Here is a 144,179-nt window from a genome sequence, read left to right as displayed (position 1 = left end):
GTCGTAAGTGACCAAGATTCCTTCCATTTTCTTGCTTTCCAATCCTTTTCTTCTTGTTGTCCAAAAATGCTAGCAGGAAGGAAAAGGAATAAAGAGGAATGTATTTCTGCTCTTTAATCATAGTTACTAAAAGTTCATAATGAGTCTTCTACTTATGTACATATAGCTATTCCTAATTAAAAGGGAAATTAGAAGATTTTATTCTAGAAATATTTCTACTTAGTTAAAATTAGGGGCTTCTGTTACTTAAGAAAACAAAATAAGTAGGAGAAAATCGGTAGCTTCTGCTACAAGATACAAATTTACATCTATTCTGAGAAAAGAATAACATTTTACAAGATTTTGGGGTATTGATTGAAATTTGTTTGCAGTCAGATTTAATTTAGATAATTAAAGTAGAAATGGATTTATTCAAAATATTAGTTGGCTAATATAATTCTTTTTAGTGCATAGCAAGCCATGCAATCAATCAGAAGATGTGTAGCTAGGAGAAATGTCTAGTCACCTCACAAGACGATTCTAGTAGATATCCCTCTTGACAGCCCTACTGTCAGACACTAGAGTCTTTGCCAAGCTATTGCAGAGAAAATCAAGTGACTACATGACTATCTTTGCCAGAAGACTCAGCCTTCACGTCCTCTTTCTTAATTCTGAAAAGGTGTAATGAGTTAAAATTCTCTATACAATCTATTGCAAAAGCTGATGGGAAATGAAGTTTTTCGCTTCAGCTTGGGAAAAAGAGGATTCCAAATGAAGAGAGATACTAAAATGGGAAGGCTATGTTCAAAATACCTTGTGCATACAAGTGACGTCTCTCATTTTATAAGGTATCCATGACCCACTAAAATTGAAAAAAAATAAATAAATAAAACTCTTTGCATTATTTCTTTGAAGACATGAAAGCTTGAGTAATCATACCAATAAACTAAAATAAATTAAAAGCATCCCAAATAAACTAAAATAAATTAAGAGAGGATATATTTGCAATAAGTTAGACATTGAGAGTTTGTATTTTAAATTGTATATCTCTTTTACAAATGAATAAAAATACAATACTTTAACAAAATAAATAAAAGTGTATTAATTGCACACATACATGCATGAACAACAAATGTGAAAAAATCCCATAAAAGCAAATTAAAATTGATTAAAACTGTCTTTGTACTCTCCAGTTACTAAAAAAATGGAAATTACAGAAAAAAAAAGGCATGATTTTATTTTTAATGTTAAAATCTCTACTTCCTACAAAAATCAGAAATACTATGCTTGGTTTGGTGATTTATTTCATTATAATATAAAAATAGATGAATTACATTGAGAAAAAACTATTGAGTTTAGAACCAAAATATCTGAGTTCAAGTATCTTTAGTCAAAGTAAGTCAAATAAGTAAAAACTAATTAGTAAAAACTAATTTCTTACTTTGATTTTTGTGTTTCTCAGTTACATGTCTAAGAAAATGCAGATAACAAAAACTTTCTTACAAATTTATTGAACTCAAAGAACTGACAGAACAGTTTATGAACAATTACTGATATATATTAAATGCTTCATTTATTTATATTATATAAGTGCTTCATTTTCTTTCTTTTATTCTTTGTAACAAATGCACACTGCTTTTAGCTCACCTTCATTCCCACAACCAACCTCTTACAAAATCCTATTGACCTCAGATTTATTCATTCTTTCATTTCTGTTTCTTCTGCCATTATACTAGCTTAGTTCCTTTCACTTCATTGGTGATCTCCATTCCCAGAAGCTCTCTCCCCTTTAATATACATTGCATTTCATCTCAAGATCAATTTTATAAAACATAGCCGTGGCAACAAACTTTATTACTTAGAAGGTGAAGCTTGAAATATGTTGGCTGGCATGTCAAATCCACCATTATTTGGTCCCGATTGAATAAATTATCTTCTCTCCCACTAAGGATCAAGATAAAACTCCCTTCCATTTCAATGAAACTAGATCTTTCAATACTTCCCAAGTACAACATGCTCATTCCTTTGCTTTATTTTATTCCCTCTTGAAATAAATTAACACTTGCACTGTGTAGACCTTCAATGAGTGTCATTTGCATTGAATCTGGCAAGCAATGAATAGCTTCCCATTCAAAAATTCAATGAAATTTTCCTTGGAAGAAAAACTATGACTGAGCTAGACAGCATATTAAAAAGCAGAGACATTACTTTGGCGAAAAGGTCCATCTAGTCAAAGCTGTGGTTTTTCTGGTAGTCATGTATGGATGTGAGAGTTAGACTATAAAGCTGAATGCCAAAGTATTGATGCTTTTGAACTGTGGTGTTGGAGAAAACTCTTGAGAGTCCCTTGGCCTGCAAGGAGATTAACCAATCAATCCTAAAGGAAATAAGTCCTGAATATTCAGTGGAAGGCCTGATGCTGAAGCAGAAGCTTCAATACTTTGGCCACCTGATGTGAAGAACTGACTCCTTGGAAATGACCCTGATTTTGGGAAAGATTGAAGGCAGGAGGAGAAGGGGATGACAGAGGAGGATATGGTTGGACAGCATCACCAATTTGATAAGCATGAGTTTGAGCAAGCTCCAGGAGTTGGTGATGGACAGGGAAGCATGGCATACTGCAGTCCATGGGATAGTAGAGTCATACATGACTGAGCGACTGAACTGAACTGAATGGAATAGTTTCCCAAGTTGCATATTTGCATACTGAATAGAAGGGAGATTACAGTAATTATTTTGGAGGGGGTAATTGTTTTATGGGTGTAAATGTCTTATAATCTCCATATTAGAAACTTTCAAGACACATGATTAAAAATTAAAATAATATGCTACTAAAAATTAAGTGAAACGTATTCAAAGATCAAGGGATAGCTGACAGTTCTGTTTTGAGTCATAATTGATATCTTTGTGTTTTCATTGATTGTTTTCTATGGATAAATTTATTTGGTATCTAAAGCCTAGACAGATTTTGTTTAGACCTATTTAGACAAATAGCCAGTACCTCCATTATCTATTAGCTCTAATATTTTTTTAAAGAATTGGAGGAATTTGAAAGATGTTGGACTTCCCAGGTGTCACTAGTTGTAAAGAACCACCTCCAATGCAGTGGACTTAAGAGATGCTCATTCATCCCCTGAGTTAAGAAGATCTCCTGGAAGAGGGCATGGCAACTCACTCCAGTATTCTTGCCTGGAGAATCCCCATGGACAGAGGAGCCTGGAAAGCTACAGTCCATGGAATCACAAACAGTCTGACGCTACTGAAACAACTGAGCACACTCATGCAATAAAGATATTGGAAGGCAGAAGCCCCACCTCAGATTTTGCCAGTTAAGGAATTTCCTTAATGTTGAATATGAGGCCAGGAAGACTAAGTATTAAAATAGGACTAGTACCTTAGCAACTGCTATCAGATGAGATGATGGAAATGGGCATATTTAGCCAAGTGTGGAGAATGGCAAATTATAGCAAAGCAGAAAGAAAACAAAGATTTACATCACTGACATATGATCCCCAGTTTTCTAGTAAACAATGAGAAGATCTCTTAGACATGAGAAATAATGTTTCTTGAATCAAAACAGATTCTAAATATTGATTTTAAATTGATTATCTTCAATAAGCTGTCTTTCAAAAATTGAAGAACTGGGTTTAAATGGCATTACATATAATGACAAAGCCAAACAAATGAAAAAAAAATATATATATATTGTTTTCCATCTTTGAGGAGCTGACATGTTATTCTTGTTTGTTTCTTTATTTCTATTATTTTATTTTGCCTGGGTTCATGAGGGTATTTAGGCAATTTCCTCTGGTTCTCCATAGTATAGTTAGCAAATAAAACCTTTCTCTTCATTGGTCTGCCAGCAACAACTGCAATCATCTTACTTTGGACTGACACTATCTAGGAGAAAATATCTAGGGTAAAAAAGTAAATGAGATAACATAGCATCATGCATTTGACCAGAATAATAAGTGGAGAAAAAGACTTACTCTAAGGTATGCAGACTTGGGAAGATACACAGTTTTACTGATATTCTTATTTGTCCAACACTGGTGTTAGTTTCCTGGGGATGAGCTAATAAAGTAGCACAAGCTGAGTGGTTAAAAAATAAAAAAGAAAAAGAAAAGAAATTTATTATATGACAGTTCTGGTGGCTACAAATCCCAGGCTACAAAGTCATGCTACAAGCAAGGCCATGCTCCTTTGGAGACTCCAGGTATAATCCTTCCTTTCCTCACTAGATACTGTTGGTGGGCTAGTGATGCTTAGCATTCCTTGGTTTGTGACTGCAACTCTCTAATCTCTGACTCTGTCATCATATGGTATGATCCCTATGTGTCTTTGGTCTTTCTTTTTAAGCTCGTTAATCATATTGGATTAGGGTCACCCTAAAAATCTTATCTTAATTTGATTGCATCTATAAAGACCATGCTTCCATATTAGGTCATATTCTGGGGTACTGGGCTTAGGATTTCAATATATCTTTCGTGATGACACAGTTCAATCCATCCACAATAAGTACAACTTTGCCCCCCCCCAAAAAAAATGATAAACTGATATAATGTTGATTTTTAAATGTCCCTTACTCTTTTAAGTATTTTTTTTCCCAGTTAATTTAGGGTGATAGAATGAATCATTTATAAAATCTCCATATTACTGATGGTAAATGGGAAAATGAACATTACGAGAGTCAGAAGAATCATGTTCTAGTTTCAGTTTCATTACACAAAAACTGTCTAAGGGGCTACTGTGAGAATATATGACATGAAGAAAAATAAGATAATGCACTGTACTACAGTTAAGAATTCATGGTTCCTTTTTGGAAAGTACCCCTCCCCTATATGGTAATAGGGCGATAGATGGCACAGGTTACTTGTTCGTTTCATGCACCATAAAATAAAACTGAGCTGATGGGAAACATAGAAAAGAGATAAAGTTACTTTAACAAGATAATGGCTCCTCCAAAGACCAGAAGAAACAGGAAAGTTGAATTTATAAGTCACAAATTTGGAAAGGGAAAAAAGAGAGTACTAAGATGTACAAGTTTTTTTAACCAGCAAAGTAATGAAATCAATGGATAAGATCTATAACTAGAAATTAGATACAGAAATTTGATAAATGCTGTGACTAAGAGTTTTATGATAACTAAGATAATGGTATTATTTTATTTTATTTTATTTTATTTATTTTTTTAATTTTAAAATCTTTAATTCTTACATGTGTTCCCAAACATGAACCCCCCTCCCCTCCCTCCCCATAACATCTCAGTGGATTAAAGATATTTTCAGTATAACAAAGAGGCAAAATATAACCCAGGCCATTGCACACCATTGGAAGGGCTAAAATCCAAAATACTGATAATATCAAATGCAGAAGAGAATTCAGAGTTACAGAAATTCTCATTTGTTGCTCATGGGAAAATATAATGGTATAGCCACTTTGGAAGACAGTTTGGCAGTTTCTTAATTTTTTCCATATGCATACAATAAGCTTACTATATGATCCAGCAATTTGACTCCTAAATATTTACCAAAATGAGGTGAAAACTATGTCACACTAAATCTGTTATATGAGTTTTGTAGCACCTTTATTCATAGTCACCAAAACTTGGATAGAACCAAGATGACCTTAAATAGGTGAAGGAATAAAACAACTGTGGTATATCCGTTAATGAAATATTCCACAATAAAAAAGTGATCTATGAAAGCACATACAAAATAAGACCCAAAGCAAAGAAACAATACAGAGGAACTGTAAAAGTATGGTCAGTGAAAGAATCTACCAAGGCTACAGATTGTGTGATTCAATCTATATGATATTCTGGAAACGGCAAAACTATTAGAAACAGTAGAAAGATCAATGGTTGCCAAAGGTACAGGGAGATATTAAAAAGAGGGATGACTAGGTAAATCATAGAACATTTTTAAAGCAGCAAAATTATTTCCTACATTCCTATAGTGATGAGCACATGACATTGCAGATTTGTCAAAGCTCATAGAACTGTACAACATGAAGAGTGAACTATAATGTAAACTATGGACTTTAGTTAATAATAATGCTTTATTATTGATTCATGAGTTATAACAAATGTTCCACAATTAGGCAAGATGTTAATAATAGGGGAAACTGTGTGCTTGGAGAGGAGTGGTATATAGTAATTCTCTATGTTTCTTGTAAACCTAAAATCTCTGTAAATATAGGCTATTAAAACACATATCTAACCAGGAAACCAACACATGCTCCTAAAGTTTGAAAATTAGCATAAGGAGATTAAAAAGCAGTAAACTTGTCTGAAGTCATTTTAACACATTTTTATTTCATCAGAGTATGTGTGGATCAAGAAAGGAAGATGAGATGTCATAAGTCTATCCTTAGAAAACATCTTCTAAAAGCCTTGCTATGGTTTATAAATAAAATGTGTTCTTTGGTAATGTGGACTTATTAGCATGCAATATTTCCTTTGAAGGAACAGATATCAACAGTATTTGTGGCATTACATCAACACAAGTACACTGAGAAAAACAAAACTGAATTATAGGCAAAGCACTTTATTTTAATTGAACTTAAGTAATAATAATTCCATCACACTGTGACTTCCCTCCTAAACTTCAGAGATGGTCCTGAGTAAGGAGGTCTCACCAGAGGATTGAGCTTAATGACTAGCAAAATAGGGCACTCTGATATACCAATGTTATTAAATTATAGTTTAAAAAATAGTTATAAAGTCTCAATTATATCTACCAGGAAGTATCTGGGCAACATTTATAGAGTAAGTTTTTAAGGGTTATTGAGTACAGTTTCTCTGTATTTTTGAGGAGTATTTCATCCTCACAGGAGATCTCCAGTAATACAATGAGGATAGTCTTCTGTTACTGTGGGCTAGGATCTTGTCAGATAGCAGAAAATATGATAGAGCTTGCCATATCCATTTAATTTCATCCACATCACTCTGAAACTCTAGTATAATTGCTTTATTAGATTAAAAGAACTGCCTAACAAGCCCTGCACCTGATCCTAACATCTGGGTTCTTGTTTTTCTTGCCATCATTTTTATAAACACTGTAACATACCACCTCTATTAAGTCCCACAACTTCCTCAGCCTTGGATCTCTACTGATCTCTCTCCTGAATAACTGGGCTAGCTGGAACATACATCACACAGACAAATTTATTGGTGCCATTTCACATGACCTGTAAGCTGCATTAAATTCTCAGCAGACCTTATCCTTGGTCTTCTCTCTGTGCTCAAAAATATGTTCTCCAAACCTTCACCATAATAAGCCCAGTTGAAGGTATGAAATCACTAACTCTTACAAATTGTGTCTAAAAAAAGATATTTTTCCTCTGAGTTATTCACACATTGTATAAGAATGTAACTAAGACAGACTTAGTCAAGACAGTATACCTCAGTCTATCTCCTCTGTTTTGTGAGTAGGCATCCAATGGCACCCCTCTCCAGTACTCTTGCCTGGAAAATCCCATGGACGGAGGAGACTGGTAGGCTGCAGTCCGTGGGGTCGCGAAGAGTCGGACTCGAATGAGCGACTTCACTTCACTTTATCCAAGCACTAGTGCATCCCTATGACCTCGAGAATGGTTCTTACTGACATCATTTTGGCCCTATCAAATCATCCTCAATACTCAGGTACAGCACATGTTTCCCTTGAACCGACTCTCTAACTTCTGCTTTCCCATGGATTCTATCCTGTCTTTCTGCAAGTGTCATTCCTCTTGTTGTTGTTTCAGTAGTGATGGTTTGGCCAGAAAGTTCATTTGAGTTCCTACCAGAATGATCAATTTGGCCAACCTAACAATTTTATGTTAATTAGAAAAGATTCTCTAAGTATAGAAAACTTGGAAATACACAGCAGTATAGCTAGCATTAAATCATCAAAATTTAACAAGCTAAGAGAAATTTAGTCAATATTATGGAGGAAATTTTTGTTAATTTTTCTACTTAAATTATTTTCTTTTTACTCACAGAATTTATAGAAAATTTTCAGTCACTTTTTTTCCAAAATCATGTTTTAATGCCTAAAATTTCTTTAATTATATAATTATAGCATAATTCACTAACACTATCTCCTAATATTGGATGTTTTCCCATTGGCTTTTCTCAGTACCATTTCCTTAGAATAAGGAAGCTCCAAATTCAAAGTGATGTCTTGTTAGGTTAGACTAAATGATTGTATTCAATTCTAACTCAGAATATTCTGAGCATGTTTTGCTTTTTGGCTTTGAGCCATTGGAGGATATAGCAGAAAATATATATATTTTAAATTTATTCTTGGAAAATCAGGTAGAAGAATCCAGGAATCTTAGTCTTTGCAATAGACCCAAATTTGACATCTTTAATCATGGTCCCAGTGATTAAAAAAAAAAAAAAAACACACACACACAAAAAACGAGTTTTTCAGTTATGTGTGTATGCATACTAAGTCACTTTCATTGTGCCCAACTCTGTGCAACCCCATGGACTGTAGCCCACCAGGCTCCTCTGTCTGTGAGATTTTCCAGGAAAGAATACTGGAGCAGATTGCCATGCTTTCCTCCAGGGGAATCTTCCGACCCATAGACTGAACCCATGTCTCTTACAACTCCTGAATTGGCAGGCGGGTTCTTTAACACTAGCACAGAGCACCTGGAATAGCAATTTAAAAGTAAATAAATCAAGTAGCATCCCAGCTGTCTGAAAACATAAATACATATCTCTGTCTCTATCTCTAACACTATCTCTATATTTACCAGTTTTAATCAAAGAAAATACTCTGATTATAAAAATTTTGGAAGACAAGGAAGGTCTTAAAATGTACTTAATTTTAAGAAATCAGTCGTAGCATTTTTTACTCCAACTTTCAGCAACAGTTTCAGAGAGGGCCATTACTGTTGTCATTAGCAAAAAGCTCTCCTCCCTTTCTGTCAGGCAGTGGATTTTATCTAGTACCTAAGACACTGTTGTGGCTCATCTATCATGATAATCTTTTATAATGTTGTAATGACTTAATGGTCTACACACATGAGGGCAATGAAAACATTTTTGGAAGCAAATGAAAATGTATTCTATATTATATGTCCCTAAATATTGATAACATATAATTTAATAATTATCTCCTCAGAACACAAAATAAGTTTTTGAGCCTGGCAAATATTATAGGGTCCTTAGAAATAAATAATCAAACATCTCATGTAGATTATTACAGTATTTAAGTAATGCATTCCCAAATCCACTGATTAGATTTACAAAAGTTAAAATAGAGCAATAAATATAGGCTTGAGATTTGTTTTGCTAAATGGCTACTCCATTTCTTCTAAGAGATTCTTGCCCACAGTGGTATATATAATGTTCATCTGAATTAAATTCACCCATTCCCGCCCATTTTACTTCACTGATTCCAAAAAGGTCACTGTTCATTCTTGCTATCTCTTGTTTGGCCACTTCCAATTTACTTTGATTCATGGACTAACATTCCAGGTTCCTATGCAATATTGTTCTTTACTTCTACCACTAGTCACATCCAAAACTGGGCATTGTTTTTGTTTTAGCTCCATATCTTCATTCTTTGTGGAGTTATTTCTCCAATCTTCTCCAGTAGCATATATTGCATTTATCCACCTGGGGGGTTCATCTTTCAGTGTCCTTTTTGCCTTTTCATACTGTTCATGGGGTCCTCAAGGCAAGAATACTGAATGGGTTTGTCATTCCCTTCTCCAGTGGACCACATTTTGTCAGACCTCTTCACCATGACCCATCCATCTTCAGTTGCCCTACATGACATGGCTCATAGTGTCACTGAATTCAACAAGGCTATGATCCTTGTGATCAGTCTGACTAGTTTTCTGTGATTGAAGTTTTCATTCTTCCTGCCCTCTGATGGATAAGGATAAGAGGCTTGTGGAATCTTCCTGATGGGAGAAACTGGCTATGCGGGAATATGGGTTTTGTTTTGATGGGCAGGGCCATGCTCAGTAAATCTTTAATCCAATTTTCTGTTGATGAGCAGGGCTGTGTTCCCTCTCTGTTGTTCCCTATGACCAAACTATGTATTGTAGGGGTAGTGATGGTAATGGCAACCTCCTTCCAAAGGGCTTACGCCAAGACTGTTGTATTCAGTGCCCCTGACCCTGCAGCAGGCCATTGTCAACCCACTCCTCTGCCAGGGACTCTTGGACACTCACAGGAAAGTCTGGCTGAGTCACTTGTGGGGTCACAGCTCCTTTCTACTGGGTCTGGATGTGAACAAAGTTTTGTTTGTGCCCTCCAAGAGTCTGTTTCCCCAGGTCCATGGAAGTTCTGTAATCAAATCCCACTGTCTTCCAAAGTCAAATTTTCTAGGGGCTTTCATCCCTTTGCCAGATCTCCAGGTTGAGAAATCTGTTGTGGGTCCTTGAAGTTTTGTAACAGTGAGGGAACTTCTTTGGTATAATCTCAAGTTTGTGGGGCATCTGTTTGGTGGCTTTATGGAACATTTTATACAAAGATGGGCATAATAAAGAACAGAAATCATATGGACCTAACAGAAGAAGAAGATATTATGAAGGGGTGGCAAAACTACACAAAATAACTATACAAAAAAGATCTTTATGACCCAGATTAAAACAATGGTGTGATCACTCATCTAGAGCTAGACATCTTGGAATGTGAAGTCAAGTGGGCCTTAGGAACCATCACTACAAACAAAGCTAGTGGAGGTGATGGAATTCCAGTTGAGCTATTTCAAATCCTAAAAGATGAATCTGTGAAAGTGCTGCACTCATTATGCCAGCGAATTTGGAACACTCAGCAGTGGCCTCAGGACTGGAAAAGGTCAGTTTTCATTCCAATCCCCAAAAAAGGCAATGCCAAAGAATGTTAAAACTACTGCACAGTTGCACTCATCTCACATGCTAGCAAAGTAAAGCTCAAAATCCTCAAAGCCAGGCTTTAACAGTATGGAAAGGTAAACTTCCAGGTGTTCAAGCTGGATTTAGAAAAGGCAGAAGAACCAGAGATCAAATTGCCAACATCTGTTGGATCATAGAAAAAGCAACAGAATTCCAGAAAAACATCTACTTCTGCTATATTGACTACACCAAATCCTTTGACTGGGTGGATCACAACAAACTGTAGAAAATTCTGAAAGAGATGGGAATACCAGACCACCTTACCTGCCTCCTGAGAAATCTGTATGCACATCAACAAGCAACAGTTAGAACAGGACATGGAACAACTGACTGGTTCTAAATAGGGAAAGGAGTACATCAAGGCTGTCTATTGTCACCCTGTTAATTTAACTTATATGCAGAGTACATCATGTGAAATGCCATGCTGGATGAAGCACAGGCTGCAATCAAGATTGCCAGGAGATACATGAATGACCTTAGATATGCAGATGACACGACCCTATGGCAGAAAGTGAAGAAGAACTAAGGAGCCTGTTGATGAAGGTGAAAGAGGAGAGTGAAAAAGTTGGCTTAAAACTCAACATTCAGAAAACTAAGATCATGGCATCCAGTCCTATCACTTCATGACAACTAGATGGGGAACCAATGAAAACAGTGACAGACTTTATTTTCTTGGGCTCCAGAATCACTGCAGATGGTGACTGCAGCCATGAAATTCAAAGACGCTTGCTCCTTGGAAGAAAAGCTATGACCAACCTAGACAGCATATTGAAAAGCAGAGACATTATTTTATCAACAAAGGTCCATCTAGCCAAAGCTGTGGTTTTTTCAGTAGTCATGTATGAATTTGAGAATTGGACCATAAAGAGAGCTGAGTGCTGGAGTATTGATGCTTTTGAACCGTGGTGTTGAAGTCTTAAGAGTCCCTTGGACTGCAAGGAGATCCAACAAGTCAATCCTAGAGGAAATCAGTCCTGAATTTTCAGTAGAAGGACTGATGCCGAAACTGAAACTCCAATACTTTGGCCATTTGATGAGAAGAACTGACTCATTGGAAAAGACCCTGATGCTGGAAAAAATTGAAGGCAGGAGGTGAAGGGGACAGCAGAGAATGAGGTGGTTGGATGGCATCACCGACTCGATGGACATGAGTTTGAGTAAGCTCTGGAGGTTGGTGATGGACAGAGAAGCCTGGCATGCCACAGTCCATGGCATCGTAAAGAGTCAGACACGACTGAGTGACTGAACTGAACTGAACTGATTTATATTTTAATTGCATATACATAAATGTATACAGTGTTTATTGTATGCATTATATTATATATAAATTGTATACATACTAGTATGTATGCAAAGTAATTATACTTTTATTTTCACCTCTCGTTCTTCAAAAGTAAAGAGCAAACTTTTATTTCCAGATAGTATCTGTGGAAAATCATATATGTGGCTAAAAGTTTTAGTCCTCTCACATTTCCTTTTAATTTTCAGCCTGTCAAATTAACATCAGTTAAAAATCACCAATTGACAGTGTGTGACAACAAAATCTTTTATAGAGTTTCTATCACTAAAATCTTCTTTAACCTCTATGTGGCCTTTTTAACAGAATTCCTAGCACTGAAATCTTCAATGAGAAAATATAATCTAGAGTGAATAGAATGGAGAAAATGGTACAGATGTCATTGGAAACAGATTTGAAATGACATAATGTCTGTTGTGAAATTATGATTTTCCTTGTCAAGTCTTTACTTTCTGAAGAAATATGGAGTTTACATGATGAGTCCAGAACTCATTCATAATTCTTGGTTTGACATAGAAACACTAACAATGAATTTAATTGAAACTTCATATTTTGATTCAAATTTTACTGGTGCACTTCACAAAATGACATAAATATTTAGAGTGTTGTGACCTTCACTTTTCTTAGATTCAGTGCATGCTATGGCCAGATCAACTGAAAAATGAGTTATTATTCATTACATAGTTCTTATATTTGGATATATTATGCACTAATAAATTCAGAGATATTTCAAGAAATAAAGTAATAAAGAGACTTCATAAATTCCTGCAGCCTGTCAACACACCATTGAACTAAATAGATAAACAGGTACAAATTATGTCACCAGAGTCAGCAGGTAAGAGTTTTAGAGTGTTATAGTTGGTCCTGTTACTTCTCCAGTGGAAAATGCATGAGAGTGGTATAATAGATGTTTATTAACATCTAAGCACATACCCACCATATCTGACCTCGTATTCCTTCAGCATCCTCTCTTGAAAGATAGTCTCAGGAGCTCAGGACAGGAAAAGATGGAAACATCTTCTGCTGTCTTAGTTGGGTTTTCCTGGATTGGAGAAATTGTTTCAGACAAATATTTAACTTGATCTTCCCTTTACCACAACCATTGTTTGTGCCAATTGTTTGGTGGTCCAACAGTCAGTTGTTCCAAGATAAAATTAAATCATTAAAATATAATTCATAGACATTCATTATAAGGTACTGATTCAATTTTCCAAACCTATCTCTAGCTACTACCCTACAGAAGCCTCAAACAAGAGCCACTTTAATGTGTCTCTTCTTCAAAGATCTTGTTTTCTCTTATTTCTATGGATTTCTTCATCTTCCTAGAAAACATTTTCTATCTTCTACATCTGGCTGATTCCTAGTCATTGTTTAAAACTTATCTTAGACATCACTGTTTCTGAAATACCTTTCTTTTCATTGTAACACTGTGGGTAAGTGTGTAGTTCTCTTTTGATACATCTGTACCATGGCACTATATCATCTCCTCCATATTCGCAGTTGCATTCAGTGGTAGTTGAAAATGCAGAACTGATAGAGGCATAGAGAATATATATTGAAAAAACATGATGTATGGGTCCAGGTTGAAGTAACTGTGTTCTATTGAGTAAACTTTATATATGTTCTGTGTGCTTAGTCACTCAGTCATGTCCAACTCTTTGTGACTTCATGAATTGCAGCCTGCCTGGCTCCTCTGTCCATGGGGGATTCTCCAGGCAAGAATACTGGAGTGGGTTGCCATGCCCGCCTCCTCCAGGGAAATTTTATATACATGTATGTAAAGAACCCTGGAGAAGGAAATAGCAGTCCATTCCAATATTCTTGCCTGGAAAATCCATCCCATGAACAGAGGAGCCTGGTGAACTATAGTCCAAGGGGTCACAAATAGTTGGACACAACTGAGCCAGCACACACATATGTAATGAAAAATATGTATGTAGTGAAATATATATAGGAAATGAAATATTTATATGTAATGAAAATATATGTATGCATGTGTATATGTGTGTATATATATATCCATAGAGAAAGAGGGGGGGCATAAAAAGATAAAGGGACTATTTTAAAATCTGGAAACAGAACATGGTTTGATTTAAACAGTATGGGATTTTATCACCTAACCATAAAAGGAGAGTGAGACAAGAAAGTTTTATCCTAAATTTGGAATGTTAAGATTTAAGAAATAAAGAGAGTGGATGAAGATGTTATGTTTAAATTGTTGGAGTAAATCATCAAGGGACATGATGAGTAAACTGCTATTTTCAAAGAAATTTCTGAATTCCATACATTTTAGATGATGCTAAAATCAAGACAGATCCATTAGAAATGGACGTCATTCTAATTATGTAAATGTACATAGTTCAGGAAATATAATATACACATATAATTCTGTAACAAGCATATTTTTAAAAACAACATATTTTATAGTTAAATTATGAGGCATATAAAGATATCCTTTAAATATATCAAATATCAATTTATTCAATCACTATGCTAACTCTTAGCCCATTTCTGAGTTTCACTATTTTAAATCACACCATAGTTTTATATTTAAATATAACAGTAAACAATCTGCCTGCAATGCAGGAGACCTGGGTGCAATACCTGGGTTGGGAAAACCCGCTGGAGGAGTGCATGGCAACCCACTCCAGTATTCTGTCTGGAGAATCCCCATGGACAGAGGATCTTGGTGGACTACAGTGGTTGGGGTCACAAAGAGTCGGACATGACTGAGCAGCTAAGCACACATACATACACATATATAAGTGTATATGCAGATTTGTTCATTTATATATACCTCATTGTTTATAAAATCTTTTTTTACAATGCTTTGTGTTGTGCTTTACTGTCTTCTAGGTAGAATTTCTAGAGTTTTTTTTTTAATTAGACTATGTTGATTCATAAACAAATTGTCATATGTCTTCACAAATAAGCTTAAAATGTATATAAATGCAATCCCACTGGTATAGGATGAGAAAAACTCCATATATTATATTGTTCCCATCGAAGTTTCATGTTAGTTTTAGTTAACTTGTAGTAACTAAACTGATGTATTCATTACTTTCTTATAGACTTATATGATTTTTTCATATAAAATTTATAACATTTAAATATGTTTGCTTTGAATGTTATGATACTTTTTCTTTATCATTTCTATCTATCTATTTAAATAAGGTGGCTCAAACCAGTCCTGTACACCACTGATAAAATATTCTTTAGCATCAACTCGTCTTTCTCCCTCTAAAACAGTTATTAACTTATTGGCTTAAATTTTATTTCATCCATTCACTCATCCATTTATTCATTTACTCACTCACTCATTTATCTATTTCAAAATCAAAGTATTTGAGAAGGTATATGTAATTAAATGAATAGTGTTCCCTGAAAATTCACATGGTGACACTGTCACTCCCAGTGTGAACTATATTTGAAGACAGAGTTTGTAAGGGGCTAATTAAGGCTAAGTCTTCACAGGTGGCTCAGCGGTAAAGACTCTACCTGCCAAACAGTTTCGATCCTTACGTTGGGAAGATTCCAGAGAGAAGGAAATGATAAGCCAATCCAGTATTCTTTCCTGGGAAATCCCATGGACAGATGAGCCTGATGGAATACAGTTCATGGAGCCGCAAGAGTCTGAAATGACTTAGGAACTAAGGAACAGCAATCTTTGTTTTAGTTGAGTATAAATTAAATCTAATCTGTGGGCATGCCTTTCTGATGCTTTTGGTTTTTTTAACTGTTTTTACAGATATTATCCAGCTTCTTATTCTCTTTATCGCTTAAAATAGCTCTGAATGGAACTCTTGGTCATGATCATTTTCTATTGCTCATCGTTAGGTTAGATTTGTCTTCCTGAATGTTTTCACTTCTCTGGAAACCTCTCTCCTATTGTCTCTGTGAAGTGATCAAAAACCTGTCTCCTTTCTTTCTGGTATCTCCTGGCTCTCTCCTGTCACTTTCTTTCTTTGCTATTATTGTACTTGTCCTGTTTAATTAGGGTAATATTCCTGGCAGTGTTTCCTTAACGTGAGGCTCTTTCCTGAATCATCTGTTTAGTTTTCAGTGTTTATGAAGCCCCATTGGTCCCAAATCTTCAGGCAATATTTAGGATACCTTCTCAATAGTCTTTCTGTTCTTAAATTTTCTCATTGTGCTCTCAGTGAAATGCCTGTGCGGTATTTGAGCCATTCGCCCTCTCTTGCGTTCTTTACAATTTGCTTCAGTCTGTGTGTGCTTTTCTGTATTCTCCCATGTCAGATTGTGGGATCTTTTCTTGTCTTTGATACTCTTTCTTGACTTTGTGCAGCTCTACATCTTGGAACTGTTTCTCAGCCACAATCATGTCATTATTTTATTTTAGTTTCTGGAAAAGTATTTTGGCCCTTGTTTCCATTTTTCTCCTTGACAAAACCTTTTCAGTGAATTTTCTTTGTTTATGATTTGGTTTCCCTTTTCTCTGATGTGTGTAGATCCAGTCATATTTCTTCTGGAAAGTAGGTTTTCAAGTAGTTAAGACTCTGACTCCTTTTAAAGCAATGTCATCTTAGTAGAGCATAGGCTAACTGGTAATTGGCTGCCTCTATTTCTATGCCTTAGGTCAACAGTGGAAAAGGACAGAACTCACATTTGCTGGCTATACTTTTGAAAACAGCTTATTAAATGTCTAAAATTTGCAAAAAGTTTATTTTCAAGGTCTTTAGGTATATTGCAAATATTTATGTTTTCTGTCCTCAGAAGGATAGAAGATAACTTCTCTGGTTCTATATTAAAGGAAATGGTTTTGGTAATTTTTTGAAAATTATATATTTGGGACAATTTTGTATCAACTGAAAAAAACATTTGTTGAGTGCTCACTGTGTGCCTAGAGAGGACAGAAGAGCAATATTGGATAAAATAAATAACAATACAAAAATATCTGCACTCAAAGAGTTTATATAATATAGAGAAGAGATATATAGATCTGTTAAACAGAGTGAAATAAGTCAGAAAGCGAAAAATAAATATCATATGTTAACACATATATATGAAATCTAGAAAAATAGAACCTATTTTCAGGGTAGGAATGGAGATACAGACATAGAGAATGGACTTGTGGACACAGAGGGGGATGGGTGAGTGGAACAAATTGAGTGGTATTGACATATATACACTAGCATGTGTGAAATAGATAGATAGTTAGAAGCTGCTGTATAGCACAGTGAATTTAACTGGGTGATCTGCGATGACCTAGAGGAGTGGGATGGTGGGGAAGGAGGCTCCATAGGGAGGGGATACACATATAGCTGATTCACTTTATGGTACAGTAGAAACTAACACAACATTGTAAATCAATTATACTGTGATTAAAAAAAAAGAAATAAGTGGATAATTAAGTTGTACTTCAGAGGGAAATGAAGCATAATAAGCATGACAGGAAAATTTTGAAAGTGGAGGAAAGATTCGTCTTATATAGGGTGAGGCAGGAAAAACCTCAGTAGTAACTGAAATTTGAGCAGAGACTAAGAAGAAATGAGGATGTGAACCATGAAATAACTGGTGAGAGCCTACAGCCTAGGAGTCTAACTGCATGTGCAGCTTAGTATCTTTACTTTCCTCTACTTGAAGGTATGTTTACTGGTATCCTGACCATAAATTTTATAAACTTGGTATTTTAGAGTTTGACTCTTTCCTTAATTGATCCTCCTGTAGATTATTTTAAATTAATATTATATTGATCTTTTTCAGTTACAAAATCATGTAATTGATCTGAAAAGTCTTGATAAGTTATAAGTAATTTCCTAAAATGCCATTAAGACAAACTTATGATAAATATTTATCACTTTACCTGTTTCACAGCTTTGAAAATATGACTTTTTCCGCAGAATCTTTTTTCTACAGATGCAAGAAGGAGATGTTGTAGGAGTTGGCCCATGGCCTTCACCTACAATTGAAGAATTTTCTGGCCAAATACATGAAAAATACTCTCTAATAATAAAACTATGAAGCATTATTCAATCTGTACTCTAAAAAGATGCTTCCCAGTTCGTTGTATTTAAATCTGTGGTTATCTTTTTAAAGTGCAGATTATAATTGAGTATTCAGATTGAAACTTCTACATTTCTAATAAGCTCCCTGTTAGTGTTGATCCTTTCATTCTGAGAAACATGCTTTGAGAAGCAAAGCTCTAGAACTTGACCCAGTGACTCAAGTCATGTACTCAACTTCTTCACTAATGACTGTTTCTACCTAAGCAGCATTTTTCTGCACTTTAGAAAAAAAGGACTATCTCTAGAAGTTGGAACTGGAAAAAGGAAGCCCATGGGTGGATGAATTAGAATAGATGACCCACTTAGACAGATATTTTAAGAGACAACACACCCGTTGTAGTAATATATAGTTCTAACAAGACAAAGACTGGCAAGAGCTACATTTATGCCCTCACTTTCTCTGTGGGCAGACCCCTTTAGATGCCACAAACTGCATAAAAAGCAGCTAGAATTTCTCCACCCTCCTGCTTACCATCAGCTATCATGTCATGTTGGTTCTAATTCAGATATTATTGATCCATTTTCTCGCTCCAGTTGCATGCATTCAGACATTATTCACCTGTAATCTAAACAGTCACCTGTAATCTACCTCAGCCACTTTCCCAGAAAATATTTTCTTTAATGCATTCATATTCACCTTTCTGAAATAACAACTCTGCTTACACTCCTTTTCCTTTTAAAATGTTCAAGAACCCACACTGTGTAGAAGATTAACTGCAAATCCCTTAGCATGGCATGGAAAAGGATTTAAAGTACTAATCCAAACTGCGACTTCAGGCTGACTGCACTCTCTGATTTCTATTTCTTCAACCGTAGATTGCAGATAGTGTCACTAGTGTCAGTTTTGGTACCTTATTTCTCAATGGTTTATTTACCTAGAATTTTGGCCCACTACCAAGGTGTACCTGGTGCACCTGGGGTGGAAAGCTATGAAGCTTAAAACTGGGTTGACAAACACAGTATAGTCCCTAAGACAAAATGATATTAGCATATTTTGTTACAGCTGAAAGCTTGAATGCAATTATAGAACTTCATGATAACCTTCAACACCATTTATCAACTTTCCAAATTCCACTGAAGACAACACAGTTCACAAGGTGGGGGGAAAAAAAAAAAAAAAAAAAACAACAAAAAACCCTACCTAGTGTGGCAGAGAATGTCTACTGTTTTTTGGGTCACTAAAATGAACAAGTTTTTGTCTTCCTGGCGCCAGAATTAGGCTTCATTTCCCAATTTCACTTCTATATAGGTGTAGCCATGCATCAAAGTTATAACTGACATGCTGTAGATTGTTATATTAATAGCAATGCCCTAGTTGAACATTCAGAAAACTGAGATCATGGCATCCAGTCCCATCACTTCATGGGAAATAGATGCGGAAACAGTGGATGACTTTATTTTTCTGGGCTCCAAAATCATGGCAGATGGTGATTACAGCCATGAAATTAAAGGATGCCTGCTCCTTGGAAGGAAAGTTATGACCAACCTAGACAACATATTAAAAAGCAGAGACATTACTTTGCCAAGAAAGATCCATCTACTCAAGGCTATGGTTTTTCCAGTAGTCATGTATGGATGTGAGAGTTGGACTGTAAAGAAAGCTGAGTACTGAAGAATTGATACTTTTGACCTGTGATGTTGGAGAAGACTCTTGAGAGTCCCTTGGACTGCTGGAGATCCATCCAGTCCATCCTAAAGGAGATTAGTCCTGGGTGTTCATTGGAAGTACTGATACTGAAGCTGAAACTCCAATACTTTGGCCACCTGATGCAAAGAGCTGACTCATTGGAAAAGACCCTGATGCTGGGAAGGATTGAGGGCAGGAGGAGAAGGGAATGACAGAGGATGCGATGGCTGGATGGCATCACCGACTCAATGGACATGGGTTTGGGTGGACTTCAGGAGTCAGTGATGGACAGAGAGGCCTGATGTGCTGTGGTTCATGGGGTCACAAAGAGTAGGACATGACTGAGTGACTGAACTGAACTGAGTGAACCATGCCTCCCTATATCCCCATCCTTTTGCAATATGACTGCTATTCCTCCAACCAAGCTCATTTCTGATCTCTTTGAATTCATGCTGACCTTGTGACTTGTTTTGACAACAGAATGTAGCAGAAGCAATGTCATGTGACTGATAAAGTAGATTTTAGGGATCTTACAACTTTTGTGTTCATCCTCTTGAAACACTGCCCTGAAGTGTCCATGCTTTGAAGAAAATGTAAGACTGAAATGTGAGACTACCTGGGGTTAGAAGCCCATTTGACCCACCTGAGCTCAGCCCTCAACTGACCCATCAGCCGAATGTAGTCAAAATAAGACCAGCTGAAAAAGCTGCACAAGCAATCCTTAGAATTGTGAGGAAAAAAATTAATTGTTGTTGTTTGAGGGTATGGAGTTGGGGTTATTTTTTACACTGAAATAAATAACAGACAAAGGAAGTAATGTTCATAAAAGTGATTGTACCCTCTTTGAGGCCTGACCCATAAAACCCTCTGATGTGCAGAGGGAAGATGATTCAAGCAAGATCTTAGAAGGCATTTACTGAAAATGGCAAAGCCCCTCTAAGCCTGGCTCCTAAATGATTGATTCTTGACATATCAATCAGGTAAGTGCAGATACTTGAGCAAGAAATAAACTTCACATGTATTTTAGCTTTATATATTTTGAGTTCTATTTTTTGCAAAGTTAGTGTATACTAATTAATAGGTCAACAATCCTATGTTTAATACAGTCTTTGACATTTCTTCAGATATTGGCTAGTTTCAGAAACATTTTATTTATAAGCAAAGAATTTTTGTGAAACAATAAATTGGACTTTAGTTATATGTAATTATGTTTGTAATATGTTTTTTTCACACTGAAACACTGGAAAAATAGAGAAAATTTATGAGATTAAAGCATTCATGCATAATTTCACCACTAAAATTTGGGCACACTTCATTATTTGCATATGTGTATTTTAACCTAAATTTGCACATTTATTTCACCTAATATTATATAATAAACAATTTCTGTTTGCATTCATAACCAGTTTCTAAAGTGATTGCATTATGCTCCATCTAGTGGACACAATACAAGTTATCTCTTATGCCCTTTTATTGACAATTGAATTTGACCCAAATAATCTATGTTATAATGCTATAATAAGCATTATTTTTAAGTATTATTATTAAAATATCTTTTTAAATTTTCATGTCATTTGCTGAACTGTCATTTATTTAAATTCAATATATTATTTGTGTTTTTATTAAAATTATTCAATTTTAGTTTGTTATTAATGCTGTTATTACAGAAATTATTTGCTATATTTTTGCTATGTTTATTTAAAGATAACAGTATTAATGTAATATTGCATTTTTTATCAAGTGTGGCAGTCTCCCCCAATCATCATGCTTAATTACTGAGTATTATATGAGGTCTAGATGGTTATTACTTACTCCCCAAAATCTTTATGCTTTTTCTCATGGTTCACCACTTTTCTCAGTATCTTCTTTTTCCTGGATCTTCAACCAGCTACCTTGCAAATGCCAAGAATGTTTTTAATTTACTGAACCATCTTCTCTAGATTCTAACCCCTCTAAAAACAATTATTTAATGTTATACGAGTGAAAGACAACCACACCTACCACTCTGACATTGACTTCCCACATTCTCTTTTGTTGTCTAAAATAGCTCCACTTCAATGTCTTGCTGACATCTGGGATATAAAACAAAAACCATGTAAGTTGCATTCCCTTCCAGCATATATTCTGCCCAAGCTTCTCATTACTTTAAAGATGTCATTCTCAGCAGTCCTCTTTTTCCCAAGCTTACATAGAACTTTCTCCTGTTATTCAGATTTCTATATTTTTCCTTTGCTGCCTTATAATTTTCTCTAAGTTATATACAGCTAAGTTAAAGAGGAGGCTTCCCTGGATGCTCAGTGGTAAAGAATCCGCCTGCCAGTGCAAGAAATGTGGGTTCAGTCCCTGAGTTGGGAAGGCTGGAGAAGGAAATGGCAACCTACTCCAGTATTCTTGCCTGGGAAATCCCATGGACTGAAACTATAGTCCATAGAGTTGCAAAAGAATCAGACATGACTTAGCAACTAAACAACCACAAAATTAAACAAGCCAGTTTTTCCTTTAGATTTGCTGCAATTTCTGATTTGTCTGTCATGGTGAATTTTGGTATCAGTCACCCAAACGGTTTAATCAGAAACCTGGGGGTCATTCATGTCTTCTTATCCATTATACCAGTATCTTTTAATCTGTCACCAAGTCTCTCCATCACTTTTTTGATTTAGTGTTCTATTTTTCTTATTTTATGTTAACATTTTTATTGAAGTATATGTTAGCATTTTTACTGAATTGTATACTGATGATTGCTCAAATCTTAAATAGTTTTACAAATGTTCGTGTACTTAATCATGTCTACATCTTTGTGACCCCGTGGACTGAAGCCCATCAGGCTCCTGTGTCCATGGAATTTCCCTGGCAAGACTACTGGAGTGAATTGTCATTTCCTTCTCCAAAGGATCTTCAAATCCCAGGGATTGAACCTGCATCTCCTGCATTGGCAGGTGGATACTTTACCACTGAGCCACCAGGGGAGCCTGAGGATAAGAATGGCAGGACAATTAAGAGAAGAGGCTACACCCTGCCCAGATCACATATTTCTCACTCTGGACGTCAGGAGACCTCCCCAACCACACATGAGCAAAACGGCTCCTTGGAAGTCAAAGTGGACTGATGCTAAAGGATGCTACACCCATAGACCTTTTCAGTAGAATCCATCTTGGCTAAGAGATGCACGTGCACACATGGGAGGATCCTGAGATATACCAAGTATGGACTCTGAACCAGCAAATCAAAATGATTGGCCAAAGGAAACCAAGAAGAAATGCCCCATATAAGTAATTTAAACTGCTACAAAGGTGTGACTCAGGGATTCTCCCACTGAGTCTGTTCCTGTCTATCCACATGTACTTACTCATTTTTTCCTCTTAATAAATATTTTACTTGCTTCACTACTTTACATCTTTGTGGAAACTCTTTTCTGCAAAGTCGAAGGGCCAGAGTCCTTTTCACTGACCACTGGTCTAGTGGCTAGGATTTGGTGCTTTCACTACCACAACACGACCTCAATCTCTGGCTGGGAACCCAAGCCCCACTTCAAGCCATTGGATCGCAAGACCCCCTGAGATTAGACCCATTTTAAGAAACATGATATTGCCAGCACCTGAGAAATCTCTGCTATGATCCCTTTCAGTTACTAAACTGTATCTAAATTTAACCATTATACTTATTTCCAACACTGTAGACTTGTTTCCCCCATTTTTGAAGTTTATATAAGTCAAATAATATATTATGTACCCTTTTGCATTTGGCTTCCTTCACTAAACAGCATGTTCTGGTCATCCATATTGATCGCAGTCATGTTCTTTCATTCTTGGCGCCATACAACATTGTATTCAGAGAATGCTACTGATTATATTTATCCATGTTATGGATGACTGATCTTTGGTTTGTGCCATTTGGGGAGTTTATTTTGAATAGTCTCGGTATAAATGTTTCTATACATGATTTATGGTGCACATACATAAGCACATGCTGGACATACACTTAAGAGTACAATTACAGTCATAGAATACGAACTTAACTTTTTTATGGATACTTTTCTATTTTGGTAATAGCCCTATCCTGAGGCCATCTAGGAGCTCCACATTAAGTGCCTTATAAGCATTAATTTTTGTGATTAAAAGGGGCTCTGTATTAGTAACATAAAACCCTCTCATCACTCAGAAAATTCCAAACATTTTAGCTCTATGTCAGGAATGGGGAAAAAGAGCAAATATTTCTTATTATACAACAGCATGTATCAAAATTTCACTTTCTTAGGATGAATGATATTCTTTTATGGCTGAATAATATTTTGCTCTGTATATGTAACAATATATTTATTTTTCTTTTGATGGACATTGGACTACAACTATGAATATCCACTTACATGTACTTCTTTGAGTACTTGTTTTCAATTTTTTTAGATAGGCATGAAGAGTAGAATTTCAGCATCATATGGCAGTTCTAAGTTTAACTTTGCGAGGAAACACCAAACTGTTTTCCATCTTATTGAAACATTTTACATTTTCATTAGCAATGTATGAGAGTTTGAGTTTCTCTCCATACTCACCAATGCTAATACTTGTTTTCTATTTTTTAAAAATAATAACCATCCTGTTAGGAATAAAATGGTATCTCATTGTGTTTTTGATTTACATTCTCTAATGAATAATAATGTTGAGAATCTTTTCATGTGGTTCTTAGCCCATTTGCATGTTTTCTTTGTAAAACTTTCTAACTTTATTTCTATGTTATCATATATTATCTATACTATACAGATCTCATATATAATTATATTTACATGTAATATATGCACATATAGATATATTATATTAATTTTTGAATAGAAAAACTCTAACAATCCTGTGTGCCTGCAATGCATTCAGAAAGATCAGACCTCTATAATTTATCTTACTGTCTAGCCACTTTTACTTCTTACAATTTCTCATAATGATTTTATTAATATGAATATAATAAATATATTTTTATGCAAATTTATAGTTATTATAGAATAAGCTCATCAAAGTTAATAGCACTTTGTTTTGTTTTTAATTAAAGAACTCCAACTTTGGTTTGTCTTTCTTGTATAAGAAAAGAATAACTGTATAGTTAAGAAAAAATGCTGCTTCTTATTCAAAATTTTTTCAAGGCACCTAAGAATTTTGCCAGATATTGAAGGCAAGAGGTTGTTACCTCAACTGCTTATTTGGAAATCATCTAAGTGAAATAGTCACCTTTTAGCACAAAAGAAAATGCTAATGCTTTATAGAAATTGTCTTTATATAACAAAGCAAACCCATCAGTTATTTTCTACTGAAATTTTGAACCATACTTGGGTATATAGGCATTCACTTAGACTTTATTTTAAAGACATTGAAGTTTTTGATATTTATAAAGTTACATAGCAAAAATTTTTCTATTGTATGGTGACTGTGATGTCAAGGCTACATTTAATACAAATTTGTCTTTCAGCATGAGTTTTGTATTTGGCAAATGTTCAACAAATTTTCTTTGTACTGTTTACCAGTGCATTTTGCAGTATGGGAATACATGTTCATTTATTCCATATTACCTTCAGAATTAACTCATGTATTCTAATATAATTCTTACTGTGGATAAAATACATGATTTAATTTAATTTTATAATGTACAATAAAGGCGTAATGTTTCAAACATATGACTTCTAGTTTCATTCATTTAAGAAAGGATGTGTCCTGGAAGTCCCTCCCCTGGCTTCCTTCTTAACATCCATCGTCTTGAAACATATTCAGCCCCAGAACTCTTAAGCACCAATCATTTTTAAACCTCAATATGTTCTTTCTTTTTTTATTATTTGCATTATAGAGACACATACACACACATACATGAAGATATATTTTTTTGTATTATCATTAGTCCAATAACTGAGACTACTGCACATTTATGCTGCTTTAAATATCATACTTGTATTTCTGTCTTCCTGTTGTCTATTTCATGAGTCCTTGATGCTTATGAGACTACCCCAATAGTATCTTAAACAACGTTTTGTTTTGCTTTTTTCCCAAGATTATGTGGGTTGCTGCAGAAGTTCCCTTTAAGAGTTCAACTGGGTTCACTCACCACTGTAACTAAAAGTAATGTGTTGGAGCTGGTTCCCAGCAGCTTATGAGAAATGATACTTGTAAGAATTCTGTGAATCAGGTGGCATTATATGAATGGCTTGAAATTGACCATGGTGGGTGTCATCCCACAGAAAGTGCCAAATGCTAAAAATCAAACTTTAATTCTCTTAGAGCTGGGAAGATTCAAGATGGCTTCACTTCATGCCTGTGAGTTGGTGATGGCTATTGGCTGAGGTATTGGGTTTGGTCCAAATGATCTCTCATGCTTTAGAGGCTAAACAGACTTCATTATCTGGCAGTTTCAGTGCAACATTCCAAAAACAGGGAAGCAGAAGTTGAAATCTGCCTTAAAAAATCACATAACATCACTTCCATCACATTCCATTTGTTACTTCTATAGGCTAACATACAGTTCCCCTTACTTATAAAATTAATATAGCTTTTACAATCAGAATTAAGTAGTAAAGTCCATGTGAAATAATTATGACAATAACTGGTACATTAAAGATATTCAATAAATGTCAGTTACTATTTCTACTATGTATTAATACTTTATATCCTTTAAAATCTCTCATATCAGTCGTTTCTTTATCCTCATTGCCACCACCTTAATGAAAGGAGCCTTGTTTAATTCCTCCCACTTTACTTGGTCTGAAAGAATTTTGTTTTAGCATCTGTAATTATAAACAAATATTTGTTCATTTGTCAGATTCCAACTTTCAGACAGTAAACTTTAAGGGCTTAAAATTCCTATTTTTCTTTTATAATTTTATTTTATTTTTTTAAATTTTTTATTTTTTAAATTTTAAAATCTTTAATTCTTACATGTGTTCCCAAACATGAACCCCCCTCCCACCTCCCTCCCCATAACATCTCAGTGGGTCATCCCCATGCACCAACCCCAAGCATGCTGTATCCTGCGTCAGACATGGACTGGCAATTCAATTCTTACATGATAGTATACATGATAGAATGCCATTCTCCAAAATCATCCCACCCTCTCCCTCTCCCTCTGAGTCCAAAAGTCCGTTATACACAGCTGTGTCTTTTTTCCTGTCTTGCATACAGGGTCGTCATTGCCATCTTTCTAGATTCCATATATATGTGTTAGTATACTGTATTGGTGTTTTTCTTTCTGGCTTACTTCACTCTGTATAATCGGCTCCAGTTTCATCCATCTCATCAGAAATGATTCAAATGAATTCTTTTTAACGGCTGAGTAATAATCCATTGTGTACATGTACCAAAGCTTTCTTATCCATTCATCTGCTGATGGACATCTAGGTTGTTTCCATGTCCTGGCTATTATAAACAGTGCTGCAATGAACATTGGGGTACATGTGTCTCTTTCAATTCTGGTTTCCTCGGTGTGTATGCCCAGCAGTAGGATTGCTGGGTCATAAGGAGTTCTATTTGCAATTTTTTAAGGAATCTCCACACTGTTCTCCATAGTGACTGTACTAGTTTGCATTCCCACCAACAGTGTAGGAGGGTTCCCTTTTCTCCACACCCTCTCCAGCATTTATTGCTTGCAGATTTTTGGATCGCAGCCATTCTGACTGGTGTGAAGTGGTACCTCATTGTGGTTTTGATTTGCATTTCTCTGATAGTGAGTGATGTTGAGCATCTTTTCATGTGTTTGTTAGCCATCTGTATGTCTTCTTTGGAGAAATGTCTATTTAGTTCTTTGGCCCATTTTTTGATTGGGTCGTTTATTTTTCTGGAATTGAGCTGCATAAGTTGCTTGTATATTTTTGAGATTAGTTGTTTGTCAGTTGCTTCATTTGCTATGATTTTCTCCCATTCAGAAGGCTGTCTTTTCACCTTGCTTATATTTTCCTTTGCTGTGCAGAAGCTTTTAATTTTAATTAGATCCCATTTGTTTATTTTTGCTTTTATTTCCAGAATTCTGGGAGGTGGATCATAGAGGATCCTGCTGTGATTTATGTCTGAGAGTGTTTTGCCTATGTTCTCCTCTAGGAGTTTTATAGTTTCTGGTCTTACATTTAGATCTTTAATCCATTTTGAGTTTATTTTTGTATGCAGTGTTAGAAAGTGATCTAGTTTCATTCTTTTACAAGTGGTTGACCAGTTTTCCCAGCACCACTTGTTAAAGAGATCGTCTTGACTCCATTGTATATTCTTGCCTCCTTTTTTATCACAAATATTCAGCATAGCATCTGGAATAATCATCCAATAAATGTTTGCTGAATCATTTTTTCTGCTAATAGCAATCAGGGTAATTAATCTGTTAAATGTTATATTTTATACTGAAATACAGAACCACATTATGAAATAACTCATGTATCTGGAGTGATAACTCTAGAGTATATGTAAATTAAGAAATTATGTTTAATGCACTAATGTCAAAAATGCGAGATGCAGTCCTGTACAGTAGCTGAGTACAGACTCTTGAATGAAGGTTACCAGTAACCAAATCCCAACGCAACAGTTCTTGCTGTTTCTTTAGTAAAGTAGCTTAGTCTTTCTCTGTGTTAGCTTTATGTAAACAGGAAGATAAGACTTCTAATATTAGAGCATTATTATAAGCATTCAACAACTTTAGCAAAAGTAAATAGCAAAGTAATAGTAGACAAATTGACACATAACAAGTTCCATTTAAATATTCTCTTATTGTTGTTAATATATTTTCTGGAACTTTATCTTCAAAGATATACTTGCCCTAAAAAATAAACACTACAGATTCAAATAAGTTTGTGTTGTTTCAGGCCATACTTTAGGAAAGGTTAACGTAACACATCCATTGTATTGTTTATGTTTTCTTTATTAAAATAGAAAATAATGCTGAAAATTTGTTATAATACATTTTAATAATATTTTAACTATAAACTGAATCCTATAATGTAATTTTTCATATTCATGCATACCTATAAAATGTTAACATATGTGGTTTGCTTTGTGTAAACATGAAAGGGAGACAGATGATAAGTCATTTTATCTCCTGACCCTTTTCATTGGTTATATTCTTTAAGAATTATTTCACATAATAATTCTTAAATAATTGCAAATTATTACTTTCATTTAATCCTGCTATCTTAACTATGTATCACTTACATTTTCTGCTTTAATCCAATTCTTTGTTCATTTCCTGTGTTTTTTAAATTTTTAAAACCTGTCCACCCAAAATTAATTTAGCATTCAACTGGATAGTTTCTGTTATTCACTCTTATTCAAACAAAAATTTGCCTTATCACCTATGTTGTATCTAAACATTTTCTAATAATCTCCTCAAGCTTCACTTTTATTTTGAATTGCCTTGTAATTTACTACCTTTTGATCAACTTCTCATGTCTTTCATCTTATCTCTAATCTGTTATTTTGCTTTTATACTGGAGCCATGTTTCCTTGACTTTTATAGACAATATTTAAAATTTACCCTTCTTTCTCTGACTTGTTAAAAATTAATTTTTGTTGAGGTATATTTGATTCACAATGTTATGTTAGTTTCTGCTGTACAGCAAAGTGAATCATTAATACATATACCTACATCTACTCTTTTTTAGATTATTTTCCCATATAAGCCATTGCAGAGTATTGGGTAGAGTTCCCTGTGCTACACATTAGGTCCTTATTTGTTATCTATTTTAAATATAGTAGTGTATATATATCGATTCCAATCTCCCAATTTTCTCCTTCCTTAACAAACCATAATTTCATTCTCCATATTTGTGACTCTATTCTTGTTTTGTAAATAAGTTTATTTGTGCCATTTTTTTTTATTCCACTTCTCTACTAAAAACAATATTGGGTCTATTCATTGGAAATGTTTATCCTTTTGTAAAATGCCTCCAAATAAAATTGGCCATGGCTACTTTGACAATATTTCTTGAGTAATATTCAAATTTAACTAGAATTCTCAAAATTGTGCTATTATTTTTCAGTAAGTAATTCAAATTCTGAGTTCAGTGCACATAACACTTATGTGGGAGTGGCAGTTGGGGCTCAAGAGACACTGAGCCACAGGAGATTGTTTCACACACGACTTAACTGTCAATGTCAGTGGATCACCAAAAGGAAATAAATATAGGATTCTTTTGTAAACTGTCAAACATTGGCTTGGCCAAAATTTCACTCAGGTTTTTCCATAAGATGTTACAGAAAACAAACTATTTGGCCAACTCATACTAACATTGCCATTCTTTTTCAGTCCTAACCAAACTAAAATCAATTAAAGACACAATATCTTAATTTTTATTTTATCTGTTGTCTATTACACTTCATTCTGTAGTGAGAAGAACACTCACTGACTTTGATTTTCTAGATCCAGATTGAAATTCAGCTTTAAATTTCTTTCCTAAATGACTTTAGACAAATTTCTTTCCTAAATGACTTTAGACAAATTTCTTAACCGCTCGGTTATTCAAACTCCAACCTAAGAAATAGAAGTTAATGTATCTATTTCTTGGAAATACTAGTGTCTAAAAAATAAAGAATATATAGAATGTTAGACATTGCCTGGCAATGTACATTTACTTATTTAAAAAAACCATCATTGGACATCTCATGATTTATATCTCTAATGTGAAAATTTACACAGATATTTCTTTGGAGGATTTTAATTCATTTTTATATTGATTGACAAACATTTCATTTCACATTTAGTAATTAATTACATTACCAATTTAAACTACAAAGCAAATGCTGTAACAGTTAGAGTACAGTTTGCATAAGGCTATACCATCACAGAATCACACCCATTTAGGATTAATCATTTCCTTTTTAGGTTAGCCTTTGTGAAAATTCCTGCCAATGAATTATTTTACAATTCTGTCACTAGAAAGAATAAACAGGGAAAGGAAACAAAACAGAGTGGCAAGAACTCTCATTTGGACTTATATGCTTACTTTAGGATGATTTTTCTGCTATTTATTAATTCGATGATATGGAGAATTCACTCTTTATGAACTCTTCGAGGGGTCCTTCAACAGTCTATTGAGGGAGGCCATGGGACCTTCCTGTCTATCATTTATTGATGTCTCTTTCATCTGTGAACATATGAACTTGGCTACTCTCATTAGGAAGTAAAATGGCAAGGCTTAAATTATTCCCTTCCCAAGAGATGATTTATTACAAAGAAATAAGCACAAAATATCTTATAGTCTTTATATCTTGAACTATATCACAAGAATTGTTTTGGTCCGCTGTTCTATAAAACGCATGTTAGAGAAGTTCTACTTTTCAATGCTCCAGGTGGAAAAGGAAAAATTATAATTTTTTTTTCACTGACAATCCTTTTGGATGTAAAAAGGGAAGGCAGCTTCAATTTAAGAGCAAGAAATACTAACAAGCTTTTATCCATGAAACTCTATGGGTGGACAGTATTGTCTGCCACTTTTTCCAGACAAAGAGTTGCAGGATTTGCCACGATCTTTGAAACAGTTCATGGATGGAACTTTCACCATCAAATAATTAAGAAACCAGGGTAGAGGATATTTATTGGAAACTATTGTGTTCAAATTAAATTTTAAAATTTTGGCCTCTATTCTCTTTGACTGATGCCCATCCATTAAAATTCCTCATGTGGTAGTGCCCAGTATTATCCAAGGCCTCTTCCCTAGAGTTTGTGTGCTCAGTCACTCAGTGAGGTCCAACTCTTTGAGACCCCAGGGACTGTAGCCCACAAAGCTCCTCTGTCTATGGGATTCTCCAGTCAAGAATAATGGAGTGAGTTGTCGTTCCTTGCTATAGGGAATCTTCCAGACCCAAGGATCAAAATCTCATCTCTTGTGTCTCCTGCATTGACACTGTATTTTGCCACAATATTGGGAGGCAGATTTTAAACCACTGTGTAAATTAAAATTCCATATGTTTTATTTATTGACCAAAAGTTCATCTATTAAATACTTTGTGGCCTGGAATGAAGATGGACATTTTCCCGTATTTTGGGAAGCATTTCCCTAAAATGTGAAACCTATAAAGATGAACCTACAAGACTTTCTAAAACAAACACCCCCAAAAGATATCCTTTTCATTATAGGGGACTGGAATGTAAAAGTAGGAAGTCAAGAAACACCTGGAGTAAAAGGAAAATTCAGCCTTGGAGTACAAAGTGAAGCAGGGCAAAGGCTAATAGAGTTTTGCCAAGAGCATGCAATAGGCATGGCAAATGCCTTCTTCCAACAACACAAGAGAAGACTCTACACATGGACATCACAAGATGGTCAATACCGAAATCAGACTGATTATATTTTTTGCAGCCAAAGATGGAGAAGCTCTAAACAGTCAGCAAAAACAAGACTGGGAGCTGACTGTGGCTCATATCATGAACTCCTTATTGCCAAATTCAGACTTAAATTGAAGAAAGCAGGGAAAACCACTAGACCATTCAGATATGATCTAAATCAAATCCCTTATGATTATACAGCAGAAGTAACAAATAGATTCAAGGGATTAGATCTGATAGACAGAGTGCCTGAAGAACTATGGATGGAGGTTTGTAACATTGTACAGGAGGCAGCGATCAAGACCATCCCCAAGAAAAAGAAATTCAAAAAGGCAAAATGGCTGTCTGAGGGCCTTACAAATAGCTAAGAAAAGAAAAGAGCTAAAGGCAAAGGATAAAAGGAAAGATATACCCATGTGAATGCAGAGTTCCAAATAATAGCAAGGAGAGATAAGAAAGCCTTCCTCAGTGATCAATGCAAAGAAAGAGGGAAACAATAGAATGGGAAAGACTAGAGATCTCTTCAGGACATTTAAAGATACCAAGGGAACATTTCATGCAAAGATGGGCTCCATAAAGGACAGAAATGGTATGGGCCTAACAGAAGCACAAGATATTAAGAATAGGTGGCAAGAATAAACAGAAGAACTATACAAAAAAAAGGACTTCATGACCCAGATATCCATGATGGTGTGATCACTCACCTAGAGTCAGACATCCTGGAATGTGAAGTCAAGTATGCCTTAGGAAGCATCACTGTGAACAAAGCTAGTGGAGGTGATGAAATCCCATTTGAGCTATTTCATTCTTAAAAGATGATGCTGTGAAAGTCTGCACTCAATATGCCAGCAAATTTGGAAAACTCAGCAGTGGCCACAGGACTGGAAAAAGTCAGCTTTCACTCCAATCCAAGAGAAAAGCAATGCCAAAGAATGTTCAAACTACCACACAATAGCACTCATCTCACATGCTAGCAAAGTAATGATCAAAATCCTCCAAGCTAGGATTCAATAGTACATGAATGGTGAACTTTGAGATGTTCAGGCTGGTTTTATAAAAGGCACAAGAACCAGAAATCAAATTGCCAGCATCTGTTGGATCATTGAAAAAGTAAGAGTTTCAGAAAAACCTCTACTTCTGCTTTATTGACTATTCCAAAGCTTTTGATTGCGTGGATCAAAACAAACTGTAGAAAATTCTTCAAGAAATGGGAATGCCAGACCACCTTACTGGCTTCCTGAGAAATCTGTATGCAGGTCAAGAAGCAATAGTTAGAAGTGGATATGGAACAACTGACTGGTTCCAAATCGGGAAAGGAGTGCATCAAGGCTGTCTATTGTCACCCTGCTTATTTAACTTATATACAGAGTGCATCATGAGAAATGCCAGGGTAGCTGAAGCACAGGCTGGTAGAGATACAGATGACACCACCTTTATGGCAGAAAGTGAAGAAGAACTAAAGAGCCTCTTGATGAAGGTGAAAGATGAAAGTGAAAAAGTTGGGTTAAAACTCAACATTCGGAAAACTAAGATCATGGCATCCAGTCCCATCACTTCATGGCAAATAGATGGGCAAGCAATGAAAACAGTGAGAGACTTTATTTTTTTGGAAATCACTGCAGAGGGTGACTGCAACCATGAAAATTAAGACACTTGCTCCTTGGAAGAAAACCTATGACCAAACAAGACAGCATATTAAAAACAGAGACATTACTTTGCCAACAAAAATCTGTCTAGTAAAAGCTATGGCTTTTCCAGTGGTCATGCATGGATATGAGAGTTGGACTATAAAGAAAGCTAAGTGCTGAAGAACTGATGCTTTTGAACTGTGGTGTTGGAGAAGACTTGAGAGTCCCTTGGACTGCAAGGAGATCCAACCAGTTCATCCTAAAGGAAATCAGTCCTGAATATTCATTGGAAGGACTGATGCTGAAGCTGAAAATCGAATAATTTGGCCACCTGAAGTGAAGAAGTGACTCATTGGAAAAGACCCTGATGCTGGGAAAGATTGAAGGTGGGAGGAGAAGGGGATGACATAGAATGAGATGATTGAATGGTATCACCAACTTAATGGACATGAGTCTGAGTAAACTCCAGAAGTTGGTGATGGACAGGGAAGCCTGGTGTGCTACAGTCCATGGGGTCACAAAGAGTCAGACACAGTTGTGACTGAACTGCACTGACTGATAAAGATGATTAAAAAAAAATTAATGGAAAAATGCTTAACTAGAACCAAATCTTCCACAGGTTTTAATGCTATGCAAGAAAAAAAATATCATTAATAATCCTGTAAATGGCCCCCAAATAGACATGATTTTTTTTACATACAATTCTGAGTTAATTTTTAAATGTGTTATGTGTATGAGTTAATTTTATATGTTGTTTTCTATCTGTAACAGTCCATTGATATTATGTCCATTTTTATCAACATGCCTCAGGTAGTTTAAGTAATTAGACAAATTTCACCAAGTAGTAAGTTGCCTTTATTTTTCGCTCTGAGAAATTCTAAAATCTACAATCCTTCATGTATCAATATTGGTACATCAGTTTTAACAAACGTACCACACAAGCAATTGACTTTGTGGATCATAATAAACTGCAGAAAGCTCTTAAAGAGATTAAAATACCAGGCCTTCTTACCTATCTCCTGAGAAACCTTTATGCAGGTAAAGAAGCAACAGTTAGAATCCCATTTCCTTCTCCAGAGGATCTTCCCAACCCAGGTATCAAACCTTGGTCTCCTGCATTCCAGGCAGACACTTTAACCTCTGAGCCACCAGGGAAGTCTTTTATGAAACAACTGACTGGTTCAGGATTGAGAAAAGAGTACGACAGGGCAATCTGCTGTCACCTTGTTTGTTTAATCTATCAGTGAGAACATCATGAGAAATCCTGGGTTGGATGAGTTACTAACTGTAATCAAGATAGGCAGGAGAAACATCAACAACCTCAGATATGTGGATGATACCACTCTAACGGCAGAAAGCAAAGATGAACTAAAGAGCCTCTTGATGAGGGTGGAGGAAGACAGTGAAAGAGCCAGCTTAAAACTAAATATTAAAGAAACTAAGATCGTGGCATCCAGCCCCATTAATGCATGGCAAGTAGAGGAGGAAAATGTGGAAGTAGTGACAGATTTCCTCTCCATGGGCTCTAAATTCACTGCAAATGATGACTGCAGCCATGAAATCAGAAGATCTTTGCTTCTTGGCAGGAAATCTATTACAAACCTAAACAGTGTGCTGAAAAACAGAGACATTACTCTGCCGACAAAGGTCCGTATAGTCAAGGATATGTTCTTCCCGTGGTCAAGTACAGTTGTGAGAGCTGAATGGTAAAGAAGGCAGAGCACTGGCTAAAGAATTGATGTCTTCAAACTATGGTGCTGCAGGAGGCTCCTGAGAGTTCCTTGGACAGCAAGGAGACCAAAACAGTCAATATTAAGGGAGATCAATCCCAAATACTCGTTGGAAGGACTGAAGCTGAAGTTGAAACAAGTATTTTGGTCATCTGATGTGAAAACCTGGAAAAATATCTGTTGCTGGGAAAGACTGAGGGCAGGAAAAAGGGCATCAGAAGATGAGATGACTGTATCACATCACTGATGCAATGGACATGAACTTGGGCAAACCTCAGGAAATGGTGAGATAGAGAGGCCTTGCATTCTGCAGCCCATGGGGTCACAAAGAGTTGGACACAACTGAGTGACTAAACAACAACCACACAAGATATTAGTAATAAGAGGAACTGCAGGGGAAGGTAGAGAAAATATATGACAACTCTGCTTTCTGCTTAATTTTTCTGTAAACCTAAAACTTCTCTAAAATTTAGTCTATTAATTTTTTACCATTATAAAAAATCTACCTCTTCACACTCAATAAAGCAAATATATCTGATTGTATTCAAATACTCTGGGTCAGGATTCTAAGAGTAAATGAACCAGGTCATTCTCCTTCCCAAAAGACAAGAATACTGGGCTTGGGCTTGGGTTTTTGTGTGAAGGTTGTTAAGTGCCAAGTCATCTACTTCTGGTAATGCATTGAATTTTCCAAAGAACTATAGCAGATACATAAATTATGAGTTCTTTGAATCCTGGTTTCAAATTAGAAAGAAAAGGCTCTCTTTGCAACATAATTTTTAAATTAATATGGTTGATTTGTTTTATTATTTTTAACCAATATTTGTGTATTAGAGCTCACAAATAAACAGAAAAGCCATTACATTAACTATCGCATGAAAAAGCTGGCTCTAGAGATTTGGGTATGTGTTCCAAGGTACATGTAGAGGTAATTAGTTCTAACTTCAGGTGATGTTCTCATAAATAGGGAACAGATATTAGTAAATTTATTAATTAGGCATACTTACACTTCTGTCATTTGGAATAATGTGTTTGTTTGAACCAAGGTCTCATATTTGTTAGAGTCACTAATGACTGTCAGTAAGAGATGGAGCGGCAGCATTTCACCAATACTTGAGAAATACACAGGGATTACATTTCTTAGCAAGGGACTTATGTCATTCTTTGTTTTTATAGGATGGAAACCAAACCAAAAAGTATGAAGTTGTCTAAGCCTTTTCAATCACTCCCTGTGTTTTACTCATCTGACTATGCTCCCTATGCCTTTTCAAAAGTTCTGCTGCTGCTACTGCTGAGTCGCTTCAGTTGTGTCCGACTCTGTGCGGCCCCACAGACAGCAGCCCACCAAGCTCCCCCATCCCTGGGATTCTCCAGGCAAGAACACTAGAGTGGGTTGCCATTGCCTTCTCCAATGCATGAAAGTGAAAAGCTCTAATAACCCTTATTTCATAGTATTATAATGTTCACCTTTTTTCCTTCCTTTATGCTTCTCATAAGCACCATGATTTGTTGCTTAATGAATTTGAAGACTCACTTATACAAAAATATTTTAAGAATGTTTAAATTATTTTAACAAATTAAATTATTTTGGCTATTATATATATATACACACACAATCATTATTTTACATTTATTCATATGGTACATGTATTATTTTTCATATATATCTAAACATGTATAAACATAGAGATTATGACCATAAATGACAGTTTCCAAAAGCTAATACAAATTTTAAAAACCTTATAGTTTTAAGACTGAAAAATAAAAGCACACACTCTTTTTCATGCTAAGTTATCCATAAGGTAATGTCTTATATATATGATGTTATTTCAACTTATTGATTCCAAATACAGTATTTTTTAAGGATTTGCTACAAAAACATTAACAAATTAAAAGGAATTATATAATAATTTGCCACTGAATTTTTTTATTTTCTATATTCTGTGTAACAATTATTTGAAGGATTAAATGGTCTCCCACTTTAGTAACAAGGTATACCAAGAATATTTCTAAATTTTCATGATGAAGTAGGACAGCATTTTCCAAATAGAGTTCCAGAAAATATGTCTCTAAAAATGTTCATTCAAAAATAGGTTCATGATATATAGACTGAAAATAAGCACAGGAAAAGATGTTCAAAATCCTATGTCATTATGGACTTGTAAATTAAATTAACAAACAGATATTACTGTATACTTATTAGAATAGATACTACCCAGAAAACTGACAGTTCCAATTGGTGGTAAATTGTTTGCAGAACAACTGGAATTCTGTTAAAGTCAGAAATATAGCAAATTTACAACCACTTCTTGGAGAATCAAAAGGCACATTGGCACCTTAAAGTCCCTGAGAATTACTATAGATAGATAATGTTCTAATTATTAAACTCAACAAATTTATTCCTTTATAATAATTTTTAACTTTTCTGTGGATCTAATATTCTAAGGTAAACATTTTATAAAATGATAAATTAAGGCTCTGATTAAGCCCATAACTAACATTTGAACATAAAATATATCAGTTAATGTACACTGTTTTACTTACCCTAAATATCAAACATAATAAAGATCTGATTTTATTGGGTTAGAAATTATGTGAGTAGAGTATACATCATAATATATCAATGCCAAGATTTCAGAAATGCACAGAATGCTTAGAAACTTCAGCTGGGTGGTGATGATGAGGACAAAAACAGAAATAAAATTACAAAGTGAAATGGGTTGTTTGGACTCTATGCCCAAGAAGAAGCCATTATAAAATTGATGTCAGACATACGTGATGAGTCAGATGAAGCAATCAGACTGAAGGCTGGAGGGGAATAGATAAGTTTCCATTTATAGTGTGGTGGTTTTCTGTGAACTTCAGGGAGGAAAATAGCATCTACAAGTTAAAACAGTGGTCCCTGCCATAACTCAGAATCCAAATGGCATCACTAGGAGTTCTTGTAAGAGACCACAGACAAGGGCATTTTGTTTCTTTACCTCCCTTTGAGAAGAAAGATGAGCAGCAGTGTTCTGGGGAAGAGGGAAAGCAATGGAAAATAAGAACCCAGTGATGCATGGTGTGGCAATAAGAGTGCAGGAACCATGGCTGAAATAAAGCATTGAGTTGAGCTGTGGTCTATGGAAGAGGGGCCATGAGGTGAGAAACATGCTAGGATGAGCACTTTTTAAGTGGCCCATTGTCGAGCTACTGGAATCACAGAGGAGCACCAAATGTGGGCCTGGAGGAGACCTGAGCTGTCAGGTGGGTGATGGACTGAGAGATTTAAACCGGATTAGTCCCCTCACTTGAAATTTCCAGGAATGTCCTAAGTGAAAGAAATCATGAAAAGTCCATCAGAGGGGTATTATCTATGCATGTGTGTGTGTAAAGTGGAGTGGGTATCAAACCCGTAAAATCCAGTTAGATGTTTATGATTTACATTTATAAAGTCAGGATAGAGAGGTCTAGAGACATTTGTTTTATAATGCAATATTGATTTCCAATTAAAATTAAATTATTCTCTATATTAAAAATGTCAAATAGCCAAACATTTAATGTTTTCTCAACTTCTTTATATAGCTGTTCTGCCTCTTTCTTTTATGTCAGCATGTCCATGTTTAGGAGCATTTTCTTATGTTCCAAATTTTTAAATAAGCTTATTAATTAGTATATTCTTCTACACCTAATTCCCAATTATCAAACCCTACTTGAGTCTCTACAAATATTTCCAAACTTTCTACAGAGTACAATGTACCAGCTCTTAATACTACCAGGAGCTATTAATATTTACCTGTGCTTCTGACTTTGTGAATATGTTCTTGATGATTACAGTTCTAAAAGTAAGAGGTGTATCATTACCATTAGTTAGCTGTAAGCCATTTTAATCAAGATAGTTACATGTACAAATGTATAATCAAATAATTAAATTTCCCAAAAATTAAATTTTAATCATGTGCTTTCAGCTAGCCTGAGGGCAAGATATGTATCAAGTCCAGGGTTATATGCTGAAGAATTTGTGATGGAAAGGATACATTCCTATATTTTTGGGGATAATATTTTAACAAAAATGACAATTTATAATATAGTCACACCTAAAATTACATTCAACAGACCTGGAATAATTTAAAATATGTAAAAATACTCTTTTATTTGATCTAGAGTGTTTGTGTCATCTATTATATAAACAACTTAAATTATTTAATTAAATCACACTACTAACAACTTATATTTATACAAAATAATAATAGTAATTTCTTTTTATATGTGGGCATTCTTGTGGAAACTTGTTTACATTTTGCAATATTTGATTAGGCAATAATGTCTCCTTGTAAATTATGAGTCTGTTTTAAATGAGAACATTATTTTAATTCTAGAAACTCTTAAATGGAATATAAGAGCTAGCAATGTAATCTTATTTTAATGATCTCAATTTAAAGAAACACAGCTATCATCTTAATGCTGGTAAGATTGCAATCACTGTGCCTCCCAACACAAAAACATCCAAAGCTAGAATGCCTGCTTCTTTCCCTGTTGACAAAACAAATTACTGAAGCAATGGTAAGAGAAACCAAACCCAACAACCCTTATGGAGAATGAACAATCTGCAATCTCATTTGATCAGCCTGTCAGATTTAGACTTGTACATGATCACAAGATTAAGCATCTATGTGTGGCTTCAGTGAGAGACCCAACCTCTCTCCCCACCAGCATAAAGTCCTAAGGTCCTATCCCTTATGTTACAATACCTAAAGTTGCATAATTAGAAATGTATTTCTTTGAGAAAACAAAAATCATCTCATTTACAAATGACAGAGTCTCCTGAAAGGTATACTGTGCTGTCACCAGCATTTTGATATTAATTACTCTGGTCGCTTAAACAAGTGCCTTGAAACAATATCAAGTTGTCTAGAACCCAGACAGAGAAGTAGAAATGGGAGAAGATATGCATCAGATAAGGTTTTTAAATTGCACGTGACAAAAATAAAAATAGAAAGTAGCCTAAGGAAAAAAAATTTATAAAGGCCATGGAGTATCTCACAGACCACTAGGACAACAGTATAATTAAGCCTTGAATGGTTTGCCACCTTCCACCTCTGCTATTCTCTGACATTCCCTTTATTATTTTTTCTTGGAAGATTCATCATGTGGTTCACATGGCAGAAAGGTTGAGAGCAGAAAGCACCGAGTTTCATGTCTCATACAAACAGCTTATACAACATCAGCCTCCAGAATGACTACACCACCCTGCCTCTGTTTCAAGATCCAACATTGTTAGTGGAGAATCATGCTCTCCTCTTAAATGTGGTTGTTGTTCAGTCGCCAAGTCATGTCTGACTCTTGGTGATCCCATGAACTGCAGCACGCCTGGCCTCCCTGTCCCTCACCATCTCCCAAAGTCTGCCCAAGTTCAGGTCCCTTGCATGTGGAGTCCCTCCAACTTTAATCAGCTAGTTGTACATATACTTAATTCTAGTGCAAAGTCAGTCAGCTTTCCAGTAGTGATAATTACAGAATCCTAGAAAATTAAAGCTAGATTTATGTAAGATCCTTTAATCCAATCTCAGCACTAAAAAGAAATGTTATCAAGCCATGAAAAGATATGAAGTAACCTTAATTCATTCTGCTAAGTGAAAAAAAAGCTGATCTGAAAGGCTGTATATTGTATAATTCCAATTATATGAAAATTCTAGAAAAAGCAAAACTTTGGAGACAACAAAGAGATCAGTGGTCCCAGTGGTTTGAAGAGTGGAATGGTGAGTAGGTAGAGCACAGAGGTTTTTTTTTTTTTTTTTTTTTTTTTTTTTTTTTTTTTTTTAGGACAATAAAAACACTCTCTGTGTTTCTATAATGATGGATAACATGTCTAAATGATAAAATATCTTAAACTATAGAATGTCCAATGCTAAAAGTGAATTATAATATAAGCTATAAGCTATGGGTAATCAAGAAGTGTCAATGTAGGTTCATTAGTTGTACCAAATATATTCCCTAGTGGGGGATGTTGATAATGGAGGAAGCTATGCAATATGTAGGTGCAGGGAGTATATATGAACTCAATACCTTCCATTCAAATTTTCTGTGAACTTACAACTGATGTAAAAATTTCAGTAAAGCTAAAATTGATATAAAATATAAAAATCTTAAAATATGAAATAAATAAAATATATTTTGAAAAAGGAAAATGTAGCAACATTTCAACCAAAAATTATCAGACTATATTTGTCCACATTCAGGTATGACCTAAATCAAATCCCTTATGATTATACAGTGGAAGCGAGAAATAGATTTAAGGGCCTAGATCTGATAGATAGAGTGCCTGATGAACTATGGAATGAGGTTCGTGACATTGTACAGGAGACAGGGATCAAGACCATCCCCGTGGAAAAAAAATGCAAAAAAGCAAAATGGCTGTCTGGGGAAGCCTTACAAATAGCTGTGAAAAGAAGAGAAGCGAAAAACAAAGGAGAAAAGCAAAGATATAAACATCTGAATGCAGAGTTCCAAAGAATAGCAAGAAGAGATAAGAAAGCCTTCTTCAGTGATCAATGCAAAGAAATAGAGGAAAACAACAGAATGGGAAAGACTAGAGATCTCTTCAAGAAAATTAGAGATACCAAGGGAGCATTTCATGGAAAGATGGGCTCGATAAAGGACAGAAATGGTATGGACCTAACAGAAGCAGAAGATATTAAGAAGAGGTGGCAAGAATACACAGAAGAACTGTACAAAAAAAGATCTTGATGACCCAGATAATCATGATGATGTGATCACTAATCTAGAGCCAGATATCTTGGAATGTGAAGTCAAGTGGGCCTTAGAAACCATAACTACGAACAAAGCTAGTGGAGGTGATGGAATTCCAGTTGAGCTATTTCAAATCCTGAAAGATGATGCAGTGAAAGTGCTGCACTCAATATGCCAGCAAATTTGGAAAACTCAGCACTGGCCACAGGACTGGAAAAGGGCAGTTTTCATTCCAATTCCAAAGAAAGGCAATGCCAAAGAATGCTCAAACTACTGCACAATTGCACTCATCTCACATGCTAGTAAAGTAATGTTCAAAATTCTCCAAACCAGTCTTCAGCAAAACATGAACCATGAACTCCCTGATGTTCAAGCTAGTTTTAGAAAAGGCAGAGGAACCAGAGATCAAATTGTCAACATCCGCTGGATCATGGAAAAAGCAAGAGAGTTCCAGAACAACATCTGTTTCTGCTTTATTGACTATGCCAAAGCCTTTGACTGTGTGGATCACAATAAACTGTGGAAAATTCTGAAAAAGATGGGAATAGCAGACCACCTGACATGCCTCTTGAGAAATCTGTATGCAGGTCAGGAAGCAACAGTTAGAACTGGACATGAAATAACAGACTGGTTCCAAATAGGAAAAGGAGTACATCAAGGCTGTCTATTGTCACCCTGCTTATTTAACTTATATGCAGAGTACATCATGAGAAACGCTGGACTGGAAGAAACACAAGCTGGAATCAAGATTGCCGGGAGAAATATCAATCACCTCAGATATGCAGATGACACCACCCTTATGGCAGAAAGTGAAGAGGAACTAAAAAGACTCTTGATGAAAGTGAAAGAGGAGAGTGAAAAAGTCAGCTTAAAGCTCAACATTCAGAAAACGAAGACCACGGCATCTGGTCCCACCACTTCATGGGAAATAGATGGGGAAACAGTAGAAACAGTGGATCACTTTATTTTTGGGGGCTCCAAAATCACTGCAGATGGTGACTGCAGCCATGAAATTAAAAGACGCTTATTCCTTGGAAGAAAAGTTATGACCAACCTAGATAGTATATTCAAAATCAGAGACATTACTTTGCTGACTAAGGTCCATCTAGTCGAGGCTATGGTTTTTCCTGTGGTCATGTATGGATGTGAGAGTTGGACTGTGAAGAAAGCTGAGCGCTGAAGAATTGATGCATTTGAACTGTGGTGTTGGAGAAGAGTCTTGAGAGTCCCTTGGACTGCAAGGAGATCCAACAAGTCCATTCTGAAGGAGATCAACCCTGGGATTTCTTTGGAAGGAATGATGCTAAAGCTGAAGCTCCAGTACTTTGGACACCTCATGAGAAGAGTTGACTCATTGGAAAAGACTCTGATGCTGGGAGGGATTGGGGGCAGAGGAGAAGGGGATGACCCAGGATGAGATGGCTGGATGGCATCACGGACTCAATGGACGTGAGTTTTAGTGAACTCCTGGAGTTGGTGATGGACAGGGAGGCCTGGCGTGCTGCGATTCATGGGGTCGCAAAGAGTCGGACACAACTGAGTGACTGAACTGAACTGATATTTGTCTGCATACATACTCAGCAATACTGAATACAATCATTATTTCTACATGTGCCAACTAAACATGGAGTTTTATTTATTTGAGTTTGTGTTTATTCAAATACAAGGTTAATGTAAAATTCTTGTTCCTGCATCTGTAGTCACCAAGATTAACCTCAGGTACAGTGACTCCTGTTAAGGACTCCCAGACCTCAGGAAAGTTGTTATACTCATTGTTTTGGTTTACCACAGAAGAAGCACATAGATTAGAACCAGCTAGCATAAAAGATGTATAGGGAGAAAGAGTCCAGGAGAAAGTAGGCCCAAGCTCTGATTGTCCTCTCCCAGTAGAGTTGCATGGACAACTCTCAGCTCTTCCAGAAATTAAATGTAACAATAACTAAAAATTACTACCAGCCAGGGGAGCTCAACCTGGCATTGATCTTTAGCTTTTTTTTTTTTTTTCCCCCTGGGAGGAGCTTGGCCATGTAGGCATGGAGGACTCACTTTTCTGACTTTAGTTACTCTTTCTTCAGCCTCTCAAGAGGCCAAACTCACGAGGCCTCATGACACCAGGATCCCCTCACAAATCACATTTTTATCATAAATTATCTGAAAGAGCCCAAGGACCCCAGGATTACAAATACATTCTTAACAAGCAAGGTATTCCATAGGTTTAGAGATTATCTCTAAGGTACTAAGTGCCAGGGTTTGAACATCCCTCCCAATTTACTGAGTGAACTCTTTACTGCCCAAGCCACCCCTTGGGTCTTTGACCTCCACAGATGGCAAACTTTCATGTAATTCCATCTTAATATTGAAATATTTACATAGAATCCATTTAGATCTTTCATAATCTATTTTGTGCAAATTGTCAGCATTAACCAGCAAATTAACACTAAATATGTTAAATAAATGAAAATGTGTAAAATAAAATATTGAATGACTTAAAACTAGTAAAGTTATGTTTGGGAGAAAATTGAACCTAATATCTCTAGTCATAAAACGTATATTCTTTCCCTTGCCTAAAAGTTGCTTGTATTAATGAGCTTTGGACAATTTTGTCCTTGAAAAATGGCTGCCCAGCTGGCATGAATTCATAGCTTTGATTTCCCAACACAGGAGTATGCCAAATGAACAGTCAGGGCAGTCATGGGCACCAACATGTGTGTGGTTGGACGCTTGTGCAAAGTCAGGTCTGACAGTGACCTTGATTTTCCCAGAATGAGCCTAGGTTATTGTAAACCATGAGGAAATACCAATGCCCAAACCCATTCAGGTCACTTGGGAGCCAGAGAACCAGGTCAGAAACACTCTCTGCATGGAATTCCAGGCCCTGCAGGTCCAGACTGTTCTCTCTGAAGGGTACCTCACCAAAAAGAAGAGATGAGAATGAGTTCTAGCCTCTACCTTATTTGTTAATCTTGTGGTGGCATATGAAGTACTATTTGGAAAAAGGGCCATCTTTTTTTTCTAATCTTCATAAGGGCACCATTTGAACTAGTGGAGAAGGGCATCCTCTTAGTCTCTTCAAGTTGGCCAGATGAGAGGAAGCAATCACCGTGTTCTTCATAAAAATTCTTGTCAAAGACATGACAAAGTAAAGCTCAACTTTGCTTGGATGTTAAAAGTAAACTAATATTAAAATTGTGTTAAAGTTAATGGCACAATTAACTTGCTTGGAGAAGGAAATGGCAACCCACTCCAGGATTCTTGCCTGGAGTATCCCATGGATGGAGGAGCCTGGTAGACTACAGTCCACGGAGTTGCAAAGAGTCGGACATGACTAAGCGACTTCACTTCACTTCACTTCACTAAAGTTAATAGCAAAATCCTAAGACTTTGCACCAATCAAATTTTCCAATGTGTGCAAAAAGAATTCTTAGTGTATGCTAACATTCTAATGCCCATAGGTACATTAATAAAGAGTGAAGAAAGTCAGGATTTTTCATAAAGTGTCACACAATGTCAAATTAGCAAAACTTAATGTTACCTGGGGCTTCTCTGGTGGCTGAGATGGTAAAGAATCCATCTGCAATGCAAGAAACCCAGGTTTGATCCCTGGGTTGAGAAGATCATTGGGAGAAGGGAATGGCTACCCACTAAGTATCCTTGCCTGGGAAATCCCATGGACAGAGGAGCCAGGTGGACTATGATCCATGGGATTACAAATGTTACCTTAAAAAAAACAGCTTGTGTAGCAAAATGTTTGAAATCTAATCTAATATACATGAATTTCTTGGTGGGCTCCTGTCAATGTGGGTTGAAGTATTAATATATTCAAATAAAGCAGCATCTTTATGTGTTCTTTTTACTGTTTTTCAAAGTGGTAATTATACTGGCATTAGAGAGTGATTTTCACAAATATGCTACAAATTCATAGTCATGCACCTGCACCATAGTCTGTCCATGCACCATAATTTTATTTTTCCCTTTAATGGCTTATCTCCACCAGAACCATGTTTTGCATTTCATTTCGTTTTCTTCCATGAAAATCCAACTGTTTTAAAACCTTTATGCTTCCAGGAATATTTTCAAAGTCAAATTATTTTAATATTAAGGGATTTTGTAATATATGATTTTATAGTTTTATAATAGATAATATAAAGCTTTTTTGCACTGCTTTATGTTTTGAATATATACTGCATCACAGATTTTGTTAATCTTTAAAATCAAATCTGCCCATATTTTCACTGAATAATAATCAAAAGAAAAAAGTTGCATAATTCTCTAGCATAATTCTAGTAATTTGTAGCCTACTTAAAATATTTAAAGTGACTTACAAGTTAGAGACAATGCCAAATACAGTAATATAAATATAATGATACAGAACAAAATAATAGTAACAATATGCCAAGGACTTTACTTTGTATTTTCCATTTCTTTTCTCCTTTAATTCTCACAACTCTATTGTATATCAAACACTAGTCTCCCCATTTTATGAAATGAAAACTAGGGCTCAAGAAGTGTAAGTGATGCACTCAGAATTATATGACCAGATTATTTCACAAACAAGCCCCACATATAGATTCCTTTAGTTCTAACCCTTACTTCCTAAAACACAGCATTATGCTGCCTCAGAAAACAACTATTAATAAAAGGGTGTTTCTAGTCTCTTTACATCAATGAAGTATTTGTGCATTCTTTGAGTATCATTGAAATTTTAAAATGCATCTATGTTTCTGACTAACTTCAAATGAAATTTATCATTTCTCAAACAATAGTCTGTGAGCGATCCAAACCTGCCAGGGTCCAGCTCCAGTGGATCCAGGGTAATTTGAAGGGGAGACGGAGTAGGTGAGGAAAACTTATTTATTTAGAAATATAAAGAGAGATTAGGAAAGAATAGTGTAGTGGGAAGATTTAGTGGAGAAAAGATGCTGAATAATTTGGTTTACATGGAAAACTAATAAAGTTCCAAGACAAGGAACTTGCACCGTCTACGTTAGACCAGCAGCGCCCACTTGAATAGCGGAGGGTGCCCCGCCTTGAGCTCCCTCTCGTGTGGGTCTTAGAAGCCACGGCAAGTAAGTAGACTCGGAGAGCCTCCATGCCCCAGATGGGAATTCAACCTGAAAAGGAGAAGGAGGGAGAGGGAGAGAGAGAGAGATATTTGACACGGGGGAAACCAGTCTTTCCAGTGACTGGCCCATACTTTATTGTCCGGAAAAGCTTTTATACTTTTGGTTGTACGTAGAGATCAATGGATAATAAAAATTTATGCAGCGTCAGCAGCCCTGACTCTTATCGAGACCAGGCTTTCTCTCTGCATACCTAGCTGCATACACAAGTCTTAGGTGATTTTACATCATCTTGTGGCCAGAAGGCCAATTAGCATTTTATGGTGCTTTTCTGATAAGGGTCTGTCAACCAGAAAACTTAAAAGTGTTGTTCTTTCCAAAGTCTGGTACCACTCTTAGAAAGCACTAAATAAAGTTACATTCTCACATAGCAAGGACACAACAATTTATAACAATGAAAGAGAAGTACAGTGATTTATAACAAAGAGAAAATTCATTAACTCAAAAGTCTAGTGTTGCTAACATCAAAACTACTATATTCCTATTTCTGCATCCTGATTACATTGATTAATATCCTCTCAGGTGCCTAAAAGATAAAGGATATGGAGGCCTGGCGACAAACATTAACTCAACAAACTCTTCACCAAACTAATTCTTAACTCTAAAAGGCTCTGTATCTTTAAGATGTTTTAAGCTTTGTGCCTCTCGTGGTTGGGGGGCTGTAAACAATTGCAAGTTGTAAAAGTCTCCAACTGTCAGGCAAGTTAGAGGGCCATCAGAGGGTTTTAAGCCGAGACATTCCTTTCATATGCAGGAGACCAGTTGGAGCTCTAAGTTAACTTTTTCCAGAGAAAGGTGGTAGGGATAGCCCCCTGTAATGTCAGAAGAGTATAGTATAGCAAACAGTAAACAGACAGATTTTGGTTTCAGGGTGGATGCTCAGACAGAGGACCCCTTGAGACATGACTCACCTTGCCCACCAGGTCTCTCTGCATGACCTTGTCATGGGTGGGATCTCCTATGCTGGCTCCCGGCACAAACCAGAGTGATCTGAGTGTGGTATTTAAAGTGCAGGTACAGGGCTCTCCTCCAGAGGTACTACATCTCTTTCTCTTATTTCTTGTGTGGAGTGAGGAAGAGGAGTGTAGGAGACATGTCCTTCTAAAAACATCTCTCCAGATGACTCTTCCAAGTGTCAAAGTTTGAGACACACTGTTTGAGAGCCTCAAAGGGATACCATTACCATGTGTCTTTTACACAAAATTCAGCAAGTCCTCTGTACTGTAATTACATTTCTAGTTTTGTCAGGCTGTATTCCAATTCCATATCATTAGAAGATATCATGTTAACATTTTGGCTTTGACTTTTACCATGATTTGTCTACTTATTTCTTGCTGTTATAAAAACTGTCTATTCTTTATTTTTTTCCTTCTTTCCTTCTTCTTCTTTTTCTCTTTTTCAAGGTTTGTGGACAAATAGTTCAGCTGAGATTCCTCACCCCAATATATTTATGCCAAACTCCAAAAATATTCACATTTATTATTATTTTCTTTTACCCAGAATCAAATGCCAGTCACACAGTTTTTTTCTTTACAACTGACTTCACCTAAAATTGATTTTATATACAAAGCCATAAGAATCATTATTGTCGTGATTATATCTTACTTAATTAAGTAAACACTAAGTCATTCTAGCACTAACATAATGATATTTCATTACTATTGCCATTAACATAATTATTAATACCTAAATATCACAGGGTAAAGTTAGAGAATATTTTAACTACTAAAAGTTTTAAACACACACGCATTTTCATACATACACACACACACACACACGCACACACACACGTGTGGTTCTTAGTTGCTCAGTTATGTCTGACTTTTTGCGACCCCATGGACTTTAGCCCGCCAGACTCCTCTGCATATGGGGATTCTCCAGGCAAGAATACTGGAGTGAGTTGCCAAGGCCCCTCTACCCTTCCCTACCCAGGGATGGAAACCAGGTCTTCAGCATCACAGGCAGATTCTTTACAATCTGAGCCACCAGGGAAGCCCCAAAGCACTGGAGTGGATAGCCTATCCCTTCTACAGGAGAACTTCCCAACCCAGGAATCAAACCTGGGTCTCCTGAATTGCAGGAGGATTCTTTACCAGCTGAGCTACCAGGGGAGTCCCCCTCCACACACACATGCACATACACAAAACTGAAATTCCCAATATTTATAGAACCCAGATGAGATTTCTGTTGCATGCCTGGGTATGCAAAAAAAAAAAAGAAAAGAAAGAAAAAAAAGAAAGAAAATCACCAAGCACCTAGCCTCAGCACTTTTCCTCCAAGAGAACAAACATCACCTCCCACCTGCTATTTTAATCCCTGTGGGGGAGCACAATCTAATCAGGCTGAGACAGCTTTAGTCAAGTTATCTGAGCTAAGGGCATAACATTAAATCATAACTCAGCAAAGGCCTATATGTGGGGGGCTGAGATAACACAGTTCATTTACTTTGCTTTGTAATGGTCTAACTTGATATGATGATACAGTTTGAATCTAGGAAAGTATAATGTGGTGTGTCTTTTCTCTAGTCTCTCAAATATCAGCCTCTTCAAGTAATCCATTGATAAACGTAGGTCACCTCAAACTCTGATTTAAATTGCTCAAGTCTCTAAAGTGCAGCATTTATATCTTTTGAAACAGCATGCATAGATATTAAATAATAGTGTAGATTCATGGATATATGAAGATAATTCAGTAGTCATTCTGTCTGTGAGTAAATATGCTCAGAAAAATGATATATTAAGGTCAATTAAACTTGATAAGGTTAATGACATTTTAACTATAGAATTACAAACTCACAAATTCCAAAAGGTAAATTTATTAGTAACTGTATCTGAATCTTCACACTTGGTTTCTTTCCTTGCTGCATTCCCTTATATTTACTCCATCCTGTGACCGAGAATATTCTTAGCACTCAAGAAAATACTCCCATTTGTCACTGAACTTTTGATTTTGTAATTATATGTCACTAATACGTGGTTGACTTTCTGCCTGGAGGAATCTTCCCCCCTCCCTAGAAAGACAAACCTGAATAGCAAAGGATTTCGGAATAAGAAATCAGTACACTGGAGAGTGCAAAGCCTCTATTTTCTGGACAACACAGATTCCACATCAGCTATATCTGGAATTCAGGAACATGATTGCTTGAACTTGTTCCTCCTTCCTGAAATTTTCCTTCCTTTAGCATGGCTACATCCTCATTAATGTGACAGTTGCCCATGTCTTAAACCTGGGATGCCATCTCAGCTGTTACCTAACAGCAGTTACCTCTCCTGTACTGTCATCTGGTGGTTTCCTCTTCAGTATCTTTGTCTTGTCCCGCTAACTGCAGTCTTTCTGAAACAGGTCTCGTAACTATATTTTTGTTTACTGTGGCTGGTCAATTTTACAAAGCTAAAGCTCATATCAACCAGCAAAAAAAACTGTAGACTAATTGAAGTTAATGTAGAATACCGCAAAATATGAAAGCCTGTGATTCCTGTAGATTACTCTAAAACCAGCAGATTTGAACCAAACACCACACACACACACACACACACACACACACACACACACACACACACACAGAACTAATAAAGAAATAAAAGCAAATTAGAGATACCTGTTTTTGTAGTAATGAATAATAGAGAGAACTGACAGACAAGCTATTAACATCCCTCCATAATTTAAATAACAGGAAGTGAAATATTGGTAAAAAAATGAAAGCCTAAAGATCTAGGTCATGTGTGTCAGTTGTTTGGTTGTTATAAGTTCCAGCATATTCATGAAAATCAGTTTAATTTTAAGTGAAAGTTTTGTTAGAAAATTCTTTTTGACTAGGCACTAGTATATTAAGAAAGTTTTCACACAAAAAATAGAAAAAATCATTAGTCTATTGTATTTTGCTTCTATTTTTTGTATGATTCACACATAACCCTTAGTTTTATGAGTGCCAAAGTAGATTTCAGCTTTTCAATTGAGAAGTGGAATAATCCTCCAGACAATATCTTCTGCCCTAAAATTTATCTTGAAATAAGCTAGACACCAACTCAACACATGGTATAAAAACATATTCCCAAGACTGCTTGGTCTTGGTTTCTAAATAGCTAGGATCAAGTTTTTTCCCTCCGACTGGTAAACTATGTATTCTCAGGTTGAATATTAATAAATCAGCTACAGCAGTTTATATATCTTTGCCTGTGAAAAAGGAATGATGGTCATTTGTTCTAATTTTATAATAAGGCATAATATTGGTTCAAAATCAGAGACTCAGTAAATGGCTTTAGAACTGAATGGATATAAAATCCATCAAGGCATCCCTACAAATCTTCAGCTTGATTTTAAATGAAATATTATGAGTGACTTTTTAAAATTTAAATAACGAAGCCTTATTACTCTTCATCTTGAGTAAGCTCCAAGAGGGATATGAGAACTACTGTTGATGCTCTTTGACAAAAAATTACAGTATGAGTTATGCTGTGGTTATAGTGCAGTGGTTTTTAATTTACAGAGATGGTGTAAATTAAATAGTAATGTCTTTTGTTTCTTTAAAGAATTCCAGTGAGATTGCACAGATCTGAATATAAGGATATTATCTCAGTTGTCATGATTATTGTGAAGAATTTAATGATTATTTGTTTTTTTACCTCCTCAAATTAGAGAAACTACAAATATAGTGTTCAGGAGTGCAGATGCTTAAGACAGATGGCCATGTTCAAACCCTGGCCCTGCTGCATATTTGCTGAGGGACGATATGCCATTTTTTAACATCTCTATTTCTCCATGTATTTGTAACATGGATAATGGGGCATTCCTGGTGGCTCAGCAGTAAAGACTCTGTGCTTGCCAGTGCAGGGGATGCAGGTTTGATCCCTGGGTCAGGAAGATCCCCTGGAGAAGGAAATGGCAATACACTTCAGTATTGCCTGGGAAATCCCATGGACAGAGGAGCCTGGCGGGCTAGGCTCCATAGAGGGTTAGTCCATAGGGTCGTAATAAAGTCAGACAGGCCTTAACAACTCAACAACAACAGCAATGTCGATAATAATAGTACATTCCTTGAAAGACTGATGGTATGATTTCATTTTACTAATAATTATAAAGTGCTCAAAAAAATATCTGTCATATCGCCAAGTAGTCTGTAAATTTAGTGGCATTGTTATTGCATTTTATAATCAGTGTTTGTTTCAGTTAACCATTTAAAAAAAAATATCTTTCACACTTTAACTCTTACACATCTTATCATCAACTTGGGATAATTTCCCTTAAAACTTTTACATCTTTAAGTGAATACTTTAGGGGTAAATGCTCTCCGTTTGCTAAAATTGTCATTTCACCATTCCTTCTTAAATGTCATGCTTCTTCATATACAATTATAGTTTCTGTTATCTGGAGATAGTTTCTATTGTTTCTATTGCCTGGAGAATCCCAGGGACGGGGGAGCCTGGTGGGCTGCTGTCTATGGGGTTGCACGGATTCGGACACGACTGAAGTGACTTAGCAGTAGCAGAAAGTTTATAGATCTCTCCTAACTTATTATCTGAAAACATGAATGATAACATTGTAAGGTGTTGGAGCTTCAATTTTTACTGTTAAAAATTTATTATTAGTACAATTGCTCTTCCTTGGAGATCTTCCCTCTCTCTGTCCTACATACACATATATTTTTTTCTTCCTTTAATGTTTTTTGTGTGGTTTATCTCACATGTTCAGAGTTCAGTACCATCTATCTAGGTGTTATGCACCTTTACGTTTCCTTGGGATCTGTTGAGTTCCCAAGGTCTAAGATTGATGACTTTCTCCAATTCTGAAAAATTGACAGCCATTATTTCTCAAAGTCCTAATCCTTTTCTTTTGATTGTCTCCTCCTAGAAAGTTTATCAGAGAAGGCAATGGCACCCCACTCCAGTACTCTTGCCTGGAAAATCCCACGGACTGAGGAGCCTGGAAGGCTGCAGTCCATGGGGTCGCTGAGGGTGGGACATGACTGAGCGACTTCAGTTTCACTTTTCACTTTCTTGCATTGGAGAAGGAAATGGCAACCCACTCCAGTGTTCTTGCCTGGAGAATCCCAGGGACGGGGGAGCCTGGTGGGCTGATGTCTATGGGGTCGCACAGAGTTGGACACGACTGAAGTGACTTAGCAGTAGCAGAAAGTTTATAGAGCTCTCCTAACTTATTTTTCATATTTTCCCCTTTTTTCCTAGTCCTGTACCTTTTTAAAATAATTTTAATTATTTAATAGTTCTTTAATATTCTTTAATCATTTGAATATTCTTATATATTTAGACATAGATATATAGATATTCCAGATAACTATGTTTCTGGTTCAATATATATGATCTTCTACTTAATCTATTTCAGTTTTAAATTTTAATTAGCTTATTTTATTCCTATTCAATTATTTCTTAAATCTATTTAATCATCACTTATGGTCTTTTGTTTCTTCATTACATTTCAAACTGTCCTTTCTATTTCTTAAAGCTTAATATCTTGTTGTATCCTTAAACTAGTTTATATCCTGTGCCTAATAATTACAAAATTTGAGTTCCAATTTCTGTTGTTTCTTCGGGCTTTCTTTCTGTTTCCTTTGATATAATTTGTTTTTGACTATTTCCTTGGAGTTTTAGCTACGGAAATTATAGGAGACCTCTATTCGGGCTCATTCCTCAAGAAAAGATTTTCATTTGCTTTTCTGGGTCACCTAGAGGTATTTCAACCCTCCTTATTCACAAATATAAAGAGAATTCACTTTAAAATAAGTTTTTCTCCGTAGTGTTTTTTAGGTCTGATAGTCAGTATGAGTTTAAAGCAGAAATTTCTAGGTGCGTCGGTTTGTGGTTTTAAATTACCGTGAGTGATATAAAGTACAGTGCCTTCTGCCATATATATATATCACTTATATATATAAGTGATGAGGACCAGAGCCTTTTGCAGGGATCTTATGTTATCCTTTCCAACCTTTGGATCCTAGGCTGTATCTTCTGTTCCCCGTGTAGCCATCAACATGGATCTCAGGAACAGAAGTGTATCTCCAAGTACAGAAATATGAACTTAACTTCAGGAAATGAAAGAAGACTTCAGGACAGAGACAGGTTTCATGGCCCATTTTATTTATTTTCTTTCACTTACCTACTCTCCCACTCATTGAGTCTCTGCAGATACCTTACTACCATACTAGTTCAGCAAAGCCTTTTCATTTTTTATTCAATGTTTATTTCTTTTAACTAGCAGGATCATTCACCATATTGAAAAAAGATATCAATGAATATTTCTTCATAAGAGAAATGTGACTTGAAACTTTTCTTCGTTCTCAGGATTCTGAGCTGAAAAATTTTTCTGTCACACTTCAGAATGTAGTCTTGAAAATTAAAAATATTTAATTCTCAAGTATCCATTTTAATTGGGGTAGCCAAATAAGGCTGTGAAGAATTAAGAAAGGGCAAAATACATTTAACTCTTTATTTTAGTGGAGGCATGTATAGGCTATTCTGCCAGTTATTTTTGTCCATATTTCTACCTCCTAGTGCCCATAAAGTAAAAATTATAAAACTAAACTATAAAATTTAAATGCTATTGAAAGAATTTGTTAAGATGCAGTGGATTCAGTTGAGATTACCATGGATTGAGGTAAAACGCTAGCAGGTATATGGATAAATTAAAACAAATAAAACTGATACTTTGGTATTAAAAAGGGGTTTGGGGCCAGATTGTGCCTTATTCATAGCTCAGAATTTAACCTGCTTCCACTTGATTCCATCTGATGAGAGGATATACCTGGGCTGCTGCAAACTGGTAAAAAGTATTTTTGATTCACATGATAAGGTAGATCTGGGGAGCGAGGTATGAGGTGGTTAGACTAAGCCTATGTGAGATTTATTATCTCACACTAAGCTCCACAGTGTAAAAGGGCATCATGAAAAAAAACTGAAGATTTCTTTTCTTCACCAGTCTGATGCCTACTATCCTTCAAACAGGGGCTTCCCAGATGGCTCAGCAGTAAAGAATCTACCTGCAAGGCAGGTGACATGGGTTCAATCCTTGGGTCAAGAAGACCCACTGGAGAAGAAAATGAGAACCCACTCAAGTATTCTTGCCTGGAACATTCCATGAAGAGAGGAGCCTGGTGGGCTACAGTCCATGGGGTCACCAAGAGTTGGACATAACTGAGCAACTAAAGAACAACAACAACATCTTTCATAAACAATAGAAACTCACCTCAATCAACTAACATTTTATTTGTTCTATTTTTAACCCCAGAACCTCTATACAAAAATAAAGCATTATTAATTTTTAATCATGCCTTCTCAGTCTCTACATATCTATGTCTCTCATCTAGTTTTATTTTTAACTGTTTTTTTCAGTTCAGTTTAGTCTCTCAGTCATGTCCGATTCTTTGTGACCCCATGGACTGCAACCCACCAGGCTTCCCTGTCCATCACCAACTCCCGGAACCTACTCAAACTCATGTCAATCAAGTCGGTGATGCCATCCAACCATCTTATCCTCTGTCGTCCCCTTCTCCTCCCACCTTCAATCTTTCCCAATATCAGGGTCTTTTCAAATGAGTCAGTTCTTCCCATCAGGTGGCCAAAATATTGGAGTTTCAGCTTCAACATTGGTCCTTCCAATGAATATTCAGGACTTATTTCCATTAGGATGGACTGGTTGGATCTCCTTGCAGTCCAAGGGACTCTCAAGAGTCTTCTCCAACACCACAGTTCAAAAGCATTTGTTCTTTGGTGCTCAGCTTTCTTTATACTCCAACTCTCACATCCATACATGACTACTGGAAAAACCACACCTTTGACTAGAAAGACCTTTGTTGGCAAAGTAATGTCTCTCCTTTTCAATATGCTGTCTAGGCTGGTCATAACTTTTCTCCCAAGAAGCAGACGTCTTTTAATTTCATGGCTGCAGTCACCATCTGCAGTGATTTTGCAGCCCAAGAAAACAAAGTCTGTCATTGTTTCCATTGTTTCCCCATCTATTTGCCAAAAAGTGTTGGGACCAGATGCCATGATCTTAGTTTTCTGAATGTTGAGCTTTAAGTCAATTTTTTCACTCTCCTCATTCACTTTCATCAAGAGGCTCTTTAGTACTTCTTTGCTTTCTGCCATAAGGGTGGTGTTATCTGCATTTTTGAGGTTATTGATATTTCTCCTGAAAATCTTGATTCCAGCTTGTGTTTCATCCAGCCCAGCATTTTGCATGATGTACTCTGCATAGAAGTTAAATAAGCAGGGTGACAATAGACAGCCTTGACATACTCCTTTGTCAATTTGGAACCAGTCTTTTGTTCGGTGTCCAGTTCTAACTGTTGCTTCTTGACCTGCATACAGATTTCTCAGGAGGTAGGTCAAGTGGTCTGGTATTCCCATCTCTTTAAGAATTTTCCACAGTTTGTTGTGATCCACATAGTGGATACCTTCTTTCTAGGTAGAGAAAAAAAAGATGGTGTGTCTATTAACTTATGATGCCTAATATTGTGCCTTTAATAGACAGTAAATCTGATTGACCAATAATATAAATGTGGATCAAATTCATATAGTGTCTTCTTTATCTCAATGTTGAAATATCTATGAGAAAACTTTGAACAATGACAAGAATGCAGCTAATTAAGGTTTGGAAATCCATTACCCAAATACATTTTATTCTGTATAGTCCATGGGGTTGTAAAGAGTCATACAGAGTGACTTTCACTCACTCACTCACTCTTAAACATTGGCATTCTTATTAAGGTTTGTCTGGTGGCTCAGATGGTAAAGAACCTACTTTCCAATGCAAAAGACCCAGGTTGGGTTAAAATTTCAAACCTTAGGAATTTTTAATTAATCTGTTTATTGAAAAGATATTAATAATCAACTAATGCAATTATTTCATTTTAACAAAGTGTTTAACTAGGTAACTGAAATGATTTCATGCACCAATTTAAATTGTATTTAATATAAGTGATCTAAGGTACACTTACAACAGTGACATTATTATTATTTATGGTGATTAAACTAATAAGAAATAGTCCTAAAATTGGTTGTATTATGTGTGGAAAATTATAGGTATTCCTGGATCAAAGGGCATAGGACAGAAGAGGGATTGTAAGGCTAGAAGTTTGGGGTGTTAATGAAGAGACATCCATACACGCATTGAGTGAGTGCTAAGGTGTTTCTGCTGCTTACATTTACCGACAGCTTATTATGGCTTAGGAAAGTGACTAGTGTAAATATGCAAGAAATTTAGGCCTTGAGGAGCTAAAGAGAGCAATGACCTAATTAATTAAATTTTAAAAAGTTTTATCTGGAAACCATTTGAAGATTATTTTAAAAGCAGTTGTACATTTTGGAAGATAAGTTTAACATCAGAGGAAAGTAATGTGACCAATGTAATCTTTTCATTTAAAAGGTAAGTTAAGTCAATAGCAGATGGAATTGAATAAGAGCTTCAAATTTGAGGAACATCCCAAAAGCAGAATGGACAGTGGTCCAAGAGGGTGAAGAACATTTATTTCTTGGTGCTCATAACAGGGGTTATCACACAGTACAATATTACTAGGTCTATGGAAAAGGGGATGTAAATGCCTCCAAAATATAAGTGGGATAAATTATTGATGGGTTGGTATAGATGTGCAGTTTTTTATCATGTTTTTTCTTTTAAAGAAAAGAATCTTATTTTTTCAAATAAACAATGAATAAAATGGATGATACAAGTATTTTATCAATGTGAGTTTTTATGTACATTAAAAGTTGTTTAAAATAAAATCAATTAATTTTTTATTAAAACAAATTATCAAACTGAGGGTTAGGCAAAATGTTTGATATGCAACATCATCTGTGTGATCAAATGTATTCTTATACCTTATTTTGGTTTCACAATATTTAAAAACATTAATTCATTTAGTTTTGTGTCATAATGATATTATTGAAATCTTACCTTGCCTAATTCAACTAAGCTCTGATGATTGAATAATCTTTACTCTGAATTCTCAAGAAAAACATATTTACGAGAAGGATTTAAGGTGGTTTTGGTCTCCATGTGTTAAATTTTGATAGATAATGTATTTGTGTTATAATTATTACCGTTTTAAAAAGAGGTAATACATTTCAAATGGCTTTGACTGAATAGATTTGGAACTCCTGAATTGCATATGAAAAATCAATGATTCTGTGGAACAAGACTTAAGACACATTAAGCCTCTTGCTTGTCAGGGATATGAAAGGGGGTTCATTCCCTGTGCCTCTCTATGCCACCAATGATTATTTGAGCAACAAGCCACAGAGCAATGGCTCAGCAGTGATCAGAACCATAGCACAGGAGGCAAACAAGAAGCATTTTGCTGGTCCTTGCATTTGGCAAAAATATCTTAGCTATAATTTCTTCTATAAGTGAAATTTTAAGAAGCAAGTAAATAATCATTTTTAAAATGTAGGCACTACTTTTTAAGGGCATGAAGAAGTAGAGGAATATTTAATTACCAAAAATGCCACTCTGGAAATTCCAACTTCTGATAATAAGAGAATAGCCTGTATTGAATTAAGTGTCTTACCATAACTAATTCTAACACTGGGAAAATATAGCTCTTAAACTATTTTAAAACACTGGAGTATCACCAAAAGCTAGCAGAAACTAAATAAATGGCTTTAACCTTTAAAACACAGAAAACATACTGGATGAGATTCACATGTATGTAGAATTTTTTCCCCCTGGGTAATATCCCGGCTGGTTGTGAAAGGAAAAGCTGAATCAGGCAGCCAAAAATTACTGGATTAAGAAGTCAGACCCTAGAGTTGAGTTGCCAGAACAGGGAGAAATAGGGAAAGGAGTTCTATAACAAGGGAGTCAGAGAGGAGACAACACTTAAACATCAAGAGGATAATAAAAATAATATAATCCAGTCTATTCCAATATATATCTTGATCTCTTAATGGTTAAAATAGTCATTAATATCTGTATTGTGTCAGGCAAACTTCTAAGATGACCCACACCAAATCCTCACTCTGATGTAGAAACTATCTATATGATGGATTTTATTCTTATGATCAGGTTATGGTTCATGCAGAGTTGAATTTAATCACAAGAGCTCTTTAAATCTGGGTTCAGAAGTCAGAGTCTTTTACTCAAAACATAAAAGGGATTTGATGCAAGAGAAATTCTGTGTTGTTTACTTTGAAGCAGAGCCATATAGCAAGGAATTCTACAATGCAGTAGCCCCAGGTTTGATCCCTGGGTGGGGAAGATTCCCCTGGAGAAGGAAATGGCAATGCACTCCAGTGTTCTTGCCTAGAAAATCCCATGGACAGAGGCTACAGTCCATAGGGTTGCCAAGAGTCGGACTCAGCTTAGCAACTAAACCACCAGCAAGGAATGCAAGCAATCTCAAGCAGAAGAATGTTACTCTGACCCACAGTCACAAGGAACTGAAATACCACAACACCGAAACTTGGCAAAGATTCCAAGATACAGTTTTGATACCAGCTTTGTGAGACTGTGAGTTGAAAACTAGCCGTACCATGTCAAAACTTCTGACCCATAGAACTGTAAAATAACAAATATATTTTTAAGCCACAAAGTATGTAGTAATTCGTTGCACAGCAACAGAAAACTAATAAACCCATATTCAATTAGAAAAATGTCAAGAATGAATTGTCAAAATTGAGGGTCTGCTGTGAAACGACTTTACCATTCTTGTAGGGCCACCGTAGCACTAATTGAAATTAGGTGTAACTCATTTGTTTTCTCAGCTGGGGCTATTGACAAATTGTAGACAGTAAAAACAGAGAAGGCAATGGCACCCCACTCCAGTACTCTTGCCTGGAAAATCCCATGGGCGGAGGAGCCTGGTGGGCTGCAGGTCACTAAGAGTCAGACATGACTGAGCGACTTCTCTTTCACTTTTCACTTTCATGCATTGGAGTTGGAAAGGGCAACTCACTCCCATGTTCTGGCCTGGAGAGTCCCAGGGACAGGGGAGCCTCATGGGCTGCCGTCTATGGGGTTGCACAGAGTCGGACACAACTGAAGTGACTTAGCAGCAGCAGCAGCAGACAGTAAAAATTGACTTTTGAGAATCAAATTTAGAAATTAAATATATTCTGGTCATAAACAGAAGTGCAGAATTTATAAAATCCGTGTAAAGTCTAGGTTGCCACTATAGCTACTTATTTTAAATTTTAGATTTTTCAGAAAGGAATAATAAAATCATGTTGCAAAGAATTTGGAAATAGAGGGAAGAGGGGAAGAAGCACGGAGCTTAAGTAATATTTGTCCCACAATAGTTAGTAATGATAGAATGTTGGACATTTCCACCAGAGATATTTTTGTTTACAAGGTTTATATATTTTATCAACAGTATTTGTAGGCACTTTATAGTTGAGCCATCATGCACTCATATATATGCATGTCCTCACACATACAACTTAGTAATCCTTTTTATTTTTAACATGTTTTAATGTTATTTCAAGGGCTTCAAAGCAATTATTTCAATGCCTACCTAGTATTTTATTGAGTGGATAAACAATAAGTTACTTTATGTTTATATTGTTGGGGATTTAGTTTGTTTAATCTCTAAATTGTTAATAATGATAATTTATATCATCAGGCAGAATACTGTTTTTCCACTGGTGGTGGTGGGGGTTGGGGAGTGGGGGATGGTTTACTTAAAACCGCTCAGTTGGTAAAGAAGTGCCTGCAATGCAGGAGACCCTTGGTTCGAATCCTGGGTCTGGAAGATCCGCTGAAGGGACAGACTACCACTCTGGTATTCTTGGGTTTCCCTTGTGGCTCAGCTGGTAAACAATCCTCCTGCAATGCGGGAGACCTAAGGTGTGATATCTGGGTTGGGAAGATCCCTGGGGAACGGACAGGCTACCCACTCCAGTATTCTGGCCTGGAGAATTCCATGGACTATACAGTCCATCGGAGAAGGCAAAGGCAACCCACTCCAGTACTCTTGCCTGGAAAAAAATCCCATGGACAGAGAAGACTGGTAGGCTGGAGTCCATGGGGTCGCTAGGAGTCGGACACGACTGAACGACTTCACTTTCACTTTTCACTTTCATGCGTTGGAGAAAGAAATGGCAATCCACTCCAGTGTTCTTGCCTGGAGAATCCCAGGGAAGGGGGAGCCTGGTGGGCTGCCGTCTCTGGGGTCGCACAGTGTCGGACACGACTGAAGCGACTTAGCAGCAGCAGCAGCCTCATACAGTCCATGGGGCTTCAAAGAGTCGGAGACGACTGAGCAACTTTCACTTTCACTTTTTTTCACTTAAAGTAGGTGGCCAGAAATGGAATACTACATTAAATTATCTGAAAACTAGCTTTTTCTTAAAAGAAATTCACCAGAAATAATTTGTATTATAATTTTTACTAGAATAACAGAGGGCATTAATCTTTTGAAAAAAAGAGTGGAAATTTCAAGAGAGATGTGGTAACTATAAAATAATAATAATCCTAGAATTGAAGTGATCTATTCTTAGAATTAAATTCATTCAGTTATAACTGAGAGAGGATTGGATAAAACAAAGTATCAGTAAACTTTAATGTTTGTTAGTAGATATCATCCAAACAGAAGTAAAAAGGAGGGAAAATACAGAAAAGCAGACTCTAAATGACATCTGGGACAGTGTCAAGCAGTCTGATTTCCTTATACTTGGAGTTCTAGAAGGATATAAGAACAAGAAAGGGTCAGATTGAAAAACAGAAGATAAGTTAGTCAAAGTTTTTCCAAACTGTAAACAAATTTTGCAAGCAAGATAAATATGGAAGAAATAGTGGAGGGGAGGGGAAGACATAGCACACATTAAAACAATGATAAGAAGTAAAACTGGAAAACATGGAGCATCTTTAAAGTCCAAAAATAAAAAAGAAATTGAGAAAATTAAGAATCTAGAATTCTATGCCTAGAGGAAATATCTTTTTCAAATAATCAAGGAATCCTGAAAAGATTTTTCTGAGAAGACATGTTATTCAAAGAAAAATGCTTGGGGATATTGTTTAGTGAAGTCGCTCAGTCATGTCCGACTCTTTGCGACCCCATGGACTGTAGCCCACCAAGCTCCTCCATCCATGGGATTCTCCAGGCAAGAACACTGGAGTGGGTTGCCATTTCCTTTAGTCTAAAGCAAAAAGATATCTCATAGAAACCCAAATATGAAGGAGAGACACCATGCAAATGCCAAGTCTAAGAAAGCTGATGTGACTATTAATATCAACAAAGTAGACCTCAAGATGAGTTGTAGAACGATAATTTAAAACGGGTCATTATAGTTAGGGAAAGTTCATCAAGAAGACTTCAGGGACCTAAATTTTTACAAACCTAATAATAGAACTTTATAATGTATAAAACAAATACATAATCATATTTGAAAATCTTAACACCCCACTCTCATTAATTGATAGAACAAGCACCTTTATTTCAGTCAATATTTAGAAGATTTGAAAACACTGTGAACCAACTTTAATAAATAATCCTACAACTGCAAAATACACAACTTTTTCTAGTTCACATGGAATGTTCACAAAGACAGACCATAATCTGGGGCATATAACAATAAATTTCACTGATTTAAATTATATAGAGCATATTGCTAACCATAAAAATATTATTCTAGAAATAAAAAGAAAAAATTAAGGCCCCAATATGTAAATATTTATAATAGCATACTTTGAAAAATAATACTGATAAATCAAAGAAGAAATCACAAGGGAAATTTAAAACTTCTTTAAAGGTGGTAATCCATTTACAGTTATTGTAAAATATTGTACACAATTGTACTATATATAAAATAAATAAGCTGCAAGAATATATTATACAACACAGGGAATATGGAAAATTCTTTTCTTAATCTTTATTTATCTATTTATTTTATAATATTTATTTCTTTACTTGGCTGTGCTAGGTCTTAGTTGTGGGTGCAGGTTCTTTGATCTTTGTTTCAGTATTCAGGATCTTTAGTTGCAGCATGTGGGATCCATTGATAGTTCCCTGACCAGTGATTGAACCCAGGGCCCCTGCAGAGTCCTAGGGGGACCTAGGAATGCAGAGTCCCAGGACCACTAGAGAAGTCCCCAAAATTCTTTAATAGACATGTTAAAATGATGACAATTGTTGATGAACACTGAAAATGTGTTCCACATTTTTAGCCATCAAAAACTGTAAACTGACTCACAATGAGATGCATTCAAAACCCCCAATATGGTCAAAAGGTGAAATTAGGAAGTGCTGTTGAAGACGTGAAACAAAAAATCTCTTAATATGTTATTTGGCAAGGTCACATAGAGTCAAGCAAATATCAGTGAGCAACCCAGAAATTCCACTCCTAGGTATTTACCCAGGAGGAATGAAAACACATCAATGTACAGAGCAAGTTTATTCATAACAGTAAATAAACACCAGAATGGCTATCAACAGGTGAATGGACCAAGAAAAAAAAAAAAAAAAGTGAGTTATGTCCGTAAAATGGGAACAATGTTCAGCAATTAAAAGGAATACACTACTGAAGCATTATTTCGAGTAAAAGAACTCAGGGGAAAAGAAGGTGTGCAAAAAGTATTATCCCGTTTATGTGGATTTCGACTAAGCTAAGGAAGGAAGAGGAAAATAGAGAGGAAAATAGTTGTCTTTGAGAAAGAAAAGGGATTGATCATAAAGGGACAGGAGAGTACTTTCTGGGGCTATGTTAATGGTTTATGTCCTGGCAGGCATGGAGATATGACAAGTATAATCATTATAATTACATAAAAATATGTATCCATTTGTCAATTTTTTAAAACCATAAAGGTCTGTGAATTTCATTGTATATAAACAATATCAAAATTAACATATTGAAGTTAATTTTAAACAGTACCCTTAAAGAAGTTTTACTTGCAGTTATGTAATTAAGTCTTGTCAAATATTTTAACTGTATCTGTGTCCTAGTTTATTTGTTAATATTATATTCTTATTCTTTGTGCCTATATTTATTTTATTATTTATTTCTATTTCTTAATATATACAATGCATTTATTATTTAACTTATTATTACATATAATGTCCGTCTGTTTATGTTATTTTAATTTATTAATGAAATTTTAAAGCTTTATATTCATTTCCTTATGATTTCTTCTTTTGCTTATATACATAAAAAGTCTTTTCCTACTAGAGATTTGGTAAATATTCTCCTCTAATACCTTCTTGTTATCAAGCATTTTTCATGTTAAACTTGTTAATTTCTCTGGAATTTATTTCTCTTGTATGTTGAATAAAGAATGTCAGGGTATTTTGTCAAATTTCTGGTCAATTGTGGCTTTTATCTATTGATGAATAGAGTGTCCAGTAAAATTAAGTTTATTTCTGGGATATTGCAATGAAATATTTCAGTGAAAATATCTATATTTCTGCAGTTGTAATTATATGAGGTATTTAAGAAAGAGTAATTCTCTCATTACTTATCTTTGATTAGAATTCATTTCTATAATCATACCTTTTGTTCTCTGAGAATAATGTTAAAATCTTTTTCATCAAGGTAAATACCTGCCACTGGACATTTCTTTAGAAAGAAATTTTTGAAATCTATACATTAATTTGTAAACTTCTGACATCTTAACAGTAATTTTTTGTGCCACTTAAGGAACATAAGATCTTTTCCCATTGATTGTTCCCCTTCATGTAACTTAAAAAGCATTTTCATTTTCCATTTATATCTCTGAATTACAGATTATAATTATATTTTCACATCTGAGATGGAAACAATTTCCATTTTAATTTCATTAACTTTCAATGTAACATAGAAATTAGCTTTGTCCAAATACTTTAACAAGATTGCCTTGAATTAAAAAAGGATAACACTGATTTCTTAATATACATTCAAAGTTATTAATCTGTGATCCTATTCCATTATGTACTGTTCTGTACAATACTTATACAATATTTGCTTTCAAAGGATATTTAATTGAAGTTTCTTTGAAAGTTAGTATACAACATTGTTACGATAGATTCCTGTATTCCATGGAACACTTAAAATTATACTTGTAGGACTTATAGTTCTAATATATTTTATGAAAGTGGAGAGAACCCAACAGTTTAGTTTTTATTTCTCAGCAAATTACATTCAAATGACTAGGAAAGCATAACTCTGCAGTTAGGTAAGAACAGGAAAAATACACCATAAGAGCGTCAACTATTTTAGAGTTTCTGAAAGATGGCATACAGATAGAAACTAATTGACTGAAATACTAGAAGGATAAACTATAGCTCAGAGCCCTGCAATGATAAGGTGATAATCAAGGCAGGAAGATTTTCACTGGTGGAGTCTCCCTAAGATTGTCTGCGAGTATAACCATCAGAAGCAGGAAAAAATGAGGGGAGAAAGCTTAATGACTTGTTTTAAACAAAGTGGTCCTAAAGTCTCCCAAAGTTCTTTCTGCCAACCTACACGCTGTGGTGATATTTTATCCTAGGATGAAGCCAGAGAAATGAGAAATAGCAATAGAAGTATTTACTAACAAATTTGAGCAATTTTCCTAGAAATCCTTGGATCTGCAGAGATGGGGGTCCTCCTAATTTTGGCAACTGGGAGAACAAGGAACTGAGTGACTGCATGCCTAAAGTAAAGTGTGACTTGTGATGGGATTCACCGAAAAACACATAGAGAAAAATGCCAGCAAAGGCGGATACCAACTATGTAGCCGCCTATGTTAATCACAGTGATTCTTCATTACATATAGGAAATTAAAGAGAACTAAAATATTCAAAATATGAACTGATATGAAACTGAAGAAAATAAAACATTCTGTTTGGGGGGGTAGTTACTGTACTTGAAAAGACACTAATTAGTAGCATCAAAGAAAATATTCTAAAAGACAATGCACCCATAAAAACAGAAACTGGCTGATTTTAAAAAGGAAAAACAATGGAAACAAGAGGAATTCTTAGCAATCAGAAATACAATGGGCAAAATTTAAAGAGTAAAATAGAAGAACTGTGATTAAAAATGAAAAACTCCCTCAGAACCTAAATAAAATAGAAAAAAGAGAAGAAAAAAAAGGAAAACTAACATACTGAGGATCAATTCAGAATGATTGATATCAATCAAAAATGACTTCTAGTGGTGAAATCTTTTTTATCCATCTCCTAGAATAATGAAAATAAAAACAAAAATAAACAAATGGGACCTAATTAAACTTAAGAACTTCTGCACAGTAAAGGAAACCATCAACAAAATGGAAAGACTACCTACAGAATGGGAAAAAATATTTTGGGTCACAAACTAAGTGACTGAAAAGGGATTAAAATAAAAAATATACAAACAGCTCATTAAAAAAAATGACTTGTAAAATGAAAAGACATTGAAAATAAATGAAAGAAATCAATAAAAATGTATTAGAACTTTTTCCAAAGTTGAGAAAAAAAAACAAATCACTTTAAAAAACTCATTGACTGCTAAGAGTTATATAGCTAGACATATTTCATTGTATTTAAAACTGTCAAGAATAAAGAAGAAATTCTAAAAATATTCACAAAAGAACTCACCACCTCCAACACCTAAGTTTGTCAGTAATATTGAATACTAAAAGTCCCCAAGGAAGGAGAATAATGTACCCCTTGAAATTCATATTATACCAGACATAAGCACAAGAAAGAAACATTTTCTAGTCTTAACAATATTCAGGAAAATTTTCCCCTGTGCCTCTTTTTTGGATATTAAAAAACCTTGTTTGTGGATATACTTTGGTTAAAGAAAAAAAAAAAAAAACAGTATAAACCCCATAGGAAGGTATTGAATCCCTGAGACAGACTAACTAGACTAACTAACTCTGCATAAAAATTAAAAAGCAATAATTCTGAGGAAAATAATGATATTCACAGCGGCCTGAAAATTAATTATTTATCAAAAATATAAGTAAGAAGTTGAATTACCTTATTGAAATATAAAAATGCATTTATTTTTTCCTTCACATATAAAGTTAATCAAAAGCTCAAGAAAATTTAAAAAAAAAAACTATAAAAGTCACAGTTCAAATATAAAGCAACTTAACAAAATAGGATTTTGAATATTTGAAGGAAAAGAAAGAGGGAATTATTGGTAATAGGAATTTGAATATGTTCATGTTACATCTGCAGTCACAGCTTTGATGACAAATTGAAATTATAAAAGAGTGACAGTCAGGTGGTCACTGAGAATTTGGTCTCAGAAACACCTCTGTATCACTGAGAACTTGGACTTTCTATAAATTATACATCAGCAAGGACACCAGCCATTTTAAAATAATATTTACCAGATGCAACCCTCTGTCTCATGGTCTCCCCTTGTAACTATGTGACCATTTCGGATTTTAACCAGTCCTTACTGAACAAGCACCCTTATTTCTTTTCAGCTCCAACTACAATTCTTGATCAAAAAAATGTAAATGTGGCCTTGCTGTTTTGCCTTTACCAACCCTTCCCATTTTGTAATCTGATGGAACACAACCCCAAATAAACACCTTATTTTAGTCAGGTCTTTGGTTAATGAAATTTTGGTTAACATAACTAGTGTAGCAGACAGAACCTAGAGGGACTCCCAGTGGCAATGAAGTACGTCTTCAGATTGGGCTTCTGGAACCTGTATGGATCCATTGTGTCCAGTCTTCTCTTCAGCTATGTCAAGACTACTGGATAAGACATTTCTGGATTCCAATCTCCAAATTGCTTGAGGTTCAGGCCTTTATTTGGATGTTTTGAGGTGTCAACACTAGTCTCCTCCATTTTGGGGAGTGAGTTGTTTGTTCTTTCTGTCCCAAGATTCAGGTTCAAGGCTCCTACTTGGTAAGGGATTCTGATTTCAGGTTTTAGTGAGTCTTCAGAAAATTTCTGCCTGTGCATCTTTATTGAAAAAAAAAATTATTTGTGGCTGTACTTTGGTTAAAATAAAAAGAATAAACCCCAGAGGAACCTATTGGATCCCTGACACAGATTAACTACTCCAGGATACAATATTAAAAGGCAATAATTCTGAGGGGTATCATAACAATGGGAAGTTCTTAAAGCAAAAATCAAAAACAAAAATGATGAATTCACCTCTCCCTGACCTCTAAGAACCCCTGAAAAATTTATGTTTAACACCTGCAGACCCCAATCCTGTAACTACCTATCTAAAGGGGTCCATTTAGCCCAGGGTGATTTAAAATATTAATAACATTTCATTCCAAACCCAAGAAGGGCAATGCCAAAGAATGTTTAAATTATCACACAACTGTACTCATCTCACACACTAGTAAAGTGATGCTCAAAGTTCTCCTAGCTAGGCTTCAACAGTACATGAACTGAGAACTTCCAGATATTCAAGCTGAATTTAGAATAGACAGAGGAACCAGAGATCAACATCTGCTGGGTCACAGGAAAAGAAAGAGAATTCCAGAAAAACATCTACTTCTGCTTTATTGACTATGCTAAAGTCTTTGACAGTGTGGATCACAACAAACTGTGGGAAAATTCTCAAAGAGATGGGTATACCAGACCACCTTACGTGCCTCCTAAAAAATCTGTATGCAGGTAAAGAAGCAACATGTTTCATACATGAAACAATGGACTGGTTACAAACTGGGAAAGGAATACATCAAGGCTGTATATTGTCACCTTGCTTATTTAACTCATATGCAGAGGACATCATGCAAAATGCCCGGCTGGATGAAGCACATGCTGGAATCAAGATTGCGTGGAGAAATATCAGCAACCTCAGATACACAGATGACATCACCCTTATAGCAGAAACCGAAGAGGAACTAAAGAGCCTCTTGATGAAAGTGAAAGAGGAGAGCAAAAAAGTTGGCTTAATACTCTACATCCAAAAACCTAAGATCATCAGTTCTGGTCCCATCACTTCATGGTAAATAGATGAAACACTGGAAACAGTGACAGACTTTATTTTCTTGGGCTCCAAAATCACTGCAGATGGTGACTGCAGCCATGGAATTAAAAGACGCTTATCTCTTGTAAAGAAAGCTCTAACAAACCTAGACAGCATATTAAAAAGCAGAGACATTACTTTGCCGACAAAGGCCCATCTAGTCAAAGCTATGGTTTTTCCAGTAGTCACGTATGGATGTGAGAGGTTGACCATAAAGAAAGCTGAGCTGGAAGTATTGATGCTTTTAAACTGTGGTGTTGGAGAAGACTCCTGAGAATCCCTTGAACGGCAAAAAGATCAACACAGTCAATGCTAAAGGAAATCAGTCCTGAATATTCATTAGAAGGACTGATTGCTGAAGCTGAAGCTCCCATACATTGGCCACCTGATGAGAAGAACGACTCATTGGAAAAGACCCTGATGCTGGGAATGATTAAAGGCAGCAGGAGAAGGGGACAACAGAGGATTAGATGGCTGGATGGCATCCCTGATTTGATGGACATGAGTTTGAGCAAGGGAGTTGGTGATGGACAGGGAAGCCTGGCATGCTGCAGTCCATGGGGTTACAAAGAGTCTGACGTGACTGACCGACTGAGCTGAACTGAATATTGGCCAAAATAGGGAACTTTCAAAATTCCCAAATTAGGCTGTCTTCATGCATGACGAGAAATGTTTTAGAAACAAACCAATAGTGGGATGCACATTTTAATTGGTAACAGAATCTTCTATAAGTAACATTGAGAAAATTATCTTCTCCTTCTAAGTTGTAAATACAAAGTTGATTCAGACTATCTTTATACCTAAAAAAATCAGCTAAACCTTCTCATCCTTCTCCAACCCCCATCTCAAATTCTTCTGCTTCTCCTCCATCACTTTACCTGCCTCTTTCCAAACTCCTTTTTTGAAAAATCTGACTTTCTCCCTCTCTCCTCCTGCTATCCTGAAGCACTTCTCAACCCCCCTGTGCTGGCTACCCCTTTTAAAACAAAGCCCACTGGACCAAACAAAACAACAACAACAACAAAAAAAAAAACGGCTGCTCCATCACCCCAGCTGTTCCCTAGATAGACCTAGCTACAAATAATCAGAAAGAATATCAGTTGGAAGTCAATATTCAAGGGTTTATGGAAGCAACGATCTTGGCCTTACAAATCTCTACAAAAACAAAAGTACAACTACTAAAAACAAGTCAAAGTGAAGTGAAGTGAAGTCGCTCAGTCATGTCCGACTCTTTGCGACCCCATGGACTGTAGCCTACCAGGCTCCTCCCTCCATGGGATTCTCCAGGCAAGAGTACTGGAGTGGGTTACCATTTCCTTCTCCAGGGGATCTTCCCGACCCAGGGATTGAATCCAGGTCTCCAGCATTCCAGGCAGATGTTTTAACCTCTGAGCCACCAGGGAAGCCAAGACCCACCTATTTTTACCAGTCCCATGGCCTCATCTATTCCTCTAATAAAAGATTATAGATATTATAAAAGGACAGGATGTTAGAGCAAAATTGTCCCATACTTGAAAAAATTAATAATAAATACCCTAAGACTTATGTAATAGATATATTTTCTTCCTCTTTCCCTTAAAGTTATAAATCTTGTCATGTCTTTGAAATGTAAACACAGCCCACATTGCCTGAGACTGCAGGCTTGGCTCAGTCTAAAACTTTTTTTTCTTTTTTTTAAAGGAAGGAGGCCTTTTTAAACACCAACTGATAAAAGGACTCTCTTACCCAAACAATCTCCTTAGAATTTTTTGTCAAGGGTAAACCCAAATCTTAAAATCTTCTCCACAAATAATAAAAGACTTTGGCTATCTGAACAAATGATCTAATTGATTGCAACTGCTATTTATAAAGCAGTGAGTTTTGTATTGCACCCGATTCATGACTAAAGTTTTAAAATGAAAACTATGAGATCTCTGATTGCCTCTATCTATATGTCCATATGTGTATGCTTCCTCCTGATAATACTGCCAAAATATATTGATAAAAGAACTCTATTTAATTGGCTTAAAAATGCATGCTTACATAAAAATTCTCAAAAATATAATGAAAGCTAATACAAATGTTTTTCAAGGTCACATAGTCTAGGATAATCTTTCATAAACAAAAGCTAATTTTAAGCTTATTGGTTTATTTAATACTGGCATGCTTTCTTAGTTAGCATTAAATATAATGGAGATAGACAACTTTTGTTTTACCTGTGTTTACCAATCAAACAGTTTAATGTCTCTCTGGTGAAGTTTGTCAGCAAAACAGAAAAAAATAATAATGACTAAGAATGATGCTAAAGCTGAAACTCCAGTACTTTGGCCACCTCATGCGAAGAGTTGACTCATTGGAAAAGACTCTGATGCTGGGAGGGATTGGAGGCAGGAGGAGAAGGGCACGACAGAGGATGAGATGGCTGGATAGCATCACTGACTCAACGGACGCGGGTGTGAGTGAACTCCAGGAGTTGGTGATGGACAGGGAGGCTTGGCGTGCTGTAATTCGTGGGGTCACAAAGAAGTTGGACACGACTGAGCAACTGAACTGAACTGAATTGCTTTAATAGCTCATGAAATTTTCATAAGTAATCTAAGTATGATTGCTAAGAACAAATGAATTAAATAGATGTAAATGAGACAAGAGTTCTTAGATGAAACTTAACAATAATTGTTTTATATGTCTACTTAAACAGTTTTTAAAGCTCCTGATAATTTACACTCAGATTTTTGCTAAGTTAAATTAAATGATAAAAATTCATTAAACCTCTAGATAATTTCTAAATAAGATAAAATACTGAAACATTGACTGCTAAGTAAGTCTAATAAGAAAAGGAATAATGTATGTTATATCCACAGGTTAAAAAAAAATTAAAAATCATGAAAACAAGTAACACAATAATAATAATTTAAGAGACTGAAAATATCAAACACAGAATAAGAAGTAAATTACTCCAAATGCTTAATAAAATAAAACTTTTTTTTTAGTTTTCTTTCATTTAATATTTATTTATTTTTAGTTGATTGTTGATTAGTTTACAATATGTTAGATTTATATCATACATCAACATGAATTAACCATAGGTGTGCATTTATCCCCACCCTTTTGAATCTGCCCCCCACCTTTCCCCATTCCTACCCCTCTAGGTAATTATAGAGCCGAAGTTTGAGTTCTCTGAGTCATACAGAAAATTCCAGATTGGCTATCTATTTACATATGTTAGTATATATGCATCTATGCTGCTCTCTCCATTTATCTCACCCTTTCCCTCTTCTCCCTCACCCTTGAATGTAAGTCTGTTCTTTATGTCTGTATCTCCATTGTTGTCCTGTGAACAGTTTCATCAGTACCTTCTACATTCCATATATACATTTGTCAATGGACATCTAAGTTGATTCCGTGTCTTGGCTATTGTAAATAGTGGTGAAATCAACACCAGAGTACATGTGTCTTTTTCAGTTTTGGCTTCCTCAGGATATATGCCTAAAGAAATAAAACTTTTAAAAATAAAATAAAAGCACAAGAGACCCAAGGATAGGTCATGGTGGAGAATTCTAACAAAACATAGTACACTGGAGAAGGGAATGGCAAACCACTTCAGCATTCTTGCCTTAAGAACCCCATGGACAGTAAAAAAAAAAAAAAAAAAAAAAGCAAAAAGATATGACACTGAGAGATGAAATTACCAGGTCGGTAGGTGCCCAATATGCTAATAGAGAAGACTAGAGAAATAGCTCCAGAAGGAATGAAGAAGCTAAGCCAAAGCAGAAATAACACCCAGTTGTGGATGTTTCTGGTGGTGAAAGTAAACTCTGATACTGTAAAGAATAATATTGCATAGGAACCTGGAATGTTAGGTCCATGAATCAAGGTAAATTGAAATTGGTCAAACAGGATATGGCAAGACTGAACATCAACATTATAAGAATCAGTGAACTAAAATGGACCAATTTGGGCAAATTTAATTCAGATGACCTGAATCTACTACTGTGGGCAAGAATCCCTTAGAAGAAATGGGGTAACACTTATAGTCAACAAAATGGTCTGAAACGCAGTGCTTGGGTGCCATCTCAAAAACAACAGAATGATCTCTGTTCATTTCCAGGGTAAATCATTCAATATCACAGTAATCCAAGTCTATGCTCCAACCACTAATGCTGAAGAAGCTGAAACTGAACAGTTCTATGAAGACCTGCAAGACCGTCTAGAACTAACACTCAATAAAAAAGATGTCCTTCTCATTATAGGGGACAGGAATGAAAAAGTAGGAAGTCAAGAGATACCTGGAGTAACAGGCAAATTCAGCCTTGGAGCACAAAATGAAGCAGGATGAAATCTAATAGAGTTTTGCCAAGAGAATGCACCGGTCATGGCAAGCACCCTGTTCCAACAACACAAGAGAAGACTCTACACATGGACATCACTAGATGGTCAATGCTAAAATCAGATTGATTGCATTCTTTGCTGCTGAAGATGGAGATGCTCTACACAGTCAGCAAAAACAAGACCGGGAGCTGACTGTGGCTCCAGTCAGGAAGATCTATTGCAAAATCAAGACTTAAATTAAAGAAAGTATGGGAAACTGTTAGATCATTCAGGTATGACCTAAATCAAATCCCTTACGAGTATACAGTGGAAATGACAAATAGATTCAAAGGATTAGATCTGATAGACAGAGTGCCTGAAGAAGTATGGGTGGAGGTTTGTAACTTTGTACTAAAGGTGGTGATCAAAACCATCCCAAAGAAAAAGAAATGCAAAAAGGCAAAATGGCTGTCTGAGGGAGCCCTTACAAATAGCGGAGAAAAGAAGAGAAGCAAAAGGCAAAGGAGAAAAGGAAAGATATACCCATTTGAATGTAGAGTTTCAAAGACTAGTAAGGAGAGATTAAAAGAAAAAAAAAGTTTTTTTTTTAAGTGAACAATGTGAAGAAATAAAGGAAAAAGATAGCATGGGAAAAACAGAGATCTCTTCAAGAAAATTGGAGATACCAAGGGAGAATTTCATGTGAAGATAGGTATAATAAAGGAGAGAAATGGTATGAACCTAACAGAAACAGGAGATATAAGAAATGGCAAGAATACATGGATGAGCTATACAAAAAGACCTTAATGATTCAGATAACCATGAAGGTGTAGTCACTCACCTAGAATCAGACATCCTGGAGAGTGAAGTTAAGTGGGCTTAGGAAGCATCACTATGAACAAAGTTAGTGGAGGTGATGGAATTCCAGGTGAGTTATTTCAAATCCTATAAGATGATGCTGTGAAAGTGCTGCAATCAATATGCGAGCAATTTGGAAAACTCAGCAGTGGCCACAGGAATGGAAAATGTCAGTTTTCATTCCAGTCTCAAAGAAGGGCAATGTCAAAGTATTCAAACTACTGCATAGTTGTACTCATTTCAAATGCTAGCAAGATAATGCTCAAAATCCTTCAAGCAAGGCTTCAATAGTATATGAACTGAGAATTTCCAGATTTCAAGCTGGACTTAGAAAAGGCAGAGGAACCAGAGATCAAATTGCAAACAACTGCTGGATCATAGAAAAAGCAAGAGAGTTCAAGAAAACCATCTACTTCTGCTTCATTGACTATGCTAAAACCTTTGATCTTGTGGATCACAACAAACAATGGAAAATATTTAAAGGGATGGGAATACCAAACCACTTTACCTGCTTCATGAGAAACCTGTATGCAGTTCAAGAAGCAACAGTTAGAACTGGACATGGAGCAACAGACTTGTTCCAAATTTGGAAAGGAGTACATCAATGCTGTATATTGCTACTCTGCTTATTTAACTTATATGCAGAGTACATTATGAGAAATGATGGATGGATGAATCACAACCTGTAACAAAGATTGCCAGAAGAAATCCCAATAACCTCAGATATGCAGATGTTGCATAAAGCAACAAGGAACTAAAGAGTCTCTTGATGAAATTGAAAGAGAAAAGTGAAAGAACTGGCTTAAAACTCGGCAGTCAAAACACTAATATCGTGGCATCTGGCCCCATCATTCCATGGCAAATATGACCCAGATACAATGGCAACAGTGACACACTTTATTTTCTTGGGCTCCGAAATTACTGTAGACCATGAATGCAGCCACGAGATTAAAAGATGCTTACTCCATAGAACAAAAGCCATGACCACCTAGACAGTACATTAAAAAACAGACACTGCCAACAAAGGTCCATGTAGTCAAAGTTCTGTTTTTTCCAGTAGTCATGTATGGATGTAAGAGTTAGACCATGAAGAAAGCTGAGCACTGAAGAACTGATGCTTTTGAACTATGCTGTTGGATAAGACTCTTGACAGTCCCTTGGATTGGAAGGAGATCCAACCAGTCCATGCTAAAGGAAATGAGTCCTGAATGTTCTTTGGAAGGCTTGATGCTGAAGCTGAAGCTCCCCTACTTTGGCCACCTCATGGGAAGAGCCAACTCATAGGAAAAGACCCTGATGCTGGGAATGATTGAAGGCAGGAGAAGGGGATGGCAGTGGACAAGATGGATGGATGCACTGACTCAGTGAACATGGGTTTGAGGAAATTCGGGAAATGGTGGAGGACAGAGATGCCTGCGGTGGTTGGGTTGCAAAGAGTTGGACACAACCAAGTGACTGAACAACAACAACACAAGACTACCAAAAATGCGTGGCAGTTTTGAAAAAAGACATCAGATTATTACTGAAGTTCATGGTGAAAGTTCATACAGTTCTGTTAAAAGGAAAGTCTGGTATAACAGTTTTGGGAAATAAGCCTTATCTGGTAATGTCAAAAATGTGATTGCACTATGACCCTACTTTAGATACAAATCTTAAAGAATCTTTGCATCCAATAGGGTGAGCAGAAAACCTCCCCTAAGAGATGATAACAGAGTGGAGACTTGGAAGATGAGAACATAATTCTGTAAAAGTGTAGAGAAAGTGTTTGCTGGGGAACAAGTGTAAAACCCTCAAAACTTGAGACTTGGAAGAGTGAGACTGTGGTCCAATAAGTAAAAGAAAGTGTGGGAGATGTTGAAATCTAGAGTTGTGCTGTCTGGGTATGTAGGCTGATAGCTATAAGTAGCTTTGGTGTAAAATTAAGCTCAATGGGAAGCCATCACAGTGTTTCAGGCAGGAGTGATGACATTTGTTAAGAATAAAAAAGATTAGGTGCGGTCCTAAGATGACAGAGTAATAGGACAGGGAGACCACTATCTCCCCCACAAATGCATCAAATGATCATTTGAACACTGAGCAAATACCACAAAACAACTTCTGAACACTGGCAGAGGACCCCCAAGCACCCAGAAGGCAGCGCATTTCCTTCAAAAGAAGGTAGGACAAAATATGAAAGATATAAAGAGAGACAAAAAAGTTAGGGATGCAGATCCATCTCAGGCAGGGAGTCTTAAAAGAGGAGAAATTTCCAAACAACACCAGGAAACACTTTCACCGGCAGGTCTGTGGGGAGTTTTGGAATCTCAGAGGGCAACATAACTAGGAGGAAAAAATAAAAAATACAGCCCACAGTTGCAGTGCCTAACTGCAACTCCCAGTAGAGAAGTAGCTCAGACGCTCTTGTCCGCCATCATCAAGCCAGGGCTGAACAGGGAGGTGCGGGCTGCATTGCTTAGGATAGGGACTGGGCCTGAATGCCCTGAGGGCTATCTGAGGGAGCTAACATGGGATAGCCAGAGAGGAAAAAATAATTATAATAAAAGGAGTAGAGAGAGAGAGAACTTTCCCGAAAAACTCTAACCTAAGGCACTGCCTTCAGCGTGGGAAGGTCAGAAAGGGCGGCGGGAGGAGATACCCCTCATCCAAGGTAAGGAACAGCAGCTGTGCTTTGTTGGAGCAGCCGTGAAGACATACCCCATGCCCAAGGTAAGAGAAACCCAAGTAAAATGGTAGGTGTTGCAAAAGGGCATCAGAGGGCAGACACACTGAAACCAGACTCACAGAAATCTAGTCAATCTAATCACTCTAAGACCACAGCCTTGTCTAACTCAATGAAACCAAGCCATGCCCGCAGGGCAACCCAAGATGGGCGGGTCATGGTGGAGAGGGCTGACAGAATGTGGTACACTGGAGAAGAGAATGGCAAATCACTTCAGTATTCTTGCCTTGAGAACCCCATGAACAGTATGAAAAGGCAAAAAGACAGGATACTGAAAGAGGTACTCTCCAGGTCAGTAGGTGCCCAATATGCTACTGGAGGTCAATGGAGAAATAAATCCAGAAAGAATGAAAGGATGGAGCCAAAGCAAAAACAATATCCTGCTGTGGATGTGACTGGTGATAGAAGCAAGGTCTTTACAATATTGTAAAGACCAATGTTGCATAGGAACCTGAAATGTGAGGTCCATGAATCAGGGCAAGTTGGAAGTAGTCAAACAGGAGATGGCAAGAGTGAATGTCGACATTCTAAGAATCAGCAAACTAAAATGGACAGGAATGGGTGAATTTAACTCAGATGACCATTATATCTACTACTGCAGGCAGGAATCCCTCAGAAGAAATGGAGTAGCCATCATGGTCAACAAAAGAGTCCGAAATGGAGTACTTATGTGCAATCTCAAAAAATGACAGAATGATCTCTGTTTGTTTCCAAGGCAAACCATTCAGTATCACAGTTATCCAAGTCTATGCCCCAACCAAAAACACTGAAGAAGCTGAAGTTGAAAGGTTCTACGAAAACCTACAAGACCTTTTAGAACTAACATTCAAAAAAGATGTCCTTTTCATTATAGGGGACTGGAATGAAAAAGTAGGAAGTCAAGAAACAACTGGAGTAACAGGCAAATTTGGCCTTGGAATACAAAATGAAGCAGGACAAAGACTAATAGAGTTTTGCCTAGAGAATGCACTGGTCATAGCAAACACCCTCTTCCAACAACACAAGAGATGACTCTACACATGGACATCACCAGATGGTCAACACCAAAATCAAATTGATTATATTCTCTGTAGCAAAAGATGGAGAGGCTCTATACAGTCAACAAAAACAAGACCAGGATCTGACTGTGGCTCAGATCATGAACGCCTTATTACCAAATTCAGATTTAAATTGAAGAAAGCAGGAAAAACTGCTAGACCGTTCAGGTATGACCTAAATCAAATCCCTTATGATTATACAGTGGAAGTGAAAAATAGATTTAAGGGCCTAGATCTGATAGATAGAGTGCCTGATGAACTATGGAATGAGGTTCATGACATTGTACAGGACACAGGGATCAAGACCATCCCCATGGAAAAGAAATGCAAAAAAGCAAAATGGCTGTCTGCGGAGGCCTTACAAATGGCTGTGAAAAGAAGAAAAGCGAAAAACCAAGGAGAAAAGGAAAGATATAAGCATCTGAATGCAGAGTTCCAAAGAATAGCAAGAAGAGATAAGAAAGCCTTCTTCAGCTATCATTGCAAAGAAATAGAGGAAAAGAACAGAATGGGAAAGACTAGAGATCTCTTCAAGAAAATTAGATATATCAAGGGAAAATTTCATGGAAAGATGGGCTCAATAAAGGGCAGAAATTGTATGGACCTAACAGAAGCAGAAGATATTAAGAAGAGGTGGCAAGAATACACAGAAGAACTGTACAAAAAGGATCTTCACTACTCGGATTATCACGATGGTGTGATCACTCATCTAGAGCCAGACATTCTGGAATGTGAAGTCAAGTGGGCCTTAGAAAGCATCACTACAAACAAAGCTAGTGGAGGTGATGGAATTCCAGTAGAACTATTTCAAATCCTGAAAGATGATGCTGTGAAAGTATTGCACTCAATATGCCAGCAAATTTGGAAAATTCAGCAGTGGCAACAGGACTGGAAAAGGTCAGTTTTCATTCCAATCCCAAAGAAAGGCAATGCCAAAGAATGCTCAAGTGAAGTCGCTCAGTCATGTCCGACTCTTTGCAACCCCATGGACTATAGCCTACCAGGCTCCTCCGTCTGTGGGATTCTTCAGGCAAGAGTACTGGAGTGGGTTGCCATTTCCTTCTCCAGGAGATCTTCCCAACCCAGGGATTGAACCCCGGTCTCCTGCATTGCAGGCAAATGCTTTACCATCTGAGCCATCAGGGAAGCCAAGAATGCTCAAACTACCACACAATTGCACTTATCTCACACACTACTAAAGTAATGCGCAAAATTCTCCAAGATAGGCTTCAGCAATACATGAACCATGAACTTCCAGAGGTTCAAGCTGGTTTTAGAAATGCCGAGGAAACAGAGATCAATTTGCCAACATCCACTGAGTTCCAGAAAAACATCTATTTCTGCCTTATTGACCGTGCCAAAGCCTTTGACTGTGTGGATCCCAATAAACTGTGGAAAATTCTGAAAGAGATGGGAATACCAGACCACCTAACCTGCCTCTTGAGAAATCTGTATTCAGGCCAGGAAGCAACAGTTAGAACTGGACATGGAACAACAGACTTGTTCCAGATAGAAAAAGGACTATGCCAAGGCTGTCTATTGTCACCCTGCTTATTTAACTTATATGCAGAGTACATCATGAGAAATGCTGGACTGGAAGAAACACAAGCTGGAATCAAGATTGCTGGGAGAAATGTCAATAACTTCAGATATGCAGATGACACCACCGTTATGGCAGAAAGTGAAGAGGAACTAAAAAGCCTCTTGATGAAAGTGAAAGAGGACAGTGAAACAGTTGGCTTAAAGCTCAACATTCAGAAAACGAAGATCATGGCATCTGGTCCCATCACTCCATGGGAAATAGATGGAGAAACAGTGGAAATAGTGTCAGACTTTATTTTTTTGGGCTCCATAATCACTGCAGATGGTGATTGCAGCCATGAAATTAAAAGACGCTTACTCCTTGGAAGAAAAGTTATGACCAACCTAGATAGCATATTCAAAAGCAGTGACATTACTTTGCCGACTAAGGTCTGTCTAGTCAAGGCTATGGTTTTTCCAGTGGTCATGTCTGGATGTGAGAGTTGGACTGTGAAGAAGGCTGAGGGCTGAAGAATTGATGCTTTTGAACTGTGGTGTTGGAGAAGACTCTTGAGAGTCCCTTGGACTGCAAGGAGATCCAACCAGTCCATTCTGAAGATCAGCCCTGGGATTTCTTTGGGAGGAATGATGCTAAAGCTGAAACTCCAGTACTTTGGCCACCTTATGCGAAGAGTTGACTCATTGGAAAAGACTTTGATGCTGGGAGGGATTGGGGGCAGGAGGAGAAGGGGACAATGGAGGGTGAGATGGCTGGATGGCATCACGGACTAGATGGATGTGAGTCTGAGTGAACTCCAGGAGTTGGTGATGGACAGGGCGGCCTGGCGTGCTGCAATTTGTTGGGTCGCAAAGAGTCGGACACAACTGAGTGACTGAACTGAACTGAACTGAAGGCACTGCTGGGCTGCTCACAGAGCAGAGGACTGTTCCAATACCAGAGAAGAGTTAGCTGGCTGTGGACTGGCCCATCCCCCGCCGGAGGCAGGGAGGCAGGCAGGAGACAGCCAGAGCAGGAAGGCAAGGGGCAAACTTGACCCCGAGATGGCATTCCTTACCAAACTGCAAGCAGGCTCCCAATTGCTAACCAAGTCTTCCTGGGATCCCTTACAGTGACATCCATCAGGAAGGTCTCAGCCACAGATCACACCCAAGAATAGTCACACAGCGTGCCTGAAATGGCGCTCCCGCTGTGTACCCAAGAAACTGAGCGGCTGGGACCAGGGAGGTGATAAGATGCATCGCCCAGCTGGGAAGAGTGCACTTGCCAAGCACCTGGTCGCCTGAGCTGCCCAGACCTGGCAAGGGCACAAAACACTGGCCCCACTGAGTCTGTGCCTTTGTGGAGTAGCCGAGAACCTGAACCTGAGCAGTGTAGATCTGGGAAGTGCACGCAACCCAGGACCCACCTTAGACAGTTCTGCTGCAGATCAACCTGGAACCTGAGCAGTGCAGACCAGGAAAGCACACATGCCATGTGCAGGGGCAAACCCAGTGTGACCCAGACACTGTGAGCACTCTCTACACATGCCGGTGATATTTGTTTGCAGTGTTCCTCCCTCCCTGCAGCACAATTGAACAAGTGAGCCTAAATAATGACCACCCTCACCCCCTGTGTCAGGGCAGAAGTTAGATACTGAAGAGACTTGCAAACAGAAGAAGCCAAAATAAACAAAGAAGAGGGAATGGCTTTGGAAGAGACAGGTGCAACAGATTAAAACCCTGTAGTTATCACTGTCCACATTGGAAGGGACCTATAGACCTCAAGAAGTATAAGATGGAACAAGGAACTATCTGAAACTGAACTGACCACTGCCCTCAAAAGCTCCAGAGAAATTCCTAGATATATTTTACTATTATCATTTTTTTATTTTTAAGTTCTTTATTACTCCTTTAATTTTCATTTTTAAAACTTACTATTACCTTAAAAAAAGACCCTATTTTAAAAGTAAATTTCATATTTCTAATATAATTTTTGTAATTTTATTTATTTTTTTAATATGGCATTTTTGAGAATTTAACTCTACTTTAGATTTTTAATCTTTCCTTTTTGGCATTTGTTATCAATTCTGTAACTTTAAGAATCCAATCTTCAATATCCATTTTACTTAGGAGTGTGATTACTGGCTTGATTGCTCTCTCACCTTTGACTCTCCTTTTTCTCCCCCAGGTAATCTCTATCTCCTTCCTCCCACTTCTCTTCTCTACTTAACTCTGTGAATCTCTTTGGGTGTTCTGGGCTGTGGAGAAAACAGGAAACTGATCACAGACTAGTTTGGTCTCTCTCCTTTTGACTCCCTCTCCTCTCCTGGTCACCTCTATCTCCTTCTTCCCTCTTCTCTTCTTAATGGAACTCTGTGAACTTCTCTGAGTGTTCCAGACTGTGGAGAGCAAATAGGGAATTGATTACTGGCTAGACTGCTCTATCCCCTTTTGATTCCCCCTCTTCTCCTCCTGGTCACCTCTATCTCCCTCCTCCCTCTTCTCTTCTTCATGTAACTCTGTGAACCTCTCTGTGTGTCCCTCACTGTGGAGAATCTTTTCACGATTAACCTAGATGTTCTATCATCAGAGCTGTATGAATGGAGAAGTCTTGAGGCTACTATAAAACTGAAAGCCAGAGGAAGGAGACCTAAATCCAAAACTTGAGAACACCAGAAAGCTCCTCACTCCAGGGACAATTAATCGACAAGTTTCAGAGCAAGACATACCAAGCCAATTCTCCAACAATGAAGGAAAATAACCCTGAGCACAAAAAAAAAAAAAAAAAAAAAAATATGGCAGTCAAAAGTAACATCAAACCCATAGACACCTCAAAACTCATTACTGGACACTTCATTGCACTCCAGAGAGAAGAGATACAGCTCCACCGACCAGAACACCGACACAAGCTTCCCTAACCAGGAAACCTTGATAAGCCATTTGTCCAACCCCACCCACAGGGAGGAACCTCCACAATAAACAAGAACCACAAACTTCCAGCATACAGAGAGGCCACCCCAAACCCAAACAAGATGAAAAGGTAGAGAAATATTCAACAGGTTAAGGAACATGATAAAAGCCCACCAAACCAAACAAAAGAGGCAGAGATAGGGAGTCTAACAGAAAAATAATTCAGAATAATGATAGTAAAAATGATCCCAAAGTTTGAAAACAAACTGGAGTTACAAATAAATAGTCTGAGGACGAGGATTGAGAGAATGCAAGAAAAGTTTAACAAGGACCTAGAAGAAATAGAAAACAGTCAATCAATAATGAATAATGCAATAACTGAGATCAAAAGCACTCTGGAGGGAACCAACGGTAGAATAACTGAGGCAGAAGATAGGATAAGTGAGGTGGAAGACAGAATGTTAAAAATAAATGAAGCAGAGAGGAAAAACAAAAAAGAATTAAAAGAAATGAGGGCAACCTCAGAGACCTCTAGGACAATGTTAAATGACCCAACATTCAAATCATAGGAGTCCAAGAAGAAGACAAAAAGAAAGGCCATGAGAAAATACTTGAGGAGAATAATAGTTGAAAACTTCCCTAAAATGGGGAAGGAAATAGCCACCCAAGTCCTAGAAACCCAAGGAGTCCCAAACAGGATAAACCCAAGGCAAAACACCCCAACACATACTAACCAAATTAATGAAGATCAAGCACAAAGAACAAATATTAAAAGCAGAAAGGGGAGAAAAAAAAAAAAACACACACACACACACAAATGACCCACAAGGGGATCCCCATAAGGATAACAGCTGATCTTTCAGATGAAACTGTTCAAGCCAGAAGGAAATGGCAAGACATACTTGAAGTGAGGAAAGAGAAAAACCCACAACCCACATTACGGTAACCAGCAAGGATCTCATTCAAATATGAAGGAGAAATCAAAAGCTTTAAAGACAAACAAAAGCTGAGAGAATTCATCACAACCAAACCAGCTCTTCAACAAATGCTAAAGGATATTCTCAGACAGGAAACACAGAAAACGTTTATAATCTCAAACCCAAGCAACAACGTAAATGGCAAAGGGATCATCAGTTAAGTTCAGTTCAGTCGCTCAGTCGTATCCGACTCTTGCGATCCCATGAATCATAGCACTCCAGGACTCCCTGTCCATCACCAACTCCAGGAGTTCACTTAAACTCACATCCATTGAGTGGATGTCATCAAGCCATCTCATCTTCTGTAGTCCCCTTTTCCTCCTGGGCCCAATCTCAGCATCAGAGTCTTTTCCAATGAGTCAACTCTTTGCATGAGGTGGCCAAAGTACTGGAGTTTCAGCTTTAGCATCATTTCTTCCAATGAACACCCAGGGCTGATCTCCTTCAGAATGGACTGGTTGGATCTCCTTGCAGTCCAAGGGACTCTCAAGAGTCTTCTCCAACACCACAGTTCAAAAGCATCAATTCTTTGGTGCTCAGCTTTCTTCCCAGTCCAACCCTCACATCCATACATGACCACTGGAAAATCATAGCCTTGACTACATGGAACTTTGAGGGCAAAGTAATGTCTCTGCTTTTGAATATGCTTTCTAAGTTGGTCATAACTTTCCTGCCAAGGAGTAACCGCCTTTTAACTTCATGGCAGCAATTACCGTCTGCAGTGATTTTAAAGTCTGACACTGTTTCCACTGTTTCCCCATTTATTTCCCATGAACTGATGGAAAAAGATGCCATGATCTTAGTTTTATGAATGTTGAGCTTTAAGCCAACTTTTTCAATCTCCTCTTTCACTTTCATCTAGAGGCTTTTTAGTTCCTCTTCACTTTCTGCCATAAGGCTGGTGTCATCTGCATATCGGAGGTTATTGATATTTCTCCTGGCAATCTTGATTTCAGCTTGTGCTTCCTCCAGCCCAAGGTTTCTCATATGTATATGTACACTGCATATAAGTTAAATAAGTAGGTTGACAATATACAGCCTTGATGTACTCCTTTTCCTATTTGGAACCAGTCTGTTTTTCCATGTCCAGTTCTAACTGTTGCTTCCTGATCTGCATATAGGTTTGAGCTATTTCAAATCCCAAAAATGATGCTGTGAAAGTGCTGCACTCAATATGCCAGGTAGGTCTAGAGGTAAGTCAGGTGGTCTGGTATTCCCATCACTTTCAGAATTTTCCACAGTTTATTGTGATCTACACAGTCGAAGGCTTCGGCATAGTCAATAAAGCAGAAATAGATGTTTTTCTGGAACTCTCTTGCTTTTTCCATGATCCAGTGGATGTTGGCAATTTGATCTCTGGTTCCTCTGCCTTTTCTAAAACCATCTTGAACATCTGGAAGTTCATAGTTCACGTATTGCTAAAGCCTGGCTTGGAGAATTTTCAGCGTTACTTTACTAGTGCATGAGATGAGTACCATTGTGTGGTAGTTTGAGCATTCTTTGAAATTGCCTTTCTTTGGGATTGGAATGAAAACTGACCTTTTCCAGTCCTGTAGCCACTGTTGAGTTTTCCAAATTTGCTGGCATATTGAGTACAGCACTTTCACAGCATCATCTTTCAGGATTTGAAATAGCTCAACTGGAATTCCATCACCTTCCAGAATGTCTGGCTCTAGGTGAGTGATCATATCATTGTGATTATCTTGGTTGTGAAGATCTTTTTTGTACAGTTCTTCTGTGTATTCTTGCCACCTCTTCTTAATATCTTCTGCTTCTGTTAGGTCCAGACCATTTCTGTTCTTTATCAAGCCCATCTTTGCACGAAATGTTTTTTTTGTATCTCTGATTTTCTTAAAGAGATCTAGTCTTTCCCATTCTGCTGTTTTCTTCTATTTCTTTGCATTGATCTCTGAGGAAGGCTTTCTTTTCTCTCCTTGCTATTCTTTGGAATTCTGCATTAAGATGCTTATATCTTTCCTTTTCTCCTTTGCTTTTCACTTCTCTTCTTTTCACAGCTATTTGTAAGGCCTCCTCAGACAGCCATTTTGCTTTTTTGCATTTCTTTTCCATGGGGATGGTCTTGATCCCTGTGTCCTGTACACTGTCATGAACCTCTGTCCATAGTTCATCAAGCACTCTATCTATCAAATCTAGTCCCTTAAATCTATTTCTCACTTCCACTGTATAATCATAAGGGATTTGATTTAGGTCATACCTGAATGGTCTAGTGGTTTTCCCTACTTTCTTCAAATGAAGTCTGAATTTGGTAATAAGGAGTTCGTGATCTGAGCCACAGTCAGCTCCTGGTCTAGTTTTTGCTGACTGTATAGAGCTTCTCCATCTTTGGCTGCAAAGAATGTAATCAACCTGATTTCGGTGTTGACCATATGGTGATATCCGTGTGTAGAGTCTTCTCTTGTGTTGTTGGAAGAGGGTGTTTGCTATGACCAGTGCATTCTCTTGGTAAAACTCTACTAGTCTTTGTCCTGCTTCATTCCACATTCCAAGACCAAATTTGCCTGTTACTCCAGGTGTTTCTTGACTTCCTACTTTTGCATTCCAGTCCCCTATAATGAAAAGGACATCTTTTTTGGCTGTTAGTTCTAAAAGGTTTTGTAGGTCTTCATAGAACTATTCGACTTCAGCTTCTTCAGTGTTACTGGTTGGGGCATAAACTTGGATTACCGTGATATTGAATGGTTTGCCTTGGAAACAAACAGAGATCATTCTGTCATTTTTGAGTTTGCATCCAAGTACTGCATTTCAGACTCTTTTGCTGACCATGATGGCTATTCCATTTATTCTAAGAGATTCTTGCCCACAGTAGTAGATATGATGGTCATCTGAGTTAAATTCACCCATTCCAGTCCATTTTAGTTCGCTGATTCCTAGAATGTTGACATTCACTCTTGCCATCTCCTGTTTGACCACTTCCAATTTGCCTTGATTCATGGACCTAACATTCCAGGTTCCTATGCAATATTGCTCTTTACAGCATTGGTCTTTTCTTCCATCACCAGTCACATCCACAACTGGATATTGTTTTTGCTTTGGCTCCATCCCTTCATTCTTTCTGGAGTTATTTATCCACTGATCTCCAGTAGCATATTGGGCAACTACCGACCTGGGGAGTTCCTCTTCCAGTATCCTATCATTTTGCCTTTTCATACTGTTCATGGAGTTCTCAAGGCAAGAATACTGAAGTGATTTGCCATTCCCTTTTCCAGTGGACCACATTCTGTCAGACCTCTGCACCATGACCCGTCCGTTTTGGGTGGCCCCACACGGCATGGCTAATTACCTTAAATGTAAATGAGTTGAATGCCCCAACCAAAAGACAAAGATTGGCTGAATGGACACAAAAACAAGACCCCTATATATGCTGTCTACAAGAGATCCACCTCAAACCTAGGGACACATACAGACTGAAAGTGAAGGGCTGGAAAAAGATATTTCATGGAAAAGGAGACCAAAGGAAAGCAGGCATAGCAACACTCATATCAGATAAAATAGACTTTGAAATAAAGGCCATGAAAAGAGACAAAGAAGAACAGTACATAGTGGTCAAAAGATCAATCCAAGAGGTAGATATATCAATTATAAATATATATGCACCCAACATAGTAGCACTGCAATATGTAAGGCAAATGTTAACAAGTATGAAAGGAGAAGTTAACAGTAACACAATAATAGTGGGAGACTTTAATACCCCACTCTCACCTATGGATAGATCAACTAAATGGAAAATTAACAAGGAAACACAAACTTTAAATGATACAATGGACCAGTTAGACTTAATTGAAATCTATAGGACATTTCACCCTAAAACAATGAATTTTACCTTTTTCTCAAGTGCACACGGAAGCTTCTCCAGGATAGATCACATCCTGGGCCAGAAATCTAGCTTTGGTAATTTCAAAAAAATTGCATAATTTCTGATCACAATGTGGTGAGATTACATGTCAACTACAGAAAGAAAAAAAAAACTGTTAAAAATGCAAACATATGGAGGCCAAACATCACACTTTTGAAGAGCCGACAAATTACAGAAGAAATAAAAAAACACATAAAAACATGCTCAACATCACTTATTATCAGAGAAATGCAAATCAAAACCACAATGAGGTATCATCTCACACCAGTCAGAATGGCTGCTATCAAAAAGTCTACAAACAATAAATGCTGGAGAGAGTGCAGAGAAAAAGGAAACCTCCTACACTGTTGGCAGCAATGCAAATTAGTACAGCCCCTATGGAGAACAGTGTGGAGATTCCTTAAAAAACTGAAAATAGAACTGCCATATGACCCAGCAATCCCACCTCTGGACATACACACCGAGGAAACCAGAATTGAAAGAGACACATGTACCCCAATATTCAGCACAGCACTGTTTACAATAGCCAAGACATGGAAGCAACCTAGATGTCCATCAGCAGATGAATGGATAAGAAAGCTGTGAAACATATACGCAATGGAATATTGCTCAGCTATGAAACTGGAGCCCATTATACTGAGTGAGGTAAGTCAGAAAGAAAAACACCAGTACAGTATATTAACACATATATATGAAATTTAGAAAGATGGTAATGATGACCCTATATGTGAGACAGCAAAAGAGACACATATGTAAAGAACAGACTGTTGGACTCTGAGGGAGAAGGCAAGGGTTTGGTGATTTGAGAGAATAGCATTGAAATATGTATATCATCATATGTGAAATAGATCGCCAGTCCAGGTTCGATGCATGAGACAGGGTGCTCAGGACTGGTGCACTGGAATGCCCTGAGGGATGGAATGGGGAGGGAGGTGGGAAGGAGGGTCTGGATGGGAACACATGTACACCCATGGCTGATTCATGTGAATGTATGGTAAAAACCACCACAATATTGTTAAGTAATTTGCCTCCAATTAAAATAAATAAATGAAAAAAAAAGAATTAAAAAGATTACTCAATAGTGAAATAAAAAAAGGAATACAAACTTGTTTTTTCTAGATTTTGGCATAGAATAAGCACTGAGTAATCAATAAATATTATTACTGTTGGTTAGGTTTAACAACTTATGAAGCAGAAGCTTATCTATAAACAATTTATTTCTTAATTGTCTTATCTTCACTTGTTATGTCCTTTCACAGTTTTATTACGAATTCTGCCTCGTCTCTCTTCACTTCAAATTCATTCTGTGTCTTAAGGCTGAAAGCATAGTTGCTCTGAAAGTCTTCAGTAGTCAATAGGGAGAATTTAGGGTATAAGAAACTAAAGCATTAGCTAGTCTCTAGAGGGTCTGAGGGAAGAAAAGATTATATATTACTCATATTGAGAGATTAGTGATCATAGGGATGAATTGCTACATTACCTTAAAGACAACATCCATTAAAGCTACTGTGCCCACTAAACTCAGATTAATGGCATGAGACTAGCAGAAAGCAGGGGAGAGAAGAAAGGAACTAGATCTATTGATTTTTTGGTAAGATGGCAAATTGAGTAAAATGATAGAGGTGAACAGTTGTAAATCGCCCATGTTTACTTATGCAGCATTGCTTCACATTCAGTAGGATAGCACTTTGCTTACCTTAAGCAATGCAAGAATTAATGCCAAGGGCTGGGCGTTTTAAGTTTCTCCCTTCATATTTAGTAAAATGTGTTTCATTTAAAAGCAAATCTGGTTACTTATGGTAGGAGCCGTTACTAAAGCTTCCTTCTTGATAGTTTGTGAAAGGGAGTTTGATCCAAGAAAAATAAGTATGCTTTTTATTTGTTGATTTCTTTGTCTTTTTGTTTACCATTCACCCTCTTTGTCTTTTTATCATCTGAAATCATGTTATATCCAAAGATGGTTATTTTAAGAATTTACTACAGTATGGGAAGTTTTGTGAGCTGATTTTTGGGAAATCTGCTAGTGCCATGATTTTATGAGTAAGCCATCACATTAAGGACATGCTTTAAACCAGTATAATGTAGAAGATTCTTTTCATTTCCAATTTGAAAAATGAATGATTAGTCATGATATTGAAATTATCACCATTATTTAAGCATAGTGATGACATACTAGCATATAATGCTAGCAGAAGCCCATATGTAAAATTTAATTTTGTCCTAAGTTTGCAACTGGAATCCCAGTTATAAATCCCTGCTTTGCAAAGGCTTTCATAGGGAACTCTAGGGGTTTCATGGAACCCTGGTAAGGCTGCTTGGAATGAGGAAAAATGAGGCTCTAAGAAGTAAAATTCTATTCCATTTCCTGTGCCTATGTTTAAGACAATACAGATTTCCTTTGTTTGAAGACAGAAGTTTTGGGATTCGGGTAAGATTCTTCCTGAACAAATGATTCAATGACATAAAAGGACATAATTCAAATATTATTATTTACAGTTTAGCAGTTACTACATAAGATGATTATTAAGAAATATTCTTTGATAAAATGCCGGTCTAATGATGGAGAAGGGAATGGCAATCCACTCCAGTATTCTTTCCTGGAGAATCCCATGGACAGAGGACCCAGGGGGTTACAGTCCATGGGGTCACAAAGAGTCAGACATAACTGAGTAACTAACACAGGTCTAATGAAGTGCCTCAGGTAAAAAAACTATAACAGACCTCAAAAATGGCCTCATTAATTTTAGCTTTGTCTGGAGTTGAGTCAGATTTCAACCATCTGTCCTTTTATGCCCTTTTCTTGTCTCTTACATACATACAATTTCATTTTAAAAATCTATACAATTTTATTAACATAACATTAGCAGTGTAGATCACAACAAAATGTGGAAAATTCTTAAAATATGGGCATACCTGACCACCTTACCTGCCTCTTAATAAATCTGTATGCATGTTAAGAAGCAAAAGCTAGAACAGGACATGGAGCAACAGACTGGTTGCAAATCAGGAAAGAAGTACGTCAAGGCGGTATATTGTCACCCTGCTTATCTAACCTATATGCAGAGTACATCCTGAGAAATGCTGGGCTGGATGAAGCACAAGCTGAAATCAAGATTGCCGGGAGAAATATCAATAACCTCAGATAGGCAGATGACACCACCCTTAAGGCGGAAAGTGAAGAAGAACTAAAGAGCCTCTCGATGAAAGTGAAAGAGGAGAGTGAAAAAATTGGCTTAAAACTCAACATTCAGAAAACGAAGATCATGGCATCTGGTCCCATCACTTCAGGGCAAATAGATAGGGAAACACTGGAAACAGGGACAGACTTTATTTCCTTGGCCTCCAAAATCACTGCAGATGGTTCCCGCAGCCATAAAATTAAAAGATGCTTGTTCCTTGTAAGAAAGCTCTGACCAACCTAGACATCATATTAAAAAGCAGACATGTTACTTTTCCAACAACAGTCCATCTAGTCAAAGCTATGGTTTTTCCAATAGTCATGTATGGATGTAAGAGTCAGACTATAAAGAAAGCTGAGCACTGAAGAATTGATGCTTTTGAACTGTGACGTTGGAGAAGACTTTTGAGATTCCCTTGGACTCTCAAACCAAAAGAACAAACCAGTCAATCCTAAGGAAAATCAGTCCTGAATACTCATTGGAAGGACAGATGCTGAAGCTGAAACTTCAATACTTTGGCCACCTAATGGGAAGAACTAACTCATTTGAAAAGGCCTTGATTCTGGGCAAGACTGAAGGCAGGAGAAGGGGATGACAGAGAATGATATGGTTGGATATCATCACTGATTTGATGGACATGAGTTTGAGCAAGCTCCAGGAGTTGGTGATGGACAGGAAAGCCTGGCATGCTACAGTCCATGGGGTCACAAAGAGTTGGACATGACTGAGTGACTGAACTGAACTGAGCATCAGCAATAAGGAAATTCATATCCCCAAAAGCACTATCCTTGGATAATTAGCCTTCAATTCAGTTCAGTCACTCAGTCTTGTCTGACTCTTTGTGACCCCATGAATTGAAGCACGCCAGGCCTCCCTGTCCATCACCAACTCCTGGAGTTCACTCAAACTCACGTCCATTGAGTCAGTGATGTCATCCACCCATCTCATCCTCTGTCGTCCCCTTCTCCTCCTGCCCCCAATCCCCCCCAGCATCAGAGTCATTTCCAATGAGTCAATTCTTCACATGAGGTGGCCAAAGTACTGGAGTTTCAACTTTAGCATCATTCCTTCCAAAGAAATCCCAGGACTGATCTCCTTTAGAATGGACTGGTTGGATCTCCTTGCAGTCCAAGGGACACTCAAGAGTCTTCTCCAACACCACAGTTCAAAAGCATCAATTATTCGGGGCTCAGCTTTCTTCACAGTCCAAATCCCACATCAATACATGACTACTGGAAAAACCATAGCCTTGACTAGACGGATCTTTGTTGGCAAAGTAATGTCTCTTCATTTGAATATGCTATCTAGGTTGATCAAAACTTTCCTTCCAAGGAGTAAATGTCTTTTAATCTCATGGCTGCAATCACCATCTGCAGTGATTTTGGAGCCCCCCAAAATAAAGTGATCCACTGTTTCCACTGTTTACCCATCTATTTCCCATGCAGTGATGGGACCAGATGCCATGATCTTCGTTTTCTGAATGTTGAGCTTTAAGCCAACTTTTTAAATCTCCTCTTTCACTTTCATCTAGAGGCTTTTTAGTTCCTCTTCACTTTCTGCCATAAGGGTAGTGTCATCTGCATATCGGAGGTTAGTGATATTTTTCCTGGCAATCTTGAGTCCAGCTTGTACTTCTTCCAGTCCAGCATTTCTCATGATGTACTCTGCATAGAAGTTAAATAAGCAGGGTGACAATAGACAGCCTTGATGTACTCCTTTTCCTATTTGAAAGAATTCTGTTGTTCTATGTCCAGTTCTAACTGTTGCTTCCTGACCTGCATGTAGGTTTCTCAAGAGACAGGTCAGGTGGTCTTGTATTCCCATCTCTTTCACAAATTTCCACAGTTTATTGGGATCCACAGTCAAACATTCAGAAAATGAAGATCAAGGCATCTGGTCCCATCACTCCATGGGAAATAGATGGGGAAACAGTGGAAACAGTGTCAGACTTTATATTGGGGGGCTCCAAAATCACTGCACATTGTAATTGCAGCCATGAAACTAAAAGACACTTACTCCTTGGAAGAAAAGTTATGACCAACCTAGATAACATATTCAGAAGCAGAGACATTACTTTGCTGACTAAGGTCCATTTAGTCAAGGCTATGGTTTTTCCTGTGGTCATGTATGGATGTGAGAGTTGTGAAGAAGGCTGAGCGCTGAAGAATTGATGCATTTGAACTGTGGTGTTGGAGAAGACTCCTGAGAGTCCCTTGGACTGCAAGGAGATCTAACCAGTTCATTCTGAAGGAGATCAACCCTGGGATTTCTTTGGAAGAAATGATGCTAAGGCTGAAACTCCAGTACTTTGGCCACCTCATGCAAAGAGGTGACTCATTGGAAAAGACTCTGATGCTGGGAGGGATTGGGGGCAGGAGGAGAAGGGGACGACCGATGATGAGATGGGTGGATGATATCACTGACTCAGTCGACGTGAGTCTGAGTGAACTGCAGGAGTTGGTGATGGACAGGGAGGCCTGACGTGCTGCTATTCATGGGATCGCAAAGAGTCGGACACAACTGAGTGACTGAACTGAACTGAACACAATCAAAGGCTTTGGCATGGTCAATAAAGCAGAAATAGATGTTTTTTCTGGAACTTTCTTGCTTTTTCCATGATCCAGCAGATGTTGGCAATTTGATCTCTGGTTCCTCTACCTTTTCTAAAACCAACTTGAACATCTGGAAGTAAATAGTTCACGTATTGCTGAAGCCTGGCTTGGAGAATTTTCAGCGTTACTTTACTAGCGTGTGAGATAAGTGCGATTGTGCTGTAGTTTGAGCATTCTTTGAAATTGCCTTTCTTTGGGATTGGAATGAAAACTGACCTTTTCCAGTCCTGTGGCCACTGCTGAGTTTTTCAAATTTGCTGGCATATTGAGCGCAGCACTTTCACAGTATCATCTTTCGGGATTTGAAATAGCTCAACTGGAATTCCATCACCTCCACTAGCTTTGTTCGTCATGATGCTTCCTAAGGCCCACTTGACTTCACCTTCCAGAATGTCTGGCTCTAGGTGAGTGATCATACACATCGTGATTATCTTGGTCATGAAGATCTTTTTCGTACAGTTCTTCTGTGTATTCTTGCCACCTCTTCTTAATATCTTCTGCTTCTGTTAGGTCCATAACATATCTGTCCTTTATGAGCCTATCTTTGCATGAAATGTTCCCTTGATATCTCTGATTTTCTTGAAGAGATCTCTAGTCTTTCCCATTCTATTGTTTTCCTCTATTTCTTTGCATTGATCCCTGAGAACGGCTTTCCTTGCTATTCTTTGGAACTCTGCATTCAGATGCTTATATCTTTCCTTTTCTCCTTTGCTTTTCACTTCTCTTCTTTTCACAGCTATTTGTAAGCAGTCCCCAGACAGCCATTTTGCTTTTTTGCATTTCTTTTCCATGGGGATGGTCTTGATCCCTGTCTCCTGTACAATGAGACAGAAATAAACATAAATAAGCATGTGTTTTGTTAATTTTAGCTGGATTTTATTTCTTTTTTAATCTTTTATATTTATTTTACTTATTTATTTATTTATTTTTGCTGCACTGGGTCTTCTTTGCTGCACATGGGCTTTCTTTAGTTGTGGCTAGTTGTGGCGAGTGGGGGCTACTCTCGTTGCAGTGGACAGGCTTCTTCTTGCCATGGCTTCTTTTGTTGCACACCAGAAGCTCTAGGCATTTGGGCTTCAGAAGTTGTGGCTCACAAGCTCCAGAGCACAGGCTCAGTAGTTGTGGCACACTGGTTTAAGTTGTCCCACATGCATGTGGAATCTTCCAGAACAGGAATCGAGCTCATATCCCTTGCATTGTAGCAGGTTCTTTACCACTGGACCACCAGGTAGTCCTGCATTTGATTTCTTAAAACAAATCTTTACTGAAAAATCAGAACCTTCTTCATTTCCTTACACATGTGGTTAAGAATTGTGAAGTCTTGATTCCACCCTATTGTAACCTAAGAAGATAACCTATCAAAATTCATAGAAGAAACTGGCAGAAGAAATAAAAGAGTCCAGGGCCAGAGACAAAAGACTTTATTTTTTATGGAGCCACAAACATCATGGCTTGCAACATACTTTCATCCTTTCCGCAAGTTTCTCAGGGAAAGCCCAGATGGATGTAGAAAGATACCTGTGCACTCAGTGAGTTGCGTTTACAGGAGAGAAACCCTGAACATAGGACACTCCATGTTTTTATTGTAGACAGCAACATGCCTGATCTGTGCTCCAGAGGGAGACATTGTTATTATATTGGAAAATAGGCCTTCCTAATATTGTCTAGGGCTTCCCTGGTGGCTCAGAGGTTAAAGCGTCTGCCTCCAATGTGGGAGACCCAGGTTCGATCCCTGGGTCAGGAAGATCCCCTGGAGAAGGAAATGGTAACCCTCTCCAGTATTGTTGCCTGGAGAATCCCATGGACGGAGAAGCCCAGTAGGCTCCAGTCCATGGGGTTGCAAAGAGTCGGACATGACTGAGCGACTTTACTTTCTTTTCTTTCACTTTCAATATTGGCTAGGGAGAAATAATTTACCTTTATTTCCTCAAACTGTAAGCAAACCTGTCATTTGCTCTGGATGGTGGTACAATCTTTATCATCCAAGACTGTTCAGTATACAAATATCCTTGGAAAAAAATAATCCAGAAGGAATGGAACTTAATATCTCACTTAAAAGCCATGCAGGGACCTGTAGGGAATTTCATCCAAAATTATATCTTCATATTTGCTGATAAGTTTTCAAAATATCCATTTGAGAATGCGTTGCCTGTTCTACTTCAGAGACCAAGGATCCTGGAAATCAAAAATAATTGAAACTATTGAGATCTGTATATAAGAAGAGAGCTTTAGTATAAGTTTCAATGTTATTGAGCCAAAACTTTACCAGATTTATAGCTTTATTTATTTACTTAGAAATATAAACTTTCCTTGTTTTTCTGGTAAAGTTTTTATCTTCATAAAAGGTCTCGTGAGCAAGCCAAGATATGCTGGCCTTGCATTCTTGTAGTGATGATAATGTACAATAGAAAATAAGATTCCAATGTTCATTTATCATTTATGATGACAGATTGAGAGCAGCTGCAAGCATGAAGCTGATAATTCTGCCTAGGATGATGTACAGCACAAACCAGAATGATCCTAAAATGCATTCACTTTATATTAATGCACAGTGACCATTACTGATCTGGAATGCAAGATGCTTGTGATAATATATAGGGAAAGGGTGGTTCAAAAACAAGAGTATACAGTATATTGTTATGCTAACTTAGGAACACAAATATTTTACTCACAGAATACAAGATTACTGCCTATTATAGAAGACTGTTCTTCCTAAATTTCTTGGATAAACACAGAATTTTAGTTTCTTGTAAATATATACAAACATACCTGTTACTTAAAATATATATTATATGGTTATTATATGGTAATAAAAGCCAGAGGTCAAAAGTAGGGTATATTATAGGGGGACAAAAAGACTTTTAAAACAATCTACATTTTTTTTTTCCTATTCATTAGCTCTTATATGTTTGGACCTTGTAGAAATAGGGTGTAAATGATAAGGAGTCATGGCTAACCATGGTACCTAAAACCAGCAAATGGTACCTTAAACCAGTAGATGTAGCATGGAACCCTTCTGCTTATGGAGTGAGATTATTTCACACTGTTCCTCTCATCTTCTGTATCTTCTTTTGCTCTTAAACATATCTTATATTAAAATCATGGCTAACTGTCTTTGATCTTAGAGATAAGCTATTTTCATTTTTTAAGTGAGACTCACAGAATTGAGATGGGCCAAAGGAAAATACTTATTGAGTAGCTACCTCATGCCAAACATTGTTCCAGGGACTTCATACACATTATCACACTTAGTCAACCTGATTCCTGATTGAAAAATAGTCTCATCATATTGTTATGGGGAAAAGAGAGACATGTTGTTTCACTACATAGTAATATCAAAATAAAGTAAGATTTTAGCAATGCTGACATCAGAATTAATCACTCATTTATTAGTCTAAGTAATCCTTAAATGGGAATCTTACCAGGACATGAAATAGTTTCTGAGAAATGACAAAACATATTTTTAGTTTAAATACAACAGATATTTTCTTTTTCTCATCCATTGTTTGAATTAATCATCCTTCATTTGTGTATAATGATGGCACCTCTCCAGTTACCACCTTCTTTTCTCCTTCCTTGAAAAGTCACAGTTTTTGAAAGAGGAGCCTCAAACCACTGCTTCACCAATGCCAGCTAAAGATGCATTAATCAAAACTTATCCCAGGATTTTACGTTCTTAGCTCTCATAATACACTTCAAAATAGAACTTTAGGTATAACGTTTCCTCTATGCTTAACTCCATAGAAATTCATTAAAAAAAAGTTATAATTTTTATAGGTTAAAAAAAAATCCCCTGAAGAGAGCTGTAGTGGTGGAGAGTAACAGAGCAGAAGAGTACAATTTTATATTTACATGGATACACACTGTGAAAATAAAGCTGTCAATATTCCAATAAATGAAGTAAGATAATGGGGCAAGTCTTTTTAAATTATGATTTCCTTTAAAATTAATTAAATCAAGTAAATCTTTTAAATGAATTTTTATTTTAACCACTCAATTATTTATATAAAATATCTCAGATGAAAAAATCAAAACATAATTTTACCTAAATGATTATTTAAATTAAAAATGATATATTAAAATCTAATATTATTTAGATTACAATGTGAGTAAATTGCAACTTTTCAATTTTATAAAATTTTGAACTTAGAATTTAAATCATATTAATATTGCAAGTGGAATTATCAAATAGCCAAAATGATAAGCACTACTGATTATTTTAAAGAATTTAAAACAAAAAATATAAGTATGCATTTAATTAGATTTTAGCATGAGAATAATTAAATAAATTAAATTATGAACCCTGGGGCTTGAGGACACAGTTCAAATGCTGGCTCTATTGAAAGTACAGAATCCTAATTTCTCTGAGGCCACTTTCCTTTATGAGGATATATTACACAGTTTGATATTGTTAAAGATCTATTACATAATCAATGCTTGGAACACTATTAATATATTTAATATGTATTCAGTAAATGATGTATTCAGTCATAGCAGAAATAGTGTTAAAATTCTAATAGACATACAGAAAAAAGGGATGTAATAAAAGTTTGGTTACAGCTTATTGAAAGATGAGTCAATAAAGTGAAATCCTGCATCATAAATTTTCAACACTGCTGTTGTATTGTTTCTTTCTTCCCTTTTAGCATTTCGCTTTTATTCCTCTGATAGAGAAACTCCTGGTGTTTATACAAAGAGGGTTGCCATTACACTTAATTGGTTTCACAACTGCTAAATAATCCTATTGGGACATCACTTTGTTAATGAGATAAATAGTAATCTAACTGTGGATTTAATCACCCTCTTCTTTAAAAGACTTCGGATATTCTTTAGCCTTGTTGCTGTGACATGTGATAATTAGCTTGAAAGGAGATGGAGAAGTAGATATCAATGCCAATTAACCCTGGTTCTTGGTGAAATGGTATATCCATAGAAAACCTAGACAAGAATAACTCATCTAAGCAACAAAACTTTCTGAATGCCAAAATATTGATTTATTGAATTATTAATTCATCTTATAGATAGTTACAAAGTCTTTGGTTTTCTTCCATGAACCATGGTTTTCTAGATCCATAGATTGATAGATATAGGTATAGATAGGCTTTATAGATATAAAACTTTTGTTATAAGTAAATAATACATAATATTTAATCAATAACAAAATATAAATAGTATATGGTTATATATCATTGTGTGTGTGTGTTAGTCACTTAATCATGTCCGACTGTGTTATCTCATGGACTGTAGCCCACAAGGCTCTTCTGTCCATGAAATTCTCCAGGCAAGAATACTGGAGTGGGTTGCCATTCCCATCTCCAGGGAATCTTTCTGACCCAGGGATCAAACCTGGGCCTCCTGCATTGCAGGCAGATTCTTTACTATATGAGGAACTGAAGAGGTACATATATCATTAAATATAAATAATATATAGTACATAATATATATCCTTGACATCGGGGGCTTTAGTTAAATGGGAAAGAGAAGTGCTAAATAATTAAACAAATGAATATATATAATTAAAAATCGTTTTCAGCGCTGGAAAAAATAGTGTGGTTCTATATGGCAGTAAAACAGAAGAATCCATATTATTTTAGAAGAACTTCTATTTGAGCTGATATGAATGAAGGAAGAACAGTGGGGAAAACATTCCAGATGAAGAACAAAGCACAAGCAAAGTCCCACCGTGGGAAAATCTCAGTTTTTTGTTGGGATAAGCTTTGAGAATACTGTCATCAGGAGCGTGGTGTGAAGAGAGGCTGAAGAAAGAGCCCCAGTAAAAGGCCTTGAAGATATTAAATAGTTTGTTGGTATAATGGGAAGCCATAGAGGTTTGGATTAAAATAGTGATATCATGTAATTATATAAATTTTAAAAATAACACTCTGGCTGTCCTGTGGGTAAAAGACTATGAAATAGCAAGAGTGCAGGCTGGAAATTGTTTTTGAAGGCTATTGCAGTAATTCAAGCAAGAGATCATGTAGTTTTCCTCTCTTCAGGGGTTTATTCATCTTTATATAAATGAATGCTCTTTCTTGGCCCACAGCACCAGAGAGTAAATGCAAATCTAAACCTAGAAAGACTTCTGAAACTCTTGCCTGCTCCTCCAACTGTGTCTTAAGTGATGAGGAGTTGAAGGATGTTCTTCTATATCCCTGCCTTTAGTTCAGAAAACTGTACTTTTCAGAATGAGAGCAATTATCTTGAGCCATATTTATAGGAAGGGATATAGATTTGAGGGATATATTAGCAGAAAGTCATTAACTTTCTTTTTTATGTAACCTCTGGTTGTCCATCTAGCTTAACATTAAAATACCCATCTCTTACTCTGTTCTTTCTTCCTCCTATTGATTTTTTCCCACAAGACCTAGGTTCTAGCTTTAGTTCTTACTCTGAATCACATCCTAAGTCCAATCACAAAATGTCTTGAGGCCTTCATTTCAGTTAGTAACATAAAATCTAAAAATACAGAGTATAGATATGATTCCTGTTCAAACTTCAACATTAGTGCATATTAGCTGTGTGATACTGGCATTGTCAATTAATTGCTGTAAGAATGCATTCCTCCTCTGTGATATTAAGATAATATCCAGCTTTCAGAGTTGCTGTATATATCTTTATAAAAGCCACTCATAACGCATTACATATTGGGAGCTCAAAAATTAGTAGCTGCTCTTATCATTTTAAATAAAAATAATACACTCCCTCCCTCTTGAAAGAATGTATATGAGAGCACTTAAGGTGAGATATTTTGCATAAAGACATCATTCATTCATTCATTTAATCATTATACATTTAATCAGTCATCAGTCAATCAGAGTATAATATGAAGCATCACCACCAGAAAGGCATTGTGTCAGGTTCTGGGAGAAAGGATGGACAGAACATTCGTAACACAAGTCTTAATCTGCAAGACTGCAAAATCCAGCAAGTTTTCAGAAATGAGGATGTTAGTAGTTCAAGGGTGGGTGAGGGGGAAGGTGCTTTTCCTTTCAGGAGCAAGCAGAAGTAGCTAGTTAGAAGAAACGGAGACTAGAGAAGGATGGTAAGAAACAGATATTCAAGCCAAAGGAAAAGGTCTGACTAAACTGGAGGGGCTGTCACTAGAAGGTTATGTTTAGTAAAGCAATAGACAGATAAAAGCAGGAAAATAATAAACTCTTTTGTTTAAGGTATATTTGAATTTACCTAATTATATCTTTGTATCAGCTCTAGAAATTACATATTTTTGCACAAATTTATAGATGAGAAAATGAGGCTTTGAATTTCCTGAAACCATTTAACACTCAGATGGCAAATTATAACTCAAATCCCACGTGTCTAGACCTAAAGAGTATTTTCCATTTTCTTTCCATTACACCATTTTTTTTTTAATTTTTCAGTTCAGTTCAATTCAATTCAGTCACTCAGTCGTGTCCAACTCTTTGCGACCCCATGAATCGCAGCACACCAGGCCTCCCTGTCCATCACCAACTCCCGAAGTTCACTCAGACTCACGTCCATCGAGTCAGTGATGCCATCCAGCCATCTCATCCTCGATCGTCCCTTTCTTCTCCTGCCCCCAATCCCTCCCAGCATCAAAGTCTTTTCCAATGAGTCAACTCTTCGCATGAGGTGGCCAAAGTATTGGAGTTTCAGCTTTAGCATCATTCCTTCCAAAGAAATCCCAGGGTTGATCTCCTTCAGAATGGACTGGTGGGATCTCCTTGCAGTTCAAGGGACTCTCAAGAGTCTTCTCCAACACCACAGTTCAAAAGCATCAATTCTTTGGCGCTCAGCCTTCTTCACAGTCCAACTCTCACATCCATACATGACCACTGGAAAAACCATAGCCTTGACTAGACAGACCTTAGTCTCTGCTTTTGAATATGCTATCTATGTTGCTCATAACTTTTCTTCCAAGGAGTAATTTTTAGTTCTCACTTAACAACCACTTAATATCTAATATATAACATGAGACAAGGTCTATTCTGGGGGACAAAAATCCTTATTTATCAAACCCACATATAATCCCTTCACCTATTACAAAGGAGGCTGGTGGGCTACTATGGTCCATAGGGACCCAAAGAGTCAGACACAACTGAAGCGGCTTAGCATGCATGCATTTGCTATTAAACTAATTAAAAGACTTTCTCCTTATATGCTGATGTTCCTTGAAACCAACAAGGATAGATTTCTGGTAAAAGTGTCACTATTTAGACCACACTGTACATATGGAGTGAGATCATTTCAATAGTATGTGTCTGTGCTATTTTGATGTTAAGGAGAAATCATTCATCATATCCTCAAGTCTGGTCTATTGAAAGACAATTTACCCAGTGCAGTGAAGTTTTACATCCTAGATTAAATCTGAAGAGATGGAGTAGTTTTTTCCAAGACTCTTCTCATCACTTATTCTAAATGGACTATAATGGAATGTAAAGCAGCACAATGCCTCTTGATTCTCCTTAATAATATGACATGTACCTTCTCATGGCTTTGTGCCACAATATTAGAGGAAGAGAGCTTCCCTGGTAGCTCTGCTGGTAAAGAATGTGCCTGCAGTGCAGGTGACACCTGCTCGATCCCTGGGTCAGGAAGATCCCCTGGAGGAGGGGATGGCAACCCACTCCAGTATTCTTGCTTGGAGAATCCCCATGGACAGATGAGACTGGAGGGCTACAGTCCATGGGGTCGTGATGAGTCAGATTCATGACTAAGCACAGCACAGCATTGGAGGAAGAACTTTGCTACTAGAGCCCTCAAGTCTAAGCTGGCTCTTTGTATTTGCTGAATTGTGACTCAACCTCAGAAAGATAGTTTAAATTATGATTATGAGCATAATTATCATCACCATTGCCACCCTATTTCTTTCAAGACATAAAAACCCCATAAGTCATCCTCTCTAGAAGAAGTCAAGGGAGCATTAGGGGAAAATGTAGCTCACTGGAGCCATTTGAACAATGACTGTGAAAATAACATCTGTTCCTTGTTTTCATGTTAAATGTATTTTTTAAATTCACTGCAGGGAACACCACTGGCAGCAGTCAGTGTAATTTATCTAAATCTTTAATGCTCACTGTTTTATTCAGGAAGAGAAATATATTTGCTTTCTGAAGAGCATCAAGAGTAAATGTTAAGGGATTCTCTTTAATATTGTAGGATTATGAGCAGGTATTGAAGCAATCAATTGTGAATGTGTATCTATCAATCACAGCCATCATTGAATAAAATTGCCTTCTGCCACATAAAAAGGGGCTAATGTAGGTATGGGTTTGTGAGTGTAGGGTGTGGGTTTATATATAACGATATCAGTTGGTTGCAACATTACAAGAAACATTAAAGACACTGCCAGAGAGTAAAAGAATTATTAAAATTCCTGAGATTTAACAAAATAAACATGTGGAATAATATAAAGTTGAATGTGAGAAGGTGATTCATTTCCTGCTGAATTCCTTCAAAGGAAAGCTTCTCACATTTTTCTTAACTCCATGATATACACTGGTTGGAGAAGATTTTTCCAGATATGGTCAAATTTCTCTAGAATTTTAAGGTTTTTTTCTTTGTAGATCTCTCCATCTTCTCTGTCCAATTGTTTTCTTATGAGATTTTCAACACCAAATCTCCTATAAGAATCTTTTTTCTTTTTTTTTACTGACTTGAAAACAGTATTAATCCTGATTGACTCAAATTATCTCATTGTCAAATGTCTTCCTACTTTTCTGTATCGACTCAATTCTGCCCATCTTGCCATATTCAATGCATGAACAGACTAGCTCATCCAGTTCTCCAATGAAGCCAATAGTATATCTATATTAAACACTTACTATATTCCACACATTGAGAATACTGAAGGATAGACATTTCCTTGGTAGTTAAGCTTAATAATCTTCCCTGGTTGCTCAGACGGTAAAGCATCTGCCTACAATATGGAGACCCAGGTTCAGTCCCTGGGTCAGGAAGATCCTCTGGAGAAGGAAATGGCAATCCACTCTAGTACTCTTGCCTGGAAAATCCCATGGATGGAGGAGCATGATAGGCTATATTCCATGGGGTCTGAAAGAGTCAGACACGACTGAGTGACATCACTTTCAATTTCACTTAAGCTTGATAAGGAGAAAGAACTAGTGAATGCCAAATTATGAAAGCATGAAAGGACATGGTATGTTAGTGAAGGTCAAGAAGTCTGATAGAAAGGAGTGGATTAGAAAACTGTATTTGTTAATTTACTATGATATTTTCATTCTTAATCTCTCTCTCATGAATCCTTATATATTTTAAAATTGTCATTGTTTTTGTTTCTGTCATATATATATATATATATATATATATATATATATATATATATATATATTTTCAGACCAAGAATGCATTGAAAAATATAAGGAAAGAAAAGGAAAAAGGAAAGGAAAACCACTACTAACAATTTCTAGCATATATATTATTCTCTGTGCTTATATTTGTACACATGTACATATGTAGTTTTTCTGCAAACAAGGTATCTTATTTTTCAAAATTTGTAAACCTGTATTTTTTAATATTGCATTGTGTATATTTTTCAATATGACAAATTGCTCTTATACATTTAATCATGTTACCCTTTGATAACTTGATTTTTTAAATGATGTATCAGTGTTCCTCTTTTGAAAAAAAAACATACACATTTATGCATAAAAATTTAGAGTTTAAAAGGGCTCCATATATAATGACACTACTCATTAATACATAGAACCACCATTATACATCATTTTTAATGGTTGCTCTTCCTTGGTGGCTCAGACTGTAAAGACTCTGCCTGCAATGCTAGGAGACCTGAGTTCAATCCCTGTGTCAGGAAGATCCCATGGAAAAGGAAATGGCAACCCATTCCAATATTCTTGCCTGAAAAATTCCATAGACAGAGAAGACTGGCAGGTTACAGTCCATGGAGTTGCAAAGAGTTGGATAAAAAAGAGAGACTAACACTCTCACTTTCATGTATGTATATATGTGTGTATATATATGAGTGTATATAAACACACATACATTATATACAGTATAATGTATATCATACATTATATATATAATATATATTTTATATACAATGTATATTATACATTACATTATATACAGTAATGTCTAACTCTATATTGTATATTATAAACTTTATATTGCATATATTATAGTATATATATTTGTAATATAGTATAAATTATATCATATTATATTTATAATATATTATATATACATAATGTATATTATACATTACATTATATATAGTAATGTATTTGTCTATCTTTAAACACACTCAATTTAATTTTTATTAGGCCATATACCTTAGAGGCATTTCATGTTTATCCATTTTCAGCTCAGTTCAGTCAGTTCAGTCACTCAGTCGTGTCCAACTCTTTACGACCCCATGAATCGCAGCACACCAGGCCTCCCTATCCATCACCAACTCCCGGAGTTCACTCAGATTCACATCCATTGAGTCAGTGATGCCATCCAGCCATCTCATCCTCAGTTGTCCCCTATTACTCCTGTCCCCAATCCCTCCCAGCATCAGAGTCTTTTCCAATGAGTCAACTGTTCTCATGAGGTGGCCAAAGTATTGGCGTTTCAGCCTCAGCATCATTTCTTCCAAAGAAATCCCAGGGCTGATCTCCTTCAGAATGGACTGGTTAGATCTCCTTGCAGTCCAAGGGACTCTCAAGAGTCTTCTCTAACACCACAGTTCAAAAGCATCAATTCTTCAGCACTCAGCCTTCTTCACAGTAAAACTCTCACATCCATACATGACCACTGGAAAAAACATAGCCTTGACTAGATGGATCTTAGTCGGCAAAGTAATGTCTCTGCTTTTGAATATGCTATCTATGCTGTCTAGGTTGATCATAACTGTTCTTCCAAGGAGTAAGCGTCTTTTAATTTCATGGCTGCAGTCACCATCTGCAGTCATTTTGGAGACCAAAAAAATAAAGTGATACACTGTTTCCACTGTTTCCCCATCTATTTCCCATGAAGATGGGACCGGATGTCATGATCTTCGTTTTCTGAATGTTGAGCTTTAAGCCAACTTTTTCACTCTCCACTTTCACTTTCATCAAGAGGCTTTTTAGTTCCTCTTCACTTTCTGCCATAAGGGTGGTGGCATCTGCACTTCTGAGGTTATTGATATTTCTCCCAGCAATCTTGATTCCAGCTTGTGCTTCTTCCAGTCCAGCGTTTCTCATGATGTACTCTGCATATAAGTTAAATAAGCAGGATGACAATATACTCCTTTTCCTACTTAAAACCAGTCTGTTGTTCCATGTCCAGTTCTAACTCTTGCTTCCTGACTTGCATACAGATTTCTCAGGAGGCATGTCAGGTGGCCTGGTATTCCCATCTCTCTCAGAATTTCCCACAGTTTATTGTGATCCACGCAGTCAAAGGCTTTGGCATAGTCAATAAAGCAGAAATAGATGTTTTTCTGGAACTCTCTTGCTTTTTCCATGATCCAGCGGATGTTGGCAATTTGATCTCTGGTTCTTCTGCCTTTTCTAAAAACAGCTTGAACATCATGAAGTTCATGGTTCATGTACTGATGAAGCCTGGCTTGAAGAATTTTGAGCATTACTTTACTAGCATGTGAGATGAGTGCAATTGTGCAGTAGTTTGAGCATTCTTTGGCATTGCCTTTCTTTGGAATTGGAATGAAAACTGCCCTTTTCCAGTCCTGTGGCCACTGCTGAGTTTTCCAAATTTGCTGGCATATTGAGTGCAGCACTTTCACAGCATCATCTTTCAGGATTTGAAATAGCTCAACATGAATGCCGTCACCTCCACTAGCTTTGTTCGTAGTGATGCTTTCTAAGGCCCACTTGACTTCACATTCCAAGATGTCTGGCTCTAGATGAGTGATCACACCATCGTGATTATCCGGGTCATGAAAATCTTTTTAGTACAGTTCTTCTGTGTATTCTTGGCCACCTCTTCTTAATATCTTCTGCTTCTGTTAGGTCCATACCATTTCTGCCCTTTATCAAGCCCATCTTTCCATGAAATGTTCCCTTGATATCTCTAATTTTTTGAAGAGATCTCTAGTCTTTCCCATTCTGTTCTTGTCCTCTTTTTCTTTGCATTGATCACTGAAGAAGGCTTTCTTATCTCTTCTTGCTATTCTTTGGAACTCTGCATTCAGATACTTATATCTTTCCTTTTCTCCTTTGCTTTTCACCTCTCTTCTTTCCACAGCTATTCGTAAGGCCTCCCCAGACAGCCATTTTGCTTTTTTGCATTTCTTTTCCATGGGGATGGTCTTGATCCCTGTCTCCTGTACAATGTCACGAACCTCATTCCATAGTTCATCAGGCACTCTATCTATCAGATCTAGGCCCTTAAATCTATTTCTCACTTCCACTGTATAATCATAAGGGATTTGATTTAGGTCATTTCTGAATGGTCTAGCGGTTTTCCCTACTTTCTTCAATTTAAGTCTGAATTTGGTAATAAGGAGTTCATGATCTGAGCCATAGCTCCCGGTCTTGTTTTTGCTGACTGTATAGAGCTTCTCCATCTTTGGCTGCAAAGAATATAATCAATCTGATTTCGGTGTTGACCATATGGTGATGTCCATGTGTAGAGTCTTCTCTTGTGTTGTTGGAAGAGGGTGTCTGCTAAGACCAGTGCATTTTCTTGGCAAAACTCTATTAGTCTTTGTCCTGCTTCATTACCCATTCCAAGACCAAATTTGCCTGTTACTCCAGGTGTTTCTTGACTTCCTACTTTTGCATTCCAGTCCCGTATAATGAAAAGGACATCTTTTTTGGGTGTTAATTCTAAAAGGTCTTGTAGGTCTTCATAGAACCATTCAACTTCAGCTTCTTCAGCATTACTGGTTGGGGCATAGACTTGGATTACCGTGATATTGAATGGTTTGCCTTGGAGACGAACAGAGGTCATTCTGTCATTTTTGAGATTGCATCCAAGTACTGCATTTTGGACTCTTTTGTTGATCATGATGGCTACTCCATTTCTTCTGAGGGATTCCTGCCTGCAGTAGTAGATATAATGGTCATCTGAGGTAAATTCACCCATTCCAGTCCATTTTAGTTCGCTGAATCCTAGAATGTCGATGTTCACCCTTGCCATCTCTTGTTTGACCACTTCCAACTTGCCTTGATTCATGGACCTGACATTCCAGGTTCCTATGCAATAATGCTCTTTACAGCATTGGACCTTGCTTCTATCACCAGTCACATCCACAGCTGGGTATTATTTTTGCTTTGGCTCTATCCCTTCATTCTTTCTGGAGTTATTTCTCCACTGATCTCCAGTAGCATATTGGGTACCTACTGATCTGGAGAGTCCCTCTTTCAGTATCCTATCATTTTGCCTTCTCATACTGTTCATGGGGTCCTCAAGGCAAGAATACTGCAGTGGTTTGCCATTCCCTTCTCCAGTGTACCACATTCTGTCAGACCTCTCCACCATGACCCACCCGTCTTGTGTTGCCCTCGGTCATGGCTTAGTTTCATTGAGTTAGACAAGGCTGTGGTCCTAGTGTGATTAGATTGACTAGTCTGTGAGTATGGCTTCAGTGTGTCTGCTATTATCAATTATTATAGAGTTAGTATACTCTAATACTTAATATCTGTTCTCACTATGATAGTCATTGAATAAATTCTCAGGAGGCAGTTTCTGAATCAAGAGTACACAATGGTTTATAGTAAAATTTCCTCTCAAAAGTAGTATGCAACCACTAATTTTTTACTAAATTTTTACTTAGCTATATCAGCTATATAAAATGGAGGGAATCAAGGCAAGGGTGTTTAATAGATTCTGATATTTAAAAAGCCTATCATAAAATTCAGAAAAATTAATGGCAATAACATAAGTGAGCAGAGACAAGGAAGAAACTTTGCCTCCTCTTTCTCTGGGTAATATTTCATAGAACGTCTTTGTTTCCTTGAATTATTACAGGTTAAAAAAAATTGAATTCAGTATCTTCTAAGTGGCATTTATTTCATTCCAGTAAACTGAAAAATTGAAACATGCCAATTGTGAGCATATACATGATATAGACTACTAGAAATTTCTTATACCATTTGTTTTGCTTTGCTTTTTGTTTAAATGAAGACTTTTTCAAGTTTAGGTTATTACTGAAAGCAATAAAGATGGCTTATTTACTTAAGGTTTTGGACTTTAAAGAATACTGGCATCCTCTTCCTCAATTAACTTGTTTAATCAAGTAATACTCATTGCATACATACATGTCAGGCCTTATGTTAGGAACTCTGATAGCTGTCAAATTTTCAGGTGGGATAGCCCCTGGAGGGCATTGCTTTGACTGTTGCCAGGTATTGTTTTTATATGTAATTTCATTTTTAAAATATATTCCCTTATATTTAAAATCTATTTTCCTTCAATTTATATTTTTTATAGAAATAGAAGTTTAATATGATATGTTGTTACCTGTGATAGCTGTCACAAGCAATCACGGATGATGATTTTATTTTTAAACCAAACAGCTTTAAACTGGTGCTAATTTACAAATAAATTTTGTAAATACCTATTTATGTTAAATGTCCTCTACAGAAAGAATAAGGCACTGTGTATATAATCTGTTTACAGATATTTCCAAAAATAATTGATCCATCCTTTCTTTTCAGAAACTTTGCTTAGCAGACAGATTTACAGATTGCATTGAAGGCATCTGCTAATTGTCCAACACCATAAAGCCACTTTTGTGCCATGTAATATCACCTTAGGACTTCCTCCTTTCTGCTTTCTTCTTGATCATCTGCTCCAGTAGTCATCATTCATTTTTTTCTCTTACTGTTTCCCTGATTCTGCCTCAGTGCTATAAATTGTATAGTTCAATTCTTCCTTTTTAATAGATAGTCTTAATTCCAAATATATACCTTGAGTCACTGACAGACAACTTCCAATAATTTTCCTTATTTTGTCTTTCTGGTTCCATAAATAGATATTGTGCATTCCTATAACTTGTTCCAGTTGTTAACACATTGTCTAGCTAATTCTGTGCTCTGCCTAAGCTCTTCTTGTCTTCTGGTCCTCCTATCCTCTATAAATAGTTTTTCTTTTCTTGGAAAACATAGATTAAGTCCTTAATTAAATTTACATCCAGGAAATTTTGCCTCTACAAATACAAGTTCCATTATTCCACTTTAGGCTGGATTCCAAGCTGTAGCTTCTGTGTCTATAAAATAAAAATGATTTTCTCCAATACTGGTGATTGAGGAAACTAACCCTGAGTTTTTGAGAACCAACAAATGTTACAAAGCTTTTCTGATTATAGATAAGTTAGACTATTTCACTAAAACTCTTTCTTCTATCAGGATTAGAAATATTTCCTTTTTATTTGGGACTGAAATTTCATAAGACAGAGCATAAAGACTGTTATAAATGAGATCACTGAACAAATTGCAACAATTTCTTCCAACAAAGAAAAATTCTTAATAGATTCCTAGCATTTCCAAAATTTACTTAAGTAAATATCTCCTAATTCTGCCCCCCCCACTGTAGTTATCATATTAACTATCATACACGATAGATTCCTGTTACATAGTACAAGCTTAAAAACATTAGTTACCTCTATACTGTTTTGCTTAGATATTATTTTTATCAAATAATAAAGATGGTTTAACACAATACTGTGTTGATAAAAGATAGGCTGATGTTTCTCTGACCATTTGCTGTTACAATTCAGCCCATTTGTGTAAGGAAACCTTCATCAATAAGAAAATAATGGCTGTAATAAGAAAATCTATCATCCATCAAAAAACTTTCCCTTAAGTGAGTTTTAGTCATTACTTGCTTCCTGGAATTATTGGTGCCTCCTTTGCTTACCAGAGACTTCTTCATCAGTAGAAGCTCTATTAGTATTTATGTGGCTTGCTATTTCTAACAAAATTTCTGGATTTTCTGTGCTTTAATTCACAGTGTGTGGCAGATACTTTATTTGTGATATTCACTTTTAATTGAGGCCACTGACAAAATCTCTACTTGGATAAAAGCAGAGGACTGATACCAGTACCATGCCACTCAATGAATAAATACTAACATTTTAAAACTCAACTAGAGATTATGATTTTATTCTACCTAGACTGCGGAGCTATTATCCTTGGATTCGTTACACTGGAAGTACTGGTATGCATTATATTTATGCCTCGGATAGCCTTGCACCCAATTGCTAACTAATTATTTAACAAAAAATGACCATAGGCAAGATATTAATTCAGGTTTGAGAGAATTACCAAGATCTGAAGAATAGTCTTTCATTGAACTGATGAAAGCAGTTCTGACCATAAATATTACTTTTTGTTCTTGTTATAGTTATATGCTTAATTTTGGGCTTCCCAAGTGGTGGCAGGATACATAACAGATGTGGGTTTGATCCTTGGGTTGGGAAGATCCCCCAGAGGAAAGCATGTCAATCCACCCCAGTATTGTTGCCTGGAGAATCCTGTGGCCAGAGGAGCCTGGCAGGCTACAGTCCATAGGGTCGCAGAGTCGGTCACGACTGAAGCAAATTAGCATACGCACACATGCTTAATTTTAGAGGATTGAATGGATGTCTTCAAGAAGCCCAAAAAGAGAGAAATCAACCCTTATTCTTGAAGTAGGGGTTCAGGATAATAGCTTAGTCTCCTAAGAGGGAGTACTAAGCCCCAAGTAAATCAAAAAGCAGACTCGTGTTTGGTCTCTCAGCTTAGGCACTTAGTCTGATATCTGAGCCCTCGTGTATCAATGAAGGACTGGTTTTTAAATGAGTGAGGAAGAAGAAAACACATGGGTTCCTAGGGTTTACTCTGCTCCCTGTTCAGAAGGCATGGGAATCACACTATTTTCTGGCATATGATCAATTCAGTTCAGTTCAGTCGCTCAGCCATTCTGACTCTTTGTGATCCCATGGACTGCAACACACCCAGCTTCCCTGTCTATCACCAACTCCTGGACCTGGCTCAAACTCATGTCCATCGAGTCAGTGATGCCATCCAACCATCTCATCTCCTGATGTTCCTTACTCTTCCAGCCTTCAATCTTTCCCAGCATAGATCAGCTAATAATTTATGCTGTTAATAAGAATCTTCAAATAGCACTGAAACTGGATTAAATTTATTCCCCTTTTTAATTCAGTATTTAAAAACCTCAGAGTCAACTTTAATGGTCTCAAATAGCAAATTTATGGAGTTAGAAACTCACCAATACTTTATTTTGCTACCTTTAAAAAGCAGTTATTATTTTGGCTATATATGGTTGGGCTTCAGAATATCAGTGAAATCTCTGAGGTTGTATTTGCACATTTTCACACAATAGGGTCCAAAACTTATCAGATTCTCAAAAAGATACATGTCTACCAAAATTAAGAGAAAAGCCTTAGCTGATCTCTGTTTCAGTTACATCATTAAGGGGCTTTATTCTACTTTACGTTTAATTGTGTTACCCAACATAAACATACTGGAGCACAAAGAAAGTTTCATTTTAAATGTTAAACAAATACTTAGAGAAAATTAAGTGTCATAATAGAAAACTAGCCTTTTTCCCTTCTTCATCTTACATATTATTCCCACTTGAAATGACAATAACTAAAGTTCAGGCCTTTGGCATAACTTCTTATCAGCCTCAAGCCATCCATTTTTTAATTTCTCATGGGCTCTCTGGATACTTTCTGCACATCATTGCGTGGAAAATCCTGTAGTGTTTATTACAGTATTCTTGGAAGAGAGAAGCTGCTAAAATAACTGCAATGTTCATCCTTTGCTTAATTACAGCAAATATCTCTAGAGTTAGACATAATTGGGTAGAGTCTGGTAACATTTATTAAAGGTATGGATTGTGCTTATGCTTGTATTATATTTTATATTTATTTGTTTCATTTAACTGCTGACATGATTTGACAGGGGTGTGGTCTCAACTTGATAGTTTTCTGGGATGGCAAAGTGAGGTTATAATGCTCTTCTACAATCTCTTCTTCATGATCTCTTATCTTCCATCATTTCAAACTCCTCTTTATTAATTGCCTCCATTGTCTACTCTGGTCACCAATGCCTTTAATACCAGTATTTCTGTCTCCAGTGTTATTTTCCCTGTATGCTTTGATAAATACTTTTATTTTTAGACATAAAACAACCTCAGAAGCTTTTCCTGCTCCTTCTATTTAAACTTAAACCAATATATATTCTATTGGACCATAATAATATTCCATTGGGATTCCAAGTGGCCCAGTGGTACAGAATCTGCCTACCAATGGAGGAAATGCAAGAGATTCAAGTGTTGAATCCTTGGGTCAGAAAGTTTCCCTAGAGAAGAAAATGGCAACCCACTCCAGTATTCTTGCCTGGAAAATTCCGTGGCAGAAGTGTCTCTACCTCTCCATTGAGTTTATATCTTTTCACATTGAGAGAGTATGGGCTTTAGAATACTAATGGGATAAAGAGCATCTTTCCTGGTTGAAGTCTAAATTCTATGGTGAGACTTCCAGACAATAAATTTCCTCCTTTTCCTTCCCATTCTTCATTATACATTAAAAATTTCCTAGAAATACATCAAGAGGAATAACACATGTCAGATATTTGGAATGCTTTTACCAACTTGCCACATTGAAAATACAGAACTAAGGAAGCATGAATGTGCAAACTAATCTGCCAGGAGCCAGCGTGAGGAACTCCGCCCATGGCAAAGGTCATGAGTAAGGAGGCTTGGCATACGCAAAGGCGTGATCAAGCCTCAGGAAACCCCCTCTTCCCCAGCATCTACCCCAAAAACCAGAGTCTGTCTACTTTACTGTTTCATGCTCTCGCCTACACCTCTGACTTTATGAGGGGCTGTTCCCCACCGGTTCTCTAGGAGAAGGAGTAAACGTGCAGCTCCAAGTCAATAAAAATTCCTGGGTGTGACAAGAGTGTTTCAACTTATGGACTCCTCTGAAGGCTATCTAGCCCACCTGTATAGGTTCGTCCAGCCACATGTGATTGTTTACAGCCTCCCGACCGTGAGAGGCACAAGATGTTTTAGACTTAGTAAAGGCAAATTCCTTTGGGAAGTTGGAAACTGTCAATATAGTGGGTTGGTTAGGAATTATATTGGTGAAGGGTTTTTCATTTGTTGTGCCAATAATTGCTGCTAATTCCCTGCCCTGGATGGGACAAGGCTGTCTCAGGTCAAACCTCTCTGCTGGCAAACTAGCTTGTGTGACAGGATTATCCATCGTCCTGCCACGATGCACATGATTGTTTACTACCTCTCAACCATAAACAGCACAGAGAGTTTGAAGTATTTTGAGAGTCTTAATTAGCGTAGGGCTTTTCTCATTGAGTCAATGATTGCCACCAGACCTCCATATTCTTAGGCACCTGGGAATATATTAATCAACGTATTTGGAATATAGAAAAGGAAATATAGTAGTTTTTAAGGTTAGCAATACTAGACTTTTTGAGTCAATGAATTTTCTCTTTTGTAATAGATCACTATACTTTGTTATAAATCACTGTGTCCTTGCTATATAAAAATGTAACTTTATCACTATCTTAAGACTAAATAGATCTTAAGGGGAACATTGGTGAAAGGATTTTCATTTATTGGGCTGATGTTTGCTGCTAAATCTCCATATTCCCTGCCCTTATAATGAATATAACTAACATATAGGAGAAATAAGTATTAACCTCTAAGATTAATCATGTTAACCTTGGGTTAAATAAATTCCTTTCTTGATTGTAACTCACTACACCCTCACCCTATAGGAATGCAACTTTATTTGGAGGGTGGTGCCTGGTTTAAGAAAAAACACCCTTGGAAGAAATAAGTGTTTTGGTTATCAGAAAGAAAGCATCATAAAATGTCAGCAGGTCTCATGGCCAGAAGATGATGTAAAACCCCTAAGATCTTTTTTTATGTAAAGCACCTGATTTTGATAAAGGTCGGGATTGCTGACCCCCGTGTGACTCTGTATTCATCCCTATGTGTAACAAAAGGTATATAAGCAAACCTCAAAACAAAGAAATCAGATCAGTTCCCAGAAAGGCTGATTCCCCCATGTCGTTCTTTCTTTCTCCCTATTTTTCTGGCTGAATTCCCATCTGGAGCGTGGGTGCTCGCCATGTATACTTACTTGTCCCGGCTTTCAAGCCCATGTGAGAAGGAGCCCAAGGAGGGACACCTTCCGATATTCAAGTGGCACCGGTGGCCAAACATAGATGGTGCAAGTTCCTTGTCTTGGAATTTTATTGGTATCCCATGTAAACCAAGTTATTCAGACTCTTTTTCTCTCCTACTATTTTCTGGCCGAATTCCCATCTGGTGCATGGGTACCCACCAAGCCTGCTAATTTTGCCTGGGCTTCTAAGATGGGACCGGGGCAGGCCTCAGTGCCTCCTCTCCTTTGGGAGAATGGGAAGACGCCTGTGGCCTACGTAGGTGGTGATTGGTATTCCATGTAAACCAAGTTATTCAGCCTCTTTTTCTCTGCTAATTTTCTAATCTCTCTCTATCTGTAATTAAATAAGTTATTTCCAAAGACGCTGACTCCATCCCTACCTTCAAATCACGCTGGATCCACTGGGGCTGGGCCCCGGCACTAATCTCCCCTCAATCTACACTATTTAGCCTCAGTGAGAAGTCTTAGTTAAATTTACTGATAGTTCAGCTCTAATTTAAGGGAAATTCAAGACATGTAGCCAGCAAAGCAAATTGAACTGACTACAGAGATGGAGAGAGGACAGAGAAGGATAAAGATGGGCCAGAATGAGTGAGGTAGAGTAGAGGTGCCACAGCGGATGAAGAGCAATAAGAAAGATTAGAAACAAGGAAAGGACAGAGAAACACTTGGGATGCACAAATATACATTAAAAGGAACATATTTTTGATGGCAGAAAGAAAATCTAGAACAGGGATTCTAACACGTTCTTTAGTAATTGTGTACAGGTGGTGTAAAACTTCAATGGTTGCATGAATCACCCTTAGTTCTGCTGATTTTTTCATATTTCCTAAGTTAGCACCCTAGGAGATTTTTCTTCTCCTAATATTCTACCTAATGGGAATCAGGAAGAGTGAGAAATGCTAAATACCAGAATCTAACTGGCAGCTCCATATCATTAAAAATAATAAGAAGAAGGACCTATTAACATTGCAAGCTCAGGTGGCTGCAAGCCAGCTCACTGAGCAGGTGGCGCGAGAGGAGTTTCCCCACATCCGAGGTCAGAGGCAGCAGCCTAGAGTGCCAGGCTGCGTCAGTGAAGGAACGGCCAAGAGGAGCTACCCTGCGTCTGAGGTCAGTGGCGGCTAGAAGGATCTACCCCCGAGTCCGAGGTCAGGGACAGCAGCCTAGAGTGCCAGGCTGCGTTGATGCAGGAACAGCCAAGAGGAGCTACCCTGCGTCCGAGGTCAGTGGCGGCTAGAAGGAACTACCCCGAGTCCTAGGTCAGGGTCAGTGGCCTGGGGGCAGCGGCCGAGAGGAGCTACCCCGCGTCCGAGGTCAGTGGCGGACGGGAGGAGACATCCCATGTTTGATGGCAGGGGAGGTGGCCGGGAGGAGCTACCCCACGTTTGAGGTCAGTGGGGGCCAGGAGGAGTCACCGCAAGTCTGAGTTCAGGGGTGGTGACCTTGAGGAGGCACCTCGAGCCTGAGGCCAGGGGCCACAGCTGGGAGGAGCCACCCACGCCCGAGGCCAGGGCCGGCAGCTGGGAGGAGCATCCCAAGGAGTGGTGGCTGCTCAGGCACTGGAGGGCCTAGAGGAGCTATTCCACGTTGAAGGTCAGGAACGGTGGCAATAAGGAGATACCCCTCATCCAAAGTAAGGAGAAGTGGCTCTGCTCTGCTGGAGCAGCTGTGAAGAGATACCCCACGCCCAAGGTAAGAGAAACCCAAGTAAGATGGTAGGTGTTGCAAGAGGGTATCAGAGGGCAGACACACTGAAACCATACTCACAGAAAACTAGTCAATCTAATCACACTAGGACCACAGCCTTGTCTAACTCAATGAAACCAAGCCATGCCTGAGGGGCAACCCAAGACAGGCGAGTCATGGTGGAGAGGTCTGACAGAATGTGGTACACTGGAGAAGGGAATGGCAAGCCACTTCAGTATTCTTGACTTGAGAATTCCATGAACAGTATGAAAAGGCAAAGTGATAGGATACCAAAAGAGGAACGCCCCAGGTCATTAGTTGCCCAATATGCTACTGGAGATCAGTGGAGAAATAACTCCAGAAAGAATGAAGGGATGGAGCCAAAGCAAAAATAATACCCAGCGGTGGATGTGACTGGTGATAGAAGCAAGATCCAATGCTGTAAAGAGCAATATTGCATAGGAACCTGGAATGTCAGTTCCATGAATCAAGGCAAATTGGAAGTGGTCAAACAAGAGATGGCAAGGGTGAACGTCGACATTCTAGGAATCAGCAAACTAAAATGGACTGGAATGGGTGAATTTACCTCAGATGACCAATATATCTACTACTGTGGGCAGGAATCCCTCAGAAGAAATGGACTAGCCATCATGGTCAACAAAAGAGTCCAAAATGCAGTACTTGGATGCAATCTCAAAAATGACAGAATGACCTCTGTTCATCTCCAAGGTAAACCATTCAATATCACAGTTATCCAAGTCTATGCCTCAACCAGTAACACGGAAGAAACTGAAGTTGAATGGTTCTATGAAGACCTACAAGATCTTTTAGAAGTAACACCCAAAAAAGATGTCCTTTTCATTATAGGGGACTGGAATGCAAAAGTAAGAAGTCAAGAAACACCTGGAGTAACAGACGAATTTGGTCTTGGAATGCGGAATGAAGCGGGGCAAATACGAATAGAGTTTTGCCAAGAAAATGCACTGGTCTTAGCAGACACCCTCTTCCAACAACACAAGAGATGACTCTACACATGGACATCACCAGATGGTCAACACCGAAATCAGATTGATTATATTCTTTGAAGCCAAAGATGGAGAAGCTCTATACAGTCAGCAAAAACAAGACCAGGAGCTGACTGTGGCTCAGATCATGAACTCCTTATTACCAAATTCAGACTTAAATTGAAGAAAGCAGGAAAAACCGCTAGACCATTCAGGTATGACCTAAATCAAATCTTTTATGATTATACAGTGGAAGTGAGAAATAGAGTTAAGGGCCTAGATCTGAAAGATAGAGCGCCTGATGAACTATGGAATGAGGTTCGTGACATTGTACAGGACACAGGGATCAAGATCATCCCCATGGAAAAGAAATGCAAAAAAGCAAAATGGCTGTCTGGGGAGGCCTTACAAATAGCTGTGAAAAGAAGAGAAGTGAAAAGCAAAGGAGAAAAGGAAAGATATAAGCATCTGAATGCAGCATGCCAAAGAATAGCAAGAAGAGATAAGAAAGCCTTCTTCAGTGATCAATGCAAAGAAATAGAGGAAAAGAACAGAATGGGAAAGACTAGAGATGTCTTCAAGAAAATTAGAGATACCAAGGGAACGTTTCATGCAAAGATGGGCTAGATATAGGGCAGAAATGGTCTGGACCTAACAGAAGCAGAAGATATTAAGAAGAGGTGGCAAGAATACCCAGAGGAACTGTACTAAAAAGATCTTCATGCTCAAGATAATCATGATGATGTGATCACTAATCTAGTGCCAGACATCTTGGAATGTGAAGTCAAGTGGGCCTTAGAAAGAATCACTACGAACAAAGCTAGTGGAGGTGATGGAATTCCAGTTGAGCTATTTCAAATCCTGAAAGATGATGCGGTGAAAGTGCTGCACTCAATATGCCAGCAAATTTGGAAAACTCAGCAGTGGCCACAGGACTGGAAAAGGTCAGTTTTCATTCCAATTCCCAAGAAAGGCAATGCCAGAGAATGCTCAAACTACTGCACAATTGCACTCATCTCACATGCTAGTAAAGTATTCCTCAAAATTCTTCAAGAAAGGCTTCATCAGTACATGAATCATGAACCTCCTGATGTTCAAGGTGGTTTTAGAAAAGGCAGAGGAACCAGAGATCAAATTTCCAACATCCACTGGATCACCAAAAAAGCAAGAGAGTTCCAGAAAAACATCTATTTCTGCTTTATTGACAATGCCAAAGCCTTTAACTCTGTGGATCACAATAAATTGTGGAAAATTCTGAGAGAGATGGGAATACCAGAACACCTGACATGCCTCTTGAGAAATCTGTATGCAGGTCAGGAAGCAACAGTTAAAACTGGACATGGAACAACAGACTGGTTCCAAATAGGAAAAGGAGTACATCAAGGCTGTCTATTGTCACCCTGCTTATTTAACTTCTATGCAGAGTACATCATGAGAAACGCTGGACTGGAAGAAACACAAGCTGGAATCAAGATTGCCAGGAGAAATATCAATAACCTCAGATATGCAGATGACACCACCCTTATGACAGAAAGTGAAGAAGAACTAAAGAACCTCTTGATGAAAGTGAAAGAGGAGAGTGAAACAGTTGGCTTAAAGCTCAACATTCAGAAAATGAAGATCATGGCATCTGGTCCCATCACTTCATGGGAAATAGATGGGGAAACAGTAGAAACAGTGTCAGACTTTATTTTTTGGGCTCCAAAATGACTGCAGATGGTGATTGCAGCCATGAAATTAAAAGATGCTTACTCCTTGGAAGAAAAGTTATGACCAATCCAGATAGGATATTCAAAAGCAGAGACATTACTTTGCCAACTAAGGTCCGTCTAGTCAAGGCTATGGTTTTATTTGTGGTCATGTATGGATGTGAGAGTTGGACAGTGAAGAAGGCTGAGCGCTGAATAATTGATGCTTTTGAACTGTAATGTTGGAGAAGACTCTTGGGAGTCCCTTGGACTGCAAGGAGATCCAACCAGTCCATTCTGAAGGCGATCAGCCCTGGGATTTCTTTGGAAGGAATGATGCTAAAGCTGAAGCTCCAGTACTTTGGCCACTTCATGCGAAGAGTTGACTCATTGGAAAAGTCTCTGATGCTGGGAGGGATTGGGGGCAGGAGGAGAAGGGGACGACGGAGGATGAGATGGCTGGATGGCATCACGGACTCGATGGACATGAGTCTGAGTGAACTCCGGGAGATGGTGATGGACAGGGAGGCCTGGTGTGCTGCGATTCATGGGGTTGCAAATAGTCGGACACGACTGAGCGATTGAACTGAACTGAACCTGGTAGCTGACAATTATATGTTGCTCCGTACCTTAATATCAAGTTCTTATGTCAAAGTTAAGAATATATTTTTCTGTTTTAGTTTCTTTTGTTTAATCAGCATAATGCCCAAAGGAAAAAATGTGACTAACAAGATTAAAGACAAAATGATGACAACTGAAATAAAACATTTCTTTGTAATGGAAAAATTTTAAAAACATTGTTCCATATGGCACTAAGATACAATTTTCAATAAAACAGATAGTTCCTGTGAACTAGAAATTACCAAAGTTTCCTCAAAAAAAGCAGACAATTTGAATAAGTCCAAATAACAATGAAAGAAATTGAGAAAATTGTCAAGGGAGTATCTTACAAAACTTGTTCTGTGTTCATATGATTTTATCTATAAAAACTCTCAAATAACTAGTTACAGGTACAGTATAAGATTTTCAATAATATAGAAATAGCTCAGTATCTATTCAGTTCTGTGCATATTTCAAGCATATTCAATTCTAGGAGCTAACAAGGATAGCACTAAAAAGGAATTTACAAAGATATTTTTAGGCACAAAATGTTAAAGTCAAACAAAAATTAGAAAGTAACATTCAGTAGTATATTTAAGAGTTACCAGTGCTGTGTCCCTTTTATGTGATGAATAAAAGCTTAAAGAAAATGTTAAAATATTTAATAAATAGATCATCACATCAAGTAGCTTAATAAAGTTATTCATAATATGAAGATCTGTTGAAAGATGTAAGGTATCATTTAACCCAACTGAATACTTACTGCTGAGAAAAATAATAGTTTAATTAGAATTTTAAAAGTGTATCTGTGATTACTTAAGGAATATGACAAAATATCAACAACCATTATACTTAATGTTCAAGTTATTTGGGAGATATTTTGGCTCAAAAGGGCTTGCTTGGTGACTGAGATATTAAAGAATCCTCCTGCAATGCAGGAGACCAGGGTTCAATCCCTGGGTCAGGAAGATTCCCTGGAGAAAGGAATGGCTACCCACTCCAGTATTCTTGCCTGGAGAATTCCATGGACAGAGGAGCCTGGCAGGCTTACAGTCCGTGGGGTTGCAGAGTCAGACACTACTGAGTGACTTTCACTTTCAATTGGCTCAAAAAATAGGGTCTAACACAGGAATACAAAGTTATTAAATAGGAAGAGGTGAGAGTGGCATTACTTTCTTGTAATCTGATTGAACATCCTTGAAATGAAATGAAATGAAGTCTCTCAGTTGTGTCCGACTCTTTGAGACCCCATGGACTGTAGCCTACCAGGCTCTTCTGTCCATAGGATTTTCCAAGCAATAGAACTGGAATGGATTGCCATTTCCTTCTCCAGCAGATTTTCCCGACCCAGGGATCGAACCCAGGTCTCCTGCATTGTAGAGAGACACTTTATCGTCTTAGCCACCAGTGAAGTCTAACATCCTTAAGTTACTCTTAGTTCCAAACAGCATCATTCCAAACTTTAATTTAAAAACAAGAACAAAAACTTAAGTACATTTAAAAAATAATGAGGATTAAAATCAAAGTAGAATCCAAATGGTCAGATAAGGTATGGGAATTTTTAAACCATTCAATAAAGAGCTTTATTGCAGCTCATAATATGCAATGCCAAATAAATGCCATTAATAATAGCAAAGGATATATTGGAATAAAAACAAATATGTATAGCCAATAGAAAATCAAATACCATACGACTTTGAAATCTACAGTTCCTTTCAATTCAGTTCAGTTCAGTTGCTCAGTCATGTACAACTCTCTGGGACTCCATGAACCACAGCACGACAGGCCTCCCTGTCCATCACCAACTCCCAGAACCCACCCAAACCCATGTCCATTGAGTCTGTGATGCCTTCCAACCATCTCATCCTCTGTTGTCCCCTTCTCCTCCTGCCCTCAATCTTTCCCAGCATCAGGATCTTTTCAAATGAGTCAGCTCTTCACATCAGGTGGCCAAAGTACTGGAGTTTCACCTTCAACATCAGTCTTTCCAAAGAATACCCAGGACTGATCTCCTTTAAGATGAACTGGTTGGATCTCCTTGCAGTCCAAAGGACTCTAAAGAGTCTTCTCCAACTCCACAGTTCAAAAGTGTCAATTCTTCAGCGTTCAGCTTTCTTTATAGTCCAACTCTCACATCCGTAAAGAACTACTGGAAAAATCATAGCCTTGACTAGACAGACATTTGTTGCCAAAGTAATATCTCTGCTTTTTAATATGCTGTCTAGGTTGGTCATAACTTTCCTTCCAAGGAGTAAGCGTCTTTTAATTTCATGGCTGCAGTCACCATCTGCAGTGATTTTGGAGCCCCAAAAAAATAAAGTGATCCATTGTTTCTACTGTTCCCCATCCATTTGCCATGAAGTGATGGGACCATATGCCATGATCTTCATTTTCTGAATGTTGAGCTTTAAGCCAACTTTTTCACTCTCCTCTTTCACTTTCATCAAGAGGTTCTTTAGTTCTTCTTCACTTTCTGTCATAAGGGTGGTGTCATCTGCATATCTGAGGTTATTGATATTTCTCCCAACAATCTTGATTCCAGCTTGTGCTTCCTCCAGCCCAGCATTTCTCATGATGTACTCTGCATATAAGTTAAATAAGCAGGGTGACAATATACAGCCTTGACGTACTTCTTTTCCTATTTGGAACTAGTCTGTTGTTCTATGTCCAATTCTAACTGTTGCTTCCCGACCTGCATACAGGTTTCTCAAGAGACAGATCAGGTGGTCTGGTATTCCCATCTCTTTCAGAATTTTCCACAGTTTATTGTGATCCACACAGTCAAAGGCTTTGGCATAGTCAATAAAACAGAAATAGATGTTTTTCTGGAACTCTTGCTTTTTTGATGATCCAGCAGATGTTGGCAATTTGATCTCTTCAATAAGTAATATCAAAACTATAAACCTGAAAGGCAATATTTAGTACTATAAACATATCAATACTAGGAGTTTTTGAATGAATACTTTTACTTTTGTTAGTTATAGTACTGATGAAAAAAAAATTCCAAGAAGTATATATATATATATATATATATATATGTATATATATATATATATATATATATATATATATATATACATAAAGAAAAGAGGGACATAAAAAGCTTGGAATATCTATCCTAAAATTAATACTTCTAAATAAAATAAATTTATGCTTCTAAAAATATGAAAGAAAACTCCTGAAAAATAAAAGAAGCAAACCATTTTTCCAAATATATATACTCCCTGCATCTATAACAGTATTCAAATAAAGAAAGCAGATTAACAGGGAAAATTATATCACCAAAATATAACCTCTACTATGTAACAATAAATGATAAAAGAGACCTCCCGAAAAGTAACCAAATCTGACATATAAAACAATTCACATATATAATACAAAGAGCTGATGACTAAAGGTAACCTAGCTAAGCTAGATAGGAGAGAGTTGTCAACAAACGCCATGTAGTCAGACAGAATTTCATGACGTCAGCTGCTCACCTTTGTAAGACTGTGAACAATAGATTGATGAATAAAAAAGAATATACTTTGAAAATTTTTAGGCAAGCCTGGAAGAACAATCTAAACTATAGTAATGGTTACATTCTCCATATTAAAAATACAGAATATGTTTTAAAAATGCAGATGACTGACTTTAGCTTTGGTTATGATGAAATAGTTTGTACTCATATTCCAAACAACAACATAAAAGTAAGAAACACATATAAAATTGTTAAAACTTGTTGGAATACATTAGAAATTGCAAAGCATATGGCCTAAGAAAAAGCTAACTGAGATGATCTCAATTTTCACTCCGCCTCTTTCTTCTCAGGAAGAGAGCATGAGGTCAACATCCAGGCAGAGGTTCTACTAAGATGTAGAGCAGACAGCAGAGCTTGAGACAACTCCCAGAGCCAGGAAGACAAACATATGAGATTAGTGGTGTTGTGGCAGCCTGGATAATCCCAGAGGGATGGTAAACTCAAACAAACAAGCCCAACATTTGGCATCAGTTTTCCCCACAAGACATTTGGAACATGCCACATTGTTTGGGAGTCAAAATTACATGTTAGGTCCTAGAAATGAGGAAACATTTTTAAAAACTCAGACATTTAGTTGGAAACTCTAGGTGATTAAACCTTAGGGAAATCAGAGAGAGAACCATCATTACAAAGACTGCAACACAGCACAGGGCAAACCTAGCCTCTGATTGGATTGAGCTACTCTGCTCCTCTGCATCCTACCAGAGGACTGGGTAAATCCTCTCTGCAGAAAGGTGACATCATCCAGAGTGACTCCAATTTTTCATACAAATTTCTGGAATTTAAGCAAAATTTGCCAGGTATATCTATGAATGGGACTAAATGAAAAGATCATAGAAAAAGTTACAAAAGACAAAGATACTGAAGTTATCAGCCATGATCTTTAAAATAACTAATTAAGATGGTACAAAATATACATGACAAGGTTGACATTCTCACCAGAGAACTTGAATCAATAGAAAAGAAGAAAATTAAATTCCTAGAACTTAAAATATATAGTAATTAAGATGAAGAACTGACATAGCAGAAAGATTAATTAGTTGGACTATATAAACTTGTAGACTATATCCAGATTTAAGCATGAAGAAAAAGTATGGGCAATACACAAATATTCTAATTTGTACCACAGTGCAATTTTAGTCACAGAGAGGAAGAGATATAGAACAAGGAAAATGCAATATTTGAAGAGGTAATGGCGTCAAAAATTCTACAATCAATGGATGACATCAATCTACTGATAGAAGTTTGAAACCAGAAACAGTATAAAGAAAAGTCACTTAGATACAATGGTACAACTAACTAAGGAAACTAAAGAGAGAGGGGGGAAAAAAATCTTTCTAAAAAAAAATCTTAAAAATAGCCAAAGAAACAGGGCATCTTACCATCAAAAGGGCAGCAAGAAGACTGAAAGCTGACTCTACAAGAGAAATACAGAAAACCTGGAGATCACAGATTGATACTTTTAATGTACTGAGGGGAAAGCATCAAAATGAAACAACTGCTTTCACATTCTATACACAGAAAAAAATATTCTTTAAGAGTGACAGCAAACTGAAGAAACTCCAGGGCAAACACAAATTGAGAAAATATTTGCCAGCTAGATCCACAGTAAAGACCCAACACTGAGAGATGTCTTCAGACAGAAGGAAAATGGAAAATGGTACCAGAAATGCACAAATAAATGAAGAACAAAAATGGAATAAATATGTGATAAAGTATGAATAATCTTTAATTGAATTGTCTCCATAAATAATTCATAAAAACTTAGAAAATGCAAGAAAAACAAAAAATAAATCAATATCACCACACATTGCCAGAGAGTACAGTGAAAGTACACAGGCGATACTATTGGAGATGGGAGGAGAGCTACCTAGTCTACCAGGACATGTTGAATAGAGGAAAGCCCTTCTCTATCCCAGATAGAAGAACTATGTGCTGTTCTAAGTTGCTTCAGTTGTGTCCGACTCTTTGCAACTCCATGGACTGCAAAGAGGCTCCTCTGTCCATGGGAATTCTCCAGTCAAGAATACTGGAGTGGGTTGTCATGCCCTCTTTCAGGGGATCTTCCCAACCCAGGGATCAAACACAGATCTCCCTCATTGCAGGAGGATTCTTTATTGCCTGAGCCTCCTCTATTCTTGAGGAAGAGATTCTTGACTGAGTCTCAACTGATTCAAATAATGGAGAGTAGAGAATAAAGACAAAAAAAAAAAAATTGAGACTTTCCTGGTGGTCCAGTGGTTAAGACTCTGCATTACACTGCAGGGAGCATAGGTAGGGGGCTTGGGTTAGATCCCTGGTTGGGGAGTCAGGATCCTGCAAGACACATGTCACATAAAAAAAAAAAAATTAGAAACTATATAGTTGGTGGGTGTTGAGAAATCTTTAGACAAACATTTAGATTTGTGAATTATCTATTATGAAATCACCAAATTTAACTCTGCATATTTCCAGCTCTATACAATTATTCCTTGCTTACTAGTTTTATCTTTTAGTTCATTCCTATCAGTCTTGTTAAAAAATATCAAGAGGTAGAAAAAAAAAACATAATATAATATGTAGAACTTGGGCAAAACACAGAATTATATCAACCATGAAATGAAAATCATAATGAAAATTTATTTCACATTAATTATGCATTTTATACTCAATAGCCCATACTGTATATTTTAGGTCATCAAAAGAAGAAAAATAATGAAAGCAAAAGAAAAATTTTAGTGTAAAGAATCAAGAAAAGTGGAATGATGCATCTTTCTGAAAGCAATTTGATTTTCTGATTCTTTTCTCCATGGTGCTTGCCAAACAGGCCCAGCAATAAGTGGTAAATGGAGCAGTTTTCCTAAATGAATGCTTAAAATTCTTGCCAAATAAAGTAGGATTCTGTTAATCAAAATTTTAATTGTTCTTGAAAGTGGTTGAGAAAGACAATACTTAACCTTTCTAAAAGAATATGCCAGCAACATATTTCTCCTTTAGCAGACCATGTACAAATTACTTATTCAATACCTATTGATTAAATGTTTTAATCCTTATGCAGATTCAAATGATAACTGTGCACCCAATCAATTTTTGCTTGTAGCCTCCCTAGGAGCAGATGTTCAAGCTCTATTTATGTGAATTTAGGTAGAATCTAAAGAGTCTTTTACTCCTTCTGTCACTTTCAAGGAGGATTGAAGGTTGTTGAGATTATCTTGTTTGCCTCAATTCACAAGATTCCACACCCAGCTCCTTCTGCCCATTGCTGAGCAAGCAGAGTCTCTCAGGACTCTGTCTCTTATGTTAAAAATGAGGAAATGGAACATGTTTGAAATTATCCTTTACTTTAGGTCACAGATTAATACCAATTTAAAAAAAATTTTAAGTTATTAACTGTCCTACTCTGTCTGGAAACTACTAGGTGTTTAAGAAAAAATCACTATAATTTAAATTACAGTCCAGCCAAATGTACATTGTCTATTCTGTACAAAGCATTTGCCCTAAATCCTTTTATCATTTCTGGTCCAGAGAATTGAACTGGGTAATATGAAATGTAAGTAAACATTTCTCTTGCCACTCACACCTAATTCGGTAACATAATGTCACTAGTACTCTACATGTTTTCTTATATGAAATGGCAAACCACTCCAGTATTCTTACCTGGAAAATCCCATGGATGGAGAAGCCCGGTAGGCTACAGTCCATGGGGTCACAAAGAGTCAGACACGACTGAGTGACTTCACTTCACTTCAGGCTCTATTTATTTAAAATATTTGTTAAATAAATAATAGTAATAACAACAATAATGATAAATTTTCACATGTTTATTATAACTATTGACTCAATAATTAGGTATACAAATTTAAAAACGATTTTCCCTACATCTTATGTTAATAAACATGTATGTGTATTCTTATACCTTTCTCTACTGCTACTGCTGCTAAGACACTTCAGTCATGTCCAACTCTGTGTGACCCCATAGATGGCAACCCACTAGGCTCCCCCGTCCCTGGGATTCTCCAGGCAAGAACACTGGAGTGGGTTGCCATTCCCTTCTCCAATGCATGAAAGCGAAAAGTGAAATTGAAGTCGCTCCTTCGTGTCCGACTCTTAGCAATCCCATGGACTGCAGCCTACCAGGCTCCTCCATCCATGGGATTTTCCAAGCAAGAGCACTGGAGTCGGGTGCCATTGCCTTCTCTGATACCTTTCTCTATGTGTATTCAAATATATTCAGCCATATATTAGATTCTGTAACTCCCATTTTTAAAAATGAGATTATAAGGACCAGGCTGTCAAAGCTTCTACACAAGCAGTTATGCCCTATGCCTTCAATATCACAACTGATCCTAATTTAATAAACCCATTATTGTTGGTACCAAAAGACCCAAACTCTCTTTCAAATCTTAAATTTTTCATTTGACATCTGGAGGAAAAATATACAAGTTCATATTTTCATCATTTATCTAATGAGAGAATTTTTATAGCAGACAGCCATCAATACTTCTAAGAAGATAACTAACATGATTGCTCTTCAGTTTTAGTAGAATATATTTTTTACAGAATGGAGAACTTGGAGGTGGACAGATAGAACATCAAGGTGCATACTTCAGTTGGCAAGTCAGAGTGGTGAGGACTAGACTGTAGGGGAAAGATCCCAGAAATGGAGAACGGAGATAGTAGCTGTTGTCAGAGAAGGAAACCTCAAAGTTAAACCCAAGGTGTCTAGATTCTGTTTGTTGTTTATAGTGATAAAGTTCAACAAAATAAGAAATACAGAAATGAGTGCAATTTTGAGATGGAAATGTGGCCCTGGATATGCTGTATATGAGGTTTCTGTGGGACAGTTATTGAACAGTGACTTTTGAGGAACTGGAAAATCTGATCATTGTCTCTTTCTCATCATTTAACATTTTAGTTTAAATATTTTTACAATTTTCTCTATATTCTCAACAATTTTATTTTATGGCTGGCAAAATATACACTGAACAAAGTCAATAAAATTTACATTTTCAATTGTTGGCCATTTGGATAGCTGCCAAAATTTTGTTATTATACATAAGGATGAAGTGGATATCTTGATGAATATAACTTTTTTGTCTTTGAATTACTGTCTCAGAATCCATATTCCCAGAAACAAATTGTTTATTCAGTCAAATGATATGAAAATTGAAAGTTATTTGTCCAAAAGTCTTTTACAAGTGGGGAAACAATTGCTGATTTTATTTTTCTAGGCTCCAAAATCACTGCAGATGGTGATTGCAGCCATGAAATTAAAAGATGCTTACTCCTTGGAAGGAAAGTTATGACCAACCTAGACAGCATATTGAAAAGCAGAGATATTACTTTGTCAACAAAGGTCCGTCTAGTCAAGGGTATGGTTTTTCCAGTGGTCATGTACAGATGTGAGTCAGACTATAAAGATAGCTGACTGCCGAAGAATTGATGCTTTTGAACTGTGGTGTTAGAGAAGCCTCTTGAGAGTCCCTTGGACTGCAAGGAGATCCAACCAGTCCATCCTGAAGGAAATCAGTCCTGAGTATTCATTGGAAGGACTGACGCTAAAGCTGAAACTCCAATACTTTGGCCACCTGATACAAAGAGCTGAATCATTTGAAAAACCCTGATGCTGCAAAAGATTATGGGCAGGAGGAGAAGGGTACAACAGAGGATGAGATGGTTGGATGGCATCACAGACTCAGTGGACATGGATTTGGGTAGATTCTGGGAGTTGGTGATGGACTGGGAAGTCTGGTATGCTGTGATTCATGGGGTCACAAAGAGTTGGACATGACTGAGTGACTGAACTGAACTTTTACGAGTTGTTTTTTAAGCACACACACATGCACAAGTGTACATGTTTGTGTTTCTGTGTATGCATAAGTGTGTGTGTGTGTGTGTGTGTACACATTACCATGGGTTTTTTGGTTTGGTTTGGATTTATGTTATCATCAGAACTGAGATTTTTTAGTTTCTGCTTTAGAGGCACTCTGAGCATTTCCCCTCATATTTACTTTAGCTAACCCCTGGTAAGTGTACTAAGTATTTATCACAGGATTCTGTTGAAACAAGCAGGGCTTTTAGCACAAAAACTTTTCAGACTTGAAAATTTTCTAGCATACTACATATTTATGCTTCATTCTGGAGCATCACTGTCTCCAAATAATCTTTGCACATATAGATATATGACCCAAGACCCACATATTCCAACAAAAAAATATAACAAAACATTTCAAGAATCCTTTTTACTGACCAATTTATAGCTCCTCTCACAAAACGATGAATAAAGAGAAAACAAATGCATAACAGCAGTTTACCTACTTCAGCTACTGAGTGCCTTATGTTCTTCTTTCACTCTTCATGGACTTCCTCAGAGGCAAATTAGCGAAATCACAGGTGCCTTCTGGAAAAAGTGATTAGCCTATTCAGAGCTCCCTTGTGCTCTCTAAAAGGCACTTTAATGTTAACTGAACATTCCACTATGTTGTCAGATTTAGAATTGATCCCAGTTTCCAGTGAGCAACTTATTCTGACAGACTTCTAGAAAACAGATACTCCACTTGGCATTTGATTCTAAAAAGAAGCAGTAAGAAGAAAATACATCAGCTGTGGCAAGACCATTATGATACCAGTTGGTTTCAAAAGTGGTTTTTAATGTGTTTATACACTGAAAATAAAGAACTGGAGTAAGAAATGGTATTTGTCTCAGGCCACACTATGACAGCAACTACTTTTTTCTTCTTATGCTTCTAATTTTGGATTAAAATTCACATCATTAGAGAGCTCTTCCTGACATCCTTCAGTTGTTTCCAGCTTCACTCAATAATACTCAACCAGCTCAGTTGTTAATGGAATCATCCACTTTGTAATTATACATTTATTCCTACTTACTTGTTACTTTCTCTCCCTTCTACTATCTGTGATCTCACTGAGAGAAGGAACTGTGTGTATTTCTTACCCCAAAATTCCAGTTTCTGGCTAAGTATCTGGTACATAACAAGCATTCAGTAATTATTTCATTAATGAATAAACTATATTGTCACCCTGCTTATTTAACTTATATGCAGAGTACATCAGGAGAAACGCTGGGCTGGAAGAGGCACAAGCTGGAATCAGATTACTGGGAGAAATATTAATAACTTCAGATATGCAGATGACATCACCCTCATGGTGGAAAGTGAAGAGGAACTAAAGAGCCCCTTGATGAAAGTGAAAGAGGAAAGTGAAAATGTTGGCTTAAAGCTCAACATTCAGAAACTAAGATCATGGCATCTGGTCCCATCATTTCATCAGAAGTAGATGGGGAAACAGTGGGAGCAGTGTCAGACTTTATTTTTAGGGGCTCCAAAATCACTGCAGATGGTGACTGCAGCCATGAAATTAAAAGACGCTTACTCCTTGGAAGAAAAGTTATGACCAACCTAGATAGTATATTAAAAAGCAGAGACATTACTTTGGCAACAAAGTCCGTCTAGTCAAGGCTATGGTTTTTCCAGTGGTCTTGTATGGATGTGAGAGTTGGACTGTGAAGAAAGCTGAGCGCCAAAGAATTGATGCTTTTGAACTGTGGTCTTGGAAAAGACTCTTAAGAGTCCCTTGGACTGCAAGAAGATCCAACCAGTTCATTCTAAAAGAGATCAGTCTTGGGTGTTCATTGGAAGGAATGATGCTAAAGCTGAAACTCCAGTACTTTGGCTACCTCATGCAAAGAATTGACTCATTGGAAAAGACCCTGATGCTGGGAGGGATTGAGGGCAGGAGGAGAAGGGGACGATAGAGGATGAGATGGCTGGATGGCACACCGACTACATGGACATGAGTTTGAGTAAACTCCGGGAGTTGGTTGACAGGGAGGCCTGGTGTGCTGTGATTCATGGGATCACAAAGAGTCAGACACAACTGAGCGACTGAAGTGAACTGAGCTAAAGTGAATAAAACCATAAGTAGAATTCATAAGCACCAATTCCAAATTAAAGAACAGCATCATTACACACCTACATGTTTTGGCTACAGAAACAAACAAAAATATCTAAATATATTCAATCTAAATATATTTCAATCTATAAATTCCTTGAAAGCATTTTTTCAGGAATGGCATCATCTCAAAACAAATGGAAAATGACTTTGGAATTAAAGATGTTGCCCAATCCTACAGCAATTACAAGTGGATAGAACAACTTGAACTCACACTGTATGGGAAAATGTATCAAAAGATGTCCATAGAGAAAGCAAAGCTGAACCTGCAACAGATGTCCACTATAAAGCTCAGTCAGGGTGATGGAGATGATGGCGTGTGACACAGAATAAGTGCTAGAAGTAAATATACAAGACATACTTGCTCTATACAGTCAACAAAGACAAGACCAGGAGCTGACTGTGGCTCAGATCATGAACTCTTTACTGCCAAATTCAGAATGAAATTGAAGAAAGTGGGGAAAACCACTAGACCATTGAGGTATGACCTAAATCAAACCCCTTATGATTACACAGTGGAAATGAGAAATAGATTTAAGGGACTAGATCTGATAGACAGAGTGCCTGATGAATTATGGATGGAGGTACATGACATTGTACAGGAGACACGGAGCAAGATCATCCCCAAGAAAAAGAAATGAGAAAAACAAAATGGCTTTCTGAGGAGGCCTTACCAATAGCTGTGAAAAGAAAAGAAGTGAAAAGCAAAGGAGAAAAGGAAAGATATACCCATTTGAATGCAGCATTCCAAAGAAAAGAAAGAAGAGGTAAGAAAGGCTTCTTCAGTGATCAATGCAAAGAAATAAAGGAAAATAATAGAATGGGAAAGACTAGAGATCTCTTAAAGAAAATCAGAGCTACTAAGGGAACATTTCATCCAAAGATGGGTTTAATAAAGGACAGAAATAGTATGGACCTAACAGAAGCAGAAGATATTAGGAAGAGGTGGCAAGAATACACAGAAGAACTGTACAAAAAAGATCTTCACGATCCAGATAATCACAATGGTGTGATCCCTTACCCAGAGCGAGACATTCTGGAATGTGAAGTCAAGTGGGCCTTAGAAAGCATCACTACAAACAAAGCTAGTGGAGGTGATGGAATTCCAGTTGAGCTGTTTCAAATCCTGAAAGATGATGCTGTGAAATCACTGCAATCAATATGTCAGCAAATTTGGAAAACTTAGCAGTGGCCACAGGACTGGAAAAAGCTCATTTTTCATTCTGTCCCAAAGAAAGGCAATGCCAAAGAATGCTCAAACTATCGCACAATTGCATTCATCTCACACGCTAGTAAAGTAATGCTCAAAATTTTCCAAGCCAGGCTTCAGCAAAACCTGAACCATGAACTTCCAGATGTTCAAGCTGGTTTCAGAAAAGGCAGAGGAACCAGAGATCAAATTGCCAGTATCTGCTGGATCATCAAAAAAGTGAGAGAGTTCCAGAAAAACATTTATTTCTGTTTTATTGACCATGCCAAAACCTTTGACAGTGTGAATCCCAATAAACTATGGAAAATTGTGGAAGACATGGGAATACCAGATCACCTGACCTGCCTCTTGAGAAAGCTGTATGCAGGTTCAGGAGGCAATAGTTAGAACAGGACATGAAACAACAGACTGGTTCCAAATAGGAAAAGGAGTATGTCAAGGCTGTATATTGTCACCCTGCTTATTTAACTTCTATGCAGAGTACATCATGAGAAACACTGGACTGGATGAAGCACAAGCTAGAATCAAGATGGCTGGGAGAAATATCAATAGACTCAGATATGCAGATGACAGCACCCTTATGGCCAAAAGTGAAGAAAAACTAAAGAGCCTCTTGATGAAAGTGAAAGAGGAGAATGAAAAATTTGGCTTAAAGCTCAACATTCAGAAAACTAAGATCATGGCATCCGGTCCCATAACTTCATGGGAAATAGATGGGGAAGTGGAAACAGTGGATGACTTTATTTTGGGGGGCTCAAAAATCACTGAAGATGGTGACTGCAGTCATGAAATTAAAAGACACTTACTCCTTGGAAGAAAAGTTATGACCAACCTAGACAGCATATTAAAAAGCAGAGACATTACTTTGCCAACAAAGGTCTGTCTAGTCAAGGCTATTTTTTTTTCCAGTAATCATGTATGGATGTGAGAGTTGGCCTGTAAAGAAAGCTGAGAGCCAAAGAATTGATGCTTTTGAACTGTGGTGTTGGATAAGACTCTTGAGAGTCCCTTGGACTGCAAGGAGATCCAACCAGTCCATCCTAAAGGAGATCAGTCCTGGGTGTTCGTTGGTAGGACTGATGTTGAAGCTGAAACTCCAATATTTTGGCCACCTGATGTGAAGAGCTGACTCAGTTGAAAAGACTCTGATGCTGGGAAAGATTGAGGGCAGGTGGAGAAGGGGATGACAGAGGATGAGATGGTTGGATGGCATTACTGACTCAATGGACATGGGTTTGTGTGGACTCCCGGAGTCGCTGATGGACAGGAAGGCCTGGAGTGCTTTTGGTCCATGCGGTCACAAACCATAGGATACAACTGACCGACTGAACTGAACGGAACTGAACATACTTTCTAATATTTCCTATGTATGTACATACAGGGCTTCACTGGTGACTCAGCGGTAAAGAATCCATCTACAATTTGGAAGACTCAGGTCAATTGCTGGGCTGAGAAGGTTCCCTTGGAAAAGGAAATGGCAACCCACTCCAATATTGTTGCCTAGGAAATCCCATGGACAGAGGAGCCTGGGGCAGGGGGAGGGGCTACAGTCCATGTGGTTGCAAAAGAGTCAGATATAACTGAGCAACTAAACAACAACAACAATGGCCATGTAATTATTCAATTTATGTAACATTTATTGACAGTCTAATAAATACAATGCTCTACTCTAGTTATTTGGGATACAATAATAATATGCATAAGTTTGTTTAAATATGGAAGACTGATAACTACAAATAGTCATAAATGCTTTGAAAAAAATATTGGTAATGAACCTAAACTGGTTGTGAAAGGAAGATGCATTGTTTAGATATGGTGATGAGGAAAGACCTTCCTGAAGAGGTATCATTTGAGCTAAGTTCTGACAGATAAAAAGATATCTCTGCAAAGTTCTAACGGAAGAGCATTTCAGGTAGAGAAAAACTAAAAAGACCAAGGTTAGAAATATGTTTGGTGTCTTCCAGAAACTAAAATAATCTGAATGATTAGATAGTACTGAGCAAGAGGATATGTGGGGAAAGAAGGGTCTTTGAGGCAGAGTCCTATAAAGCATGGTAAGGATTTTGAAATCACTGCTCCTTTATATTTGTTAACCATTGCTTCAGTGTGCAGATGTGGGTCATCTGTATGACTATGAAGACCCAGGCCAAATAAAAAAAACAAATCCTTTACATCCTATATTATAGAGTTACATTCCCTGTGCAGGATCAAATGCCATATACAGGTGCTAGTAAGAGAATAGAAATGAGAGCTCCTTCAGTTCAGTCCAGTCTTTCAGTCATGTCCAACTCTTTGTGACCCCAGGGACCACAGCACTCCAGGCCTCCCTGTCCATCACCAACTCCCAGAATTTACTGAAACTCATGTCCATTGAGTCAGTGATGCCATCCAACCATCTTATCCTCTGTGGTCCCCTTCTCCTCCTGCCTTGAGTATTTCCCAGCATCAGGGTCTTTTCAAATGAGTCAGCTCTTCGTATCAGGTGGCCAAAGTATTGGAGTTTCAACTTCAACATCAGTCCTTCCAATGAACACTCAGGAATGATCTCCTTAATAGTACTCATAAGAGTATATTCAACCAATTTTCACCTTTATAATAGTTTCAGTAAGAGTTCTTATGAAATTAAAAATGTTATTAATTAAGCATTACTAACTTACTAATAAACACCACATGTATATTTGCCATCAGATGTCTTTGGGTATTTTCCTTCATTGGTTCCAATATCCTTTACTGTGACAATATCTCTGTTGGAGATAATAGACCCTTAGATAACCCCAACTGAAACTGCAAGTGAAATTAAAGAAAACATTGCATTTTATTTCTTCACAGCTGAAAGGAAACAGAAGGTCATGTATTCTTTGTGACCCAAATACCTGAACAAAATCCAATAAATTTATCATATTTCTATAGCTTTCTAATGTAATTTAAATGAAATCACATTATAATACTAATCAGAAATTTTGTACCTAAACTAAATTTAGAAACTTTATTCCTAAACAAGATCTTAAATTAAGGGTTTATTTTATGCAAGTATTGGGAAAAAAAGGTATTTCATTCACCAAATAGATGATTCAGGAAATATTGCTAAAATTTCATCATTCAAGACTGTGTCATTTTCATGCCTTACATGATAAAATCTACAAAAAAATTGGAAATATAAAACATATACCACTAGTTCTTCTAAAGCAAAAAAAAAATTAAAATTTCATCTACGTCATGCTTAAAGAATTTTTCTGAATTGTTATTTTCCCCCCTTTCAAATTGTCCATTAGCCTTGGACTCCAGATCTTACAGGCTACTGGTCAGGAACCTGACAAGAATTTTGCATGGAACATGGACAAGAAAAAGTGATATAACTCTACCTTTTCCAGAGATGTTATTGAAGGAACCATCAGATAAAATTACAAAATGACTAGTTTTGAGAGTGCCTATGAAATGAAGAAAGTTGAAAAGGATAGAGACCCAAGGCAGTTTAGCACCAGCTTTGGGCCAGCGTCTGCACCACTAGATAAACTTAGGAGAGAACCAGTATCTGTCACACATTTCCATCATTGTCATCATTTGACTTTAAAGTTAATTTTTCTCTCCTAAGGGGTGGTCAGCTCTTGCGACAGCTATTGAATAATGTGCATCACAGCTGCAATGTATGCTTTTTGTTAACCACAGAGGTAGTAGCATGGGATAATAGACAACACTGAGCAGAAACTTGGTATATTAGTCAGTTCTGCCTACTATAATAAAATACCTGGAAGTGAGAGACTTAAACAATAGAAATTTATTTTCACACTGGGTTCAGAAGTCCAAGACCATGGTGGCAGTAAGTTCGTTTTTTTGTGACACTTCTCTTCCTGGATTTCACAATGGCCACCTTCACGGTATGTCTTCACATGTCCTTTCCTTTAGGTGGAGACACAGAGAGGGAGAGAGAGGGAGAGAGAGAGAGAGATGGATCTCTGTGTCTCATCTTATTAGAACAGTAGTCCTATTGGATTAAGGCCCCACCCTTATGACCTCACTTAACCTTAATTGCCTTCTCAAAGGCACATATACAGTCAAACCAGGAATTAGGATTTCAACAGGTCAGTTTTGAGGGGGCTCAACTTAGACCATAACATCTGAAAACATGGGTTCTACCCTTGGTCTTGATACTTAGTTGCTTGGACAGATCCCTCTCTCACTATGCACTTTTTAAACCTTTTTTCTTTTTGTTTTTCTATATGGATAATGAAGTTGAAATAAATGATCTCTATGTAACTGAAAAAAATAAATAAACTTTGATTTTATCCTCCAATAAAATAATGCTTAATATTTCCAGTAATAAATGAGACTAACTTTCCTCTTCCACAATTTGAATACTAAGATGGTTTATAATGATCAGTGATATTATTGTTTATATTTTATTCTAATAAATTATCTACTAAATTGTCTTAACTGACAGAGGAATACAACTTAACGGTTGCATTGAGACATTCAAAGAGCTTATAATCATCAACTCCTCTGAACCTCAAAAATCAACATAATCAACATCTTAAACAATACATCCTAAAACAATACCAACAAAGGATTCAAAGATTGAGCCTATTTAAACATTTCATCCACAATATTGTTGAGATGATGGTTCATCACAAAACATTAATCTAGTAAGTGCCTTGGGAGTTTAAAAATGCATACATGTCAAAATGTTAATTATTAGAATGAATTAAATTTAGCAAAACTATTATTATCCTTGCTGGCAGTTTAGCAAAGAAAGAATTAGGTCCTGTTCACACTGTTGCCTAATAAATAGAACACTGGATTAATTACCAAGAATCACAGACATATTGTTGTTGTTTGGACATGCTACTTAGAAAGTCAGGTTTCCAGCCACAATAGATTTAAACTTCAGGATATAGTGTTGGGGGTGCCAAGTCATTAAGCATGAATGGAAGTCAAGTTTCATCTGTAATCCAAAGTTCAGATAAAAGAACAAAAATATATTCTAGCATGAAGTAAGGTAGGAACTTAAGGTAGAAATAAGATTCAGAAATTGGAAAGGAGGTGCACAGAAAATAGTTTCTAGAGCTGCCAAAACCTTTTCATCACCCTTTTTGTCCACAAATGCAGCAGCATTCCTCTTACGACGTTTGAAATGTGCTACTTCAGTCTCCAACAAAGAACACTAGGTATCATAATTTTGCTGATGTATGTCCATGTCTTTCCCACCTGAACTTAAATCACACACTCCATTCTATAATTTCCAGAAATGAAACAAGAGCAAAATGAACATAGACTCAATCCTCACCTTTTAGAGATGGTAATTGGTGAAAGTAGCTCTAATGAAGAACCCAAAAGAGGAAAATGCAATTAACCAGGAGCCCTGTATAGTGTCTAATTTGATTTTCCTGGATTGTTAGCTCAGCTGGTTGGAGCATGGTGTTAATGAAGTCAAGATTACAAGTTCAATTGCCATATGGGTGGGTTAGCATCACTCAATTCCATGGCTACTGACCAAATGAGTTCTATTGGTCACAGAAGGAACTAGACAAGAGAGATGGATCAGAAAAAAATCCATTACTCCATCTGTCAAAACAAGCTCAGTGCACTGCTGTCAAGGGAAGGATTGCAGTATTTTCATTTTAATTGTAAATTAATTATTTAATACCAAGAAAATATTTACAAAATTCTGAGAATTGAAAATTGACACAGAAAGCTAGACTTTCTGAACTTTACAATTAGTGTCCTTTACCAAATCAGACAAAGGTTACTTGATAATCCTTTTATAGTTGTTCTTTGACTGAGTTGTCAGACATCTAAGTTCTAATATGGCTTGGATTTCAGCCGAGGTTGATCATATATAGATGAGAGAGAAGAGTAAGAGAGAGAGAAATTGATGTTAGGACTGAGCTGAAAAGGGAAGCAGAAATAAGAAAATAAAGGCTGGAACCACAACAGAGAAAGGACAGGCAATTGGTGTGTTATGTACTCAATCTGAAGCAGACCTTATATCCAGACACACCCACTCAATCTTAAAATTGGGCTCTAGTCTTTCTTACAGTTCTGATCCATTTTTAACTCCCTTGAAGATGAAGTCATAGATAAATCCTGGCTCCAACCAGTTATGCGTGTGTGTGTGCACATGCATGCGTGCATGTGTGTGCATGTAAGTGCCCTCAGTCACAGCTGTGTCTGACTCTTTGCAACCCCATGGACTGTAGCTTGCCAGGCTGCTCTGTCCATGGGATTCCCCAAGCAGGAATACTGGAGTGGGTTGCCATTTCTTTCTCCACACCCAGGTATCAAATCTGCACCTCTTGAGTCGCCTGCACTGGTAAGTGGATTCTTTACTACTACGCCACCTGAGAAGCCCCAAACGAGTTACAGAGGGTTTCAAAAGCATCCACATAATTGCAGTTCTCCTTATCCTGGATCTTAAAACCACATACATACCGTACAACTGAGAGCTATACTTAACATGTTATAGGCATTCCATTATCCCAGGCATACATGTCTGGAACTGTTTAATGATATTGAGAGAAAAGGGGTTGAATTAAATTTGCTTCCTTGGTAAATTCTCATCGTAACACCCTCTCCAGTTGATAAAGAAATATGGAACAGGACCAGTGAAAAAAATCACTTCTGTAGGAAGGAGTGGATTCTTTAAGAATCTAATCAAGTACACAACATTGTTTTAAATTCCCCACTTTCCCTTTAAATCCACAAATCTGGCTCCTCATCTCATCCTACCCTGCTTTATTCACACGGGAAATGTGAATTATATTTCCATTCTTAAGAAAAACAAGGCCTTTGGGGCAGGTTTTTGGGAAAACCCCAAGATGTAAGTTATATTCACAAAGCTGTGTAGTTTGCTTGAAGGTTCTGAGGACTCCTGAAGGTTGTTGTGGGAGGCAGGGAGCAAGCAAAGTCCTCTCTCCTTCCTCTCTCTCTTTCAGGATACATGCATTGGTCAACAACATTGGATGGAAAATTACCGGACAGATAATTTTCTATTTGAAACTCTATTAGTAAAAACAAGTGATACAGCATTAGATATCTCTGAATGGTAATTTATTCTAAGTCATTCTCAAACTTTTTCAGACTCTGCCCTTTAAACTTTTTCTATTACAATGGCAGAGACAAAAGTCTTTCGAGTGGGAAGTGTGAGAAGGAAGGGACAGACAATTAACGAGTGGTCTGCTCGGTTACAGGAAAATTGCCTGAATAGCATTCTGTTATCTTGCGATAATAGGGACATTTATGTACGTCACATTTTCATTTTCAGCTCTGTGTTCATTTTAATGACTTTCATTTGAATACACTTTTTCCCCTGAACATGCCTTGCTAATCAAAATGCTTGATTCATTAACATTACTAAGAGTTACAGCACTTTATTAATACACTAAATTTGAGCAACTACTTCTAGTACAGCAAATGCAAATACTAAGGCCAGCCGCAGTGATTTTTAAGTCTTAGGAATGCTAGATAAGAATTGTTAAACTGGACAAGCACCAACTACAGTTAGTAGTGATGTTCTCCTGCCCCCTATTGGTTAGTTGCTTGAGCATCAAATTGAAGTTAAGTCATTCTGTGACCAGAGAAAACTGTTCATTACTTTCACTTGAATCAAGTACAGGTCACAAACTAAAAGAAAACACACACACACACACACACACACACACACACACACACACATGCACACACAGAATTTATCCCCTAGGTTTCACTCGAGTTTAGGCTAAAATAAAAATAAGGGATTTTGAAAAGAGGGTAAATTTTGCAGTGGTTGTAAGAAAACTCCTGCACCCACTTATGTTCAACTATAGATGAGTGCTAACTATGCATGAGGTATTTTTTCATGCAATGTTAACATTTCGGTTTAATGGACTTTTAAAACAGGTTGCCCTAAATTTGAATCAAGGGAGTTGTCTTAATTCTCATATTGAATCATATAAACACAGGAAAGTTATATTTTATCTTGAAAATGATATGGATTATAATTCTTACTGCATATAATGAAACAAAGAATGATGATTTATGTGAAGTATCTGCTAAGCACACAGTAAATATTAAGTAACTGTTAGTTTAATTTTTGTTTCTTAAGTAACTGCAATATAAAACATTACCTATACTCTCATTTTATAGATAGAAAAACAGGTTCAGAGAGAGAAAGAAAGCTACACATACTTAATAGTAATGTTGGAATTAAAAAGAATATTTGCTTTTACTATAAACATTCATATTCTTGTGTTATAAACACTGGAACTTTATTAGAACTCACTGCTATGTAATCAGGTCTATGCAAGCTACTCTGTTGAATTATACCCTATAAAATTAAATAAGCTAATACAAGAAAAAAGTTGTGGCTTATTTTTGAAAATATTCTAGGCAATATTTTAAAAGATTTAACTTGTGTTATGAAAAAATCACAGGCTAGCCTCAAAAAAATGAATCAACAAAAATAGTACATTTCAATGATATCAAAGATTGGTCACTTGGTGGCTATTTATGCTCTTTGTAGGTATATTATACTACCTCTTTGCTTTCTGCTACAATTTCTCCTATTAAAAATATTAGCTACCAGAAAAGTCTAGTAGTTTTTCAGGCCTACTCAATAAAGTAATGAAAAGTAATTGTTACAGATTTTGACTACTACATATATACCTACAAACAGATTGAAATGTTTTTATAGGTATAGAGGTGCAATTACTTGGTAGAACAGGCAATGTTCTCAATATCATTAAGATAGCTAAAATAATTTGATTATAAAAATAGCTACAATTCATATTATACCCAAAAATTACCTGTATCATGTTAGAAATCAGTCAAACTTTTAAAATAATGTTAGAAATACATGTGAGTTTGTCTACCAGTGTTTTAAGTCATAAATTATTTAAAATGGCTTGAGTTATGCCCATAATTAGAATTATGTCCCAATTCTAATTTTTACAATTGAAGATAATCCACATTAGAGAGCAAATTAAATATATACTCATTTCCATTTCAGGATAATGTGGAAGAACTTAACTTATATATCTGCCCATTCACAGTCATTTCCTAGTTAGATCATAAATCAAAGTTAATTAGGCCAAGGCATCATTTTTTTGATGGGTCTGGAATTTGCACATATATATTTAATAAGGAATAATTTTAGGTCATTGTCTTTATCAGCAAAGATGTGTGCCATTATAATTGCATTAATCTTTGTGGAAAGCATTAAGCTAAGGTTATACAAGTCGATTAAGCTTTTGCAAATAAGGTAAACTAGAACAAATAATTATGTACTGGAACTCCAATGGTGTGTTGTGGGACAGTGACACATTGAAGGCATTCTTTTCAACCCATTAATTTATTCATTCATTCACTCAAAAATGTTTATTGACTTTCCATTTTGTATACCAAAGGGATAATTAGGTTCAAGCTTAATTAACCACATGTTAACTAGCAAATATACAAGAAACCACCTTAACGTTCTCAAGTCTCCCTTATCTGTAAAACAAGGATAAGAATATCAACTTCACAAAATTGCTGTCAAATTTTAAATGCAGTAAAAGTGCAGTTCTTGGGGTTTAATATTGCTGCAATAAATATTATCTTGATCTGATCTTGAGCTTCTTTTTCTGAAGTGGGCAAGTCATTTCATTTCCCTATAAAAGTTTCTTGATCTATAAATTGTTGGACAAGAATATGCATGAGGTCCTTTTTTAATCTAACCTTCTGTGATCCCTGCTGTAATTTCACCCTTCCTAAATGTCAGGATTAGACATTGAGCTACTTTATCACACTCTTCTATGCAATGGATCTTTTTAAAGGAAATAATGTCAACCTTATACTATAATTTGAACTAAGTTATACTGACTGTCTGAGAAGGCAATGGCAACCCAGTACTCTTGCCTGGAAAATCCCATGGATGGAGGAGCCTGGTAGGCTGTAGTCCATGGGGTCGCTAAGAGTCGGACATGACTGAGCGACTTCACTTTCACTTTTCACTGTCATGCATTGGAGAAGGAAATGGCAACCCACTCCAGTGTTCTTGCCTGGAGAATCCCAGGGACGGGGGAGCCTGGTGAGCTGCCGTCTATGGGGTGGCACAGAGTCGGACACAACTGAAGCATCTTAGGAGCAGGAGCAGCAGCAGCATACTGACTGTAAAAACTTATTACTTTATAAAAATATTCAAACAAAGTTTTAGTGTCAATTGGACTATTTTGTTCTATCGAGGGAAATTTTCAATGTGTGTGTCTTAAAACATTTCTTAGCAACACATAAACAATACAAAAGAATAAAATGTAAATTAGAAGTAGAGAATGTTTCTTGAAAATGCTTCCATCATGTAGTTATCCCACAATAAGTTTTCGTTGATGCCTGAATCTGGCCCAAACATATCGCATAAGAAACAAAAATATGAAAGTGAGTAATAACATCACACCTTTGAGATATTTTACTCAGAAACTCTTCCTGTAAATAGCTGATCCCTGGGTAATGTATTTTCCTGTACAAAGAGCTGGATTTTGTCTATAGTTTTTCCTGACATATAGCAGTTAGAATACTAAGAATTGTGGAAATATTAAGAAAATGAAAAGATTGTTGAACAAGCTTTTAAAGATTGTTGAAGCCTTGATTGCGGCAGTCTTTAGGTTGCTTTCAAGAACCTCATGGGTAGTTTTAACAGCAATTTCTTTCCACTTCTCAGAACTTTTTAAGTCAAGTTGCGCAAAATTTGTCAAATTCATACATTTGTTGAATTTGAAAGTCCTCCCAAATTCTTAGGAAACAATCTTTAAAACTGACTCACTGAGGGTCAGCTGGAGCAAGAAGTTCAGTTCAGTTCAATTCAGTCGCTCCGTCGTGTCCGACTCTTTGCGACCCCGTGAATCGCAGCACGCCAGGCCTCCCTGTCCATCACCAAATCCCGGAGTTCACTCAGACTCACGTCCATCGAGGCAGTGATGCCACCCAGCCATCTCATCCTCTGTCGTTCCCTTCTCCTCCTGCCCCCAAGAAGTATCTTAAATGCTAGTTCTGTTAGTCCAAACCACACTGTTGTGACACAGTAACTTTGATAGACTGACAGCAGGAATGAGGGGAGAGAGAAAAAAAAAAAAACATAAAAACAACAAATTCTTTTTAAAAAATCATTTCCTGTTTTTCCTCAGTAAATTTGCCTCTTTGACTCCCTCATGTTTGCCATATGCTCAAAACAAAAACACAACATAGCAAAACCAGCCATTAGAGAGAGAAAACATCACAGCATCCATGTATAAATAAATCCCTTCAACCAATAATTAGGAGGCACAGACCGCATGCGCCTCAGAAAGGGTAATAGGAAAACAAATGAGGTGTTACTTTGAGAGATTAGGATTATCAGTCAACATCAATGTTATCTTATAGATGTCAACCTAAATAATAGATGTTATTTTGATGATGATAATGAATCTTCAAGATTCCTTCTGTAAAAATTCCATTGCAAAGATTAATTGAATTTGAAATGATGCCGTCTTCACCATTTAAAATTTGAACCTTGGAATATATCCTGCGTAAGGTCAATGAGTGTAAAATTGAAATGCCCTATTTTTGTGCTTGGAAGTGGTGATTAATTGCAAGAAGCTAGAAGATGGAGAAAGTATGGTTGTTGGGGTTATGTGGGGATTGCACAGGTGCACATGCACAAACACACAGGTATCCTAGAGACTTTGGAAATCACTACCATAGTAATCTGCTATCTATCCCTTAGGTATGTCAGAGTAGAAAACACACTCAGAGTCATAGGTCCTGATTATGTTTCCAAAATGTATTTTACTTCAAAAGCTAATATGTGCCTGTGTGTGTGTGTGTATGTGTGTGTATTTTTAGCAATAACATCTAAATGAATCTGCCAGAAGCCTGTACAGATAAAAATAATAAAATAGCTAGAATTTAGAGTACCTACTTTTAGCCTGGCACTTCCCTGAGTAATTTACTTAGCTTTATGTACAAATATCTTATGTAATATTCTCTAGAAGGAGAAAGGTCATAGTATAAAGTCGCTTCATCGGGTGGCAAAAAGGAGTCAGAGAATTAGCATAGTTTGTTCATGCTTATATACCTTGTAAATATCAGAGCAAGAATTAAGACCCAGATATGCTTAACATCCCCTGGAGGAAGGCATGGCAACCTAGTCCAGTATTCTTGCCTGGAGAATCCCATGGATAGAGGAGCCTAGCAGGCCCCAGTCCATGGGGTCACAAAGAGCTAGACATGACAGAGACTAAGCACGGCAGGGCACAGCATGCTTAGCATCAATGTCTACACTCTTTCAGCAGTGTACCTCAGAGTTCTTCCTGTCCTAGGATATGTTTGTCAATT

Source organism: Capricornis sumatraensis, chromosome 1, assembly GCF_032405125.1.
Source record: "Capricornis sumatraensis isolate serow.1 chromosome 1, serow.2, whole genome shotgun sequence".
Classification (NCBI taxonomy): Eukaryota; Metazoa; Chordata; class Mammalia; order Artiodactyla; family Bovidae; genus Capricornis; species Capricornis sumatraensis.
Note: the sequence above shows the minus strand (reverse complement) of the source record.